We start from the raw sequence: 144,179 nt of genomic DNA, 5'->3' as shown, positions 1-144,179 counted from the left end.
TATTTCAAAAATAGTAAAAACATAAAAAAACTAAAAAATTGTTTGTTTTTACCTCCATCATCAAAATCCTCCCCTTCTGGGAGTGACATATCCGGATCTCCGTGGAAGTCGGTACCGTTGTAAGGCCAATCCTCCACTACGATCAACTGTCATCATAGCCATGAGAAGAAGGTGGGCTTGTAGGACATCTGTTGGCCCCCCGTAACCCTGGGCATCAACTTGCTCCAACAGACCATCCGTGGGTCTCGTGGCATCGACAGATCCACCTTAGTCAGCTGGTATTGGAACAACGAAACCCACTCCAGGAAGAAGGTCACTAGCATAGACCCAAAGCAAAACTGCTTCAGGTTTCCTGCCTTAGCTTTTAATAGCTGACGCTTCATGTTGATTTTCATAGATTTTGCCCAGTTAAAAATAGTGGGCGCTGTGCACTCGATAACATACAGGAACTTCGAATTGTTAGTCTCATGCGGCACTTGGGACCCAACCACTCTGTTGATGGTCAACAGTAACACTCTCAACACAAGATCTCAAACAGTCGCGATCTCGATCTTGCCACTTTTGGATTTGAGAGCTTCTGGGCAATGTTCGACAAGTAACATGGACACACTTGCCCCAATCGGCCTCGACCCATATAGGTTGACTGGTTCCCCTCTCCGAGACAGTCCTGTGATGAAATAAATATCTGAAGTCTCCAACTCCAGCTCTTGGTCATCGATGATAAAAATTTCTCGATTTATGTCCCAGAGACTAATCAGGTACCATAGCAGCTCAGGTTGAGCCCGCATCCCTGGTGTGAGAAAGAACTTGAGGAGCCCATAGTTCCTCAAAGCCTCCAAACAATTTGGATTATCTATTGCTTGAGTATTGATAGCCTCACGCACTCATTCTTTCCAATCCACCATTTTCAACGATTTTCTTCCTGAAAAAACCATTTAATCAAGTCAATCATCATCTTTTGACAGAGAAATTTGGATTCAAACGGTCAAATTGAGGAAAAAACATGTTTTTTTGCTCACGGTGCCAGCCTGACTCTTTTAAAAATAGTGGCATTGGTAGCGTGATTGGCGATTTTCGTAACCCCCAGTAGGTGTGGATCCATGCTTGGAAATCGCACCGACCGAGGGCGATTTTTTTTTCCAAATCCTTTCTATGAAATCCAAAAAATGGATAAAAATAGGTAAAAATAGTATGAAAATGGAGCTTAAGGTCTTGGCTCTTACCTACAGTTGACGGCTAGGAAAATGACCTCCCGTATCTCCCGCAATCTGCTCTAGAAAAATTAGGGCACAAAAGGGTAAAAAGCTCTTCACACAAGGGTAAAATAGTAAATGGTAAAAAAAAATTACTTTTTCCCCTTTTTTATTATTTTTATGAAAATATTAGGGTTTTTAAAGTGTTTTTGACTTATTTTTCCTCAGAACTGCATAATGCATTTACCTTTCTTATGCAGCGACAGGTGACAGATTGTTGATGATGATAGTCAAGTCTCGTTTAAGCTCTTTCCTTGGTTTGTAAAACTAAAATGAAAAGATCGCCGAGTATTTTTCCCTTTTGACTCGTTAGAGAAAATAAAATGGGGAGGCCTGCTTTCAGCTCTTTTTCGACCTTTTAAACAAAAAAATATTGCCGAGATCTTGTCATTTTGAACTCATTAAAGGATGCAAAATGTCGTTTACCCAGTATACGTTTACCCCTTTTTCGAGCTGGGATACACTATTTACGAAAAATCTACTCCTTAACTGAAATGGTCAAGCAGTTCTCTCAAGTATTGTTTTCTACATTTTCGGGCTCAAGAGACACAATGTATGAAAAGGGACCATGTGGAGTTTTCTTTTCCGTGTCTTTTTCAAACTCTCTAAACATGAAGGATATATTGAGTTACACCTTTGTCAGACTCGTTAAAGCATTAAACAACATCAGATTCGTCACCATGACGAACATGAGCTTCTCCTTCCTAGGGCTCATTAAACTTACTAGGTCGGATTCGTCTGAAGGATGAACTTATAGTGCAAGCACATGTTATCCCCTTCAAGCTTGTGATAAAAAATAATTGGGGTACCTACCAGAAATGGTGGGGGAAAATTTGGAAATTCTATCAGTTGTGTCGGCAGCTCACTCTTGAACATGACACTATCTGTTTCGTGTCAGGTTGGGGTATCCTCCTTTCATCATTGACCTTCCTGGGTTGGGCCGTTCATTTTTGCCTTCCATTTGATCTCTGCCATGTCATCATGACCACCAATCCCATGGATCTGAAAGCTACCAAACTCTGGAATTGTGTCGCCGATATGTTCAAGAGTTAGTCCCTCTGCAGTTACACTTACTCCTGATTCTCTGGACCATCTGAAATCATTTGCATCTCTTTTTCTGGTGTCGTCGATGTGGGATACATCATGGCCCTCCTTCGACATGGTCACTTCCTATCGACTTCAGCTCATTATCCAGAAAGCTGGCCGAGAGACTTCCTTCTAGTACCTTAGAGCTTTCATTCCCTAATGGCAAGTTCTTCACACTCAATGACAAGTTCACATCATTGGCTTTCGATCGGGTGATTTCACGAGTGTTCGACATGAGTTCCTTTATTCACATTCAGTGAATTGTTCTGCTAGTACTTAGAGAGACATTGCCATTATTGGTGGTTTCTCTCGTGCTTGTTAATGGTTCACATCATTGGCTAGTAATCAGGTGACTTCTTAGCATGTTCGACTTCAACACATTCATTCGCATGTTAGGATTTGTACTTTGATCGGGTCATTTGGAGCGCAAGACCCTGGGCTAAGATTACACAAGTCCAGGTTGTGAGGCAATGTGACATGGTCATGTTGATATGCATGTCTCTTTCAGATGGATAACTACAACCATACCATGAGTTGTTCTATGTGATCCTTCTCATTATTGGATGGTTGCGACCATACCTTGGTTTCGTTATGATCCTTCCTGTTGGATGGATGCACCCATGCCTTGGATCCATTTACATGATCATTCTCTGGATGGCTGTGTCCATACCACGATTCATGTATTATTATTTAGAGTTTTCAGTGATGTATATGTATCTCTGCTTGCTTGCAGGTCTTCTAATGACGGACTCTAGTTGCCCGCTTCCACTTGTAAAGCATTTCACCCCTCACTTTAGCTTGGCCTTCACACTTTACGAGGCATCTATTACACAAAATTTTGTCACTATCCCTATACTCCCCATCCACAATATTGGAGGACCTCTACAGTGTACCCAACATGCTTTCTTATAATGAAGAAACTCCCATTGTGTCCCTCTTCATGAGCAGAATAATTCCATTTTTCATCATTTCCCAAAAATCTTTTGTTTATCCCAATTTACAAGACTAGCTCTAATGACCCGTGTCCTCCTCGTGCCGATATGCAGGGGTTACAACTGTCCCTAGTGCCGATCAGATAGACTGAGCAATTTCTCAGTCGCACCAATCCTCTTTTGGAAAGTTTTTTAAATATGGAGCCGAAGCTTCCAGCTCTAGAAGCTTTGTAACGGAAGTCTGGTAAATGGTTAGCTTGAATGGAGTCGAGAAGGTCAGTTTGGGCTCCTTTCCCCTATTAGGATGGAACTAATCCAAGAGATAAGGCCTTCTCCCATGAGAAGAGGAACCATCTCCCACCCATCCAAGCTATAAAACCTCTCTTTTTCCCAAGCAAAAGCTAGTATAGTTGGGAGTTAGAATAATCAGTATGACATCTATAGTCTGAAGTTTTCTAGTGTATTTTTGAGGAAGAATAGTGTGCTTGGGTATGATTTGAGACTAGAGGGAAAGAGGCCTTAAAACCTCTATTGTTGGGGATGTCCATGAAGTGCTACCAGAAGTGTGGGAACCCAGATACATCAGAGGAGACCAACAACGTCAAGGCACCGGTTGTAATCTCTTTTTGATTTATATAAATGCAACTATCGATTGATTTCCTACATGAAGTGTCATTTTACATCTTTATGTATTAATGTTCCTTGACCTGTTAAGTAGGCTGAATACAATATTGTATGCTATTATTTTTGTTGTTTTCTGTTGTTTTCTTGTTTCAGGTGTGCGAAGGAAGGAAACGAAAGATAGCTGGAGAAAAGGATCATCACCAGGCGGAATAACGTTCTAAGAGGTAGGCCCTCTTAATTGATTCTAGCCTAAGGAAATATTCCATAGATTGTTTGTTTGTGACTAGACCCGCTCTCTCGGGCTAGAGGAATTGTTTGTGTCTGCACTTAGAATTTACCTGTATCACAGGCAGCCAGGGCCAAAACCTCTCACCTCTTGAGAGGAAAACCCGATAAAAATTCTTCTTCCAGATCTTCAATTGATGAGTACCAAGACCATAACACAGGCCCTTTACTCTATTATCCTCCCAAAAACCTTGTCACTGTCCTTGATGCTCTGCCTCTTCCCTTTGACTTCCTTCTTGATATAAAACTACTCTCCTCAGCTCCTTCTAGAAAAACTTAGTCTCTATCCTTCATGCTACTTCTTCTCGACTTCTCCTAGAGAAAATTAGTCTCTATGATTTCACTGGCTTCCTCTAGAGAATCTCGGTCTCTATATCTCTATCTTGGTTATCCAGAACAAGTATCCAGAAGAACCCCTTCTTCGCTATCCCAAAAGAAACTTATCCTTCGCTTGCCTAGAAGAAACTCTCCTTCATTGACCCTAGAATAAACTTCCTTCACTGCGCTAGAAGAATGCTCCTTCATTGCCACAAAAGAATCTTTCTTTGCTTCCTCAAGAGAAAACCTTTTCGCACTTATCTAGTTAGCCTCTTCTTCACACTTCTTCACGTTTCTTCGCACTTCTGCTTGATCAAATGCAAGTCAAGTTTTTTCTTACTAAGTGAGGCTGAGTGTGGATTATATATACATCTTTCCTAATGTCCTTTAGGCCAACATGACCACTTGTGGTTAGACCGACTTCTTCTAGCAGTTTCTTTCATCGTTGTAGGCCGAATTGAAGAGGATAAGTGACAAGGTATTGGAGGACACTTTACATAGACAAGATTGACCTTTTACAAAGTGTAACATGACTTCATTACATGAAAATGACTCAAACATTTATGACTAGATGACAAATAAATCCTAAAGACCCTCAATGGGAGTCTTGAATCAAAAATAAAATCTCTTGCTTATGAAACCCATGAAGCAAGTCAATACAATAATTTTAATTTTCTTATTTACATCTCATTACATAAAATCATAATTACATGTCATTATGAAGACCGAACCGAGTTACAATTTTGAACAGTTTGATCGCGAAGCTGTCAGATGTAATACACCTCTACTCATTGATATGTGTTGGCTTAAGGGGGGCCTGACCCAGGTTTAGGGTTAATTAGCAAAAAAAAATCCCTACACTACTAGCCCTTTCTGCAACAGCCCGCAGAGTGCAGATTGAGGTCTCACCCGAAGCAGTATGGGGGGATGTTGGAACCAAGCTTCCACATCCTTGAGATGTATGAGGGGTTGGTTTAGTCCAACTGTGAATACCTTCGCGCAAGTCACTTCGCACACTATCCTGGTCTGTGATACCTTCACGATCTGTTATAATTACCTTTTTGCAGCCCTAACCAGGGGCTAAGGTGCTTTCGCGCTGCTAAAGCAATGATCTGCGCTACTTCCCCAAGTTGCACCGCGTATCTTACTTATCTTCTTATAACAATTAGTTATCTTCATGTAAACAGATACTTTATCTTATATTCACTTTATCAACACATTCATGTAAGTTCGCGCATCATATAAACAATAGAAATGCAATTTATATCTGATACATTCAATGCACAAAACAAGGAAAAGATACATAGAAATGATGTAAAACTTCTCTTTATTACTTCTCCGAAGGTTACAAACTCGACTCGGGAACTCAGCTGCGGACTACTAGGCCTCTGCACACTCAGTTGCAGAGCCTTCTCCTACTCTACGACCCAAAGACTCGACTCGACACTTAGATAAGACTCAATTATTCATCCTTCATTCATGACTATCATTCAATGATTTACAACTTAGAGCCTCGCTCTATTTATACAAGATCTCTAAAGCTGACATTACATTACAAAGATGAGGGCGAACAACCCTATGACTCATTTACAAGCTTGCGCTCCACGCCTAAAAAACGAGGAGTCTTTACATCATATTTAGTCAAAATCTAGGCTTTAAGCCCCAAAACTTGCCTTAGGGGATCCCGCACCGAATAGGCCCCCAATACAAACATCATGACTCGCCTTGAGTCACTCTTTCGGTGCGGAGATCTTCACGTAGAGACCTCCCAACTTTGTCCAAACTGCTGCAAGATCGACAACGCACTGAGCAACTGCCTGATGTATCTTCTGCATGCATTGTTTAGATACTGCTGTATCTAAACTGCTTCCTTGCATCTATTTATAGTCCCGGGCCTCCTTTCAGCTACCTGGAGTGCTAAGACTGTGCTTCGATGGGCTAGTTAGATAGACGGGCCATCCGTGTATGGCTTCAATAGACTGCCATTCACTCTTCCTTGGAAAGGTTCTCCATTTAACTTTACCAACTGCATCGTGCCTTCGTTTGTGACCTCCTTAATAACATACGGTCCCAACCAATGCATTCTAAATTTTCCCAGGAATTTATCAAACTTACTATCATACAATAACACCAAATCATTCACCTTGAAGGTGCGAAACTTAATATGTCGATCGTGCCATTCCTTTTCACGCTGCTTTTGTACATGTTGGTGAAAGCTAGCTAGAAGTCATTCTTCCTCGAGTTCCTCCAACTGTGCGAGTCTTTCCTCGAGGGCTCTGCTATCCATCATAGCTGTGAGCGCTGCTATCCGTAGAATTGGCACAATGTATTCCATCGGCATTACGACTTCCACTCCATAGACTAGCTGGAAAGGTGTCTGCCCCATTAGTTTCTTGCATGTTGTCCTATAAGCCCATAAAACTGCAGGTACGCGCAAGTCCCAATCACTTCGTTGCGCGTTGCATACTTTGGTCAGCGCAGTCTCCAGTACTTTTTAAAATGCTTCTACTATCCCATTGGCTTGTGGGTGATACGGTGTGCTTTTCTGATGATACACCCGAAACTCTTCTGTCAGCGCGCTGATCGTCTAGTTCAGAAAATGCATACCGCGGTCGCTCATCAAGATCTTTGGACATCCAAATCGTGTCAATACGTGTTCAAATAGAGAATTCACGGTCGTGCAATCTTTTATCGGCTACGCTTTTGCCCAACGAGTCTGGTACTTTGTCGTAGTGATAATATATCTCACACCCATTTTTCCTTGATGTTTGATAGGTCCTACAAAGTTGATCACCCACTTTTCAAAGGGCTGCAGTGTCGTTTACGGATTTAAAGGAATCTTGTTCCTCCATGATGGTTTACCTGTTCTTTGACATACATCACAAGCCTTGCAATGTGCTTTTGAATCTTGATGAAGGGTCTGCCACCACAACCCTGCATGGAGAATCTTCTGCGCGGTCGCTTTCCCTGCATAATGTCCTCCCACAGCGCCCCCATGTGCATCTGCGAGTATATGGATTCTTTCAAATTGAGGTACATACCTTCGCAATATCTCATCATTGCCCATCTTATATAGGTGCCTTGCAATGACAGAGAAATCTGTCGCACACATCACTAGTTCCTTCTTCTGCTGGAAGGAGTACTCTTTCGGCATAGTTCCAGTCGTAAGAAAGTGGATTATATCTTCAAAATGTCCAGACTAGTAGGTTCCTCTCCTATCTCAATGTGTGACAGGTGATCCGGTCCTACATTCAATCGTTTAGGTTTCACAACAACTTCAAAATCATATTCTTGGAACAATAAAATCCATTTGCATATGCACCCCCCCAACATAGGCTTATTGACCAAGTATTTCAGCGTGGAATGATCTGTATACATTTTGAAGTGTCCCCCTAGCAAGTAGTGTTGATATTTCTGGAGCGCATACACCATAGCCAATCCCTCGCATTCAATGGTGGAATAGTTATTTTTTGCTTTAGACAATCTGCGACTCGCAAACGCAATAGGGTGGTCCAAGCCCTCGCCACCATCCTATGTTAGTACCACTCCCAGCGCTATACACGATGTGTCAACATGGACATGAAACTCCTTGTCCCAGTTCGGGAAGACCAGGATTAGCACAGTGACCATATTTTCTTTCAATACATCCAGGATTTTCTTATAGTCATAGTTCCAGTGGAATGTGACATATTTTTTGAACAAATTTTCCATCGACATGGTGATCTGGGAATATCTTTTGATGAACTTCCTGTAGTACCCCATATGTCCCAGGGGAGCGTGCAGCTGTTTCACAATTCGCGACGTTTCCAAATTCAGAATCACCGCAATCTTCGCGGGATCTACCATCAGTCCCTGTTTGCAAACCACATGTCCCAACAGGTTCCTGAAAGGAATGAGGAACGTACACTTTCGAGGTTAAGCACGATTTGGTATCTTCGGTAGGTATCCAACATCAAGCGTAATCTCACTACATGGTGCTTAACCAAACCAAATATAGTCCAATCATCAAAATAAACTTCTAAGAACTTGTGAATATATTCCTTAAATGCTGCAACAGCCACGTACGAAAAGATGACCGATGTGTCCTTCAACCCAAATGGCATGATATGTATTGAAAGAAGCCCCACTTAGTCATGAAGGTTGTCTTGCTCCTATCTTCTGGCGTGATTTTGATCTAGTGGTACCTTGAGAACCCATTAGTGCAAGAATATGCTTCCTACCCACCGACATTTTCCAACACCTCATTTGTGAACAGAGTTGGGAATGGATCGTGCACACAAGCATCATTCAATTTTCTGAGATCCACGCATATTCTTATCTCGTCCTTCTGCTTCTTTTCCTACACCACCATTGGACTTACCCAATCAGATTCTTCCACCGGCTCAATGATTCCTGCTACGAGCATTTTGTCTAGTTCTACGTGGACCTTCTCCTTGTATTTTGGATTTAAGTGGTAAGGCCTCTGCTTAACTGGCTTCATGTCGGGTTTTAACATGATCCTCATCATTCCTAAATCTCTGATGATTCCCTTTAAATCCATAAACTTGGTCAGGAATAAGTCCTGGTACTCGCAGAGTAACTCAGCGACCTTATCCACCATCGCGTTGTCCCAGTAGTCACCGAGCATTGCAAACTTAGGTTCGGCCTTTGTACCAATGTTCACTCGCTTCATTTTTACCGGTGCGGTGATGTTAGGGTTCTCAATCTATGGTCCTTGAACCTCGCGATGGCCTTCTATTTCTGGAATGTTAATTTTCCGCGGATCTTCGTCTTCTTCTTCAGCACTTACATTATAACATTCCAGCACGCAGCTCAGCTGAGTAGCCCATTCAAGCTTAATCGATTCTACCAGCTCTTGTGGTATCCTAAAGATAGCTACCTTTACCTCTTGTAGTGCTTCATCAACATTGTCCCACCATCTATCCTCAAAACTGAAGGTCATCATGAACCCTTTGCGCAGGATATCCCATTCACTTGTCCCATTGCAGAGCTCCATATCTATATACCAATTCATGGGTATAAAATCTAGGGTATGACATAATAGGTGCACCCACTCAGGTTGTGGCTTTTCTCCATAGACCTTCGTCCACTTGTCTAGGTGTGTGCGCGGATCATCCCGTCTATCATACTTGTCTACTAGTCACATCTTAGGCTTCCCAAACCATGTGCACATTATTCTCCTGCATTCACACCAGTCCTCAAAGCTCCCTTTGTGCGTACCCCACCACCTTGCGGGCATAGCACGCAGTACCCAATTCAAGGCTTGAATATGTTTCTTTTCCAACACCTCCCTTTCAAACTTATCTAGGAAAGTATCTACCTCACTTAACCCATCATAAGTAGGCAGATCCCTCACTTCTGTCGATACGCAACACAACGATCTTGTCATCATATTATAGTTCAGCGTGGTTACCTTGTGTAACCAATTCTGCCATCACTCTATCTCCTCATCAGAATCCGATGTACATGAGCTTTTGCACTCCCATGAGATGCGTTAGTCCATGATGGTATTTAACTAATCTTTCTCTCGCACAATTATCTTGTAGATGCAGTACAAATCATCATCGCTTTCATATTTGCGCATTGGTTCTGTGTAGAGTGATCCCTCAGCAGGGTCTAAGGGTATAACTACACATAGAGACTTCTTCTCAAAAATCATCTTGCACTTCTTCAGATTAATCACCCCGTTCATGTCAGTGGCCCAATCAATTCCTAAGAGTGCAGGGTAGGGATTGCTGTTATCAACAATATCTATCACTTCAAAGTTTGCTAGCACGCTCGCTCCCTCAATATCCATGGTGATTCCTTGCAATCTCCCCATAGGTATTATCTTTTGCTGGTTCACCATTCACAGCTGGATAGGAGACCATTGCAGTGTAGGCCTCCCCATGCGCTCGAATGTATGCTTCGGCAGAACGTCGCATCTAATCCTAAATCCAGAATTACTTGATCCATCTCATATTCTCCAATCTGCGTGGTTAGCCTCATTTGTCTGCCTGTCCTAGTCTTATGCTTTCTAATCTTTCGGAATATGCGCGGTTCTCCTGGCGCGGTCCCAACGCATCTATTAATGAGTTCCTGCAATCCTTTTACAGCCTTACTATCGTGCAGTAGCTTCATGCATGTTTCCAGGAATGTCGTAAGCATAGATGGATCCATTTATGGCTTTGGTCTATCTTTTCTTTCTGAAGTGGAGGCATAAATGAAGCTCTTCTTAGATTCCATGAAGGTTTCCTTAGCGTGCTCCAAATCAAACTCTGCTTCTTTTGTCGGAGCTTCGCTAACCAAGTACTATCTTCAAGTTGTTTGCCTTTATCATCTCCCATCGCGATTCCACTTCGAAGCATAATGCTCACATTTGGATCTTCCTCGCGTGACTCAGACCTCATCATTTGTAGGTTCTGAGTTGGGGGAGGTGGTAACGCTTCCTTGTTGCGTATCCTAGCTATCAGCGTAAGACAATCTTCCGTCTCATGATCAAACAAGGTACAATATAGACATGATGGACACGTTGGGTTTGTACAATCATGGGCATAATGTCTTGGCCCTCCGCAATTGTAGCATATCAGCTGTCCGCAACCTCGTCCAAGTCCTCCTCCACCTCGGCCTCATCTGCACCCTTGAAATTGGTTCGCGCCACTCTTGCATTCGGGTCTAGGGGCCGAGTTCCGGCCTGAACTCTATAGGTGGGAGTTCTATCCATCATTAGCTCATAGCTTCTACAAGTGCGGTCATCATGTCCGACCAATCTACAAAAATTACAGAACAATTGTTGCGAATTCTGCGTGTACTTCTGTAATAAATGGCAGTTGTCCGTAGCATGATTTCCTCCTATTTGACAAATCGCGAACCATAAGGCAAGTACTGCACTAGGTCCTTCTTGCACTTCCGGTATTAACGACATCGGTCCTCCTCCTATAAGGTAATTCATGAACACAGGGCAATGGTCCTTATCATGACCCTGACCCTTGCATTTTACACACCACACCTCTTCGTGCACCTCTGGTTGGGATGTCCTGTCCTGTTTTAGAATCTGCATCTCAAGGCATAAGTTTTTCAACTGCGCGTGGATCTACTGAACTACCAAGTTAGGATCTTACATTGGGGTTTCATGTAGCCTCATTGTGATCTCCAAAACCTCTACCTGAGTTGTTAACCTCTGTTGCGACAATGCGTTCCTCAAATGCGGCGTTAGCGATGCTATAAACCATTCACAGTGCTGTCCATCCGTCAAAGTCATATTAGCTTCGCGAATTGTACACTTCAATCTCTAATCCAGATCCTAAGGAGTCTCGCCTAGTAGCATTGTGATATTGTTGAATCCAATGATCGACTGCGCTTCTAACTTCAGCCCACTAAACTCTCCGTTTAGCGCAATTTGGATATCCGCGATTCCCGCATTCGAATTGTCATTAGAATGCTTAATATACCAGGTCAACACGTGATCCTGCAGAGTGCTAACCAGCATTGCTTTCTTTATATTATCATCTGTAACTCCCTGCGCTTCCCATACGGCTCTTATCACGAACCAAAACTGGTCCGGATCTTCATTTCCTACTCCCTTGAACACAGGCAACTTTATCGCGCTTGCCATATTGACTCGCGGTGGTGGTGGAGGTGGTATGGGCGAAGATGGAGGTGAAGGTGGTGAAATTGGTGGTGGTGTGGGTGGGGGTGGTATGTGCGAAATCCTTTGCCTTATCAAATGGATCGCACTTCGCAGTGAGACCTTCGCAAGCTCTTCCTCATCCCCTCGTGGAGGTGAAATCAAAGGGCTATTCTCTGGTCCCTTACTTCCTTTGTTTCTGTAGGTTTTTCCACTTTGCATGGTTCTGTACATCAAGCTAATTGGATAACCCTCTTTTCACACAATATCATTTTAATCCAAGTATTCAGAGACTTTACATACTTACCTTGCGATCCTTTGAGAAAGCGTCGCTCTGCCTCGCTATAGCTGACTGAAGTATCAACCACGAACTGAATAATGAATCCTCCTATAATTCAATCGAGTCGGTGATCAACAACATGTGTGATCTTATCCTATGATGCTTCCAATCTATGCACCAACTCTGGGGTCCACACAATAGGATTGTCGAGTTTCCACCTTCCTTGGCTATCTGCTAGATTCGCGATGCACTTGTACAACTCAGTAGGGAAAGATGTGAAAAAGATTTCATGGATCTCTATGTATAGGTAGCAGTCTAACCACTCTTCTTTTTTCAATCGCGGGTTGCCTTCTCCTGCACCGCAAACTCGTGAATTATTTTGTCCAACCAACCTTCAATTTCCTTCTTAGTTGGATTCCAATGATATGACATCGGACATCTCTATGCAGATTCTGGTCCCATCAATGGAACCATTTGTTGGCTTGAGGGGGGCCTAACCTAGGTTCAGAGTTAATTAGCCAAACAAATCCCTACACTACTAGCCCTTTCAGCAATAGCCCGCGGAGCGCGGACTGAGGTCTCACCCGAAGCAGTATGGGGGGGTGCTAGAACCAAGTTTCCGCACCCTTGAGATGTCTAAGGGGTTGGTTTAGTCCAACTGTGAATACCTTCACGTAGGTCACTTCGTGCACTGACCTATGAGACCTTCGTGATCTGTTATAATCACCTTTGTGCAGCCCTAACTAGGGGCTGAGCTGCTTTCGCGCTGCTAAAGCAGCAATTTGCGCTACTTCCCCAAGTTGCAATGTGTATCTTACTTATCTTATTATAACAGTTAGTTATCTTTATGTAAATAGATACTTTATCTTATATTCACTTTATCAACACATTCATGTAAGTTTTCACATCATATAAATAATAGAAATGCAATTTATATATGATACATTCAATGCACAAAATAGGAAAAAGATACATAGAAATGATGTAAAACTTCTCTTTATTACTTCTCCAAAGGTTACAGACTCGACTCGCCCTACACAATCAACTGCAGGGTTCCGCGCACTCCGCTGCAGACTACTGCGCACTCAGCTGTGGACTACTGCGCACTCAACTGCAAAGCCTTCTCCTACTCTACGACCCAAAGACTCAACTCAACAATTAGATAAGACTCAATTCTTCATCCTTCGTTCATGACTATCATTCAGTGATTTACAACTTAGAGCCTCACTCTATTTATACAATCCCATGGTCCGCGGACCATGGGTAGATTTCTAAAGCCAACATTACATTACAAAGATGACGGTGGACAACCCTATGACTCATTTACAAGCTCGCGCTCCACGCCCACAAAACGTGTAGTCTTTACATCATATTTAGTCAAAATCTGGGCTTTAAGCCCCAAAACTTGCCTTGGGGGATCCCACGCGCAACAACATATAATGAGTTGCATCTACCATAGGAGATCTGTCATCCTTACTTAACTTGCAACCTGTAGTCATGGGTGTGCTTACAATAGCATATTCTTCCATCCCAAATTGCTTAAGCATATCCCTAAGATATTTTGCTTTTGATATCAACATTCCTACTTTGGTTTGAGCTACTTAAAGTCCAAGAAAGTAAGACAACTCTCCAATCATTGACATTTCAAATTATTTTGACATATCTTGGGAAAATTTGTGAGTGATTTCATCATTGTTGATCCCAAAAATAAATTCATCCATGTATATTACTGTGATTAGCAGTTTGTCTTTGTCCATTTTCATGTAAAGTTTGCTTCCTAAAACTCTTTTCTTGAATCCTTGTTGTTGAAGATAATGATCAAGTCTAGCATACCAAGCTCTTAGAGCTTGTTTTAATCCATACAACGCCTTCATTTATTTGCATACAGATTCTTTATTTTTAGATTAGTCAAACCCTTCTTATTGTTCCATGTATACTTATTCTTTCATACCTCCATTTAGAAAGGACAACTTCACATCCATCTGATAGACTTTGAAGCCTTTTGAATAAGAAAATGCTAAAAACATCCTTATAACCTCTAATCTGGCAATGGGAGCGAATGTTTCTTCAAAGTCAATTCCTTCAATTTAAGTGTATCCCTTGCACACCAATATTGCCTTGTTTATGATGATTTGTCCATATTCATTCATTTTGTTCTTATACACCCACTTGGTTCCTATGAAATTCTTATCCTTTGGACGAGGTACTAGTTCCCATGTTCCATTCTTTTCAATTTGGTTCATCTCTTCTTCCATTGCTTTTATCCAATGAGGATCCTTACTTTCTTGAGTGAAATTCTTTGGTTCTATTGTGGATAGCAAGGAAATATCATTCCTTTTTGGTGTGTTTTTCATCTTTCTTCGAGTTTGTATTCCTCCATCCACATCTCCAATGATTTGGTCTTCTAGATGATTTTTTTGTACAAAATTTAACTTTGACAATGTTTGAGATGGTTCCTCCTTTTGATTTTCTAGCTCCTTCTCTTATTTTGCAACACCTTCCTCTAAATATGCAAGGATAGGGTCTTCTTCATTGGTTTGAACTACTTATTTTTCAGGAAGAGCCTCATCTATCTTTACATCGATGCTTTCAACTATTTTCGCCAATGATTGTTGTAGCATTTGTAGGCCTTACTTCTTAATGAGTATCCAAGGAAAATTCCTTCGTCAACACGTGAATCAAATTTTCCTAGTGAATCATCATTAATCTTCATAAAGCATTTGCTTCCAAATATTTTGAAGTGTTTCACAGAGGCAAGCCTTCCTTTCCATAGTTCATATGGATTTTTATCACTATTTACCCGGAGTTGAGCTCTATTCATGATATAGACTGCTGCCCCAACTGCCTCCCTCCAAAATTTTGCCTGTAAATCAGCTTCCAACAACATTGTTCTTGCAATATCTTGTACATATTTGTTGTTTATTTCTACTACTCCATTTCGTTGTAGATTCCTAGCAACGAAAAGTTCCGTTTTGATTCCATACTTTTCACAAAATTCATTGAATTCCCCACCTCTATCTGTTCTTAAGCATTTGATCTTCAACTCACTTTCATTTTCAATTGTCGCTTTGAAAGTTTTAAAAAAATATAGTGCTTTTGACTTATATCTTATGAAAATACCCACACCATTCTAGTATAATCATCTATAAATAAACTAAATAATCTTCTTCTTATAGAGTTGGAGTTGTGGTTGGACAACACAAATTTGCATGAATGATTTCCAGAGGCTTTGATGTCGAGCATTCCTTTGATTTGAAGTTGGTCCTAGTTTACTTTCCATGTTGACATGGTGCACAAATAACATTTTTTGGCTTTGGAATTTTGGGGATATCTCTTACTTCTTGAGTTTTTCTAATCTTCACCAAGTTATCAAAGCTTAGGTATCCCAAATGCTCATGCCACATCCCTTTCATTTACTTGACTCGTGTAACATCTCTCTTCTTGAATTCCACTAAGAATGTATACTTATATGTTGTTCTTACGCCTTTTCCTAGCAGTTTTCCAGAAGATGATATCCTTATCTCATAGTCCTTGGGACAAAAGACTAGATCATGTACCTGATCGCATATTTGGATGACACTTTGAAGATTAGGCTTGAGCCCTTCAACGTATAAATAATTTTTTGCTTTCGCCTTACCATTGAAGAGACTCATTGTGCCTTTCCAAACAATTTTAGCTGATCCATTATCTCCAATGGTCACATTTCCATATTTTTTTATGCTTATAGAGATGAAATTTTTTTGTTCACTTGTCATGTTCCTAGAACATCCACTATCCAGAAACCATTGATTTTCATTTTACTAAGCACATAATGTAGAAAATCTGTGTAGGTTAACCTGATAATGCAATATAAATCAAAGCAGAATACTATAACCTACTTCTACTATCAATTTGCAGAAGCTTAAAGATTGAGATGAACAATATAACCAGAAGAAGAGGAATCAATGGAAAAATACACATGAAAATACTTTAGGGAAAGCCTCAGCTAAAAACCCCACACTATTGTATTATCATACATGGTGGAAATACATAGGAATTATACAAAGCCTTAGCTCTCACAACTAGCTAGCTCTCAGTACAATCCTCATAGATGCTCACAGGCAATCTTGGCTTCTTTCCAGCCTTCCTCTCTTCCCTCCAAGCTCCTATTTCCTTGTGGATGATTAGCCTCTTACCAAGTGGAAAATCAAGCCTTCAAAACTGCACAATCCTCAAGGATGAATCCTTGATTGCATGCATGAGTTTTCTCCATGAGAAAACACATGCAATTGACAGTACATTGTCCTTGAACTTTAATCTCAACTGGGTCTTCCTCAAAATAGACATGCATGAGTTTCTGATGAGGGAATCTTCAGTTAACTGGAGTAGCACTAGTTGAGTGCATTAATGCATCAACTAACTGTTAACTCACTATTAGTTCCTCAAACAGTTTGGAACTAATTTAACTGGACTTAACTCAGTAAACTGAGTTAACTAATTACAACTCAAATATAACTCAATCTTATCTCCTTAATTTAAGGGATAACTCTTGCATGACTTCAGAAAGACTTCTAACTTGAATTTCTCTAACTAATTAATTTAAAATAAATTAATTAATTATTTCCAAGTAGCTGTTAAGACTAAATTCGATTTTAATTCACAATTTAATTCAAGGACAAATTAAATTGGAATATTCTTGTTGCCATATTTCAACACTCCCTCTCAACAAGAAAGGGATTATCTTCCACCCCGATCTTGTCTCTATGGAACTCGAATTTACACTTTGACAATGCCTTTGTCAAAATGTCAGCATCTTGCTCCTCTGTCAAAATATACTGCAACAACATGATCCTCCTCGCTACCTGTGAAAAGCCACGGGCAACAAATCTTGCCTTATGCTTCTCCACACTACCATCAGCAGCTTGCTTTACCTTGTAAATCCAACATGAACTCACAACTGACTTGTTCTCTGGTCTCGGAACCACGTCCAAAACACTATTACTAACTATGGAGTCATACTCCTCCACCATAGCATCAACCTAAATCGGTTGCTGCACTGCTTCCTCAAAGGAAGATGGCTCAGTCTCAACATGTTCCCCAGCAAGGGCCATGTATCCAGTGTACCTCTCAGGTGACCTCCTCTGTCTGCGCTGAGAAGATGGTGCTCCTACATTCTCTCTCGCATTGTCCAACAGTTTGTTAGCTTCTCTTGCGCGATTTCATCCATCTCTGAAGACTCTGCTTGAGTGGATGTCTCCACTCTTGGAACCTATGCATGCGGCTACTCTGCATCAGTCTGAGGCTCCTCCTCCTTAGGAACCAACAATTCCTCCATAACCTGTAGTTGGAGCTCCCTCTCAAGGGAAACTTGCATGGCCTTCTGCTCATCAAACTTGAGATCTCTGCAAACCACTGTCCTCCGACTGGTAGGCAAGTACACCCAATAGTTGTGAGGTGTATTAGTGTACCCCACAAATATCCCCAACTCTGCTGTCAGCTCAAGCTTCTTTCGTGCATCCTTTGTCAAATGGAAATATACAAATGAGCCAAAGATCCTAAAGTGACCCACATCTAGTCTCTTACTGGAGAAAGATTCCCCTAGTGTCTTCAACCCAAGTATGCGATGCAGGCTTCTATTATGCAAATAGACCACTGTGTTGCATGCCTCAGCCCATAAGTGAAGTGGTAGGCCTTGGTCATGCAACATTGCCCGTGCTGCCACTACAATAGTTCTATTCTTCCTCTCGGCCATCACATTTTGCTGTGGGTTATGAGGTGCCGTCAACTCTCGTTTAATTCCTTCCACTGCACAAAAGTCCTTAAACACTCGAAATACATATTCTCCACCATTGTCACTTCTCAAGGCCTTGATCTTCTTCCCTGACTCTTTCTCGACAAAGCTTTGAACTCACAAAAATTTGTGAAAGTTTGGTCCTTCTTCTGCATGAAATAAATCCAGCATTTACGAGAATAGTCATCGATGAAAATCACATAATACCTTTGCTTCGCTGTGGATGCCGTCGAGAATGGTCCACACAAATCAGTATGACATCACTCTAAGATAGCCTCTGCTTGACTGTCTCGATCATGAAAAGAAGACTTGGTGTACTTTCCCAAGGTACGACCTTTACATGTGTCAACTTGCTCAAGTTTACCTTTGGGAAGTCCTGTAGATATCTGCTGCATTATCTTCAAAGCCCCATGATTTAAATGGCCCAATCGTTTGTGCCACAACTCACCACTGTCTTGGCTTTGCACCAATTCTGCTTTCGTACTCAATGCTGCACAATCATCTACCTCTAGTTTATAGAGATTCTTCACCTGAATCCCTATCCTCTTGGTCTGACCCATGGCTATGTGTCTTAGGAATGCCTTTCCTTTATTGAAGACAACAACATAGTCTTTGTCCTCCAACATCATGACTGATACAAAGTTATTCTTCAGTCCAGGCACATCCATCACATCTGTCAAGGTGAGAGGAGCTCCATGCTCCCTCTGAAAAGCAACTGTGCCCACTCCTAAAACATTATACCTTCCATCGTCACCCATCTCTATGCACATCTTGAGTTCTTTCTCCTCTAAGGCACTGAATAAATTTTTATCATCGGTCACGTGGAATGAGGCTCCACTATCAAGATACCAGACACAAACCATCATCGATGACACCATGCATGCGATGAGGGTAAAGTCCATTTAGAACTGAGAGGCTAATGCCTCACCTTTCGATCCTTCCGAGGATCCCTTCTTGGACTTCTTCGATGGGCAATTAGTCACATAATGTCCTGTATTGTGACAATTAAAGCATCTTAATTTAGACATGTCATGCTTCTTCTCTCCATGAGAAGAATTCGATTTGAAATGAGAATCCTTCCCCTTCCCTTTCCTTGCCTTACTTGCTAAGGCCAGATTTTCTTCATCATCATTCTTGGATGAAGAACCATCTCGTGTGCTCCTCCTGATCTCCTCCTACATAATATATGACCACAGTCGTTCTCAATCCGACAGTTTCTCCCTTCCATTCAAAGATTCCTGGTAGCTATTCCAACTCTTTGGAAGGCCAAGGAGAGCGAGGCTCACCATATCATCATCGAAAGTAGTTATTCCCACACTGCCAAGCTCATCTCTACAGGTGGTGAGCTTGTTCAGATATGTGAAAATAGTATCACCCTTCTCCATCTTGATTCTTCGAAGCATATCCTTGAGCACCAATTTCCTCTGGTCGCTACTATTCTGGTAGAGGTCCTTCAATGTCTTCCACATTGAAAATGGAGTATCCTTCCCATGGAGACTCGAGAGAATATGGTCTCGAACTCCCTCAAGGATGATCCATCTCACCTTCGCCACACACTTCTTCCACTCAGCTAACTCTTGTGCATTAGTTGAAGCTAGCTTTGGGATTTCTTGATCAATGAATTCCTTCAAGCCATTGTCTTATAATACAACCTCCATTCTATCTTTCCATGCTATGTAATTCTACCTACCTTCCAAGGCCTACTCGATTCTCAAGCCATAGAACGCCATTGGCCAACCTTGAAGTATGATATGAATTCGATTTGCACCTACAACCCCGAATTTGAAACTTCGAATTCTCTTCTTAGTATACTGTTCACAGCTCCGATCCCATGTAGAAAATCTGTCATAGGTTAACCCGATAATGCAATATAAATCAAAGCAGAATACTATAACCTACTTCTACTATCAATTTGTGAAAGCTTAAAGATCGAGCTGAACAATATAACCAGAAGAAGAAGAATCAATGGCACAATACACATGAAAATACTTTGGGGAAAGCCTCAGCTAAAAATGCCACACTATTGTATTATCATACACGGTGGAAATACATAGGAATTATACAAAGCCTTAGCTCTCATAGCTAGCCAACTCTTTAAAATCCTCACAGATGCTCACAGGCAATCTTGGCTTCTCTCCAGCCTTCCTCTCTGCCCTCCAAGCTCCTATTTCCTTGCGCTGTTCCTTGCGAATGATTAGCCTCTTACCAAGTGGAAAATCAAGCCTTCAAAATTGTGCAATCCTCAAGGATGAATCCTTGACTACATGCATGATTTTATCCATGCAACTGATAGTACACTGTCCTTGAACTTCAATCTCAACTGGGTCTTTCTCAGAATAGACATGCATGAGTTTCTGATGAGGGAATCTTCAGTTAACTGGAGTAGCACTAGTTGAGTGCATTAATGCATCAACTGATTGTTAACTCACTATTAGTTCCTCAAACAGTTTGGAACAAATTTAACTGGACTTAACTCAATAAACTGAGTTAACTAATTACAACTCAATTACAACTCAATCTTATCTCCTTAATTTAAGGGATAACTCTTGCATGACTTCAGAAAGAAATCTAACTTGAATTTCTCCAACTAATTTATTTAAAATAAATTAATTAATTATTTCCAAGTAGCTATTAAGACTAAATTCGATTTTAATTCACAATTTAATTCAAGGACAAATTAAATTGGAATATTCTTGTTGCCATATTTCAACACATAAAGCTAAAATGCAATTCTTAGAGGTAGATTCTCCAATTTTATTTCTCCAAACTTTCTCTCTTTGCTCTAGAGGACAATTTTGTGCTATATGGCATGGACTATTGCTTTTGTAACATTCTAGACTCTACCTTACAAAAGAAACAATGACCAAGGAAATAGTTTGATACCTTTTAGGATCAACTTGCCTTGATGAGATATTCCTTTCAGGAAGGGGCTGCTTCTCATTCCTTGGATGAACTTTGTTTCCTGCAAGGTTAATGATAAGATCCTTTAAGGACATATGCATAACTTCTAGGCTTTTCTTCATGATCAACATTGGTTTCTTCCTTTGAATTGGAAGATTTTCTTGTATAGCCACATCCAGATTTGTTATGTAGTGGCCTTTGAGAGCTGAGAATGACATCCAAGGTATGGGAACTCTTCAAATTCTTATTGGATTTTCCAACTCTCCTTTTAGAGATACAACTTTAGCTTCCAATTTTGTTGCAGATTTCTTCCTTTTCCTTCAGTTTATTGCTCAACACTTCTTATATTTTTTAGCTTCTTCCTTCTTAGTTTTGAGAGAGTTGATTTCTTGAGATAACTTTTCATTCTTCTTTCTAAGTCTCTCATTTTCTTCTATGGCACTAATCAATAGTTCCTCCACATTTCCTTCTACTTCTTCTGGACTTTCTTCTTCTTTTGGATTATCTGTTTCATTTGTGAAGGCCATGAACAATACTTCACTACTTCCACCATATTCTTCTTCTTCATCAGAGTCATCACTATCTTGTTTGGAGAATAAATTCTTTTTGTTTGAGCCTTTCCTCTTGAAGGTTCTTCTCTTAGGTTCATCTTCATCATTGTTGGGTCTCCTAAATACCATATTTTTACCAACCTTTCACTTCACTTTTAAACCATATTTCTCTTTCCCATACCCTTACATTAAACTATTTTCATGATTACATCAGGTTTAGACCTATTATTTTCGAATGCATATGTTTTAGTGTTTTTGAGTGAATTTATGATTAAATTTTGGAAAAATAACACGTTCTCACTTATATATGGAAGTGGGATAAGTTTCATGATGTTTGTAGGTGTATACCAAGCCTCAAGTTCGAATTTCTTCTTCAACCCCTTGAAGATGTGATGAAGATTTGGGAGATTCCTTCAAGCATACTTCATGGAGAAGAATCATGGAAGTTTTGATAAGATTTCTTATCAAAGATATTAGATATTTGTGAGAGGATTTGTAGAGATGTTACTTGCTAAGTGTTAGCACATGGTTGTAACCACATGAGACATTTGTGGATTTAGGAGAGATTTGTGGATCTCAAATATTTGTTAGTTATCTCAATTTTATGTATAAATAGGAGTGCCTCCTCCATTCCAAGAGGAGGACTCTTGGAGCATGTATCCAACTTATGATGGAATAGAATAAAGCTTCATTTTACATAAATTTCCATTCTATAGTTTTAGATGTAAATTTCTCTAATCATTTAGATTTTGGACTTGATCTCATTTCAGTGATTAAGTTTGGATAAAGAAGGACAACCCAGGCCTCCAAGTTGGAGCCTCTTCTTTGTGGACTTGGACTGAAATCTCTTTCTATGCATTCATCTCCTCTTGCTTTCTTAAATCAATTGCTTTCTTAAATCAATTGTTATGCTTTATGGTGTGTTTGGTTTTAGTTGAAAAAGAAATCAAAGGAAGGACAACCAGGATCTCTAGATATAGAGCCTCTTCTGTGTTGATTCTGATTCAGTTAAAATCATTATTTGCTTATTTATGCATGTAGATCAAGTTTTCATGGATTTACAAAATAATTTTTCACTTTGATCTTAGGAGAGTTGAGCTCACTCCAAATGGATCAATGAAGAATTTTATTTCATTACAAATAGTTGTGAACATTGGTTAGATTTATATGTTGGGTTATAATCTTGATCGTTGATAGGTCATGTGAAACATTATGAACAGACCTCCTGTAAGGGAGCTTAGTGTTTTATTTCCTACAACAACCAAGTTTTCTTAAGTTAGAGTTAGTTTCCTACTCATGCATATTGTTAGAGCCTAGATTGACCTCAGGCTGAAGGGAGGCAATCCTAGGATAACCACAAACCAAGCTTAACCTGGTAGCTAGCCCTACCAGGTTGGGAGATGGCTCTCTCCTTGTGAATCTCAGTCAAGATGACTAGATCAAATATGGATTTTAGGCTAGGTATAATAGCTCTAGGGTTTTTGATTGATTTTTTTGTATTGCTGGATCAAATGGAGCAAGCAGCTTTGGGTCTGAGAAATCAAGTCAGGATGCAGGGTGTTCTATTGGGCGAGGTAGGTAGGTGTTTTGGCACTGGGAATTAAGTGAGATGAGAGGTATAAGGCTGGTGAGGAGATAAGGAGCGCATGCAAAGATCATGTATCCTTCTCAAACAGTTGAAAACATAGAAAACTGAATGGCTTCCCAAGGCAGAGCACCGTAAACAATGAATTCAACTTATCTATCTTGATGTCATTCAACTAGAAGCAATTAATTAGATTGTGGCACAAATAAAACATGAGAAAAACTGATAAAAGAATCAGAAACTATGTAAAAACACCATACCACAAGTATCCCATAAAAATAGCTGTAAATCCTTGTTCATTTCCTTGCCAAACTGCTGATAAAGGTGTATAATGTAGCTCAGAGTATCTAAGAGAGTCCAACCTATGCTAATGACAGAAAAAATACATAATATAGACATCAAATCACCTATGCTAGCCATTGGGGGTCGAAACCAAGAGAAAAGGGTTGTTACAACCATTTCCAAACGGGGAACAAGAATATAGGTAGTGGAACAACTTGCCTCCATAAGCATGGAAACTGATTCATTGACCCCCAAACCACCTCAAACTGATAAATCTACCCTCTAAGATCATTTCACTATTACATTTACATACCAAGGCATTAATTACAATCATAAAATCATCCATGAAGAGAGAAAGTCAACTTGCAGTGAAAGTAGGCGAAAATTTAATTTTCTGGCAAACTGGCCCAATGCGCAGTGCCATTGGCCAGATGTGCAATGCCGATTCACACCCACTTCTGGAGGCCTTCCCCTTGGCCAAATTGAGCCCATGATAGCTCATTGGAAAGATATTCCTGTCTAGTTCCTGCAACATCTTGAATGTTTTCATTTGGAGGTCATTTTCCCCCTCAAAAGTGAAATCTCCCAAGGTTGCTTCTGTGTGTCCAAAAAGAGGCGGAGAGGTCATTTTTTGGTAGTTTTTTGACCTTTTGGTGACCTATTTTTGCTCCAAAATTGCTGAATTTTTTTGGGTTTGATGCTGTCATCGTGATGAATCCAAATATATAAGCCTTTTCTCCAACAAGTTCTCCAGGGAAAAGTGTAGCGCCACTGATTTTCTGTGTTTGAAAATTAAATTTGAAAAATGCAAAATTTTCAAAAAATTTGCCCAAATTTGGCACGAGGCACCATCATCAACTGTTTTGATGGGCTAGGGAGGCTTCAGCCAAGATTTTCAACTTATCTTGCTCCTTTTTTCTCTTTAAGGCCTTCCTCAACCTAGCTTTAAGCTTCCCGATCCTCATGTTGCAGATTTTGTTTCAAGTCATATAATGATATGACATGTGCTGAAGCATCTTCTTGTCCCTGTTGGCCTTCTTAAGCACCCCCTAAAGATGTATCTTGACCCTCTCAAGCCACGTTTCCCTATCATTCTCAATCTCTTGTTCAATTGAAGTCAACTTGACATTTGCCTCCTTGGCCTTTTTCCTGTTTTCCTTGATCATTTGCAGCTCCATGAGGACTTGCTTGTCGCTCAATTGTTTGTTTTCAATTGTGAATGGAATAAATATGAGTATGAAGAGATTTTTATGAATGATTAGGGTTTTAGGGAGTGTGAATGGGATTTGTAGGGCTTTGGGAGAGTGTAAGTGGGAATGTGGGAAATGTGTGATTTAGGAAATAAGTAAATGGGAATGGGGTTTGGTTTAGGGAATAATGGCAAGGATAGGGTAAGCAAAACAATGGAGAGATGGTTTCACCCTAGAGGCTAGGGTTTTAATTTTCAAAATGCTAAATACGAAGCTTAGCAATCAAAACCCTAGATCATAAGATAGGAGTAATGTACTTATTTGTTTTAGAGGGAGAGACTGAAAGTTTAAGGTGAATTGGCAACTTGGTGAAGTTTTTCGCTTGGCTAGGCCAATGCACAACGCCTCACACAGGTGCGCAGTGCCTCCCAGATGCGCAGCGCGTGTGCAATTTTACACTGGAAAATCCTGCTAGCTGCGCAGCGCCTCCTAGATGCGCAACGCCGGTCTTAGATGCGCATCACTGGTCAGAATTCCTCCAAAAACGCAACAACTGCACTCTTTTGCTCAATGATACTTAAAAATCGCCTCTTAGATCTCCCTTTAGTGCTTTGACTTCAACATTAGTATAATGAAATGATCAATAGAGGGATGGGTTTTATATGGCTTTCACTTTTGATTTTTTATGGTGAAAACCCACTTTCATAATGTCTATTTACTTTTTCAAATACTCTGTTTTTGGATGCTTGATCTTTTTTCTTTGATAGGTGGACTGATGCTCAAATTCTTTGACTTTTGCAGTGGCAAGTACTTGGCAATATCACCAGGTGACCAGGAGCAGCATGGAACCATTTATTACATATGAGAACAATAAAATTACATCAAATTTAAACATGAAATACAAATGCTCTGTTTTCACCTCAAAACTAGTTTTGAGGTGAGAACTTTATTAAGCTTACAAATTAAGAAATTATAGCTTTCTGATCATTATTTTCATCCTCATGTGTCTGCTGACCATTATTAGCAATAATCACTGAATTTTGACCATGGTGAAAACCCTAAGACCTAATGAGACTGAAACCTTATGTAATTGATGAAATGAATTGAAAATGAGCATAAACCATGACAAAAAGGTATGAAAGGAGGTCAACAAGTACATATCATGAGGGAAAAACTGAAATGAACCCTACCATCAGTAGATCCATGACCTAATGGAATGCAACTCATCAGAATGTGTTATGAAACCAGCTCACAAAAAGATAGAAAAGATAGTTGAATGCCTTAGAATTCAGCCTCTTCGAGGGGGCAACCTCCTTTACATTACACAAATGAACAATTCTTGGATGATACAAATGAAAATACCTCCTTTCTATATATAGGAGTCTAAGGGGTCATAATGTAATCAGAGCCGACATAACAATAATAATGTAAGGGCACAATAATAACAATAGTGGGCTTCTATGGGGCACAATAGTAACAATATGGGGACTACATGGGTACAACAATATAATAAAGGGGTTGTACTAATAACAATAAGGGGTTACACTAGTAGTATAGGGGTCTAACATGCCCCTCTCCTTCAAAAAGTGTTGTTCTCAACGCTTGAGTAGTTCTTGATGCTTCTGTATAAAATTCTTGCCCTCCCATGTGGAATCTTCAGGGGGTAAGTTCTTCCACTTGATGAGATACTCTGAAATTGATCGATTTTGTAGCTGTTGGGTTCTTATTTCTATGACTGCTCTAGGTTCCAATATGATTTTTCCTTCCTTGTCAAGTTCTGGCAATATTGTTGGAACTGGGATATTTGGAAACTTTTGAATGATTTCCCTCCCTGCTTTGCCATTATTCCATTCATACCTTCCTTTGTTTATCAAATTTGGTTGGATAATTGTACCAACCTCTACCATTTCTGCAACCATATGTTCAATTTGACTCCTTTGGGCATATGGATATCTATAAGGCTTTAGGTTTGGAGGAACACATCTTGGAATAAAATGAATAGCATGATCATGATCACGAATATGTGGGAGACCTTTGGGAGTCTCAAATACCTTGGAATGATTGTCCAAGACTTTTTGGAGATTTGGAGAAATAGATGATTTCGATGTGCGAACTGTTAGCGAATATAATTGTGTAATTATGCCTCATTGTTCTTTCTTTATAAGTTTTGTCATTCCGTAAGAGTTGATTATCTTTCCTGGTTTCCCTATGATACCCTTTAATTCAACTTCCTTTCCTTCCGAAGAAAATTTCATAAAAAGTTCTTGAAAGTTAAAAGCTATTGTACCTGAGGATTGCAGCCATTGGACTCCTAGTACAGCATCAACACCACCCATTGGAATGGAAAATATTGTGCTATTCAATACATATTCTCCCATGGATAGCTGGATATTATGGAACTTTCCAGAGCAATTTATGGTTCCTCCACTTACGACCGTCACTTGACACTCTGGTGTTGGATCTAGGAAGAAATTCAAGTCCTTGGCTATCTTACAATTAATAAAATTATGGGTACTAACCGAATCAATCAACACTATTACCTTTTTCTTATTGATATGTCCTTCTGTCTTTACCGTTTGAGGAGTGGTAATTCTGACGAATGCATTACAAGATATGGTCGGATTCATTTCTTCTTTCTCTGGGGTTGGTTCCTGGGGAGTATCCTTTTCTTTTGATGTTTCTTGATACTTTTCTTCTTGATATTTCACTATTTGAACCTTCTTCTTCTTGATATGTCTTTCTATCTCGAGAGTTTGGGGAGTGGTAATTTCTTCCAATGCTTTACAAGATATGGCCAGATTCATTTCTTGATGCTCGATGTGATCTTTCACTTCTTCAACATTTTTCTTCTTGATATGTCCTTCTATCTTGATAGTTTGAGGAGTGGTAATTCTGGCCAATGCATTACAAGATATGGTCGGATTCATTTCTTCTTTATCGATGTGATATTTCACTTCTTGAACCTTTTTCTTCTTGATATGTCCTTCTATCTTGAGAGTTTGAGGAGTGGTAATTCTTGCCAATGCTTTACAAGATATGGTCAGATTCATTTCTTCTTTCTCTGGGGTTTGGTCCTGGTGCATATCCTCTTCTTTTGATGTTTCTTGATCCTTTTCTTCCTCCTCTTCATACTCTATGTAAAATAATTTCTTCTCAGCACACTTATGACCTTTAGTGCATTTGCTATCACAATTGTAACAAAGCCCTTTTTTTCTTTTCTCTTCCAATTGTTGTGGTGTAACCCTTGTAGGTTGTGGAAGGCTAGGAGAAACAACACTTTCCTTATTATAGTTGTCAGCAGTAGACTTCCTTGTTGCCATAATTTTACTTTCCACTATGTAACAAAGCCCTTTTACTCTTTCCAATTTTTGTGGTGTTTCTCTAAAGAAGGTGTTGCTCTTTGTATCCTCATAATGTGCTATCATTTCCTCCGTGAAAATTGACCACGTAACAAGTTGTTTATGAGAACAAAGCCCTTTATACCATAAAAATTGATCTGGTTCTAAATATGAAGATGCAATACATACCTTTTGTAACAGTGGTACACCATGTAGATCAAAATATTGCTCCATCTGAAGTATCCAATTTACCAGATCCTTGCCATCAAACTTCCTCATCTCGCTTTTTCTTGATTTTAGGAGCTTGATCTTGAAACGGTTGTAACTCTGTACTTTAGGATCTTTAAGTTTTGAAATTGCGACCTGCAGTAGCCCTCTACGTCCTCTTTCCAATTCCACCAGTCTGATCGAATCTAGATTCTCCAAGAAAGAGTTATGCACAATCTCCCAAGATGACCTGATTATATACCTTTTCAGACGAGCGAACTTGTATGAAGTGCCACGTTTCACTGTTTTGACCTTAGGATCTGAAAAATATATACACGAAACTATAGTACGTCTTCTTTCTGTAACTTCTTATGAAATTTCAATCTAATGCTCAAAACAAAAGTTATGACTATTTTCCCTAGGTCACCTATTTGGAATGTAATTCAGGAGTCTGCAAAAATACTGACTTACTCAGATTATATCTTCGCAAATATTCTGCAAAAAGATTTGAAATTCGAACCCGAGGTTCAACACGATTTTGTCTCAAATGGGTTTTTTTTGTAGTGTCTGAAACGTCGCAAAAAAAGGTTATAGCGCAAATGCCACGATGACTTGTTTGGAGCAGTGAAACCCTAGAATCCAAAGCTTTGATACCAAATGTTATGAAACTAGCTCACAAAAAGATAGAAAAGATAGTTGAACGCCTTAGAATTCGGCCTCTTCGAGGGGGCAACCTCCTTTACATTACACAAATGAACAATTCTTGGATGATACAAATGAAAATACCTCCTTTCTATATATAGGAGTCTAAGGGGTCATAATGTAATCTGAGCCGACATAACAATAATAATGTAAGGGCACAATAATAACAATAGTGGGCTTCTATGGGGCACAATAGTAACAATATGAGGACTAAATGGGTTCAACAATATAATAAGGGGGATGTACTAATAACAATAAGGGGTTACACTAGTAGTATAGGGGCCTAACAGAATGGGACTCAATTTTGATCACTGATGGCAATGTGAAGACACTAACACTAACATTAGCTCCAATGGGGATGGTAGCTCCTTGGAGGTGCCAAGAACACCATAGACCTAGTATCCTGATCCATTGGGCATGGAGTCAAAAACTCAATCTGAAATGCATGATTGAAAACTAACGACTTGACGGCACAAACTTACTTTTACTCAACTAAAAACTGACTCGATACTAAAATGCAACTCACAAACTGGAAAAGATACTCAAAATGGATCTTATTCAATAAAACCTACTCTAACCATTTCATTCATCACCTGATCAAGTGAAATGAAACAACCAATGCAACCAAGTAAGCATTTTGGCTGCTATTTGAATTCTCTGCAAGTGCTTTCTTATGAACAACAAGAGAGAACTACTGAAAGGCAACTCCCATGAAAACTTGTAAACAGATCTGTTGAATAATATGGATTCTCTATCTGACTCCAAAAATACTGCATAAGGATCTTGAAATTCATGTGCACTGGGGCTTAGCTCATCCAATGGATTACTTTTCTTCTCCTCATACCATGAATGAAAACTTTCATTTGAGCTTTGTGATGAGACTCTTGCTGAAAATGACAAAGAAACCAGCTGCCGGATCAAGTTTGTATCAATACTTGTTTCAAGCTCATAGTTAGCTAATGGAGAAGGAATTTGACTGCAGACATCATCCAACACATCAACTATTGGATCATGAAAAACTTGAAAAAACTGTTGCAACCCACTTTCTTTTGATTCTAATGAGATTGCATGTTTTTCTATAGGCTTCTCATTTGAAGATATACTATGCAAATTTCCCTTCAAAAACTGAAATGATTCAAAATGGAATGGTACAGAATCATCTTGGATCATTTGATCATATGTTCCAGCCTCCAAGTCTTCATCTACAACCTGACATTCAATGGCATTCGATGGCTGCAAATCTGGATATGAGAAGTCTTGAACAAGGATTTCATTTCCCTCTAGATGGTCCAGATCAAAACTTATCGATGGTTGATTTCTAATTGCATGAAAGTTGTCTCTAATGAGCTAAAACGAAGTAAAAAAAAGAGGCAAAGATCCTTCACTTACTTCAAAATTTTGATTCACTTTCCTCCTCACTTCCATAGCTGATATGTGTCAGTTGATCACTGTATTCGAGCTGCTGAAAGTGAAATTCCTCCTTCCCCAAACCAGCTGTTGATTTGTCGGCAAGACTAGCTTCTATTTGGAGAACATCATCATCATCATACTGATCAAACTTAGGCAAATCATCAGTATAAAACACATCATCAAGCATACATGTCATATCAACAGATCTCTCTTCTGCAAGTCGATCTATAAAACAATCATTATCATATCTATGACAACTGGGATAAGAAAGAAAATGCTTTGGATCAACCTCTTGTTCTTCTTCAATCTGCGATCCATGGTCTTGAACATCATACTCATTCCTTGTGGTGATCTTTTGCATCATCTCTTTGACTGCACTTACCAAAACGTGGAGTTTTACCTCTAAAGATGTTGATTTCTCTGGATCTATGTTCTTCATCTCTTCTTCATTCAACTTTGCCCTTCTGATCAACAAATTAGCCTCTACATCTACTGCACTATTTTGCATCTCTTCAAGTGTCACAAGGTTCCTTTCTCTCAGCTGAAACTCCATTTCCGGATCAAACGCATTCGGGTAGTGCAAGAGAGCGGATCCAGGAGGAGGTCTTATATTAAACGACATTGAATAATAAACTTGGTTAACTCTGGCATAAAACTGTTGTACTGTCTCCCCTGGCTGTCTTTTCAGCTGGTTATACTCTTCTAGAATCAAGAAAGGGTTATGTCTGAACACCCACTTGTCGAGGAAAAATTTGACGAATTGCTGGAAATCTGAGATGCTCGCATCAGGCAAGGTTTTGAACCAACTCTTGACTTGGCCTTGCAAATAAAGAGAAAAAAGCCTAATACTGACATCCTCTTCATCAACTTCGAAAAGGTCAAGAAAAGACTCAAAATTCAGTACATGTCTCTCAGCAGTGATGTTGTCACATTCACCATCAAATCTTGGTAGATATAGGTAATGATTTTTAGGGAAAGCATGGGATATAGGAGGTAAAATCAGAGGCTTGTATCTATCTGGAATTTTACAAGGTATAGGAATATGTACAAAAGGTGTAGAATCAGTCTTTGTCTCTTTAGGCTCATTAGTTTGAAGACGGTCATCATAAGATTCAGAAGAAGGGTCTTGATCAAGATCAAAGGCATGCGAACATTTTGTATTCACAATCTTCAAAGGGAAAGAATCAAATGCAGGTCTAGGATCTTTTCTCAAATACAATATACTTTGTAAAGCCTTCTTGACATTCTCGGGAAAAGAGAAGAAATAATTTATAACAAAGAACATAATGTCTTGGATGAAATTCCAACTTGAATACCTGATCTTTCCATATTGTCCTTTCATGTTTCTGTTGGTCAGGTTCATCCTCCAGTGGAGTCCTTGGATCTAATCTCGAAACTGATTTAGAGTTGCCAGGTGAATGATTTCAGCCTTTCGGTGTTTGATCGTTGTCCACCATCAACAATCAGATCTAAACTTGATACATTTTGCTGAGGAACATAAAACTACGTTCCCCAGTATGGTCGCCACTATGTTAGAGCCTAGATTGACCTCAGGCTGAAGGGAGGCAATCCTAGGATAACCACAAACCAAGCTTAACTTGGTAGCTAGCCCTACCAGGTCAGGAGAGGGCTCTCTCCTTGTGAATCTCAGTCAAGATGACTGGATCAAATATGGATTTTAGGCTAGGTATAGTAGCTCTAGGGTTTTTGATTGATTTTATTGTGTTGTTGGATCAAATGGAGCAAGCAGCTTTGGGTCCAGGAAATCAAGTCAGGATGCAGGTTGTTCTATGGAGCGAGGTAGTAGGTGTTTTGGCACTTGGAATTAAGTGAGATGAGAGGTCTAATACTGGTGAGGAGCTTAGGAGGGCATGCAAAGATCATGTATCCTTCTCACACAGTTGAAAACATAGAAAATTGAATGGCTTCCCAAGGTAGAGCACTATAAACAATGAATTCAACCTATCTATCTTGATGTCATTTAGCTAGAAGCAATGAATTAGATTGTGGCACACATAAAACATGAGAAAAACTGATAACAGAAGAAGAAACTATGCAAAAACGCCATACCACAAGTATCCCATAAAAATAGCTGCCAATCCTGGTTTATTTCCTTGCCAAACTGCTGATAAAGGTGTACGATGTAGCTTAGAGCATCCAAGAGAGTCCAACTTCTACTAATGATAGAAAAAATACATAATATAGACATCAAACCACCTATGCTAGACATCAAGGGTCGAAACCAAGAGAAAAGGAGTTGTTAAAACCATTTATGAACAAGGAACAAGAATATAGGTAGTGGAACAACTTGCCTCTATAAGCATGGAAACTGATTCATTGACCCCCAAACCACCTCAAACTGATGAATCTACCCTCTAAGATCATTTCACTATTACATTTACATACCAAGGCATTAATTACAATCATAAAATCATCCATGAAGAGAGAGAAAGTCAACTTGCAGTGAAAGTAGGCGAAAATTTGATTTTCTGGCAAACTGGCCCAATGCACAGTGCCACTGGCCAGATGCACAATGCCGCTTCATACCCACTTCTGAAGGCCTTCCCCTTGGCTAAATTGAGCCCATGATAGCTCATTGGAAAGATCTTCCTGTCTAGTTCCTGTAACATCTTGAATGTTTTCATTTGGAGGTCATTTGCACCCTCAAAAGTGAAATCTCCCAAGGTTTCTTCTGTGTGTCCAAAAAGAGGCAGAGAGGTCATTTTTTGGTAGTTTTTTGACCTTTTGGTGACCTAGTTTTTCTCCAAAATTGCTGAAATTTTCTGGGTTTAATGCTGTCATCATGCTGAATCCAAATATATAATCCTTTCCTCCAACAAGTGCTCCAGGGAAAAGCCCAGTGGGCCAATTTTTTTGTGTTTGAAAATTAAAATTTGAAAAATGCAAAATTTTCCCAAATTTGGCACAAGGCACCATCATCAACTGCTTTGATGGGCTAGGGAGGCTTCAGCCAAGATTTTCAACTTATCTTGCTCCTTTTTTCTCTTTAAGGCCTTCCTCAACCTAGCTTTAAGCTTCCTAATCCTCATGTAGCAGATTTTGTTTCGAGTCATATAATGATATGACATGTACTGGAGCATCTTCTTGTCCCTGTTGGCCTTCTTAAGCACCCCCTCAAGATGTATGTTGACCCTCTCAAGCCAATTTTCCCTATCATTCTCAATCTCTTGTTCAATTGAACTCAACTTGACATTTGCCTCCTTGGCCTTTTGCCTGTTTTCATTGATCATTTGCAGCTCGATGAAGACTTGCTTGTCGCTCAATTGTTTGTTTTCTTGCTCTAAATACATGATGATGAGATTAGCTCTCTCTAAGTTATCTGACAAGGCTTGTATTTTAGACTCTTGTTCCTTTATGATCATGTCTTTGACAGTCTTTGGATCCTGAGCTTCCAAATCAATAATGTCAACTCCATGATGAGTGAAATGCTGCTGTGGCTCTTCATGATCAACAAGGTTAAAATCTCTTTCCTGCTCATCACTAATATCCTTCTCTTGCATCTTTTTCTTGCCCTTACTTTTTCCCTTGCTTTACTGCTCAACCTGTACTTGTTTTGCTGAAGAATAAGGCAAAGCCCCTTCCACACCTTGTGGAGATAGCATTTGCCTGTGGCCTGATGACGAAGGCGAGACCCCTTCCACACCTGGTGGAGATAATACTCACCTAGCAGCTGCAAAAAGTTTCCTAGTGCCCCTCTTATATGTCACAAACACTGGCACTCCAACAGTTTCAGTCTCTTTGACCTTTTCATGTCTTGAAGGTCCACCTTCTTCATGATGTACTGATGAAAAGATTTGTGGGCCTTTGAACATCTCATGAGAAATGAAAGTCTCCCATGGCATGTTAAGAAGGTTCAGCTGATGTAGAACAATGATTTTAATCAAAGAGTAATGGAAAATGCTATTCAACTGCTAGGGGTATGGCTTCCTATTTACAATATGTGTCATTTCTCAATGTTTCTGAACATGAAGTAAGGGATATTCATCATTCTCACTCTATTGAAATGCATCAGTAGTATAATGTGGTGGGCATACAACTGGGAGAGCCTACCTTCACAAGTGAAGTACTTGATAATGATTTTCATCAATGGAGCAAACTTGTCTTCCAAAAACTTGAAGGGGAATACTCTCTTCATTTTGTCTTTGTATCTATCCTTGATGTAAGGCTCATAGTACTCTCTATCAATATCCTAACCTTTGTTCCATCTTTCACCCACATTTGGAATACCTGTAGCCTCTGAGATGACAGTTGGTGATATGGTGATTGTAATTCCGGCAAGGGTTACTTCATTATTGTGCAAATGTGTCACAAACAACCTTGCCAACTCATGATGAAATTTGAATCTTTCTATCATTTCACAAAAATCAAAGCATGACTGGTGTTTAAAGCAAGAAATGGCAAGTGGACAGGTTTGCAACTCCATCAAACTAATGGTCTCCTCTTTTATAATCCTTCCTCCTTTATGAGGCTTCATTCGCTGTATGTTTCTCTCCCTGAAACTGTCACTAAGGGTGTCCTCTTCAAACTCATACTCACTGTCTCTTTCCATTGCTTTTTGTAGTTGTGAACACTTGTGGTCAATGATGGGAAGGGTGAATGGAATAAAGATGAGTATGAAGAGATTTTTATGAATGAGTAGGGTTTTAGGGAGTGTGAATGGGATTTGTAGGGATTGGGGAGAGTGTAAGTGGGAATGTGGGAAATGTATGATTTAGGAAATAAGTAAATGGGAATGGGGTTTGGTCTAGGGAATAATGGCAAGGATAGGGTAAGAAAAACAATGGAGAGATGGTTTCACCCCAGAGGCTAGGGTTTTAATTTTAAAAATGCTAAATACAAAGCTTAGCAATCAAAACCCTAGATCATAAGATAGGAGTAATGTACTTACTTGTTTTAGAGGGAGAAACTGAAAGTTTAAGGTGAATTGGCAACTTGGTGATGTTTTTGGCTTGGCTGGGCCGATGCAAAACACCTCACACAGGTGCGCAGCACCTCCCAGATGTGCAGCGCGTGTGGAAAACCCTGCCAGGTGCGCAGCGCCTCCCAGATGCACAACACTGGTCTCAGATGCGCATCGCCGGTCAGAATTCCTCCAAAAACGCAACAACTGCACTCTTTTGCTCAATGACACTTAAAAATCACCTCTTAGCTCCCCCTTTAGCGCTTTGAATTCAACATTAGCATAATGAAATGATCAATAGAGGGATGGGTTTTATATGGCTTTCACTTTTGATTTTTGATGGTGAAAACCCACTTTCATAATGTCTATTTACTTTTTCAAATACTCTGTTTTTGGATGCTTGATATTTTTGCTTTAATAGGTGGACTGATGCTCAAATTCTTTGACTTTTGCAGTGGCAAGTACTTGGAAATATCACCAGGTGACCACGATCAGCATGGAACCATTTATCACATATGAGAACAATAAAATTACATCAAATTTAAACATGAAATACAAATGCTCCGTTTTCACCTCAAAACTAGTTTTGAGGTGAGAACTTTGTTAAGCTTACAAATTAAGAAATTATAGCTTTCTGATCATTATTTTCATCCTCATGTGTTTGCTGACCATTATTAGCAATAATAATTGGAATTTGACCATGGTGAAAACCCTAAGACATAATGATACTGAAACCTTATGTAATTGATGAAATGAACTGAAAAGGAGCATAAACCATGACAAAAAGGTATGAAAGGAGGTCAGCAAGTACATATCATGAGGGAAAAACTGAAATGAACCCTACCATCAGTAGATCCATGACCTAATGGAATGCAACTCATCAGAATGGGACTCCTAGTATGAAATGCAAAAGAGTAAATTTTGATCACTGATGGCAGTGTGAAGACACTGACACTAACACATATATTTTGCTGGCATCATCACAAGCTTACGAGGATCCCTGGTTGATAATTTAATGAAAGCAATTTAAGCAATTGAATTGCCCAAACATCATCATTGTCATCTTTAAAAGGGCACTTTGCTGCATAATGTCCTATTTTACCACATCTAAAGCAAATGAGAGGTAACTTACCTTTGAGTTTGGATCCTTTCTTCAACTTCTTGACAAATTGTGCCATTTCAGTATTAGAATCATTGTTGTTGCAATCACAATTCTTTCCCTTTCTTGATGTCTTGGATGCCTTGAATGCAACTTCCTTATGAGTTGAATTTCCTGATCTTATCTCATTTTCTATGAGAATTCCATGAAGTTCATCCATTGATAGATAGTATAAATATTATAGTTCTATTATGGCACAAACCTTAGCATCAAAATGATTTGGAAGAGATCTCAAGACATTTTAGACAATCATCTTTTCTTTGACATCTTCACCTAGACCTTTGAGACAGTTGACTACCTCATCTACTCAGAGAAAATAAGCAACAATATCTTCTTCATCATTCATCTTGAGACTTTCAAATTTCCTTCTATAGGTTTGAAGCTTTGCCTTTTTGACCTTGTCATCTCCTTCATAAATATGGATGAGCTTGTCCCACATCTCTTTAGCTATTTTAATACCCATAACTTTGGTGAATTCTAAATTTGACAGACCACTTGTTATATAATTCAAAGCCTTTGCATTTGCCACATATGCTTTATTCCCATCCAGATCTGTTGGAAGAGGATATGGGATCTTGTATCCATCTGTGACATATTTCCAAACTTTGACTCCAAGAGACATTAAGTAGTACTCCATTCTGACCTTCCAGAAGGAAAAAATTGTTCCATCAAATTGGGGGACCTTACCATCTTTACTGGCCATTGTGATTAAAAAATCCTTCTTCCAACTATTGGATTGATCTTGAAGAAGATAGTTCTGATATAAATTGTTGGAAATAATGAGAAGGGGTGGTGAATCAATATTTATTTCAATTGTTATATTATTCCAGTTAATATTTTTATCACATGTTAAACCAGAACATAAGAAATAGAAAAAGAAAAATTATTGATGAAGATAGTGAGGACTCTAATCCTCTTTTGCGAAAATCCAGGCTCCAACATGTATAATAAAATATCCAAATCCTCCAAGGCTCCAACCTTGAATGATGACTCCAATTCTTAATTGTAAATTCAGGCTTCAACCTTGAATGAGGACTCCAATCCTTAATTGTAAATCCAGGCTCCAACCTGGTCCCTCACAAGGCTCCAATCTTGTATGAGGACTCCAATCCTCTATTATAAAATTAGCCTCCAACCTTTGACTACTTGAAAATTTCATCCAAAGGACTTCTCAAAAACTTCAAAGCTGCTTAAAAAAAAACTTGCTCAAAAATGTCTTCAAATTTGTTCAAAAATGCTTTAGAAAGAGTGCTTCAAAAGCCTTCAAAGGTGCTCCAAATAGTGTGCTCCAAAAAAGAGCTTCAAAGGGGTGCTTCAAAAGTCTTCAAAGGTGCTTTAAATACTCTGCTCCAAAAGAAATGCTTCAAAAGGTTGTTCAAAATTATTCAATAGTTTGCTCCAAATTCTTCAAAGGATTTCTTAACCTTTTCATCCAATGTCTGCTTCAAAATGAACCTTCAAGTATGCTAGAAAAATGTCAACAAGTTTGCACAAGAATATCTTTAAGAAGGCCGCTCTAAGAGTTCTCAAGAATGATCCAAAAGTGACTACCCACAAACCAACTCAAGTCTGCTATGGGTGTAGTTACAATAGGTTAATTTAACCAAGAAAGAAATGAAACTGAATACAACCACACAAGTAAAAACTCAAGATTTACATGGTAAAACCCTGACAGGGTGTCAAGGAAACATCCACGGGGCAAGGGATTTGAATTTCTATTAAATAAATAAATGATTCTCTCTACGATAGTTCAGGCATTCATCAATTTTATAAGAGTCTCCTCAGTTACATAACTACTGTTTCGGTATAAAACTAACTTGTCAATAACTAATACATTTTTACCCAAATTTACATGGTTAGTTGTCAGTTTCCAACAAAGTCCACCTTGACAACAATTTTCCTAATCCATTGCCCATGCCCATTCATCATCTCTTCTGCAAGCCAATAGAAGCTAAACATCATTGCAGCTTCTCTACTGTAACTGTCTGCACAATTCTCCCGTGTATGGACCTTTTGAAGAGCTACTTTTCTGCCATCGATCACATGTCTCAGAAAATGATGCCTTACATCAATGTGCTTGGTTATGCTGTGATAAGAAAGATTTGTATCCAAGTGAATAACACTCTGATTGTCACAAAGTACATTCACTTTCTCCTGCGTCCTTCCAATCTCATCAAGTAGACCCTTTAACCAGATTGCTTCTTTACTGGCATCTGAAGCAGCTATATATTTTACTTTGGTAGTGGACAATGCAGTTGTTTCTTGAAGCTTTGACATCCAACTAATTGCCCCACCTGCAAGAGTAAAGATATAACCTGTAGTAGATATTCTTTTGTCCAAATCACCTGCATAATCAACATCTACATATCCACAGACTGATCCTTCACTACCATTGAAGATGATGCAATGGTCACTTGTGCCTCTTAGATATCGAAGCACCCATTTCACTGCTCGCCAATGTTCTTCACCTAGATTTGCCATGAACCTGCTGACAACTCCAACTGCATGTGAAATGTCAGGTCTTGTAGATACCATCACATACATTAAGTTGCCTATAGCATTTTCATATGGTACATGAGACATATATTGCATTTCTTCATTAGTTCTAGGACTCAAAACCAAATAAAGCTTAAAATGGGAAGCTAATGGAACATTAACAGGCTTTAAATTTTTCATATAGAACTTTTCAAGTACTTTCTCCACATACTTCCGCTGTGATAACCAAAGCTTACCATTTTTCCTGTCTCTGTGTATCTGCATGCCCAAGATATGTTTTGCTGCTCCAAGATCCTTCATATCAAATGTCCTAGAGAGTTGAGCCTTTAACCTGTTGATATCTTCCATGCTTTTGCTTGCAATAAGCATATCGTCAACATACAAAGCTAAGATAATGAATATGCCATTGAAACTTTTGAAGGATACATAATGATCATACTCACTTCTAATAAATTTTTGGCTCACCATGAAGGAGTAAAACTTCTTGTACCATTGTCTGGGTGATTGCCTCAGACCATAGAATGATTTCCTGAGCTTGCAAACTAATCTTCTGCCGCGACCTTGTACAAAACCTTCTGGTTGTTCCATATATAACATTCAAATCACCATGTAGAAAAGTTGTTTTAACATCTAACTATTCTAACTCAAGGTTAAGTAATGCAGTTAGTGCCAACACAGTACGAATAGAAACAAGTTTTACAACTGGTGAAAAAATCTCATGAAAGTCGATACCTTCAACTTGAGAATACCCTTTTTCTACTAGTCTCGCCTTATACCTTTCAATATTTCCATCAACTTTCCGTTTTAGTTTGAAGACCCATTTGCATTCAACAACACTTCTCCCTTTAGGAAGTTCTACAAAATCCTAGGTATTGTTCTTGGCTAAGGAATCCATTTCTTCTTCCATAGCTGTTTTCCATTTTTTGCTATCCGTATCGTCTACTGCTTCCTGATAACAAGAAGGTTCCCCATCTTCAGTAATCAAAGAAAAAGATGAATTAGAATCTTCATACCTTTTGGGAGTTTTTCTTTCCCTTGTAGACCTTCTTAGAGTGACTGGTTACTGAAATGGTTAAGAAACTTCAACAGTTTCCTCTGTATCTTCAACACCTTTTTCTCCAGAAGTCTCTTCTTCCTTTTGACTGTCACCGAAAGTTCTAACCTCCAACTAAATTTGTTGATTTGGCGATACCTGTTCCTGTTCAATTCTTTCAACATTTGATTTTAAAAGAGAATATTCATCAAATGTTACATCTCTACTAATGACTATCTTCCGCAATGTAGGATCCCACAACCTGTATCCTTTCATTGCATAGTCATATACCCACCAAAGGCATAACATTTCGATTTTGGATCTAATTTTGAACGTTGATTTTAGGAATAAGATCATAAGCATCACAGCAAAACATCCTTAAATGTGAATAATCACAAGACTGACCTGTCCAAACTTCTTCAGGAATTTTACAATTAATTGCTACTGAAGGTGATCTGTTAACTAAATAACAAGCAATGGATACTGCTTCTGCCGACAACTCCTTTTGCAAGTTAGCATTGTTGATCATGCTTCTGGCTCTTTCCATAAGAGTCCGATTCATACGTTCAACAACACCATTTTGCTGAGCAGTATAAAAAGTAGTTTTGTGTCTAACAATTCCTTCATCCTTACAGTATTGTTCAAATTCTATTGAAGCAAATTCACCACCATTGTCAATTATTAAACATTTAATTGATTTTCTTGTTCTTTTCTCTACCATTGCTTTAAATTGTTTAAAGATATTGAATACATCAGCTTTCTTTTTCAGCATAAAGATCCAAACTTTACGAGAGAAATCATCAATAAATGTTAAAAAATATAGAGCACCTCCATATGATACAACAGGAGATGGTTCCCATAGATCAGAATGAATATAGTCTAAAATATCTTTACTATTATGATTTCCAATTTTAAATCTCTGTTTACATTGTTTTCCATACACACAATGTTTACAAAAATCCAACTTCAAATATTTCATATCAGGAAGTGATTTACATTTCATCAGTACCTGAAGAAATTTCTCGCTCATGTGACCCAATCACTGATGACATAGGCGAGTACCTTCTTCTTGTTTTACTGACACAATAGTTGCTTCACTGACCTGAGTACTTTCTTTGAGTCTGTAAAGATTTCCTACCTTTTCTGCTTTCATAAAAACTAGGGCGCCTTTAGAGACTTTTAGCACTCCATTTTGACTTGTAAACTTATAACCATCCGAATCCAACACTCCCAAAGAAATCAATTTTTCTTCAATTAAGGTACATGTCTAACACTAGTTAATGTTCTAACCGTGTTATCATACATTTTAATACTGATATTTCCCATCCCAATAGTCTGACATGATACATTATTACCCATAAACACATAAATACCATTTATATCTTCATATGAAGTAAACCAATTTCTGTGTGGACACATGTGATGAGAAGCACCAGAGTCTAACAACCAAATTTCAAAAGCCTGAGAGACATTACATACAGGTAAAGTTTCATCTATCATACATAATTCTTCAGCAGATAAAACTTCGTTTGTCATCCCTGAATCAACATGATTTGCTTCCTTATTCAGGTCATCAGACTCTTTTCGTTTCCAACAATCTTTCTTAAGGTGTTCAATTTTGTTGCAGTGCCAACATTTTGCCTTACACTTATTTCCCTTTGATTTAGATCTGGAAGACCCCCTTGTTTTTTCTCCTCTTTCCTTTGACTGTCCTCTAGCTATCATGACTTTTGGTGCAGCTGTTTCAGTACTAGATTTCCTTCGTACTTCTTCAGACAAGAGAGCTCCCACAACTGATTCAAATTTCAAAGAATCAGCGATGCTCAAACTGATTGAAGTTACGAAGTGGTCCCATGACTCAGGCAGAGAACACAACAAGGTTATAGCTTTGTCTTCTTCCTGAATTTTAACTTCGATATCTGCTAATTGGCATATAAGTGTATTAAAAACATTTAAATTCTTTGCAACTTTTGAACCCTCCTTCATTCGAAGATTGTACAATTGTCTTTTCAAATAAATTCTATTGGTTAACGACTTTGTCACATATAGTTTTTCCAATTTTTCCCATAAGCCTGAAGTTGTACTCTCTTCAACAATGTTGAAGAGAATTTCATCCGCCAAGCATAACCTGATGGTACTGAGAGCTTGGACATCCAAGTCCTCCTAGTTCGAATCTTTCATGCTAGCAGGTTTCTTATTTGCCCCGTCCAAAGCTTTGTGCAACCCTTGTTGCACCAACAAATCCCTAGCTTTCAGTTTCGAAAGAGCAAAGTTGTTCTGGCTGGTGAATTTCTCCACCTTGAACTTTGCATTCATCATCTTAGCCATTTCTTTCTAATTTGCTTCTAAACTGTTACTTCTAGTGTTGAATTTCTCCACAATATGCCTTCAACTAGCAACTAGGGTTTCTTTCTTTTCAACAAAAAAACCTAATTTTGTTGCCCCTTTTTAAACCCTGATTTCTGTCTTCAACTAGGGTTTCTTTCTTTTCAACAAAAAAACTTAATTTTGTTGCCCTTTTTTTTAAACCCTGATTTATTTCTCAGAATTTCTTTTACACATATTGATTACTTCAAATATACATGAAACAACTCAATTTCCAGGAAAATTACTTCAAACCCCCCAAAAAAATTTCAAATTCACTAGCATCTCAACAAAAACTTCTTAAAAGAAATTACCCAGACTTATTTCTGTTGATTGAAAACTGCATTTTTTGTTCTCCCGACGCTTTTGCAGACAGACGAATTGCACTTACGTTTTTAGATAGGGCTCTTTAAAAAAAATGACTGTCAATATCGCATGAAGAATGTGAATGGGAACCGACTGGAGCGAAGCTCTCTCCCAATGTTGGTTCTGGTTTTAGTCCATTTGATCGAGCCCCCCTAAGCCAACACTTTGAGAATACCTTATAACCTTTTATATCTGAGCAAATATACCCGACTTCTATATAAATGAATGATGTAGCACTCCTCGACGGCTCTGGTCCATGCCTTTGGACAAGCCAGTGGTAACACACAGTAGTATTCCTTGATAGGTACTCGACGGCTTTGGTCCATGCCTCTCGACAAGCCAGTGGTAACACGTATCATCACTCCTTGACGGGTCCTGGACAGGGCCACCAACTGTTCCCATTCATAACACACTTCAGTGGTCCATGCAGAGAGCAGAGTGGTAACACGCAACAGTGGTCCACTGAAACAAATGACCCAGCCTTCCTTTGATACCATGCAGTGTCTTCGAGGCCAGTTTTCACGCAGCTCTGATGCGTCTCTCCTCTTTCACCAGCGTCTCTCTTTCACCTTTTCTTATGCAGCGTCTCCTCAACTCAACTCAACTTGGCTCCGATACCATTTGTAGTTACAATAGGTTAATTTAACCAAGAAAGAAATGAAACTGAATACAACCACACAAGTAAAAACTCAAGATTTACGTGGTAAAACCCTGATAGGGTGTCAAGGAAACATCCATGGGGCAAAGGATTGGAATTTCTATTAAATCAATAAATGATTCTCTCTACAATAGTTCAGGCATTCATCAGTTTTATAAGAGCCACCTCAGTTACATAACTGCTGCTTCAGTATAAAACTAACATGTCAATAACTAATACACTTTTACCCAAATTTACATAATTAGTTGTTAATTTCCAACAATAGGTGGCCTCAAAAATGATTTAGTAAGTCCTCCAAAATACTACTTTAAGCCTACTCCAAAATATCTTTTCAATCTCCAAACTGATATAGAAAAGTGCAACAAAACCATAGGTCTAAACTGAGGCTTTTATGCCAAATTTTAGAGATCTTAGATATCATAGTGGGGGCTGAAATTTTGCAAACCATGGTGCTAATCTTCACAGGTTCGAAGATCTTTCCTCACACTGAAACATTGTTCTGAAATATCGGGGCTGAGGTCTGATTATAGGCCGAACTCCCGTTCCTTCCTTAGGCTTAAATTTGTGCAAGATATGGTGTAGTAAGATAATCCAAATCTGCTCCATTGGTTCTCCAAAAATTGATCACAAAATTACCAAAAAGAAATCATAAACCAAGAACTATAGCTAGCAACCAAAAACTTTCTTCAACTCATCCTAGGGTTCATGAGATATGAACTGATTTACTTCTTTGTTTCTTTGAATAAATGTGCTTGCTTGGACGAATGGTCAAATGAGGTTGAAATAGTCTCTTATTTATACTAGTTAAGCCCTCATTCAACCATCATGTCTATAGGGGTGCCAACTTGAACTCAAGGTAAGGTGACTTGAAGAGGGGGATAAAAACTGATTTCTTCACTTAGAAAAATCATTTCTTCTCATTGGAGAGGAGTGAGGAGGTATGATATAACTCATTGGAAAGGGATTAATATGCTCTTTGAGTCTATGACATTCTTATCTTCATCAACTCATCCTTTGACATTAATAACAAATTATTTTTCCAATAGTCTCCTTCTAAGGTGAATGCTCATCCTCTTCCTCAACATCTGCTGCTAATGCATGTTGCTTTCCTTTCTTGAATGATCATTTTCCCGTGGAGGGTGTTCCACATATTAACCCTTGAATTATTGGAGATACATTGCAGGGAGAGGTTTTTAATGTTGTTGTAATCTTCCAATATGCTATTCATATCATCCCACAAAACTCCTTTCCTATAGAATTTAATAATTGTATGCCTCTCTTGTAATGACAATGTGGACAACTCCCCAATTGCAGAGGTTGGAGTAGGTGTAATACAAGTAGCCACTCCATTGCTATTTTCAGGCATCTCCAGAGACAGTTTGGAAGAAATGGACACTTTTGCTGGTGCAAATTGAGGTGCTAAATATCCCTCATTGAGGATTCCAACCTCACCATGTTCATCAAGATTTGACATAGTGTAGTTTATGCAAAATCACTACATAGTGTGAACTAAAAAATCTTCGTAAGACCTCCAATCATTGTCATTTTCATAATCTTCCAGTGAACCCTCATGCCCACGAGTTTAACTTTGTTTAGAAATTATTTCCTTCGTTCGGGAGACAACTTCTTCGCAACTATTTCTTTTCCATCTTCCATAGTTCCCTTGTATACAGTGCCAGATGCATACTATTATTGAATGGTGTGGTCTGATTGGGTCCTGTATCACCCATCAATGGTGACATATGATTCAGTCGTGTATCAAAGACAGGCATATTAGTTAGCACTTCTGCCTATAGATAAATATGATGTGTAGTTGCCAATAGATATATTTCTAATGCACTAGACCAGAGTGTAAATATCTTGAAACAGGGAGTATCTGTTTGTTCTGGCAGCATAGAATTGTTCTAGCCAAATTGGTGAATAGGCTCTCAATAGTTTGATGAAAGACGTCAACGCTAGGTGTAACATTCTATAGAATGTATGTAGACTCTATATCAGTAGTATCCAATTGTTCGATGATTATAGTTCTCATAATGTAAATGTGGTGAGAAAACCAAATTACAGCATTGCTGGCATCCTCACATTCTTCAAGAGAAGTAGCACTCGTCAACTGTTATGTCTCCCTCAACATTGCAACATGCCATATACTTTGGCCATAGTTAGAAGTGTCTAAGCCTATTTGGGACGTGCCTTTGATAATCCTATTCATGTCTGTATTCAAATTTCCCTTGTATATTTGCCTCGCAAATATTTGAATGAAGAGTAGATGATCATCAAGAGAACTACCATTCCATAACAGTTTAATAGTTTCTTTCACGAGGAGAATTGACCATGAGACTTTCCCATGGAGGATTGTATACTAGTTGTACTAGTGATATGAAGGGACATGATCCCCGGTTCGGGAACCCCATGATTCTTTTATTGATGGACTAATAAAAAATTGAGCTTTGGGCTCAAAATATCTATGTGCTTGATTGATTTCATTGCTATAGATTTCCGTTGTGCAAAGTGCTTGCAAATTAGGTTTTCCTAGTGTGTTTGTGTGCCTGGTTAGCCATAGACCAGGTTTAGGGCCTAAGGAAAATTCAAAATGATATCAAAGCTACCTTGAAGAGCACATGGATCAAAGTGTGCATAAGGAAGCAGAGTGAGCTAGTGGAGGTTCTGTAGCCTCAGAGGGAGTCTTGCTTCAAAGGGAGACTACAAAGGAAAGTCAACCACCCAATGGAAGCCTGAATCTCCAGGTTCTAATGAGATAGAGCAGTTTTCAGCCCATGCAAGGACAATGATAGACCATTACAACGAAATTCATAGTGGTGCAAGGAAAAGTCATGTTGCATGCAAGGAAAATCATGCACCATGCAAGAGAAAGCTTGGCCTAGTACAAAGAAGACGTGGCGTATGCAAGGACAAATATGACTACACAAAGGAAAATCATGACTCATGTGAGGACCGTCATGGGTATGCAAGGAAAGTCATGGAGCTCGAAGCGTGAAGGAAATACCTTCCTCACTAAGAGGGAGTGTTAGAATTTTGGGTAGCTCAGAAGGTATTTCTGAGAGGGAAAACCCACCAAAAGGAATTGGTTGGGAAAGTTACCCAAAATTGGGGTTTTGGACCTAAAGCAATGGGTTTGGGACCTAAAGAAACCTATTATTTATTCTAATGGGTTGAGAGGAAAAAACCTTAAGATTTAGAGGTTCCCTAAATGACCCAAGGGAAAACAATAAATAGAGGAGACACATGGATAAGTCTCACACGATATAACAATCCACTCTTCTGGAAGATGTAGCCCAAGAGGAAAGTCGATATCCTTAAGGAGAATCCACAACTAGGAGGAAGATGATTGTATGGCCTGATTTCTAGTATTGGGAGGAGTCTGTGCTAGAAGAATTAGGCTGAGTTACCTACTGGTAAACGAGGAGGATATGGTTCATTGTATAGAAGAAGGGAGGTTACCAAGTCATAATCCTAGTTTTCCCACATGGTTATGAGGGTCTAGTTTTTGCTTGTGCCCTAAGAGGAGGCCACAAGGCCTTAAATTTTCTATACCCACTATTTTCTACTAGAAAATGGGGGGCTGAAGACCTAGAAGGAGGCAGGAGGCCTCCGACCTGGTACAAGAAGATAAATAGGGATGTTAGCCCTCTGTGTTATGCACAAAAAAGAGTCCACAGACAGAATAGGAGGCCATGAGGTCTTCGACTAATGACAAGGTGGAACTAAGGGGTAAAGGAGGCCAGTCACGCCATTTAGTAGATCACCCAAGCAAGATAAAGGAGGCCACAAGCAGTGAGGGTTTATGAGGTAGGAACGAGCCTAAAAGAAGGAGGGACGAGAGGCTTAGAGCCCTAAGAGCCCTAAGAGCAGAGGTCGAGAAACTTAGGTTGGTGGCCATTCATGTAGATTTGTCTTAGGTATGAGTAGAGGCTAGCAAGGCACAAAAGAAGGGTAGTTGTTCAAAGAAAGAAGGTCAATTGCTGAGATGTTAACTAAAGTTTGTTCATCAAAGGATAATTGAACAACAAGCTTGAAGACCTATATATACAGATAATTGAAGGGTTAATTATTTGTGAGTAGCTGAAATATTTTGGAGCTGATATATACAAAGGGTATAAAGGATCTAACCATTGTGAGCAACTAATTGGATAAAGATTAGAAAGGACCCTAATCACTATGTGAAGGAGGCAAAGGACTACTAGAGGAACAATAGACAAGAGGACCTAAAGGATTGAAGGCTAAAGGACTTCCTTCAACAATTAAGTCAAGCATTGTCTTTGTATTTTGTGTTAGATTGTAGATCTGAAGAAGTGGAGCTCAAGCCCTAATTCTATATACTGTGTATACTAGTTGTATTAGTGATCTAAAGGGCCATGATCCTTGATATGGGAGACCTGCGATTCTTTTATTGATGGACTAATAAAAAATCTAACTTTGGGCTCAATATCTCTATGTACTTTATTGGTTTCACTACTGTAGATTTATGTTGTGCAAATCGCTTGTAAGTTGGGGGTTCCTAGTGTTTTTGTGTGCTTGGTTAAACATATACCAAATCTAAGGCCTAAGTAAATGAAAAAATGATACCATGTTGATTTTTAGACAATAATACACAATAGAAATCGATCTTCTAATTTTATAATTAATTTCAAATGACTTTCAATTAATTTATCTTGTACCACATATATCATTAAGCAATTATATATAGAAATATCAACAATAATGAAGTGAAACAATAAGATCAAAAAGAGACAACCATGCACAACAGAGACAACAAATTTTCCCTAGGAAACCCAAACTTGGGAGAAAACCCAACAACTCTCCTTCTAGGAGAAATTGTTCTTCAAGAAGGTTTACAATAAATTATCTACGAATCTGTGTCAAAAGCCAAGTCCAAACATCAGTCACTTCATCCTTTTTCTACTCCCACATGTGGCTAATATAGAATAGATTTGATATTGAGTGATTGATCAAGTGAAGTGTCACATCATGTGTATATATACAAGTCTAATGGGTGCATTTATCCCAAGGGATACACCTTTCATGGTGGCACCAACTTGTCCCTTTTAAGCCTACATGAAAAATAAAAAATAAAAAATTATTTTAGTCTAATTTTTATAATTTTTCTAGGCCAGCTTAGTAGGCTTATTGGCATGCTGGAATACCTCCCAATGCTACACAAAAAATCAAAAATTTCTAGCATCACAAGGTTCTTGAGGAAATTGGGAACACCCTGGGGTCATTCAAAAATATGGACCTTGAGGAAATGGAGAAAAGGTTATTTGCATTCGCCAGAATCTGTGTAGAAATAGACCTAAGAAAAGGTATACTTGGCCACATTCAACTGAAACATAAAAACTTCTTGTGGACCCATCTTTTGGATTATGAAAATACGCGATTATGACATTGATTATGTTACCAAATAGGAAAATTGCACAACACATGCCCTTAGTAAAAAAAGAACCCAAAAAATAAAAAGGGGCAAGCCCACAAAACAAAAGGATGGCAACCTTATGATCCCTACCTCATGGAGGAGGAAGAAGCATAAATCACAAAGAACCTTCCAAACCAACAAAAAGGGGATGCTCTGGTCCAAAATGGCATGCAAACCACAAGCATTTGGTTGCAAAATCAAAAGAAATCCATGAACCAAAAAAACAGAAAAAGTGGCACACAAAGAGGATGGGACGATGGGCGCAAAGAGAGTTAATGTTTTAGAAAATTCTGATTCAGAGAAAGAACTTCCACCGAAGATAACCGTGAGTGATTTTGCAATGGCTCCCATCAACCCCAACTTACGGGGATGGCAGAAGGCCTAGAAAAATAAAGACAAGAAAGAGAAGTTAAGTGATTACTATCACACTTAACTTCACATTTTTTTGTTATTTTTTCATTTTTTTCTTATGCACATAAGCCGAGAGGTTGTTTTTGCTGCATGTGGTTAACATGTAATTTTGTTCCTTTTTTCAAAAGTTGAATAAAATTATAAGTATCTATATATATATATATATATATATATAAATTTTAGTTTGGGTTAACAAAGAGGGGGTTCCAAAATGGAAACTGGGTGGTATCCATGTTGGTGATGTGGCAACAAGGTATTGGGTCCACACCCTTCCCTCCCACCCCAATGATTTCAAAACCACTAGTGGACCCCCCTGGAAGCCGACTTGTAGATGGATAGATGACATTGGAGAGCACTATGGGATAGACAGTGGTTGGGTAAAGTGATAGGTAGTTAAGCTGCCAACTCAACTAGGTGTTGACAAGGATGATGATCAAGCACAAAAATGTATAGTGTGCAACTACAATTAATGTGTTGGCACATGATTTGGTAGCTCGCATGGAAATATAACATCAACATGGTATATGTTGGAATGACCCTAATAAAGTCAGGAAATCATATTCTAGTTTCTCTCCTACTAATTATAGCTTGTTACATATCCAAAACCTTGAATTTGGGAATGAAAGGTTAAAAATATGGGTAAACCGCCACAACTTGTTGTTAACATAGACACAAAAGAATATGAGGGAAAAAAAGGTTTAAAGGAAACATATGGAAGCTGCACTAGAAAAAGTTAGCAGCCAAGTTTTCTTACCACAAACAACATTAGTTGGGTATTCCTTTATCATTTTCCTTTTTCTTTCAAAAATAAAATGAAGAACTTGAACCATAAATCTATGAAACCACTTGCCCTTAGACTACTGGAGAATTGAACCTTTTTGACCAAGATATCGATGTTTTGACATTGTCCACTCTCAATAAGAGATGTATATCCATCAACAAGCCTTTGTTTGTTTTCATGACTTGCACAATTAATTTCATTCATGGGAATCCCATTTAGCCAATTTCATTGTTCCTCAAACCTACTCTTTCCTAGAATTCGTAATTTGGTGTGAAAAAAATTATGTTCCAAGTAAGAAAGTTGTAATTTAAAGGAATGACATAATCCTTTTCACAATTAATCCTAAATCAATCCTTGAAATGTTAAAAATGACTTAATCCTATGAAACCCAAGCATTACAAGAAGAAATGATAATTTATTCCTAACACGCGTTAACAATTGAAGAAAAAGACCATGGTTTAGTGATGTCTAGCCCTAGATGTTGTCTTACCTAAATATCCACCATCTTACAAAACCAATAATTTCGAGATATCTCGAGACAGGTCATTTCTATGCCATATGTTCCCTTTTAGGTTTCTACCATGACAAAATAGTAGATGAGGTGATTTTTAAGTTTCATGTTTACTATTTTCCCTAATACTAATAAGCCTTTCATTAGATCCCATTACAATCAATACCTAGCAGATGTCATACATTTTCATTTAAGCAAGATCACTATAAGAAAATACTTTAGATTTCACTCTTACCTTGTTCAATTATTGTGATATTTTCAAGCTGGAAAATTCTCATGTTTACATTTAATCTTGTGAGATGAGTGAAGTAATCCTTTTTCAATTATTCATTGGACTCCTTTAATTAGGAAAATGCCACAATATGTAGGGTTTTATGAGTTTATTAACTAGTTCATATTTATTATTTTTACTATCATTCTTGAAGAGTTGCCTCCTAGAATTTTCCCTGAGATAAAAGAGATTCCTCAATTGAGTGAAGACACTGAAGTAGGTGATTGGTCTTTTCCAACACCATATTGAAATTAGAATATATGGTTTTGAGTCTCCACCATATCAGTTACCAACATTTATAACATGAAAATCTTTGTTGTAGAGTACATTAGACAAAGATTAGAGTCTAACTATCTTTATTTTGCGTCAAAAAATCAACAAGTTACTTTTAAGTTGAAAAAAAATTTTGGACCATTTATAGTAAATGATAGATTAGTCTTGGAGGTGGTAGAGAAAATTCTTAAGGAGATGTGCTTCTCAGAGGAGAATCTTGGAGCTATGATCCCTATTCAATTATTTCTAAAAAATATTAAAGTAAGGTTCAACTCCATATTGTGAAAGAATCCAGAGATAAACAGGTTGGAAAAAAGGGACACTTGGGAGGTTGTGCAACAAATTCTCCAACACAAAATGTAAGATTCAATTTAGCTCTCTTAGCCTCTTATAATGGATACTCCTCTTATAATCAAAATATATCTTAGAAAATTTTAGAAACGAATGAAAATGAGCAACTAGAAAAAATATAGAGAACATAAGAGCATAAAGAAACACTAATAGGTTAGTACAAAGTGTAAAAGAGGCACTGTCAAGCGATCATGTATTTTCCTTAGAATATGTACCATCAATGCTTATGACAATTCCTAGTGATAAATAAAATCAAAGAGCTAGATCATTAATAGATTCAACAAAACAAGAAAATTTGTTTTCACAATATTGAAAATAAAGTATAAGAATTTCAACATCAAGCAAGAATTATATTCATATATATGGAAGCAAGGGCCATCTCAAACTAGATTTTTGCTAGTTCTTGATTTTGAAAAGGGGTAGTTAAACAACCTATGGGGCATAACTCAAATGGTGATTGTCATGTTATGAAGTGTTATTTAAATCATGCGATTCAAGTTTCAAATCCCATTTTGGTCAAGCCAACAACAAAAGGAAAAGGGGCAGTTGAACATGGCAATTTTGGAAGTCCAGGACACAAATCCTAAAAATAATAGGTGATTATAACACATTAACATTATCAATGAAGTTGCATAAAAATAATTTGGTGGATAAATTGGACCTACATAGACAAATAGGTGACATGGTATTTGGAGACCTAATTCAAACCTCAAAAAATGTGCCCAAAGTTCAAGCTATGGTATGTAAGTTTGATAAGAAGCTTTGAGAAGAAAAATTTCTTGATCGAATGAAGAAAATGAGGCTTGAAGAATAAGAAAAATGGATAATAGAATTTGGAGCCAATAAAAAAATGTTAAATTGTTTAAGGCATTAGTGAAGTCCAAGGACATTGATATACTTGCAATAAATAAAAGGCTAAAAGTTCCAAATACAATGCATGTTCACACTCTTGAGTTGTTAGCAGTATCACAAGAGAATGACCAATTGTTGATTCAAACCATACAAATGAAGAAACAAAGTGAGAACTATGAAAAATATATTGAAGTATTGAATAAAGAAAGGACATAACTTGTATGTCGGGGTTCTTTATCTATACCCACAACACCTGATCCGGATTTAAACAGGAACACAATAGATTACAGAGATAACCATAAATACAGAGATGTGATAACCATAAAAACAGAGATGCAATGGAAATAATACTTCATTTCATTACTGTAAAATACTGAAATATGCTTACAAATAGAAATAACCCAGCTAGGGCGATGGTAGCTTATCTATGAGAAGAGATGTGTCGGCTACATGCCTCTGAACTGTTTCGAACTGTGTTACAATGAGGCTCGAAGGCCTATTTATTGTTGAGAAACAATGAAAAAACCCTTCACATCCCGAAACCTAACCCTAGAAGATGAAACGCCAACTTGTGGGCCCCGTTTGGGTAAATTGGTACATCAATTTCCCGGGGTCGTAACTTTGGCATACGATCTCCGTTTGACGCGTACGATAGCTCGTTAGAAAGATCGATTCGAGTACTACCACTTTGGGAGGCAACATCGGTCCATGGGCCCATGTTGCCCCAGATTCCCAAAAAAATGTCGTTTAGGGCCTCAAAACGGCTCCGGAAGTTCAGGACCCGAAAAACTGCTAAAAATAGTAAGTTGTGCTACAATTAAGGAAACTGAAAATGCTGAGAAAGACAATGGTGGGGGTCCAGGTGGACTTGGCAGGTGGCCACCAATATCCACCTGGATCATTCCTCCCCCCTTAGGAAGCAATGGTCCCCATTGCGTTGAGCTCCTCCATGAGATGAGGAAACTTCTGCTGAACTTGTTCCCTGGTGATCCACTTGCCCTGCTGAAGGAGTTGGCCTGCTTTGACAACTCGATACAGTTGGATATTCTGTTGGTGAGTGTTCTTGATCTGTGTGTCCATGATCTGATCAGTTGCAGCTTGTTCCATGCAATCTGGATTTAATTATGTGGGTTTGAGCTGTTCTGCAATGTCGGATGTGTCTAGCAATGGTGGAAAGTATGGCCGGAGGCGGTCCACATTGAACACTGGGTGCAGGCCAAGGAATGGGGGAATGCTGAGCTCAAATGCATTGTCTCCCATCGCCTTAGTAATGGTGTAAGGACCATATCGGAGTGGTCTCAATTTCTGATAGGCTCCAGTAAGGCGTTCCTTTTGCAAATGCAACTAGACTTTGTCGCCCACCTGAAACTTGTGTGGCACCCGGTGTTGATCATGTCGCTGCTTGTACTTGGCATTTGATTTCTCAAGAATGTCATGGACCTGCTGGCGAATGTGTTGGATGCGCTCAATGAAGCTGGTGGCCTTATCTGTTTCGGAATGGACATGAGCTGAATTCATGTGAGTAGCTGCAAGTGGTATGGCCACATCAATGGGGCACAGTGGCTGGAATCCCAAACCCACCTGAAAAGGGCTATGGCCAGTGGAGCTGTGAAGAGCTCGGTTGTAGCTGTGCTGAACATAGGGGAGGCTCTCGTCCCATGTGCGTGGATGCTTTGAGTTATACATGCGCAGAATGTGCACAATCATCCTGTTGACAACCTCTGTCTGGCCATCAGTTTGAGGATGGAAGGCTGTGGACTTCGTGAGTTTGGTGTCCAGCATTGACCAGAGACTGGACCAAAATGTGCTGAGAAACCGACTGTCCTGATCTGAGATGATAGACTGTGGGATCCCAAAGTGCACCCACACTCGTTCAAAGAAGAGTTTAGCAGTGGCTTCTGCTGTGATATTCTTCTTGCAGGCCATCATAATGGCCATCTTCGAGAACCTGTCGACGACCACAAAAACACAGTCATTTCCATGCTTAGTGGAAGGAAGGCCTGACATGTAATCCATGGAGATGGATTCCCAAGGTCGACTAGGGGTAGGCAATGGGGTATAGAGGCCGTGCTTCTTAATGGTCGGTTTGGCAATGGCACAGGCAGTACATGATTGGATGTACTTCCCAACATCCTGTCGAAGATTCGGCCAATAGAAATAATTTTGCAGTACTGCCACTGTTTTCTCAACCCCGAAATGCCCAGCAGCCCGACTGTAGTGTGCTTCCCAAATCATCTTGGCACGCTCGCTTGAAGGAACACAAAGGTGACCGAGGTGGCATAATAGGGCATCCTGGAGGTGAAAATCTGCAACATGCCGACCCTCCAAGAGTGTCTGGTATGTGTGGCCGAATTCTGGGTCGCTTTTGTAGAGAAGTGGCCAATCAGAAGTCTCGTGCCCACAAGAGTTGAGCACAGTGGTTAGCGCCATGATCGGTGGCCGACTGAGGCAATCTGCAACATTATTGGTGCTACCCTTTTTATACTTGATGTTCAAGTGAAACTGTTGCAGGTATGTAGACCACTTCTGATGGCGATCATTCTGCAATTTCCCTTGGGTCTGTATGAACTGCAGAGGTCGGTGGTCTGTGTGGATGACCGTTTCCTTCCCGAAAATGTAATGCTTCCATTATCGGCAGGCCTGTACAATGGAATACATCTCTTTATCATAAGTGGGGTACTTCCGGACTGTGTCTGAAAGTGTTTCACTGTGATATGCCACTGGATGTCCATGTTGAGTAAGGACTGCGCCAATAGCATAGTCAGAGGCATCTGTCTCGACCTCAAATGGTTGTTGTAAATCTGGTAACGCGAGCACTGGTGCCGTGTAGAGGCGATCCTTCAACTCCCTGAATGCCTTCTGTTGAGATTCAGACCAAAAGAATTTTGCTTTTGCCCCGCCCTTGGTGACTTGACTCAAGGGCCAAGAAATATGAGAAAACCCCAACACAAACCTGCGGTAGAAGTTGGCAAGACCTAGAAAGCTGCGGAGCTCTGTTAGAGTGGTTGGAGAGGGCCAATCCCGAATGACTTGGATCTTGGCTGGATCGACATGCACCCCCTGTTCATCAATGATGTATCCCAGATACTGAACCTGGGTCATGCCAAAAGTGCATTTCTCCAAATTGGCACATAGCTTGTGTTGCCGCAGTGTTTGGAGAACCCGTCGGATGTGGTGGAGGTGCTCTTCCCAACTCTGGCTGAAGATCAGAATGTCATCCAAGTATACTACTACAAAGGAGTTGGTGAATGGCCGCAAGATGTCATCCATTAGCCTCATAAAGGTTGCAGGAGCATTCGTCAATCCGAAAGGCATGACCAACCATTCGAAGAGGCCCTCCTTGGATTTGAAGGCAGTCATCCACACATCGGAGGGTTCGATTGGTACCTGGTGATATCCTGACTTCAGATCGATCTTGCTGAAATATTTCGCCCCCTTTAGTTGGTCTAGGAGGTCATCAATCCGCAGGATCGGGTACCTATTACGGACAGTGATCTTGTTCAGCGCCCGATAGTCAATACAGAGTCTCCACGTCCCATCCTTCTTCTGTACCAACACGATCGGGCTCCCACAGGGCGATGAACTCGGACGGATGTGACCTTTCTGCAGGAGCTCCTGAATCTGCCTCTTGATTTCATCGTTCTCCAGAACGGAGCGCTGATAAATTGGTCCATTGGGTAGCGGCGCACCTGGGGTCAGATCGATGGAGTGCTTGACTTGATAGTGCAGAGGAACCCCTGCCGGGGAGGTGAAGATGTCCTCGTACTCCTCCACAACCTTGTCCATCTGTAGTTGTCGTGCAGAGGGACCCCGTTTGGAGGCCGCGGCCACTGTCTTCTTCTTTCCTTGAGGGCGTATCATCAGGAAAACAAATTTCTTGATTTTGGAAATGATCTTACTGCATTGTTTTGCAGTAATCAAAGAGATGGCGGCAAGTGGTGCTACCTTTGGTATCCTGAACAACTTATTTCCCAATGTAATAATAACAGCACGGGGTCTTGATTCATACACAGCATGTCGCTTCCACAAGTATGGTTGTCCTAGTAATACATCACAAACTTCAAGGGGAGCAATGTCACATAATACCTCATCCGTGAAGGGCTTGATGTTGTATGGAAGGCGACACTGCTGGCTCACGCGAAGATCTCGTCCTTGGTGAAGCCACCCAATGGTGTATGGTTGTGGATGTGCTGTGGTCGGTAAGCCCAACCGCTTCATGACCTCTGCCGAAATGAGGTTCTTTTGACTCCCGCTATCAACAATGAACTGTATCGGGGAGCCCTTTACCCACATCTGGGAGTGGAAGAGACGCTCCTCCTCCTCTGGATCTTCGGGTTCATTTTTCTGGATCTTTGCGGTAGCAACAGTGGCACTGGGATCTGCATCAATGATCTGCTTCCCTTTTTCATACCCCTTATCGGGTTCTGACTCAGAGTCGGAACATGCATCTGATTCTGAAACCTTTAGCTCAGTCACCAGTGACTGCTTGGCTCGACACTCACTTGTGTTGTGAGTGGAGCTCTTATGGAACTCGCACCATTTTCCAGTGTCCTTTCTCGGCTTCGCGTCACTGTTCTTTGCTTGCAGCTTCGGCTGGTTGTCTTGGGCTGTCCCGCCTTGGCTTTGTCCTTTGTTCTGTGGTTTAGGGGCACCTTTCCCCTGCTTTGGAATCGCAGATCCAAAGTCTCGCTTCTTTTGTTTAAACTTCTGCTCGACCTTGACGGCATATCGGTATGCTGCGCCGAGCGAGGGGATGTTTAGGAACTGTATTTCTTCCTGGATGTACTTGTGTAGGTAGCCACGGTATTTGAGTATCAAATGTTGCTCCGAATCCTTGATACCCAACTTTGTGCGAAGGGTATGGAAAAGATTGGTGAACTCCGGCACGTCTTGGTCCCTTCCCTGCCGCAGCGTGGTCCACTTTATGTATTCATCCTCATAGCTTCCGACAGGGTAGTACTGCTCCTTGATGGCATCCCGGAACGAATCCCAGGTGGGTGCGGCTGAAAATAGTGAGCCAGTACTTTCATCCTTCTGCTCGCAGTAGGTTTCCCACCAGTCCTTGACGTGGGGGGCTGCTTTGAGAAGGGCAAAAACAATCTTTTCCCGACTCGAAAATTCATGAACAGAAAAATAACCCTCTAGCAGATTTAACCATTTATCTACGACATCTGCGTCTATCTGACCCTCAATTATGGGGATTTCAAAATTAACTTGTACCTTAAAGGGTGTGGCGTTTCCAGAGTAGCTGCTAGAAGCCGATGCGTTGCTTCTGGGTAGCCGCTGAAGGATCTGGGCAAAGCTGTCCATCATCGCATTCCGTTGTCGCTCGAGGGCTTCTTCGAGCAAGATTTTGATGGGATCTCCTGCCCCCTCGTCTTTCTTCTCGTCCGCCATGGGAGGCCGTCGGGATTTGCGAGGCTGGTCTTGCAAAGGTTCAACCAGTTCAAGCCCTAACTCCTTATATCCCGACCTTGTTGGGGACATGCAAAGAAAAACAGAGAAAAAGCAGACTGCTCTGATACCACTGATCCGGATTTAAACAGGAACGCAATAGATTACAGAGATAACCATAAATACAGAGATGCGATAACCATAAAAACAGAGATGCAGCGGAAATAATACTTCATTTCATTACTGTAAAATACTGAAATATGCTTACAAATAGAAATAACCCAGCTAGGGCGATGGTAGCTTATCTCTGAGAAGAGATGTGTCGGCTACATGCCTCTGAACTGTTTCGAACTGTGTTACAATGAGGCTCGAAGGCCTATTTATTGTTGAGAAACAATGAAAAAACCCTTCACATCCCGAAACCTAACCCTAGAAGATGAAACGCCAACTTGTGGGCCCCGTTTGGGTAAATTGGTACATCAATTTCCCGGGGTCGTAACTTTGGCAGACGATCTCTGTTTGACGCGTACGATAGCTCGTTAGAAAGATCTATCCGAGTACTACCACTTTGGGAGGCAACATCGGTCCATGGACCTATGTTTCCCTAGATTCCCAAAAAAACGTCGTTTAGGGCCTCAAAACGGCTCCGGAAGTTCAGGACCCGAAAACTGCTAAAAATAGTAAGTTGTGCTACAATTAAGGAAACTGAAAATGCTGAGAAAGACAATGGTGGGGGTCCAGGTGGACTTGGCAGGTGGCCACCAATATCCACCTGGATCAACACCATTAGATCCTTTAGAAGAGCTAGCTAAGAGTCTAGCTTATTTAAGTATAAAGGAGGATGATCTTGAAAACCTCAAAAGCAGTATTACACTTAAGAATGATCAAACTAGACATTTTAAAATTTGAACACATTCCAAAGTAGGATGACACTATTGCAACATATCAGGAGATCAAAGCCAAACTTCAACAAGAGTTGAAGAAAATGCATAGTAAGTTAACAGGGAGATCATATCTAATTGGAGCTAGAAATATTTTGTGGGACCACATCATAGTAGAGATAATAAAGCTATGGAAATATTTCTTGTTGATTAATGATGAATATGCACTGATGCCACAAAATCAACAAATGATTCAACAAACATGGGATGAGTTGGGAAATAAACCTTAGATGGCAAATAAAATTATGAATTTTCTCAAGTCCAAGTCTTGGGATGAATTGAGTGTGTTAGGGTTTTCTGAAAAAATTGCATTGATAATGGAAACCAACAAAGTCTTGACCAAGAAAAACTTGACACAACAGGCCCAAAACAAGTGCAATGTGATAGAAAGGAATGTGGATCAATTTATGAATAGGTTTAATAAATTACTTGAGATGAGTTTACACACCTGTTAGGGAAGCAAAGGAAGTATAATTCTACTATAAACTTATAAAGGGACTTTGTTGAAAGAGGGAAATAATGTGCACAAAATTTCAAACATGGATGGAGCTTTCAAAGGTCAAACAATTGTTAATAAATTCATTGATGAATTTTATCTTTTATGGCATGTTAAAAACTTGTTTTCTACTACCCCAACATATGACAAGTACAATGAATTGTATATTGCATTTAGAAAGGTGATTTTATTCAATTATCCTACATGTGATTATTGGATGATGCTTGCTTAGTTTGCTTTATGATGACTCAACAAACAAATTTCCAACAAAAGCGTGCAAAAGTCATTATGTGATGACAATATAGTCAACTCTTATATTTGTGTAGTCAATTTTTATTCTTGTAATTATGGTTTAAAAAGTTGTTTCTTGCAATTAAATGTTGTTATGGCTCAAGCTATATAAAAAGAAAAATAGACTTGACACGTAAGGATCGAGAGTTGTTTCGTTTTCTTAAGATTGTAATTTGGAAGATATTATCATTTACTACTCTGTAAGATTTAACCTTTCTCTTTGTAATAGTCCATTGAATGATCTTAAATGTATCATCTTGTTTATCAAAATATTTGGCCTTGATGTATTTGACTCTCTCTATATGAATAAATCTTTCCAATAACAATTGGGTACTACTTCCTCTGTCATACCTATATGAATAATGTTATGAAAGAGCAAGATTTATGAATTATATAGTTTGTATTTGGAGTATCTTTATTTTTCATTGAGTTATAGTAGTGAACTTCATATACGAGATCAAGTATGTTATGTTGAATGCCAAATTCATATATTGCTTTGCTTGTGTTCCATCAAAGAGAAGTTAAAGTATTATTTTAGTGCTTTAAACTTGCTATATTTGTTTTCCTTACATTCCTCTAATCTTCCATCTTATCTCATAATTGTCTATCACAATTAAATGGCTTCCCGAAGTCCGATGATTATAATTATATTGTCCTTGGGATAAGAGAGGAAATGATATAAGAATATCATATCAATAAATCATTTTGGTTAATTCGTGCCTTGGCATAGTTCTCTAGCCATGAACATATCAAGGAGCAATATAATGAAGATCATCATTACTAAATAAGGCCTATGTAGTAGTGTGAAGACAACTATAGTAATAAGGATTACTAGAAAGTCCTACCTATTAGAAAGTTCTCTAGAATTTTCATAGGGGATATAAATAATACATCTAGAGGCAAAAGCATTGTAAAATATGTCTTGTGGATTAATTGTAATCAAAACTCTTCTCTTGTGACATACCCAACCCCCTCTATATCTTGTTGGTGGTATGGGGTATAAAATTTTAATTTTTCTCATTCAAATCAAAATTATTTTATGAGATTGCTATCACCTTCTTCTCATTAATAACTTTCCAACGGTATAAAATTCATTAAAAATGGAGTATGAATCATCAAGATATAATCGTTTGAATATTTTCACCCTTGGCATCAAGTCAACATCATTGTGTAGCTGCCATGTGGTAGATGACATGACACACTTAGTACATGCATCATCATCATGGTGGTGCCATGTAAACACCAAGAACATTTGGCCTTGCCATGCCATCCACTTGCCTAAGGATTAATCACCTTATATTTAATTAATTTAATATTTAATTAACGACTTAAAATATTTGTGTTCATATTGTTGAAAGATTTCTCTTGGAAACAATTGTGTAGTTTTTATGAAATGACTGACATTTCAGGTGGATGCTCCACCCATCATCAGGGACGCATTAAACTTTCTATGGAGAAAATGAGAGTGCAGGATTAAGTAAAAAAGAGTGAAAGGTTAATGAATAGATGAAGAGAATAAAAAAGAGAGGTTAAAAGTGACTGCAATTAAAGAATTTATGAATAACAAGAGGTTAATACTATGATTGGACTTGTCCAGATTCAATAAAGATTAGAAAGTAGAGAGAGATGGGTCTAATAATAAAATCAATAATAAGAGGTTGAAAAGGAAACAACTATTACTAAAGCATTAGTGATTGATGATAATCTATTGACTAATAGTATTTTTCTATCAGTTTAATAATTGAATAATAAAGTATTGTAACATGATCTCGAAAATATCAAAACTATATATCTTTTACTGTTAATACAATCATATGAATATTTTACAAATTATATTTTTATTATTAATTGTGTTGGACGAGAAATAGATGGAAAACAATATTCTTATAAATATCAAATATTATAATAGGTAAATAATATTATAATGGAAATAATAAGAATATTATTTAATAATTATGGTCCATATATTATGACGAAATTAGTAAATCTATATTATATTAATTTAAAAACTAAAAGTAATATTTTAAATTGGGGACAACAAAATTTGGAATCGGGGGAGGGGAGGGGAGGGGAGAAATTGAAGAAATATGGATAAAAGTGTTTAAGAGGGAAATGTTACAATATAGATGTAATAAGAAATCAAAATGGAGGATAAAATATTATAAATTAATGTAATTTTATTATAATTAATATATTATTAATATTAACAGTTAATGAAAATATTTGTAATATTATCAATTACTCATGCTATTAATTACAACTATAAAAGTACATAGAAGACCTCCATTATATAATAATGGAGGAGGAATGGGTTTGGTTAAAGATAACTATGAGAACTGGGCAAATAAAAATCCTAGTATGTGAGCTTACAACCCACTATAGCTAGCTGATCGGGAAAAGTAGTGTTGGAAAAGACCAACTCTAACACCACCTTCTAAGAAAAATGTATAAAGAAAAAACTGGGCCCTAACAATGAGACCTGATGAGGTACCCAAGTATAAAATCTCACAAGTGGTTAAAAGGAGAAAAGCAAATAGGAAAAAACTCCTCTCCAAAAGAGAAATATTTGTCAGTGTTAAGAGAAGCATGGAGTTGAAACTATAGATCCCATAAGGATCCTATTAACGACAACAACAGAGGCCCACTCCAATCAGGAAGTTAAAAAATATGAAGTATCAAAACTGTGAACATGAGAGCAATGAAACCTCAATGAGGCTGGTTGATATCTAAAGTAGAAAATGTTGCAAAGGTACAAGAACGATAAACACTATAAACTTCCCCAAAAATGCTTTAGATAGACTAGGCACTGGTAAAGAGCCAAGAGAAAGGCTTCAAATAGAAGCAACACCATCAACCAAAAAATGAACATTGGGGCTTGTAAGTATGGTAAACTCATCTCAAATATGGGACAACAACACTTAGGAATATGTATGAACACCATCATCATCACAAAGAAGAAAATACTATCAATGCATTGAACACAATAACAACAACAATATCTGTCATCATCAAACTTCCCTCCTTTGAAACATAATTGCAAGAGGAGTAGGAATCGACAAGCTCTGTCATCAACAGATCCCCCCCTTGAAACACAACTGAGGGAGCAGTGGAAATCAACAACCTAAAAGAGGAACCCTATACAACTGCACAATTGATGAGAAACAACAATATGAGGTTCACAAAAATATGTTAAATGGTGCCATAACCATCCATCAATCCTACCACAATTGATCTTGATGGTCAGAACAAGTTCATGGTTGAGCCTTTATGGTTGTTTCTGCAATGATTTGTATGAATAACTAACAGGCTTCTAATTCCTGGGTAAAATCCTCTTAGAGTAAGGCTCAAACTTTTGTTTTGTAGCCTCAAATCTAGGTGCAACAATAGGAGGACAACCATGCACATCGAAAACTCCGTCATCTACAACAAAATTCTTAGTCATCTCATCAATCTATGCAACACTCAACAGGGGGATACACTTCCTTCAACCTATTATAAAATCCACTGTTATGAAACCAGCTCACAAAAAGATAGAAAAGAGAGATCCACGCCTTAGAATTCAGCCTCTTCGAGGGGGAAACCTCCTTTACATTACATAAATGAACAATTCTTGGATGATACAAATGACAAAACCTCCTTTCTATATATAGGAGTCTAAGGAGTTACAATATAATCCAGCCGACCTAACAATAATAATATAAAGCCACAAAAATAACAATAGAGGGATTCTATGGGGCACAGAAATAACAATATGGGGGTAATAGGGGCACAACAATATAAATAAGGGGTATAACTACAATAGTAATGGGGTAATCACTAGTATTATAGGGACCCAACATGCCCCTCTCCTTCAAAAAAGTGTTGTCCTCAACGCTTGAGTAGTTCTGGATACTTCTGCATAAAATTCTCATCCTCCCATGTGGAATCTTCAGCGGATAAGTTCTTCCACTTGATAAGATACTCTGAAATTGATCGATTTCGTAGCTGTCGAGTTCTTGTTTCTGTGACTGCTTCCGGTTCCAATATAATTTTTCCTTCCTCGTCAAGTTCTGGCAATATTGTTTGAATTGGGAGCTTGTCACCTATAACCTTCTTTAAACATGAAACATGGAAAACTGGGTGCAATCGAGAAGCTGCAGGAAGCTCCAATTTGTATGCCATAGTACCAATCTTTTGCAACACCTTGTACGGACCATAATACTTTGGTGATAATTTATTATCCTTCTTAGCTTGCTTTAGGGACATTTGCTTATATGGTTGTAGCCGTAGGAATACCCAATCACCTACATCAAAACTTCTTTCACTGCGATGTTGATCTGCCTGTTGTTTCATTCTATTTTGTGCCAACACGAGGTTATCCTTTAAGAGTTGGAGGACTTGTTGTTGATGTTCGATGTGATGTTCCACTGCCTGAACCTTAGAATTTTCTCTTAAATATGATGTGATGGATGGTGGTTGATACCCATAAAGTGCCATAAATGGGGTCATTTTTGTTGCTGTATGGAAGGAAGTGTTATACCACCATTCAGCCAGAGGCAACCATTTGACCCATTGTGTCTGTTTATCAGATACAAAGCAACGAAGATATCCTTCCAAACATTTGTTTACTATCTCAGTTTGCCCATCAGATTGAGGATGATAAGATGAGCTATGAGCTAACTGAGTACCAAGACAAGAAAATAATTCTGTCCAAAAATTTCCAGTGAAAATGGGATCTCTGTCACTTACAATAATCTTTGGGTTTCCATGTAGCTTTTGAACTGTTTCCATAAATGCAGTAGAAACTGTACTGGCTTTAAATGGATGTGATAATGCACAAAAGTGTGCATACTTGGTAAGTCTGTCAACTACCACCATGATGACACTCTTTCCCTCAGACTTGGGTAAACCTGTGATAAAATCCATTGAAACCTCCTCCCAACGTTGGCTTGGAATGGATAAAGGTTGTAATAGACCCGGTGTCTTAATTGTTTCAACTTTATTTTGTTGGCAAACCAAACATTCCGCCACAAACTTTTGAATATCTGATTTAAGGCCATCCCAAAAAAATTCCTTCTTAACCCTGTGGTAAGTTTTTAAAAATCCTGAGTGCCCTCCTAAGGGAGAAGTGTGCAATTCCATAAGAATCTTTTGTTTTAGCTGGGAATTCTTACAGAGGTATAAGCGATCTTTGTACCATAACGAATCATTTTCCAGCTAAATGTATCAGAAGTACTGGAATCTTGTTGTAGCTTTCGAATAAGTGCCCACACTTCTTCGTCATTCTTCCATTCCTCCCTTGCTTCGTTTATCCAATCTGGTTGGATAATAGAAATGGCACACAACAATGCTTCCACATCCTCATCCTTTCTTGAGAGTGCATCTGCCACCACATTTTGCTTCCCTTTTTTGTAGATGATTTCAAAGTCATAACCCAACATCTTTGTGACCCACTTTTGTTGCTCTTCAGAGGATAATCTTTGTTCTAAAAAGTATTTAAGGCTATCATGATCCGTTTTTACCTTGAAGTGTCTTCCCATTAGGTAGGGTCGCCATTTCTTAAGTGCATGGAGTATTGCCAACATTTCCTTCTCATAAATAGCTTTGCTTAAAAACTTTCCCTTGATTGGACGACTTTCAAAAGCAATGGGTCTTTCATCTTGCATTAGAACAACACCAATTCCATTTCCTGAAGCATCACATTCCACAATAAAGGTTTTTGTGAAGTCCGGTGTAGCTAAGACCGGTGCTTGGCACATTGCCTCTTTAAGATGTTCAAAGGCCTTTGTTGCTTCCGGAGTCCATGAAAATGAATCTTTCTTCAATAATGTTGTTAGAGGTGCTGCTATTCTCCCATAATTCTTAACAAACTTGCGATAATACCCTGTCAACCCAAGAAATCCTCGCAGATGCTTTATGGATGTGGGGATTTTCCATTCCTTAATGGCTTTAATTTTGCTAGGGTCTACCTTAACTCCTTCATGAGATACAATATGACCCAAATATTCCACCTCCTGGACTCCAAAGAAACATTTGGATCTTTTTGCATATAATTGTTTCTCCTCCAATAGTTGTAGCACCCTGTCAACATGTTCAACATGATCCTTCCAAGACTTGCTGTAGATTAGTATATCATCAAAAAATACTAACACAAATTTTCTAAGGAATGGTTTGAAAATTGAATTCATCAAACCTTGAAATGTTGAAGGTGCATTGGTAAGGCCAAAAGGCATGACCAAAAATTCATAATGACCCTCATGAGTTCTAAATGCCGTTTTCGGAATGTCTTCAATCTTCATTCTGATTTGATGATATCCCGAACGAAGATCCAACTTGGTGAAGTAAATTGATCCATGCAATTCATCAATAACAGGAATGGGGAACTTATCTTTAATAGTGAGCTTGTTGAGCTCCCTATAATCTGGACACATGCGCCATGATCCATCCTTCTTGTGCACCAATACTACTGGAGCTGAGAAAGAACTTTGACTCGGTTGAATTATACCAGCCTCTAGCATTTCTGCAACCATACGTTCAATTTCACTTTTTTGGACATAGGGATATCTGTACGGCCTGATGTTTGGAGGAACACTTCCTGGAATCAGATGAATAGCATGATCATGATCACGCATAGGTGGGAGACCTTTGGGAGTCTCAAATACCTTGGAATGATTGTCCAGGACTTTTTGGAGATCTGGAGAAATAGATGATTCCAATGTGGAAACATCTAGCGAACATAATTGTGCAATTACACCTCTTTGCTCCTTTTTTAGAAGCTTTGTCATGCCATTAGAGCTGATTATCTTTCCTGGTTTCCCTGCAATACCCCTTAATTCAACTTCCTTTCCTTCCACAGAAAATTTCATGAAAAGTTCTTGAAAATTAAAAGCTATTGTACCCAAGGATTGTAGCCATTGGACTCCTAGTACAACATCAGCACCTCCCATTGGAATGGAAAGCATTGGGCTAGTCAATACATATTCTCCCATGGATAGCTTGATATTATGGCACTTTCCAGAACAATTTATTGTTCCTCCATTTGCAATCATCACTTGACACTCTGGTGCTGGATATAGGAAGCAATTCAATTCTTTTGCTACCCTACAATGAATAAAATTGTGGGTGCTTCCTGAATCAATCAACACTATTACCTTTTTCTTCTTGATTTGTCCTTCTATCTTGATGGTTTGAGGAGTGGTAATTCCCGCCAATGCATTACAAGATATGGTCGGATTTATTTGTTCTTCATCTAGGCTTTGTTCCTGGAATATATCCTCTTCTTTTGACCTTTCTTGCTCCTTTTCTTCTTCCTCTTCACAATCTATGTAGAATAATTTCTTCTCAGCACACTTATGACCTTTTGTGTATTTGCTATCACAATTGTAACAAAGCCCTTTTGCTCTTTTTTCTTCCAATTGTTGTGGTGTCAACCTTGTAGGTTGTGGAAGACTATGGGCAACAACACTTCCGTCTTTATAGTTGTGATGGTATGCTTCCTAGTTGCCATAATTTTGCTTTCCATTTTTCTTGCTAACCTGAATGCCTTCTCTAATGAATCAGGTTCCCAAAGGCGCACATCATGTTGGATATTATCCTTTAAAGACCCTATGAACACATCAATCCTATGCTCCTCTGGAATATCTTTTACCCTTATGTTCAATTTTTGGAACTCCTCAATGTGCTCCATTATTGAACCCTTTTGTTTGAGACTTATCAATTGGCTAAAAAAAGTGTTGCTTTTTGTATCCTCATAATGTGCTATCAATTCTTCCGTAAAAATTGCCCAAGTGATAAATTGTTTACGAGAACAAAGCCATTGATACCATACAAACTGATTTGGTTCCAAATATAAAGTTGCCATACGTACCTTTTGTGTGTTTTGCACATTATTGAGATCGAAGAATTGCTCCATCTGTAATATCCATGTGGCGGGATCCTTGCCATCAAACTTCCTCATATCGATTTTTGGAACATGGTGAGTCTTCGATCCAACATTAGAGTCTATGGAATCATGATTAACATTTCTTTTGTTCTCATCATGAGTTTCCTTTACTACCTTTTCACCATTAGTGACCCTTTCTTGTAGCAACTTCTTCAATTCTTCCATGTCTGTCTTCAAATCTATCTTCAAATTTTCCATAGAATCCTCCATCTTAGCTTCCATGCCCTTTATCTTAGATTCCACGCCATTTATCTTAGCTTCTGTTAGCTTTTGTGAGCGTGACATTTGTTGCACTTGTTCTTGTAATTTTGATATATCATGTAGCATTTCTTCCTCTTCTTCATGAGTCATGCTAGAGCTTTCAGGTTCCTTACTAGGTGTTTGCATTTTCTTTCCTCGGGGCATCAGTTACCGATAATAATGCTTTACTATGCCCTTTGAATTCCGTTAAACCAAGCTTACACAAAAAAAAAAAAAAAAAACTACACACCTTTTTTCACTTTATAGAAGCCTGATATTGAATCTGATGTATCTCTGTAATTTCGAATCATCCAGTTCTGAAATTGCTACCTGTAGTAGCCTTCTGCGTCCTCTTTCCAATGCCACAAGTCTGAGCCAAATTGGATTCTCCAAGGAAGAGTTATGTGAAATCTCCCACAGTGACTTGCTTTTAGACTGGTTCAGTAGAGCGAACTTGTACGACGTGCCACGAGTCACTGTTTCAACCTTTGAATCTGAAACACACATACAAGAAACTACAGTCCGTCCTCTTTCTGTACCTTCTTACGAAATTTCAATCCGATCCTCAGAGAGAAAGTTATGACGATTTTCCCCAGGTCACCTGTTTTGAATGTAATTCAGGAGTCTGCAAAAAGACCAACTTCCTCAGATCATATCTCCGCAAATATCGCGCGAAAAGCTCTGAAATTTGGACCAAGGTTCAGCGCGATTTCTTCTCAAATGGGTTTTTTTTGCGACTTCTGAAACGTCACAGAAAAAAAGTTATAGCGAAAATGCCACGATGACCTGTTTGGAGCAGCGAAACCCTAGAATCCAAAGCTCTGATACCAAATGTTATGAAACCAGCTCACAAAAAGATAGAAAAGAGAGATCAACGCCTTAGAATTCAGCCTCTTCGAGGGGGCAACCTCCTTTACATTACATAAATGAACAATTCTTGGATGATACAAATGACAAAACCTCCTTTCTATATATAGGAGTCTAAGGAGTCACAATATAATCCAGCCGACCTAACAATAATAATATAAAGCCACAAAAATAACAATAGAGGGATTCTATGGGGCACAGAAATAACAATATGGGGGTAATAGGGGCACAACAATATAAATAGGGGGTATAACTACAATAGTAATGGGGTAATCACTAGTATTATAGGGACCCAACATCCACCTGCAACAAAAGAGACCTTCTAAGATCCCATAGGGTTGGATGTAATCAGTGAAGCAATAGAAACTACAACATATTCAAGACTCGCTTGAGTTGTTTGTAGTTCAATAGTAATAGGAACATAAATTCCTTCTTCATTTTTCCCAACCCCTCCTCCAGTATATCCCATTTTTCATAATGATGGAGAGCCAATAACAATGGTGTATTTTTCAAAGCTAGGTGAAACAAAAGCACCATTATCAACATTATCAGGTGAGTTTAATAGCTCAATAATGGCATTCTCCTTCTGAGCATCTTGAAGATGTGTGACTTCCAATTCAAGGTGTTGATTGTACTCTTGCAAGCCTTGAATGACCTCATCCTTATCAATAAATTGTTGTGACAAGGCATCATAATCTTGTTTTAGAGTTTTATATTGATTTAATAATCTATTGTCCTCTGGCTGAAGAGGGTTGCTCCTTCATGAAGCAATTTCATTGAGGATTTGAAATAGAAAACTTTCATAACTTGCTAATTAGTTGTATCCTTTAGCTTGAAAATTTACTTCTTCAAAATTGCATTTTTTGAGTCAGATAAAGTCCAACTTCCTCCTTCAAATCATCAAGGAGGCCAATCTCTTCCTAAAACTCATCTACAAGATCCTAGAAATACTTTCCCATGGTTGACTCCAAATTGTCAACCTTCCTAGTTTTCTTAGTGAGAGAGCTTTAGAAGTGATTCATAAGTGTGACATTTTATTTTTGCAAGACAAAAAAAGTGGACTACAAATGAAGAACCTCATTGTGAAACTAATCAACTGACTTCTTGTGACAAAGTTCCTACAATCCTTTACCCATTTTGTAAATTTGTCACAACACAATAATTTGACAAATGAACCAGCTAAGACACCAAGATAATATCACATACACATATCTCTTCAGAAAACACATATCTACAACAATAAAAAAAATGTGCAACTATAATAATGGCTCTCAATCTGATGTAGTCTAGATCTTACTGATATGATAGTTGTAAATAGGTCTCAGAGATTGCATTCATATCATGAAGAATATCCTAGCAAAGGAAACACAGTAAAAACTGAAAAAATGTTTCACAAGAAAGAATGTAGAAATAATTAGGAGTTGATCTCTAGAAAACACTTTGGGTTTTCAACTTGTGATTGCCAATCTACGCCAAAAAACAATGCGAGTGTTGAAGATTTCTATCTCCTATAGTTGGGAAGTTGAGAGAAGCTCGTAAAAAACCACTTTAAAGATCTCACAAAAGGCACTATGAATTGTGATCTTATCCAAGTATGCCAAATTGTGTGAATGGGTTCATCACATGCCACATTGGATGCTTTCTTAGCCGTTGAGATTAATAAATGCAAATTCAACTAATAGCCCAATGCATAGACGTGGATATAGAGTCTGAAGTCTAATTCCAAAAAACTGTTGTGAGCGAATTTTTACTCTGGATTTTCAGGTAACATGTCTAATGTGCATATGCTTCATTTAGGTTTGCATCTCAAGTTTCAACCATTGTATTTTTTATGGTGTTGGAATAGCTCAATTTCTGAAAGATGAGTGCAAGGGGCATCAACACCCAAAGTTTATCTAGTGCCTAATAGAGAAATATTCCAATCAAAAGTAAAGCCTACAGTGAAATATCCCCACCATGATTATAAATATGGTCATGTTGATGAAGATGAATATAGAGAATTGTTGATGCAAAAATCAAAGTATTATTGATCTACTTCAAGCTAACACAAAATTCCGACAATTGATGAGTTTCTAGTTTATCCAATCATTAGTGTTAAGGGAATAATGAAAATAAATAAGCCAAAAAAGAAGATAGAGCCAAGCTTTGGATCAAAGTGTAAGAATAGATCCAATGACGTTAGAATGCTGCCAGGCACAAATCCAAAAAATTCCTCCCTTAGAACCACAATCTACCCAAATAATGAATTTTGACTCATGGAAGATCACCCACATGAGAGAAAATCCCTACACAACTAGTGTGTGCACATAGATCCAACAAAGGCTAAATTTGATCTAGGGCCAAAGGTTGGGATGTAGCCTATGAGGCCGCGATTTGAAGTAGTATTGTCATGGATAAAGATTCCATACGCGCTACTGCAAAAGTAACAAAGGTCACTTTCAAATCTAAAAAAAAATGATGATTATAACTCATTGGGCTAGGGGAGAAATACCATAACACGTGGGTTCATATTGGGGGATATATATTGAGGAAAATATGACATTATATATTGAGCATAAAATAGGGGGTAAAGGGTTTTTATATGTTATGTATAAAAAATGGAGCTCAAAGTTAATGATAAAATATAAAGGGGTATGAAAAATGTTAATGAAAAAATGGATACCTAAAATATCTAATGAAAGTAGGGGTTTTTAAATTGGGAAGGTGTATTGGGTTCATATTGGTAGAGGGTTAAATAACGTGATTTTTAGAGGTATTTTCTAATATGTAGTCAAATTAAGGGCAATGTTTAGTATGCCATGAAAACATGTGCTATGTCAGAGGTTCATTGAGTGAAGCCCCCATGTTATAACTACCTCATGGAATTCATCAAGCATATATGAAAATAAAACAAAACATATTTAAAAAATAAAATAAAATCACTAGGGAAGGAAATGCCATTTTTGATACCAGGTAAGAGAATCGATTACTCATGGAACTAATCATAACTGTAACAATGCATAGAATATCTCCATTATATAGTAATGGAGGAGACCTAATTTCAGTTATGACAACTGGGAAGATACAAATCCCTACGTGAGCTTACAACTCAATATAGCTAGCTCATACAGAAAGCAGTGTTGGAAAAGACCAACTCTAATCCCCCCCTTTAAGAAAAACATAGGGAGTAAACATAAAAAAACATTGGGTCTCAACAACAAGGATTGATACATACCTATGTATAAACTCTCATAAGCGTAAAAAGGACAAAAACAAACAGGAAAAAAAAACTCCTCTCCAAAATAGAAAAAGATGCCAGTGCTAAGATACGCATGGAGATAGAATTGTAGATGCTACAATGATCCATTTAATGGAAAGAACAGAGGCCCACTCCAATCAGGAAGTACAAAAATATGAAGTACCAAAACTGTAAATATGAGATCCATGAAACTCAATGAGGTTGGTTGATCTTTAAACTAATTTTTTTGTAGAGGCACAATAGTAGAAAACACCGTCATCTTCCCCATAAATGATTTAGAGAAAATAGGTGTTGGTAAACAACAGTGACAAAGTATTCAAATAGAAGCAACACCATCAACCAATAAATGAAAAATGAGGCCTGTAAATATGGAAAACTCAGCTCAAACATGGTACAACAATAGTCATGAAGATGTCTGAACATCATCACCATCACAAAGAAGAAAATAATAGCAATGTATTCAGCACATCAACAACAATATCTATCATCATCAAACTTCCTCTCTTGAAACATAACTATAGGAGGAGTGAGAATCAATAGCTTTTGTTATCAACAAATTCCCCCCCTTTAAACACAATTGAGGGAGAAATGACAATCAACAACTAACAAGAGGAACTTTATAAGACTACATAACCAATGAGACACAAGGGTATGAGGTCCACAAACATTCGTTCAAATGATTCCATGGCCATCCATCAATCTATCCATAATAGATCAAGATGGTCAGAACTGGTTCATGATTGAGTCTTTCTTGTCATTTTTGCAATAATGTAAATGCATAAGTACCAAGTTTCTGATTCCTAGGTAAAATCCTTGTAGACAAAGGCTCATAATTTTGTTTCATAGGATCAAATATAGGTGACAAAAAAGGAGGACAACCTTGTACATTGGAAAATATTTCATCTACAGAAGAATAGTTAGCCATCTCATCAATTTGTGTAGCACAATCAGTGTAGGGATGCTCTTCCATCAAATTAGTTTGAACTCCACCTGTAACACAAGAGACCTTCCAAGATTTAATAGGATCAGATGTCAGTAGTGAAGTAGTAGAAACTACAACATATCCAAGATGTTCTTGAGATGTATACACTTCAAGAGTAATAGGAATAGAAATTCATTTTCCATTTTATCCAATTCCTCCTTCGTTATATCCCATTTTTCTCAGTAGTCAAGAGCCTATAAGGATGTTGTATTTTTCAAATCTAGGTGAGACAAAAGCACCATTATCATTATCAATAGGTGAGCCTGATAGCTGAATAACAATTTTCTCCTTCTGAGCATTCTCGAGATGATTGACTTCCAATTCAAGGTGTTGCTTACATCTTGCAAGTCCTGAATGGCATCATCCTTCTCAATCAATTGTTGTGACAAGGCACCATAATATTATTTTAGAGTTTTATATTGATTGAATAATATATTGTCCTCTACTTGAAGAGGGCCTCCTTCTTCATGAAGCAGTTCCATTAAGGATTTTAAATAGAAAACCTCCATAACTCACTAATTATTTTGTTCCTCTAGCTTGCAATTTTTCTTCTTCAAAATTGGATTTTTCGAGTTAGACAAGAAATGAAATTCATCCTTTAAATAATCAAGGAGGCTTGTATTTTCTTGAAACTCATTTGAAAGATTCTAGATATACTTGCCCATGGTTGACACTAGATTATAAACCTTCTTTATTTTCTTAGTGAGAGTGCTCTGGAAGCAATTCTTAAGTGTGGCATTTTCTTTTTGAAAGACACACTGGTGGAATTCGACTAGAGAACCTCATTGCGAAGTTGATCAATTGTCTTCTTATCACGAATTTCCTACAATATTTTAATAATTTTGATAAACTGATCACAACACAATAATTTGGAAAATGAACTAGCCAAGATACCTAGATAATATCATATACACACAAATCTACAACAAAATATATGTTCAACTATAGTAATGGCTCTCAATATGATCTAATCCGGATTATAGACCTTAATGATATCATAGTTGTAAATAGGCCTTAGAGGTTGCATTCATATCATGAATAATATCCTAGGAAAAGAAACACGATAAAAACTAAAAAAACTTTCACAAGAAAGAATGTAGAAAGATTTAGGAGCAAATTTCCAAAAAATATTCCAGATCTGTAGCCCTTGACCATGAATCTATGCCAACAAATTGTGCCAACACTGAAGAATTTTGTCACATGTAGCTAGGAAAATGGGAGAATCTTGTAAAAAACCACTTTAAAGATCTCACAAGAGGCACTTCGAATTGTGATCTTAACCTAGTACGCCAAATTGTGTGGATGGGTGCACCACATGCTACATTAGATGATTTCTTGGCCGTCGAAATTAACAAACACAAATCCAAGCAATAATTCAACTCGTAGATGTGGATATAGAGCCAAAACTCTAATGCCAATAAATTAATTTAGTTGAATTTTACCCTGGATTTTTAGGTAATGTGTGTAACATGCAATTGCTTCATTTAGGTTTGCATCTGAACCATTGTATTTTTGATGGTGGTGTAATAACCCAATTTCTAAAATTTGAGTGTGAGGGGAAACAACACCCAAAGTTCCTCCAGTGTTGAATAGAGAAATATTCCAAACCATAACAAAGCCTATTGTGAAATATCCCCACCACGATTGTGAATATGGTCATGCTGATGAAGATGAATATAGAGCATTGCTGATGTAACAAACAAATTATTGTCAACCTACTTCAAGCCAACACCAAATTTTGGCAATTGACAAGTTTCTATTTTATTCAATCATTAGTGTTCAGGGAATTAAAAAATGCAATAAGCCACAAACAAAGATAGATAATGGCTTTTGATCAGAGTGTAAGAGTAGATCCAATGTTGTTAGAAGGCTATCAGGTATAGGTCCAAAAGGAGTTCATGGGTATAACAAACATGGAGGGTCTGTCCACGTGGTAGAGGACGGTTTGAATGTATTAAAAAACTTTTTTGAGGCCATGATATGTCCTCCCTCAAAGCCACAATCTACCCAAATTACAATTGTTTACTCATGGAATATCACACACATGAAAGAAAATCCCTACATAGCTAATGTGTGGACACAAATCTAATAGAGGATAAATTTGAGCTAGGGCCAAAGGTCGATATGTGATCTGAAGTAGTATTTCCATGGATAAATATGCCATGGGAGCCAATGCACAAGTAAGAAATTCCACATTCAAATCTAATAAAAAAATGATGATTAGAACTACTTCATCAAAATCCGTCAAGCATATCTGAAAATAAAACAAAAAACATAAAAAGTACACACACACACACATATATATTATATCTATAAAAACAAATGACACCTATAAAAATTCAGAATTTTCTTCTTTTCACAGGGTCACGAAAAACATGTCCTTTGACTTTTTATTTTGACCAAAATAAATCATGAAGAACATGCTTAATAATAAAAATAATAATAATAGTTTTTTTTTTTTTTTTTTTTACATAAAATACATATTGACACAAGTACAATGACAATTATGAAGACCGAACCTAGTTATGATGCCAACAAAATCTAGGCGCAAAAACAATATGACAACCTTGTACAACAAACCATGTCATCTACACCATAGTTTTTATCCATCTGATCAATATATACAACACAATCAACAAGGGGATGCTGTGCCATCAACCCAATCTCAACTCCACTTGCAACAAAAGAGACCTTTCTAGATTCAACAGGGTCAAATGTAAGTAGTGAAGTAGTAACAACTCCAACATATCCAAGACTTGCTTGAGATGTTTGTACTTCAAGAGTAATAGGAACGAAAATTCCTTGTCCATTCTTCCCAACTCCTCCTCTAGTATATCACATTTTTCTCAATAGTCCAGAGCTAATACCGATGGTGTATTTTTCAAAGCTAGGTGAAACAAAAGCACCATTATCAACAATGCCAGTATTGAAGATTGTTGTCTCCTATAGCTGGGATGATGAGAGAATTCAGTAAAATAAAACTTTAAATATCTCACAAGAGGCATTCCAAAATGTGATCTTAACCAAGTATACCAAATTGTGTGGATGGATGCATCACATGCCACATCAAGTGCTTTCTTGGCTATGGAGATTTACAAACACAAATCCAATGAATATCCCTATGTGTAGACGTGGATATAGAGTATGAAAGACTAATGCCAACAAACTCATGTAGTAAATTTTTACCATGGATTTTTAGGTAATGTTTCTAACATGCAGATGTTTCATTTAGGTTTGCATCTCAACCATTGTATTTTTTATGGTGTTGGAATAGCTAAATTTCTAGAAGATGAGTGCAAGGGGTGGATACACCTATAGTTCTTCTAGTGCCAAATAGAAAAATATTCCAACCCAAAGTAGAGCCTTCAGTGAAATATCCCAATCATGATTATGAATATGGTCATGTTGATGAAGATGAATATATAGAATTGTCGATGCAAAAATCAAAGTATTACTGACGTACTTCAGGCTAACACAAAATTATGGAAATTGATGAGTTTTTGGTTTATCCAATCATTAGTGCTAATGGCATTAAAAAAAGTAATAAGCCATAAATAAAGACAAACCCAACCCTTGGATAAGGGTGTAATCATAGATTCAATTATTTTAGAATATTTCTAACCAAAAATCCAAAAGATGTTTGTAGGTACAACAAACATAGAGGGTATGTCCACGATGTAAAGGATGATCTGAATGTATTAAAAAAAATTGATCTTTGAGGCCATGCCATGTCCTCCCTGAAAGCCACAATCTACATGAATCCCAAATTTTGACTCATAGCAGATCACCCACATGAGAAAAAATCCGTACATAGCTAGTGTGTGCACACAAATCCAATAAAGGATAAATTTATCTAGGGCCAAAGGCCAAGATATAACCTATATGAGGTCGTGAACTGAAGTGGTAAAGTCATGGATAAAAATGATACAAGAGCCAATACAGAACTTAGATATATCACATTCAAATCTAATTAAAAAATGATGATTATAGCTACCTCATCTAAAACCATCAAGCATTTATGAAAATAAAACAAAAAAGATTTTAAAAAATCAAATCACAAGACACAGAATGCCCACTCTGATACCATGTAAGAGTACCAATTACTCATGATATTAATTACAATAATAAAGTTACATAACATACCTCCATTATATAATAATGGAGGAGGCCCAATGTCGTTAACGATAACTTTGACAACTAGGCAGATACAAATCCCTATGTGAGCTTACAACTCACTATAGCTAACTCATCGGGAAAAACAATGTTGGAAAGACCAACTCTAACATTCCCATTTAGGAAAAATGTAGGGAGGAATCACAAAGAAAAAAAATGGGCCCTGAAAATGAGGCCTGATAAGTTACACAAGTATAAACACTCATAAACATAGAAAAGGAGGAAAACCCATAGGAAAATAAACTCCCTCTCCAAAATATAGTAAGTTGTCAATGCTCAGATAAGCATGGAGATGAAATTGTAGATCCCACAAAATCCATTAAATCACAAGAATAGAGGCGTGCTCTAGTTAGGAAGTAAAAAAAGATGAAGTACCAATATATTGAAGAAGAGGGCCATGAAATCTCAATGAGGTTGTTTGAACTTTGAAGTAGAAAATGTTGCAGAGGTACAAGAGAGGAAAACATCATCAACTTCCCCAAAAATTCTCCAGAGAAAATATGTGTTGTTAAAGAAATAAGAAAAAGTCTTCAAACATAGGCAACAACATCAACTAATAAATGAAAAATGATTCCTATAAGTATGGCAAACTCAACTCAAACATGGTACAATAATAGTCATGAATATGTCTGAAAACCATCACCATCAAAGAGAATAAAATATTAGCAATGTAGTCAACACAACAACAACAACAATATCTTTCACCATCAAAGTTCCCCTCCTTAAACACAATTGGAGGAGGAGTGGGAATCAAAAATCTTTGTCATCAACAAATTCCCCCCTTGAAGCACAATTGAGGGAGCACCGACAATCAACAACTAGCAAGAGGAACTTTGTATGACTACACAACCAATGAGACACAAGGGTATGAGGTCCAAAAACATATTTTCAAATTATTCCATGACCATCCATCAATCAAACCATAATTGATCCTGATGGTAGGAATTAGTTTATGTTTGAGTCTTTCTTGTCGTTTCTACAATGATTAGAATGCATAAGTACTAAGCTTATGATTCCTGGTCAAAATCCTCTTAGATGAAGGCTTAAAATTTTGTTTTATAGGCTCAAATATACGTGCAACAATAGGAGGACAACCTTGTACATAAGAAAATCTATCATATACAACATAATTTTTAGCTGTGTAATCAATTTGTGCAACACAATCAACAGGGGGATGCTCTTCCATCAACTCAGTCTAAAACCTACATGCAACAAAAGATACCTTTCAAGATTTAGTAGTGTTTGATGTATGTAGTGAAGCAGTAGCAGCTACAATGTATCTAGGATCTTCTCAAGATGTCTTAGGTGTAATAGGAATAGAATTTTTTTGTCCATTTTTATCGATTCCTCCTTTTGTATATCCCATTTCTCTTAGTAGTTGAGAGCCAATACTAATGGTGTAATTTTCAAATATATGTGAAACAAAAGCATCATTATCAACATTGGTAGGTGAGCTTGATAGCTCAATAAGAACATTCTACTTCAGAGCATTTTGAAGATGATTGACTTCTAATTTAAGGTGTTTCTTACACTCTTACAAGTCTTGAATGACCTCATCCTTCTCAATCAAATGTTGTGACAAGAATCATAATATTGTTTCATTGTTTTATATATTGATCCAATAATATATTATCCTCTACAAGAATAGGGCATGCTTCTTCATGAACCATTTCCATTTAGGCTTTTAAATAGAAAATCTATATAACTTGCTGATTATTTTTCTCCTCTAGCTTGCAATTTTGCTTCTTCGTAATTGCATTTTATAAGATAGACAAGGATTCAACTTCCTCCTTCAATTCATAAAGGAGGTAAATATTTTCCTAAAACTTACTTGAAATATTATGGAAATACTTGCCTATGGTTGACACCATATTGCCAACCTTCTTGATTTTATCAGTGGGAGTGCTCTGGAAGTGGTTCTTAAGTGTGACATTTTATTTTTTGCAAGAAAACAATAATGGAATAGAAATGAAGAACCTCATTGTGAAGGTGATATATGGGGAGGACTCAAGACCGGAGTATCAAGCACCATGTATGAAATATAACATGGATGATTTGCTCATTAGAACTTGGTATGATGTGTTGAGAGAGCCACATGTGTGCATGTGGACCCCACATGGTGGTGGCGTGGAAACATGTATCCTCTTGTTGACATGACCTCTTTTAATGGGCTAAAATTCTAAAGGGAATAAATTTCTACTTGGGACTTATATTGAGGTAAAATTTATATTTCCAAAAAGCTCTTGACGAGTTGAACATGAAGATGGAACTTGTTTTATGATCTAAAGACTTTGAGAAAAAGTGGTCATTCTAATCCCATCTTCATAATATTCCTTGGAGATCATGTCAAATGGTAGCACCCCTACAACCTGAGATTCCTTTAAGGGGGTGGGAGGTGTTACAAAGTTGTATTAGATCCAAGGCTTAATACTAGACTGAAGGGGCTCATACACAAAATTGAATTTAATTTTATATGGATGAGTAAACTAAATTTTTGTATGAATTCTGATTTAAACCAGTAGTTGATGTGATTTCTAACCAAGATGGAATTCTTATTTGTCCTTTTGTTTTCTTGAAAGATTCAACTTGTTTTGGTTATGTGAACAACTTCAGGTTAACACGCTTGGTGCTGACATGCCAAGGTTATGATTAATATGGATTTCAGAGATCTGTGGCTTGAATATTTTGAATTATTGACCGGAGAATCCACAGTGGATTCTCCGGTCAATAATTCAAAATATGATTAATATGTTTATGCTTGATTTAGCTGATAGTTGTGTGTGTGTGTGTGTATGAGACAACATATAAGAAGATGCAATATACAACATAGAGTAAATAAATGACCAACAAAATGGTATAATACAATAGTTAGAATTATGTTGTCATTGATGACAAAGGTGATGAAGATGAAGGCAAAAGCTTAGATGAGTGCAAAAGTATGCTCAAGGAAAAGTGGAAATGGTGCAAGATATTTGAATCCATTTCTAGCTTATAAGATCACTTTAAACACAATTCAAAACCACTCATATGGATATAGCTTTGAAAGAGATCTCTAGTGGTATATGGAAGACCAAAAATGGCCTCCTACATTGCAAGTTATTGCCAGTCAAAGTTAAGGACCCCCAAAAGTCAAACTTACAGAGCTATGAATAGTTGGAGAACATATATCAGCGTTAAGTTTAGAAAATTTCCAAACATAGTGGAGAATGTAGAAAAGCGGCTAAAGGAGGATCCGTAAAACATGGAGCCGAAAACATTGCAATGGGAAGCATTTCTATTGGCTCATGGTGGATCCCACTACACACATCATCTCGACAGAAGGTTCAAGAAGTGCACATAAAGGAGCGTCTAGGATGATGTAAGCCTGAGATAGGATTGCAAACAACAACCTAATGCAAAGCATGTTGATTGGTGGAATTTTAAAGCAGGAGGCCCCCACCTGACATTTAAGCTTGGGAAGGCTTGCCCGAAATAATTTTAAGCAACACAAGAGGTAAGGCCCGGGATGATATCAGGTCTAGCTAGCTCGATGAAGCAGAGTGGTAGCAGAGACCAATAGTAAAGAAACCGACTAGTTATGTCTATCATGAAAGTATAAAATGCTTGAGCTCAATGGTTTTTTATTTAAAAATTTGACAAAGGAATTGGACTAAAAACACAAGACCCGAGACCCTTTCTCTATCCTCTCTAGGAGGATGTGTAGAAACATTGTATAGACCCAAGATGACGTTAGCATGAGATCATTACGAAGAGCATGTGGCAAACAGATTCAACATTTTTTGGTGGCCTAGTGGGCCAAATCTGGGTGACGTGTCATACCTCCAGAGGTGCCAAATGGTATTTATGATGTCATCACAGAGGCCCTATCCAGAAAGTTTTATGTAGTGTGAAAAAAAGGATGCCCTAGGCTGAATAGGCGTCAGGCACATGTGGCATTGACAGTTAGCCTGATCCATTCATTGATTAGTGCACAGGTAAAGTGGGTAGAGCCACCAGGACAACTCATCTCGATACCTTGAACCTAGAGGTAACACAAGTGATCACAAAGGACGAACCTATTGTAGCAGCTACAACTGCCCTCAAATTTTTTGTCTATACTTCGATTTTGGAGCCATCCTTCTTATCCACAGGAGCTCATATTTCATTGATCTAGGTATTCATGATTCGACTAAAACTTATATTTTTTATTTGTGCTTGTGATTGCTTGTTTTCATAATTAGGTTATCTTTCTAAGTCAAATTGGTTGCAGTATTGGCAGGACGTGCATATCTGATTATAACACTCCCGCGCGTAGTGCCCTGGTGTCCCACAATTATAGCAAATAACCTGACTGTCCCACTCCTCGATCCCATCCGATTCCTTGATAACGTCCACGCGCTCCTCTTGCACCTTGATCTGGAGGTCGAGTTTCTGCTTGCATTCGGTAGGTAGGTGTTCTTTCCATCATCAGCTCGTAGCTACAACAGTGGCCCTCGTTGTGGCCCACCAATTTGCTGAAATCGCAGAAAAATTGTTGTGGTGTCTGAACAAACTTTTGCAACAAATTACAAATAGCCGTTATGTTGGCTTATTGGGGCCTGACCCAGGTTCAAAGTTAATTTACCCAAACAAATCCTGGTACTACTAGACCTTTCGGCAATAGTCCATGGAGCGCAGACTGAGGTCTCACCCGTTGTAGTATGGGAGGGTGCTAGAACCAAGTTTCCGCACCCTGGAGATGTGTGATGAGTTGAAGTGGTTTGCGGTTTAACCCTGCGCGCAGGTTGCTTCGCGCACTTCACCGCACTTCACACCCAATATACTGCCTTCACGCAGCCATACCCAGGGGCCGAGCATTGCGCTCTGTGTTATTCCCCAAGACCTTATTGATATTCCACTGTTAGTCGATTATTTTAGCCTACTTACGTGCTTTAAGTTATACTTAACAACATAAACCATTCATATAGGTGCGCGCAGTAAATAAACTATATTTGCAAATTATATTAATCATTCATTAACCTAGAACAAATACACAAGGTGATAACAAACTTCTCTTTATTAATTTTTTCCTCGGTGATCCGAATTGGATCCATGAAGATTATCAAAGTGCCATGACTGTATCAAGACAGGACAAACTTCGAATTTATGAACACAGAGCGATCAGGAAGACCTCTGGACAGTGGCAGATTGTAGCCAGCAAGGAACAACGAGGACCTCGGTCAAAGCACGCTGATCGAGGCCCATGGAGTCCATGTAGGAGGCAAAACTGGCACTTGGGAAGCCCAGATTGGGAAACGGAGGCCATTTCTGATGCACGATTAGCTAATCATGCATCGCTGAGAAAAACCCCTCGAGAAGGAAAGGCCCTAAGCACTCGTCACATGGGAAGCTGGGAAATCGTGGGGAAAGCGCTAAGGTGAAAGGTGGGACCTGCACTCCAAAATCGACGATATATCGGGGGCACCCTTGGGCGGTAAGCAGATTTGGCTGAAATTGAGCAATTCCATTCAGCGCTCGATGCGTGTCCGACAGATGAGAGAGAAAACTGCCACTCATCGCATGCTAATGGTCGAGCAAGTCAACCACGCGAAATGAGCGAATAACGTCGGATCTAGGGGCTCCAGATCTAACGGTGGAGGTTGCGCTCGATGGAGAAACTGGATTTGACAGGGGAATTAAGCCGCGACATAAAAGTTTGAAGTCCGATTTGACCACTGAGTTGGCAGATGAGTCATTCCACAGTGCAACTGGATTACCGAACCGTCGAGGAAGAGCTGGCGCAGTTTGTGAGAGGACAAGTGGCCACTTCCTTGTGGACGATGGCGATGACACAGAGGCAGGGAACTCCAAACGAACAACAATAGGCGAACTAAAGGGGCGGAAGAGGAATCAAACAGTCAAGGATGGATTGGCTTTAAGCCAAGAACAGACAGAGAACAGAACATGACGACGACAACGACGACGAAGAAGAGAGAAGAAGAGAATGAAAACAGAGAGAGCGAGAGAAAAGAAGAGACAGTGAAGCAAAAAGCAGAAAATAGAGAGCCGAGATGACCTAAGGCAGCGTCGAGCAGACATAAAGTTTGAGAGGTTCAAGCAATCCCTGAGAGGATCTATCGGGAATTGAGCACCACATTGGGCTTCTCCCATTAAAGACTAGAGAGGTCAAGATCTGGTAAGGAAAAGAGTCTGTGTACTCTAGTGGCTTGGGGAATCCAAGAACCACCCTACCAAGCATCATCTGTTTCAGGAGACTCTAATTGAGCTCCTCACTGTAAAAAAAAAAAAACTCTGCTTTGAAGACACAATAAAAGAAGGCCACCATTAAAAGCTGGACCGGAGACGTAGCCTTGAAGAATAGGGTGAACTCCTTATTAAATATGTTGTCTTCTTGCATTTGCTTACTGTGTTCCTCTTACTATTTTCCATTCTTCCAATGTCTGTGTATTTTGCAATCTGATCGATCCGTTGCCTAAAATAACATAGACACACACCAGCACATGAGTCTGTAATACCTTCATTTAATAATTCTTTAACTGAGATCACTCAAGAGCGATTTTTAGATCAAGTGGTATCATAGCTTTAGGCTATAAGGTTAGACAAGCTTGTGTTGGTTTAGTTGTTGAATGCTAACTAGATCAAAGCTCAAATTAGGAGAAGGAGAGTTGGTCGAAACTAATCCTGAAATTGGGAGAGTCTATCCTCGGAAGACAATGTCAGAGGAAGGTTCTATGGGGCTAGACCCTCAATTCATAGATAGTTTCCTAGCCATAAAGTCCATTGTAGAAGAAATGTATAGGGACTTTAGAAAACATAAGGATGAAGATTTATCAAGCTCTAAGCAAGACAAAGGAGAAGATGAGTCACATTCCCATGACCACTCAAAAGGAAAAGGGAAAGAGGAAAGCTTTCTCACACCTCCTGATAGCCCTAAAAAGAAAGCATCTTTGATCAAACTAGACGTTAAAAAATGACCTACCTATATATGATGGGTAGTTGAATGCAGAAAAGCTGGACAATTGGATTAGACAAATTGATGTTTATTGCAGAGGGCAGAATATCGACTCAGACAAGAGCAAGATTCAGCTGGCAAGCCTACGCCTTGGAGGCACTGCCTTGGTTTGGTGGGAAGGCAGAACCCAAGCTGACATGAAAAGACATGGTAAGACCATCTCTGTCTGGAGTGAATTTGTTTCTACAATAAAAAAGTAGTTCTATCCATTGGCCTACATGCAGCAAGCCATGATGAGTTGGCAAACTCTTCCACAGTTGAAAGGGCAAAGTGTGCAAGGGTACACTCAAGAATTTAGAAAGAGAGCATTGATTCTAGGAATCTAATTATACTCACCTGAGACTCTGTTTAAGTACATCGGTGGTCTACGCAGCTACATGAGGCATACTATCCTCATGTTTAATCCCACTAGTAGAGATGAGGTATCTGTACAAGCTACTCATCTAGAAGCTAAAGGAAAGAATGGAAGTCCAGAAGTTGGGGGATCATCCCAACCCACTGCAAGTAAGAACAAGGAGAAAAGAAAGCAGAAGTGGAAAGCAAGGAAGGCTAACACTGCACAGAAAAGCAAGGCTTCATGCACTCACTGTAAAAAGGATGGGCATGATGATGAGAATTGTTGGATTCTGCATCCAGAGCTGAGACCTAAGAAGTTCGAGGGTAAGAAGAAGAATTCTGCTACAGCTATTCAGAAATATTTGGGGTCAGACTTGGGAGATGAAACAAAAATTGCAGCCACAGATATAAGAGGTAATAATTCTAAAGCATCTACTAGTAATTCTGCACAATCTACTACTGATGAAGAAAGTGAGAGAAAAAGACATGAGCTTTTCCATATTCGAATTATTTCCAAACATCAAAAGATTGATACTTTGTTTGATAGTGGCTCACAAGTAAATATAATTTCTGAAGCAATTGTAAATAAGTTGGGATCAGCAACTACACCTCACAAGAAACCATACCCATTAGGATGGTTAAATGATAAAGCACAACTACAAGTGACTAGACAGTGCAAATTCAAGTTTTCTTTTCGGTCAACATTTGTAGATGAGGTTGAGTTAGACGTAATTCCTTTGGATATATGTGGAATTGTTTTAGGAAGTCCTTACTTGTATGATAGGAAAGCTATTTTCTATAGAGCTGAGAACAAGTATCTACTTGTTAAAGATGGAATCAAATACTTTGTAAGAGCTCATAAGCTCAAGAATAATTATACTCTCATAAACTTAGGGTAGATGAAAAGAATGATAAATTCATGCAAACAATTCTTACTGATGGTTGTAAAGGAAAAGAAACCTGATAAAACCAATGTATTTGAGGGCTGTAATGCTAAACAACAAGCTGATTTATAAAAGGTTGTTTCAGAGTATGATATCTTGTTTCAAGAACCTAAAGGTCTGCCACCCAAAAAGGAAATATAGTACATGATATTATTTTGGAGCAAGATGCTCCATTGCCTAACATTGGAATGTACAGGTTGTCCGCTTTAGAGAATGCTGAAATCAAGAAGCAGGTGCAGGAGATGCTTAAGAAAGGGTTCATCAGACCTAGCACATCACCATGTGGGTCACCAATCGTTTTGGTGAGAAAGAAAGATGGCTCGTGGAGAATGTGCATTGATTACCGAGCACTGAATAAGATAACAATAAAAAATCATTATCCCCTTCCTCGCATAGATGATCTTTTAGATCAATTGAAAGAAGCTGTTTATTTTTCCAAGCTAGACTTGCACAGTGGATACCATCAGGTCAGAGTTGCAGAACAAGATGCATGGAAGACTACTTTCAAAACAAAGTAGGGATTGTATGAGTGGCTGGTTATGCCTTTTGGCTTAACTAATGCTCCTGCTACTTTCATGAGATTAATGAATGATGTACTCAAACCTTTTCTTGATGATTTTTTTATTGTGTATCTGGATGACATTATGATTTTTAGCAAAACGTGGGAAGAACATTTAAAGCATGTTAAGAAGACACTAGATGTTTTGAAAAGAGAAAAACTTCATGTTAAACTCTCAAAATGTGAATTTGGAAAAACCTCTGTGAATTATTTGGGTCATATAGTAGGGGGTGGTGAACTGAAAATAGATCCCTCTAAGGTGGCAGTCATTGTAAACTGGCCTAAACCAAAATCTACTATAGAAGTTAGAAGCTTCTTAGGAGCAACACAATATTGGAGGAAGTTCATTTCTAACTTTTCCTTAATTGCAGCTCCCTTACATGCTTTAACAGGATTGAACAAGGTGTTTCAGTGGGGAGGCAAACAACAGAAAGCCTTCGACACCTTGAAGGAAAAGATTAGTACAACACCTGTACTAGCACTACCTGATCTTCAAAGACCATTTGAGATCCAAATAGATGCTAGTGACTATGCCATGGGAGCAGTGTTGACACAACACAGTAAACCCACACGTTATCATTCTGAGACTTTTAATCCTGCAGTAGTTAACTATCCTACATATGATAAAGAATTGTATGCATTAGTTCAGAGTGTGAAAAAGTGGAAACATTACTTAATGGGCAAAGAGACAGTAATACATACTGATCATCAACCACTTCAATATCTACACTCCCAAACTAAGTTGCAACAATCAAGGAACTATAGATGGATGGGTTTTCTACAACAGTTTCATTTAGTCATCAGATATAAAAAGGGCATACACAATAAAGTTGTAGACATGTTATCTAGACCTATTATAAATGCGTCTACTATACTTAAGCATAATTTTGTGCCACATGAAAGCTACATTGAACAATATGCTCAAGGTATAGACTTTAAATATGTATATGCAACTTTAAGTGAAGGTAAACGAGTAGAAGAATTGGATTATCATATAAAGGACCGACTCTTATACCATTGTGGGAAGTTATGCATTCCACAAACTGAGAGAGTAAAGATAATTAGCGAAGCACACACTTCTATGATATCAGGTTACTTTGGGGTAAGTAAAATAGTTGCACAGTTGCAGAGATTTTGTTATTGGCAAAAAATGAATGAGACAGTTTCTAGATATGTAAGAGGGTGTACTATGTCTGCTAAAAGCAAGCCTAGCAACAGAAAACTAGGCTTGTACACTCCATTACCAGTTCCTTCTCACCCTTGGGAAAGTGTTTCCATGGATTTTGTTGGAGGACTGCCTAAATCTAGGAAAGGTCATGATTATCTATATGTTGTTGTGGATAGGTTCAGCGAAATGTGCATTTTGATACCTTGTAATAAACAGATTACAGTTGAACAAACTGTAAAACTATTTTTTGAACATGTATGGGTTCATTTTGGATTACCCACTTCCATTGTATCTGATCGAGACACCTGATTTGTGGGCAAGTTTTGGTCAAGTCTGTGGGAACTGATGGACACCAAACTGAAGAAAAGCATAACTTTTCATCCACAAACTGATGGCCAGACAGAAGTAGTCAACATGACAGTGATCCATTTTCTCAGAGGATATTGCAGCAAACATCCTAAGATTTGGGATGAACATTTGTGTTATGTGCAACATGCTTACAACATAGCAAAATATTCTTCTACATAGAGGTCTCCTTTTGAGACCTGTTTTGGTTTCACACTAAGGTCTCCTTTGGATTTTGTCTTTGGTAAAGATACCATGGTTGATGGACACAGTGATGTGGACAGGGAAACTAGGTTCATTGAAAAGATCCAAGAGATCCACCAGGTAGTACAGGAACAACTAGAAAAGAGCCAAGCCAAATACAAGGCAAGGCATGACAAGCATCAGATGGAGCATAGTTTCCAAGTTGGTGACCAAGTCTGGCTGTATATCAGCAAGGACAAGATGCAAGGTGAAGGTAAAAAGCTAAAGCCTATCAGGTATGGACCCTTCAAGATACTTGAGAAGAATGGTAAAAATGCTTTTCGCCTTGATCTACCAACTTACATGCACATCTACTCAGTCGTAAATGCAGATTGCTTGAGTTTGTTTGAATTCTCTCTAATTGAGGATCCCGAAGAGCAGAGTCAATTACCTTCTATTGATGACTTGCTACCTGAATATCTTAATGAATTGCAGGAAGACACATTTTTGGACATGAAGGTGAGGACGACGCGCAGAGGAGATGTTGAGTACCTCAGAGTAGGGCTCAAGGGTTCAAAGCTGAGCAGTGCAAAGTGGGTAGAGGTTGGACAAGTGAGACAATTGTACCCTCACTTAGTCGATGCTTGAAAAGAAAATTTTGGTGGTCCAAAAGCTTTTTCAGTGGGAAGGCCATGATCTAAATTGGATCCATGAAGATTATCAAAGTGCCATGACTGTATCAAGACAGGACAAACTTTGAATTTATGAACATAGAGCGATCAGGAAGACCTCTGGATAGTGGCAAATTGCAGCCAGCAAGGAACAACGAGGACCTCAGTCAAAGCACGCTAACCGAGGCCCATGGAGTCCACGCAAGAGGAAAAACTGGCACTTGGGAAGCCCATATCGGGAAACAGAGGCCATTTCTGATGCGCGATTAGCGCTTGATAATCGCGCATTGCTGGGCAAAACCCCTCAAGAAGGAAAGGCCTTGAGTGCTCAATCGCATGGGAAGCCAAGAAACCGTGGAGAAAGTGCTAAGTCGAAAGGTAGGACCTGTGCTCCAAAACTGGCGGTATATTGGGGGCACCCTTAGGCAGTAAGCGATTTGGCTAAAACCGAGCGATTCCATTCAGCGCTCGACGAGTGTCCGGTAGATGAGAGAGAAAACTGCAGCTCATCGCACGCTAACGATCGAGCAAGTCAACTGCACGAAATGAGTGAATAACGTCGGATCTGGGGGCTCTAGATCTAACAGCGGAGATCGCGCCTGATGGAGAAACCGGATTTGATAGGGGAATTAAGTCGCAACATAAAAGTTTGAAGTCTGATTTGACCGCTGAGTTGGCGGATGAGTCATTCCATAGTGCAACTGGATTACCGAACCGTCGAGGATGAGTTGGCGCAATTCTTAAGAGGACAAGTGGCCACTTCCCTTTGGACGATGGCGATGACGTAGAGGTAGGGAACTCCAAATGGACAGCAGCAGGCGAACCGAAGGGCGCAAGAGGAATCGAACAGTCAAGGATGGATTGGATTTAAGCCATGAACAGACAGAGAACAGAACACGACGATGACGACGACGAAGAAGAGAGAAGAAGGGAATGAAAATAGAGAGAGCGAGAGCAAAGAAGAGACAGTGAAGCAAAAAGCAAAAAACAGAGAGCTAAGCTGACCTAAGGCAACATTGAGTAGATAGAAAGCTTGAGAGGTTCAAGCAATCCCTGAGAGGATCTGTCGAGAATTGAGCACCACATTGCGCTTCTCCCATTAAAGACCAGAGAGGTCAAGATCTGGTGAGGAAAAGAGTTTATGTACTCTAGTGGCTTGTGGAATCCAAGAACCACCCTACCAAGCATCATCTGTTTCAGGAGACTTTAATTGAGCTCCTCACTGTAAAAAAAAAACTCTGCTTTGAAGACACAATAAAAGAAGGCCACCACTGAAAGCTAGACTAGAGACGTAGCCCTAGAGAATAGGGTGAACTCCTTATTAAATTTGTTGTCTTCTTGCATTCGCTTACTGTGTTCCTCTTACTGTTTTCCATTCTTCCAATGTTTGTGTATTTTGGAATCTGATCGATCTGTTGCCTAAAATAACATAGACACACACACCAGCACATGAGTCTGTAATACCTTCATTTAATAATTCTTTAACTCAGATCACTCAACAACGATTTTCAGATCACTCGGTTACAGACTCGACTCCACCCTGTGCACTCAGCTGCAGGGGTCCACGCACTTAGCTGCGGACTACTAGGCCTCTGCGCACTCAGCTGCAGGGGTCCACGCACTTAGCTGCGGACTACTAGGCCTCTACGCACTCAGCTGTAGAGCCTTCTCCTACTCTACGACCCAAAGACACACTTCACTTCATTACTTAGAATCTCTTCCTATCTCCCTACTACTCTATATCTTTACACTTAGAGCCTCTCTCTATTTATACAATCCCATGGTCTGTGGACCATGGGTAGGTCTATCTAGCTGACATTACATTACAAGACTAGGGTTTACAACCCTATGACTCTATCATACATTTCATGCTCGATGCCCGCAATTCATGGAGCTTTACAACAAGATTGGGTAAAAACTTGGGCTTTGAGCCCCTAAACATGCCTTAGGGGGGATTCCATGCCCAACAGCCCCCAACACAAACATCGTGACTCGCCCTGGAGTCACTCTGTCGGCGCGGTGATCTTTGCATGGAACCGCTCCAACTGTTCTCGAACCGCGTGAAGGTCAGCAGTGCACTAAGATACTGCTTGCTGGATCTACTGCATACTTTGTTTCGAGACCTCTGTATTTGAAATGCTTTTCTATCTCTGTACTGGTATCTGCTGCATTTGTTTATAGTCTCGTGCCTTTGTCCAGATCCTTGCAGTGCGAAGACTGTGCTTCCGTCGGTTAGTCAAATAGACGGGCCACCCGTGTAGGGCTTCAAGCGGTTGCCATTCACCTTGCCTGGGAAAGGCTCTCCATTTAGTTTGACTAGCTATACTGTGCCTCCATCTGTGACCTCCTTAACCATGTATGGTCCCAACCAATGCATTCTGAACTTTCCTGGGAATTTTTCAAACTTACTATCATACAACAGTACTAAGTAATTTACCTTGAAGGTGCACAACCTAATATGGCGATCGTTCCAAGCTTTTTCACGCTACTTTTATACCTGCTGATGAGACCCAGCCAAGAACCATCCCTCCTCAAGTTCTTTCAATTGTGCGAGCCTTTCTTCCAGAGGTTTGCGGTCCGTCATACCTGTGAGTGCTGCTATGCGCATACTAGGTACAATATACTCCATCGACATGATAGCTTCCACGCCATAAACTAACTAGAAAGGTGTTTGTCCCGTCAGTTTCTTACACGTTGTCTGATAAGCCCATAGTACAGTAGGTGCGCATAGGTCCTAATCGCTTCGCTGCACGTTGCATACTTTGGTTAGCGCAGTCTCCAGTATTTTGTTGAATGCTTCTACTATTCCATTGTCTTGTGGGTTATATAGTGTGCTTTTTTGATGATACACCTGGAACTCTTCTGTGAGCGCATTGATGGTTTCATTTAGGAAATGTGTACCGCGATCACTCATTAAGATTTTTGGATAGCCAAATCGGGTCAACATGTGTTCAAACAAAAACTTCGCAGCCGTAGTGGCCGTGCAGTCTTTGACTGGCTGCACTTTCGCCCAGCACGTTAGTACTCCGTTGCGGTGATGATGTATTGCATGCTCATTTTTCCCTGGGGTTTGATAGGTTCCACAAAGTAGATTGCCCACTTTTCAAAGGGCCGCAACATCATTTGTGGATTCAAAGGCATCTTGTCCCTTCGCGATGGTTTACCGGTCCTTTGACATATATCACAGGCCTTACAGTGTGCTTTTGAATCCTGATGAAGGGTTGGCCACCACAACCCTGCGTGAAGAATATTTTGTGCTGTTGCTCGTGCTGCATAATGTCCTCTTGCAATGCCACCATGTGCTTCCGTGAGGATTTTCCTTTGTTCAAATTCAGGTACATACCTTTGCAGTATCTCATCATTTCCAATTTTGTATAGGTGCCCTATGATGATAGAAAAATCCGCTGTGCGCACCACCAATTCTTTCTTCTGTTGAATGGAGTATTCCTTTGGCACAGTTCCTATTGTTAGGAAGTGGATTATATCTTCAAAGTGTCCATCCGTGATGTGCACAATAAAGAGCTGTGCGTCAGGTAATCCTTCCTCCAAACTAGTAGGTTCCTCGCCCATCTCAATACGTGACAAGTGATCCGGTCCTGCGTTCAGGTGTCCAGGCTTTACCATGACCTCAAAGTCATATTCTTGGAACAATAAGAGCCACCTACAGATGCGCCCCCCCAATACAGGCTTATTGACTAAGTATTTTAGCGCGGAATGGTTTGTATACAACTTGAAATGTCCTCCCAATAAATAGTGCCGGTATTTTTGGAGCACGTACACCATAGCCAACCTGATGCAGGAGCATCCAGACTTAGCCAGCAATGTGAAAGAGTGTTCACATGTTGTGGCTAAACAAGTTGAAATTCATTGACCTGATGGGTCAAAAGGTAGTTTTACTGAGAGGGTTTGATCTCTCAAGAAATGAGTTGTATTTCATTATTGTAATAAGCTAGAAATTGTCTTATTTTAGGCTCAAAAATGAGTTGTTAGCATAGGTGTGAGATAAAGCTAGGAATTAGAAGATCTACTGTTAGATTTATTAAAAATAGGATTGAGTTGTTAGATATAGTTGGAGTGATATTTGATTGATAAAAGGAAGGGAAAATGTAATGAAAAGAGAGAGGATTGAGGAGTGGATTTAGTAGAGCAAGAGCAAAATAGTGTGTGGATTGTATTTTGACACAGAGGTCTTTATTTGTGTAATCAGGCCAAGCCCGAGACTCTGTAACTCTTTTATTATGAATGAATTGATGTTGTGCACATAATTATATATATGCAGCCCATGGAGATCCTCACATGCTTGTTTTCATTGTATTCAGATGATACTGATGCTTGCTCTATTTTCATACTTTACAATAGAAATACTGAGTTAAAAGAACAATCGACAAGTTTATTATATTGTTTTGGTTCCACAAGCGGAAAACCCAAAATACACTAAGGGTCGATGCAAAACACATTCAGATTTAGAATTCGGATTTCAAATATTCTAGACGAAGGTTTTTAAATCTATTGGGTCCATGGAACCCAATCGTATTGCTTCAGTGGAGGGGAACCGGCTTATTGAATCGCCAATTTTCGACATCGCGACACAACTAGATCCGAAAAGTTATAGAGAAGGGTTGATAACCTATCGGGTCTGAAAGGGTTATCACATTGGTGCTTTAAAGTGGAAGAAGTCTAGATGGTGGCATCGCGACTTTCAATTGACCGATTAGATCGTAACCATTGGATCGTGATCATCCGTGACCGTTGGATTGCGGAAGCAGTTTTGCTATAGTGGGTGGTATTTTGGGTGCATCAAAGGTGGTAAGTTGTTTGGAAGGTTCGGCACCTGATTCCATTCAACCCTCAACATGTAGCAAAGGCGGGGGGAGGGGGGGTAAATTTCTTTATCGGGTGGTCAACTCCCAATCTATTGTCCTATCCGAAATCTCTGACAACCGTCAGATCTTATCGATCTAGATCAATGGTTCTAAAGCATCGACGCGTTGACTTCTGGCGTATTATAAGCGCAACAATATAAAAAGGTACATTTCAGTGTTTTGGCATGTTTTTTTAATGTATTTCAATTAAAAAGGAAAACAGTTGGGTTACAGAGGAAAAGGGATCTGCGGAGTGTTTTGGGGGTTTTCTTGAGTCCACTTCTACGCTGTGTAATTTGTGGTATCAGAGCAGAAGAAAGGGTTGTTTGTAGTGAAAATGCCACCAAGGAGAGGAGATGGCATTAGTTGAGGAAGACCTAAAGCAAATGTGATTCTACTGGAAGAGGTCCAGAGTCTGCGTGCGAGAATGGAGACAATTGAGACTGCCCAAAGAAGAGCACCTAATGAAGGAAATGAAAGTTCTTCAGAAGAATCTCCTGAGGAGGTAGTAGACAAAGACAATGAAACTACCAAACTCATCAAGATGTTGACGAAAGTAGGAGGAAAACCTAAGGCGAAAATCCCTATGTATGAAGGGAGTCTGAACGCAGAAGAGCTAATGGATTGGATCAGATCCTTAGATCAATACTTTGACTATGAAGAGGTTGATGAGAGGAAGATGGTGAAGTTTGCAGTTACTCAATTGAAGGGTCATGCAGCTATCTGGTGGGACGAGTTACAGATGTCAAGAATGAGGAAAGGGAAGTCCAAGATCAAGCTATGGGACAAAATGCTAAGTAAAATGAAAGCCAAGTTTTTTCCTAAAGACTATCATTTGAATATTTTTAAGCAATTGCAAAATTTAAGGAAAAAACTGTTAAAGAGTATACAGAAGAGTTTTATAGATTGAGTATTAGAGCAGGGCATGTAGAGGATGATGTGGAAAAGGTAGCTAGATATATCAATGGCTTAAGGTATGACATACAAGATGATATTAGCTTGTTAAGTCTGAAGACTATTGAGGATGCCTATTAAGCAAGTTTGAAGGCAGAAGAGAAGATATTGAGGAAATAGAGTCAAAGGAGTAGAGGAGAAAGCTCAGTAAGAGGTAGAGGAACTACCAGACCAAGGGGACAACAACATCAGCATGAAGTAGGAAGCTCAAGTAGTAGACCACCACAGAGGGGAGAATTTAACAGAGGAAGATTTGTGCCCAGAGGAAGAGGGCGAGGAAGATATGTTCGGTGTTATACATGTGGAGAATCGGGACATATGTCATGGGACTATCCTCATAATAAACTAGCAAGTCAGAGAAATGCGAATGTGGCTGAGGAAAATATAGAACCACCTTGACTTGTGGAAAAGGAAGAACCCCCTGAAGAAGGTGAATCATTGTTGTTGAGAAGGACTTTGCTTAGGGTAGAGCCAGAGATTGGAGAACCAGCACAGAGGAAGAATTTGTTTAGAACCACCTGTAAATCAAAAGGTAAGTGTTGCAAAGTAATAATTAAGCACTGGCAATCTTGTTTCTACAGAGATGGTGGACAAGCTCGGACTAGTAAAGACCATGCACCCTACTCCTTACAAGGTATCATGGTTACATAAGGGACATCAAATTATTGTGACTGAACAATGCAAGGTGGAGATACAAATTGGTACACATAAAGATGTGATATTATGTGATGTAATGCCCATGGATGTATGCCATGTATTGCTGGGAAAACCGTGGCAATTTGATCGAAAACCTATTCATGATGGAAGGAGAAACACCTATACTTTGGAGAAGAATGGAACTAAACACACATTGCTTCCATTGAAGGACGATGCTGACAAAGGAGCACTTGGAAGTAGTATTATGCTGATAAGTGGGAAGGAGCTACTGCAGGAATTAGTGAAGAATGAGGAGTTGCATTTTGCTATTGTGGGAAGACCAAAGGTAATTTTTACTTCCACAAACTTGGATGATTTTCCTGAAGAAGTGAAAATTATGTTAGATGATTTTTCTGATATTATTGTGGATGAGTTGTTGAATGCATTGCCACCGATCAAGAGTATTAGTCATCATATTGATCTAATACTAGGAGCAAGCTTGCCAAATAAAGCAGCATACAAATTAACTCCTCAAAAGAATGCAGAAGTTGGAAGAAAAATGCAAGAGCTGACGGACACGAGGCTAATCAGAGAAAGTCTTAGTCCATGTGTTGTACCAACAGTACTCAGTCCAAAGAAAGGAGGAGAATGGCGTATGTGCACAGATTCCAGAGCCATCAACAAGATCAAAATCAAGTACAAATTTCCTTTGCCACACATGGGTGATTTAACGTACTGTTTGAGTGGATCAAAATACTTTACTAAAATAGATTTGAAGAGTGGATATCATCAAATAAGAATCTGAGAAGGTGATGAGTGGAAGACTGCATTTAAAACAAACAGTGGGTTGTATGAGTGGTTAGTGATGCCTTTTGGACTCACTAATGCACATAGCACATTCATGAGATTAATGAATGAAGTCTTGAAGGAGTATGCAGGAAAGTTTGTTATTGTTTATCTTGATGATATTCTAGTTTTTAGTAAAATTAAAGAAGAACATTTAGAGCATCTTAAGTTGGTCCTAAGAACATTGCAGAAAGAGAAACTACTAATAAATCTGAAGAAATGTAGTTTCATGAAGGACGAACTGGTTTACTTAGGATTTGTAGTTTCTAAAGAAGGCTTGAAGATGGATCCAGAGAAAGTCCAAGCAATTTGGAACTGGCCTACTCCCAGAAATATGTTTGAGGTAAGAAGCTTCCATGGTCTTGCAAGTTTTTATAGAAAGTTTATCAAAGGCTTTAGTCAGATTTTTGCACCAATCCTTGAGACAATCAAGGAGATCAATCAGCCATTAAAGTGGAGAGAAGCAACAGAATTTTTTTTTAATTTGCTGAAGAAGAAAATCATAGAGGGGCCAATTTTAGCTTTGCCTGATTTTGAGAAAGTCTTTCAAGTGGAAACGGATGCTAGTGGAGTTGCAGTTGGCGTAGTTCTAAGTCAGGAGCAAAGACTGATAGCATACTTCAGTGAGAAATTGAATGATGCAAAGAAGAAATATTCTTGTTATGATAAAGAGTTTTATGCTATTGTGCAGGGCTTGAAAAAATGGAGACGTTATTTGTTGCCAAAAGAATTCATATTGTATTCAGACAATCATGCCTTATAGTTCATCAATAACCAACCGAAGTTGAATCAGAAACATGCCAAGTGGGTAGAATTTCTGCAAAGCTTTACTTTTGTAATAAAGCACAAGAGTGGTAAGTCAAATAAAGTAGCAGATGCATTGAGCAGGGTAAGTTTTATTATGAAAGAATTCAAAGTGGGTGTTGTAGGATTTGGGGAAATGATTGAAATGTACAAGGATGATGCAAAATTCAAAGATATCTATACAACAGTTCATAATCCAATGAGTCATAACAGAATTCAGTGGTTGGACTATCTCATTCAAGGAGGCCTATTGTTTAAAAGCAACAAGTTGTGTATTCCCAAATGTTCCATGAGGGAAAACATAATAAAGGAGAAACATAGTGGAGGATTATCTTGTCACTTTGGACAAGATAAAACCTTTGCTCAGGTGAATGCTTTTTATTATTGGCAAAAAATGTAGACTAATGTTAAGAAATTTGTTGAGAAGTGCGGGATATGTCAGCATTCAAAAGGAAGGAGTCAGAATACAGGATTGTACCAGCCATTGCCAGTACCAGACCGACTGTGGGATGCAGTTAGCATGGATTTTGTTATGGGATTACCAAAAACCCAGAGAGGGAATGGTTATATTCATGTTGTAATAGATAGATTTTCCAAAATGGCACATTTCATTGCATGTAGGAAAACTAGTGATGCAAAATACATTGCTAATTTATTCTTTTCAGAGATTGTAAGATTACATGGATTGCCTGTAAGTATTGTGTTTGATCGAGGTACCAAGTTTGTACGACATTTTTGGAGAACGCTTTGGAAGAAACTGGGAGCTAACCTCAGTTTTAGTTCAGCATACCATCCTCAAGTAGATGGACAGACCGAAGTAGTAAACATGAGCTTGAGGAATATATTGAGGAGTTTAGTGTATCAAAATCCTAAGCGGTGGGATTTAGCACTAGCTCAAGCTGAGTTTTCTTATAATGATACTCCAAACTGAAGTACTGGAATGAGTCCTTTTCAGATTGTTTTTTGAATGAATCCAAGAGGTGTGTATGAGCTCAGAGATTTGGGAAAGCAGGAGACCAAAAGTGCAAAAGCTGAAGAGTTTGCAGAATAGATGCAGAGACTACAGGAAGAAGTTAAAGACAAATTACAGGAAAGCAGTAAAAATACAAACAGAGGGTAGATCTGAAAAGAAGAGCGAAAGAATTTCAAGTGGGAGATTTAGTGATGGTGCATTTAAGAAAATAAAGATTTCCTGCTAAAACGTACAATAAACTAAAAATGAAAAAGATAGGACCTTGTAAAATTGTAAGAAATTTTTTAGCCAATGCATATGAAATTGAGTTGCCAGAAGGGATTGGAATATCCCCCATTTTAATGTTGCAGATTTGTATCCATACAAAGAGGAAGAGATAGAGCTACAAGAGGAAACTACAGGAGATGAAGTTCAAACTGTGAACTGGGAAGAACAAATGCCAAAGACAGCTAAGAAAGAAGTGGAAGTTATTTTGGAGAAAAGAGTATCCAAAAGAACCAGAGGACAGACTTATTTCCAATATCTAGTCAAATGGAAAGGACAACTAGTGGAGGATGCTAGCTGGTTGACAATAACAGAATTGCAGAAGTATGGAGTAAGTCCTGAAAGTTTTAAGGATGATTCTTTTCTTCCCCGGGAGTCTGATGCAAGAGCATCCAGACTTAGCTAGCAATGTGAAATATTGTTCACATGTTGTGGCTAAACAAGTTGAAATTCATTGACCTGATGGGTCATGTTATCACAAAACCTAGCCCTGACAGGCTGCTGATCAAGTAGACTTTGAGTAACTGTTTCAAACCTACTTTAGGCTGAGGCTTAGCCTCCCCAACCTGAGAGGGCTCTCTCACAAAATTAAAGATTTTGGTAATGAACAAGATGGCTAACTCTACGAAACAAATGAAAAAATTATAGAAGGTTGAAACAAAATTTAGAAAATATCCATTGGGCTTATGGAGTCAAACATGCTTCAGTATTGTCAATAATGCTAGCTTTACATAGAAGTCAGGGCATAAGAATTCAACATATAGAAAATATATCAGAAAAATATAGAGCCACACAGTTTATAAATGTATGAAGGAAGTTAGAGCACAAGCAGTGATTTATAAGTAATCACACATTTATACCACTGTAGATAATGAGGGGAGGACAACACAAAACATTCTGAGACATTGAATTCTTTCTGATTCCTGAGAAGTAAAGCCAAGTACTGTATTACTGAAAATAGAGTATTACACAAAGCTCAATATGAGAGTTTCTCTGAAAAATCTTCAACCCTTGTACATTCGATTTTCTCCTATATATAGAGCTCTTTACATAACTAAGATTCCTCATCTAGCATGAGGGTAATTCGAATTTTTCCTATTATGACACCTATTGATACTTAAAACTAACTATTAAATGCAAATGACAGCTAACTAGTAGTCCTAGAGACCTAAAACAATTAGGAGTATAACTCCTCATCATGTTGGTAGTAGCATTTATTAAAATAAAAACTCGTTCTCTGACAAATGGCCTACTTCAGTTTAGCTTTGGTGGAGGTTTGAAATTCCTTGCTGGCCCTTGATGCCTCATCCCTTTATTTCTCTTGGAAACTAGGAAACTGCCCCTGTTTTTCTGCTTTTGGTCTCCACAAGGATCTTCGAAATCAATTATCCCTGTTGTTCTTCCTTAATTACACAAAAATGTATTGGATTGCCATGTTTTTCATGCACTGTTGACCTTCCTCGTAAACATGTGTGAAGACAAAACCTCTTTAATGCTGCTTGAAATATCATGAACCATACTAGCTATGATCATTTTTATTAACAAATAACTTATGGTTCATATCTATCTTTATTCAGCGTGTTTTGTCCTTTCTGGATGCTTGCACTTTATAAATGATCCTTTTCAAAAATTCGCTTTCAAAAAGATCTTCCCTTTGTCACTCAAAATTGGTCAACCGAATTATAACATGCAGCTATAGCAGTTTCGTAGCGCGCTACGAAACTGCTGTGTAATTTCAAAAACACTGTTTTAATGCCAAAATTTGATTGTATTGAGCTTTCTTTTTCTTGAAATGTCCTTTTCATCTGCCCTAAAGCTGTTCAAAAACTGAATGCAGAGGCACCATTTTTCAAGGAAAAATTCAAAAAGGTGAATCATCAAAATTTAGGACTTAGCCTTACTTGCTGAGTGATTTTCCTTAGCTAAGGAAGTCCTTCCCACTGGCTTAGTTGTATCTACAAATCCTCGATTTTACTCTTCATAATTCTGATCCCAGCTCTCAGTCTTGTATTAAATTTTCTGATGAATTTTGCTTCCTTTATTGCAGGGACTGACCAAGTGTAGTATTGATCATGACAGTTGACCACCTCAGGTATTGAAATTGTTTTGTCTTCCCACATAGCCTCCATTTTATTAAAATGAGCTTCCTTGATTGCATGTTTCCTTCAGGTTTTCTTTAGTTTAGCTATTTCAAGATTTGCTAACTTCAACTTCTTTTTCAATTCCTCAACACTATATTCCTTTTGCGAGATAACTGCCTTACCCCTATCGTTTTTATGCAGCTGTGATGATGTTTCTGATGAAGTCACAGGTCCTTCATGAGATTTTGTTACCTCCCCTTTTTCACTGGCTTCTAGCAGCATCTCTTGTATCTCCTTTGAATGCCTTTTCACAGGTCTTCTTGGCTTAAAAACAAATTCAGAAACTTGATCATCAAATTTGAGCTTTTTAGAGGTTTTGGCCTTTCTGGTTTTACTTTTACCTGTTTCTATTAAGTCTGCTCAGACCAGAGGAGACTCCTCAATGTAAATGGCTTGAATCAAATCATTCAGACTTCCCTTTGAAACCGGTCTTGCCTCAGTAACCACTGTCTTGCCTTTTTCTTTAGCTAACTGGCTCCTGGTTATTCTTCTTTGGACTGCTTCACCTGTAGATGGTTCATGTACACCCTCTTTGATCTGAGTTTTCTATTTCTGTGATTGTTGGGGTGTGTCTTGGATTACCAGTGGTTTGGTGGGATCCTTTACCTGTTTCTTAGCCTTCAATTTTACAAATCTCTTGGATCTTGTTTCTGCACGATGACTAGCTGCTGGTGGAGAACTCTTCATAGCCTGAGGGCTGAGACCAATTTCATTCTTGAAGTCAGACATAAATATGAACACAGACCATTCCCTATCTACTTTCTCGAGCTCATGCAAAACGATCAATTTGACTAAGCCGTGATGAAACAACGAGGTCTCATAGGCTTCCTTCTTTAACTGAACCTTGTCACACATTTTGCCTAGGCTACGAAACAAGTAAAAAGGCAAATCAAGAGATATCTTCCCAGTGAAATGAAGTAGAAGCTTGAAGTGGTAGGAATACACCTTATGATACCTTCCTTCACAGGTGAAGTACCTCTGTATGCAGGTAAGTAGATTAGCGTATGAATCTTTGACAAAACTTCTGGGCACTGACTTGTTTAAGTCTGAATCCATGAACTCCGGTTTCAGAAATTCTTTGCAGGGGGTCATATCAAACTTGAAATTTTTAAACCATATTTCCTATCCCCTTGGAATCTCAGTGACTGTAGATATAACCTCTGGAGAGATTGGCAATTCAAGCACCCCAACTTTCGAATTCAGTCCTATGAAATTTAAAGCAAATTCCCTGGTGACTTGCATATGGCCTCCTTGAAGTTTTTCGCAAAACCTCCAACAGCCAACCTGTTTGAAGGCTTGTTCGACTTCATCATTCTTTAGGATGATATCTAAACCCTCAGGTTCATTCCTCAGACATCTGCCTGACCTATGATCCTTTCTTTCTGCAGACCCCTCCATGAAATTCCAGCGGAATGAAAATTTGAAAAACTGGCACTGTCTCAATCTTCGATCACTGCCTCGCTTGAAAGCTGCCTCGCTTGATCTTCAAGGAATTCAAACTGAACGCTTGCCAAGTTTCTCCTCATGCATGAACCCAAACATAATTATGACTGTGAATATTTGGCCTCTTTTTGAAATTTGTAACCTGAGCGTACCAAGACATTTAATGACCCTAATGATGAGGATAAGCGGTTGAATGTGATAAGAAAAGTGTATGGACTGACCATTGATGATGTAAGGATAACTGATTTTGATGGATTTGACAGATGGATGAGATTTGCTATGGATCTGCATGAATCCCCGATTTCATAGCGCAACCAGTGCAAAATTTGGGTTTTGCGCTACGAAAACAACTAGACTGGATTTTGCGCTACGAAAACTCCTAGACAGTTTCATAGGGCATAAGAACTTTGAAACAGGTTTCGGCATATGATTCTAATGTGAGATATGAGACCAATAATATAAAAGAACAGAGAATTGACTCCTTTTGACATACCAACAAGACTCTTAACAAGACGCTTATTCAAAATCTTAGACTCTAAAACAACATGGAAAAACCAGACCAAGACTGACACCACTCTTTTGAAAAAACTGATGTTCAGAATTTGAAATTTTTCTTAAGTGATAACAGTGGCTCCACTTGGGATAGTGTGCTCCTATAGTACACTAAGAACTCGCAGGTCCAGTGCTTTCTCCTTTTATTGTAAACAAAAATTTATTTGACAAGCATCCCCTTTAGACTTCTTGGGCCTTCACCTCGGGCTTAAGCCTTCTGTTTCAGCTTGTCATTATTATCAAAAAGAAAGACTGATAAAACGGATATATACAATGTTATGAGAAACCGATATTATTTCAACAATGATAATTCTTAAGGAACCTGCCATTAACAGGTCCTCCAGCATATGGTTCTCCATCGATTTCCTGCAAAATGTAAGTGTTGTTTCCATGGAAAGCAACAATCTGATAGGGACCTTTCCACAAATTCTCAAACTTACTGTGTTTACCCTTTTCTTCAATTCTGGCCTCCCATTTCAGCACTTTGTCATTGATTTGGAAACTAACTTCTTTGATCTTTCTATCAAATGTATTCTTGATTCTGTTCTGACTGTGCTGATGACTGTCATACACTTCATTTCTCTTCTCCTGCAGGGCTATCAGCTGATTGATTCTCCTTTGTACAGCGTTTGGTTCCTCTTCTAATCCTTGAATTAGTTTCATTACAGGTACCCCAAGTGATGTTGGAAATATAGCTTCAGCACCGTACACTAATTCATATGGCGAAGTGCCAATAGATCTCTTTGTACAAATCCTATCAGCCCACAAAGCATACTTCAATTTCAAATGCCAAGCTTTCTTGTTTTCCTGCAGCAACTTCTTAATGATCCTTACAATGCTTTTGTTTGATGATTCAACAAGGCCATTTCCTTGTGGATAATAAGCAGTGGAATGTCCAAGAGTGATGTGATATTGGTGACAAAAATTAATCATTTTCTTGGAATTAAAAGCTTGAGCATTGTCAGTTATAATCTTCATTGGGCAACCAAATCTAAACAATATATTATTTTCTAGAAAAGAAATAATCACAGAATCATTATCTTACCTTGTTGGAACCGCTTCTATCCATTTGGTGAAATAATCGGTGGCTGTGAGAATCCAGCGATGCTGTCCTGATGAAGGAGGATGAATTTCCCCGATAAAATCCAATCCCCATTGCTGGAAAGGCGCTTCAACATATATAGGAACCAAAGGCAAAGGCACCAGCTTCCTCTTTCCTTCAAATATTTGACATTCATGACATGTAGCTACCCTTTTATAAATGTCTCTGAACATAGTTGGCCAAAAATATCTAGCTCTTAGGACCTTGTTTGCAGTAGCTTTCCAATAGTGGTGTCCTCCACAATCTCCTTTATGAAATTCTTCAATCACTTTATCAGCTTCTTCTTCAAGGAGACAGTTTAACAAAATCCCTCCTGCATCTTTCCAAAACAAATTTTGGTCATATACAAAATATCTTAAAGATTTCAGCTTGAAAAACCGAGCTTTTGACTTTGTTAAATTGGCAGGGGCCTTATTATGCTGAAGAAAAAAAGCCACATCCTTGTACCATTCTGAAACTAAGAACTTCTCATTGATTTGGACCAATTCCTCCTCATTTTCAGAAAATTCTGCAATTTGGGCATCCAAATTAATGTCAAGACAGTCTAGATTTGACTGAGTCATCAGCTTTGCCAAGCCTTGACCCTTCACCAATTTGGTAGGTTTAATGTCGATATCATACTCCAGCAACTTTGCTATCCATTTGCCTCTTTTTCCATCAGGATCTGCTTGTGTTAAGATGTCTTTTATTACAACACTTGGAACATAAGTGACAACATGAGAATGTAAAACATAGATTCTGAAATCTTTTATGGCTTTCACCAAGGCGTAAGCTTGCTTTTCTAAAATGTTGTACTTCAGTTCAACATTTGCTAATGTCTTACTAAAGAAAGAAATAGGCTGTTCTATACCTTGCTTCCCTTTTTGCAGCAAAACTCTAGCAATTGTATCTTCAGAAGCGAATGTAAAAATAAGAAATTCCTTGGTAAAATCAGGGCTGATAAGTACCGGTGCTTGTGTAAGCACCTTCTTGATTTCCTCAAAATATTTCTTTGCTTCTGATGTCCACTTAAAGTCCACTCCTTTCTTCAGCATCCTTGTTATATTCTTAACTATTTCAGCAAAATTTGGAATGAAGCGCCTAACAAAATTCACCTTTCCAAGAAAAGATTGAATCTCTTTCCTGCTTCTTGGCAGATCTAGCTTTAGAATTGCATTGACTCTATTAGGATCAATCTTAATTCCTTCTTCAGAAATAATATGACCAAGTAGCTTGCCTGATGTTAAAGCAAAAACACTTTTAGTGGGATTAAGAGAAATACCAAACTTTCTACATTTCAGCAGAATTCTTTCAAGGTGCTTCAAATGATCTTCTTCTCTCTTTGAAAAAACTGTGATGTCATCAAGATACACCACCACTGATTTGTCCTTTTCTTCAGCAAAGGCAATATCCATTGCTCTTTGGAAAGTGGCCCCTGCATTCATGAGACTGAAAGGCATTTTGGCGTACATGAACGTTCCCCATGGTGTTGTGAAGGTTGTCTTCTCTTGATCATCTGGATGCACAAGAATCTGATTGTACCCTGAGAAACCATCAAGCATAGACTTCTTTTGTGAACCAACAATATTTTTCAGAATTAGATCTTGGGAAGAGGATGGTTATCTTTCAATGAAGCCTTATTTAAATTTCTGAAGTCTATACAAATCCTGATCTCTCCATTCTTCTTTCTAACTGGAACTAAATTTGCAAGCCAATTTGAGAACCTGATTGGAACAATGATTTTAGCATCAAAGAGTTTCTTAATTTCCCTTTCAATCAATGGCATGAGAAGAGGATTAATTCTTCTTAACTTCTGCTTGAAAGGTTTCTCATTCTCTTTAATAGGAATAGTATGCTGAATAATAGAAGAATCATATTGTTTTAAATCAGCATAGCTCCATGCAAAAACATCAACAAACCTTTTCATCATCTCAACATATTTAGTTTTCATCTCAGCTGAAAGAAACTTTGAGATCTTAACCATCTTAGGCACAACTGAATTTCCTAAATTGCAGCTCTCTATTTCCTCCTCATCAGCCTGTAATTTTGGAGCTTTGAACACATCATTTTGATCAAACAGCTTCTCAAGAGGAATGAGACCCTTAGGTATTAAATTGTTTTTTAATTGTAAGACTTCAAACTTTTCCTTTGACTCCACAAACATATTTTGTTGATCCATTTGAGTGCTTTCAAATTCTTCTTTTAATTCAATGAAATTCTTTACCTGCTGATCATCTTCAAAGACTTGCCAATTAGTGATGTTGTCTGGTATAGCTGGTCGATGACGAACCTCCACCTCATACTTTTCAGAAGAATGAATAGGAATAACAAATAGACTGGCAGAAACAGCAAGGGAATCTGCAATGGAATTCTGATCTCTAGTTTTGATAGTGAAAGAATATGCATGAAACTTTTCCAGCATGTCTAACACTAAATTTCTATATGCTCTCATCCTTACATCCTTTGTTTGATAAGCACCTTCCACTTGTTTAATCACCAATTCAGAATCTCCAAAAACAGAAATGTTTCTAGCCTTCAACTTTAAGAAAGCTTCTAAGCCCAAAATCAGAGATTCGTATTCAGCCATATTATTTGTGCAATCAAAGTTTAGTTTGTAGGAGAAAAACTTACTTTCATCATTTAGACTTGTGATCCAAATTCCAACCCCTGCTCCTTCTCTTCCTGCTGATCGATCAAAGTACAATACCAGCTCATTGTCTCTTTTTCATCTTCTTACTGATTTCCTTGGCATTTATTTTTTGAAAGCATCTCCTCCGACTCATCTCCAACTGACTCATTGAAAAGGATGGTTGATCTAAGCCCAGTATCAAATGAATAAATGGGAAAATTTTGAGGTTTTTCTTTGCTGCTTACCATATAATCCATCCTGGTCTCCCGATACAACCTCCTTTGCTCACCAAAAACAGGGATAGTAGCATAGGTAAGGTCCATCTGCATTGTGCCTTTAATTTTTGTTGCCCACGATCTTGACAACAACATCCCAAACTTGGGTGGAATGTCAGCTACAACAATGTCCATGACAATTGTCTTTGCTGGAATTTGTGTTAGACCCACAACAACATCTTTAATCAAACCAATGCATTGAACTCTTTTTGAATCAAAAGAGAATAAATCCTTATATGGTCTTGTTACCTGTAATCCCAACCTTTCCATGATTACCTTGGGCATAAGATTATGAGAGGCCCCTGAATCCAACATAGCATTATGTAAGGTCATATCATGAATACTAATGCTTATGTAGAAAGGAGGAAATTCTTCATTCTGATCATCTTCAAGTCTTGGACCCAAGTATATGATAGGATTATCTTCTTGTACATTTAAGATATCAGCCACTCCTGGTTGTGAATTAAGCATCTCTACAATCTTACTTCTGTATTTATCTACCTTGAGAATTTCGCTGAAAGGGACTGATATTTTGATTTTCACAATTTCATTCTCAAGGTTGAAAACAGAAACAGTTTTCTCAATTTCTTTAGTAGGAGATGGAGTTTGAACATCCTTTTTGCCAAGTGGAGAATCATTTTTACCTTCAGCAACCTTTGGGTTGTCTTTCTTGTCTTCAACAGCCTTTGGAGCATCCTTCTTGGGCTGTGTTTTGTTTGCTGTAATTGGCACATTTCTATTCCTGAGATTGTACTATTTTTGCATCTCAAAGATAGCATGTTGATAACCTTTTAAATAGTCTGAAGGTTCCTCTCCTTGTTTGGTCATACTAGACTCATCATGTTCTTCTTTAGTCAAGAAAATCCCTGACACTTCTTCATCAAGACAATGGATGGACTCTTCAGGAATTTTAGACTCATCTTCTTCATCAACCAAGTTCTGCTGAAAAGGAGGTCTTACTGGAGGATCAGGCTGTTGATTCCTATTTTCTCTTGGCCTTTGCTGGTTTTGAGGTCTTCTAAACTGAGGGTTTCTAAATTGAGGTTCCTGCTGTGGAGGAGGAGCATAAGTATTTCCATGAGCCAACCGATCCATCAACTTCTCCATGGTCTTCATCATTGAATCAATTTTATCTTCTGGAGTTGAAGAGGAAGGTTTCTCTTCTTCTTTCAATTTAGCTTTTCCCATCTTTGATTTTTTAGCAGCAACCATGTTTACTTCTACTTTAATTGCATCGTTTTGCATATCAGCAAGTGTAGCAGAGTCTCTCTCTCTGAGCAACAGAGAGAAATCAGAATCAAATGCTTCAGCATATCTCAGCTGTGCCAAAGCTTCAGGAGGTTTCAAACGAGTTGGGATGGAATTAAACACTTTGTTAAACCTCTTTGAGAAGTTTTGAATAGTCTCATCAGGTGCCCTTCTAAGACTATTGTATTCAGAAAGAGCTTGCACCAGATTAGTTCTATTTCCCCACTTCCTTAGAAAGTTGTCTTCAAATTCTGTCCAAGTGTGAATGCTTCCGGCTGTAAGGGATTTAAACCATTTTCTAACTTCTCCAATAAAGGTTTGTGCAAATAATCTTAGTTTCACATCTTCATCATCAACTTCCTCTCTGTCAACAAAATCATTGAATCTGTCTACATGTTCTTCTGCTGTGATTTCTTCATCACCACCCCATGTTGGAATTATTGCAGCATATTTGCTAGGAAGGTCATGTAAAACAACAGGGAGTTCTAGTGGGGCATACCTAGCAGGTACGGCCATGATTAATGGAGGAACCATGATGACAGGTACTGAAGGACAGAGGAAACAAAACTGATATGAGGCAGATTGCTTGGTGTTTGAAGACCACTAGGACTAGTAGAAGCAGAGGATGAGGTGCTGATATGAAAAGGACTACTTGGGCTTTGCAAACCACTGACAAATGTGATCCAATTTGGAAGGAGAAGACCAGCTTTAGATTTGAGTAAGACTTCAAAAGGATCAAGTTCTTTAAGTTTATCTAAATCTTCCCTTTTTAACAATAATTCAGAAGTAACAACTTCCTAAAATTCTTCTTTATCTTTTTGTGAAACCAAAGATGAAGTATCAATCCCTCTTTTTTGCAAATCTAAAATAATTCCAATGAGTTATTCTTCATTTTCTGATCTCAACAACACCTCATGAATTTTGTCATCAACTATTTTATCCTCAAGACTTCTTGAAAACTCAGAGAGCAAATATTTTAAAAAAGATGAAGTACCTGGTGTTTCAGTAAATCTTTGTCTTCTCCTTGAAAGTGTGTTTGGATTGTCCACAAGAGTAGGTGGATTTGGGTCATGATTTATCCGTGTGTATCTCCCTCTCGAAGCCACCTTTTACACTTTTGAAAAAATATGGAGTCATCAAGGTAGATTGCAGCCTCGAAAAGTCTTCTGAGCTCCTACTACTCTCAGAAGTTCAATCTCTTGATTTCAGGAATGATTAATCTTCAGGCTCCCGACAGACACACCAAAATGTTATCACAAAACCTAGCCCTGACAGGCTGCTGATCAAGTAGACTTTGAGTAACCATTTCAAACCTACTTTAGGCCGAGGCTTAGCCTCCCCAACTTGAGAGGGCTTTCTCACAAAATTAAAGATTTTGGTAATGAACAAGATGGCTAACTCTACGAAACAAATAAAAAATTATAGAAGGTTGAAACACAATTTAGAAAATATCCATTGGGCTTATGGAGTCAAACATGCTTCAGTATTGTCAATAATGCTAGCTTTACATAGAAGTCAGGGCATAAGAATTCAACATATAGAGAATATATCAGAAAAATATAGAGCCACACAGTTTATAAATGTATGAAGGAAGTTAGAGCACAATCAGTGATTTCTAAGTAATCACACATTCATACCACTATAGATAATGAGAGGAGGACAACACAAAACATTCTGAGACATCGAATTCTTTCTGATTCCTGAGAAGTAAAGCCAAGTATTGTATTACTGAAAACAGAGTATTACACAAAGCTCAATATGAGAGTTTCTCTGAAAAATCTTCAACCCTTGTACATTCGATTTTCTCCTATATATAGAGCTCTTTACATAACTAAGATTCCTCCTCCAGCATGAGGGGAATTCGAATTCTTCCTATTATGACACCTATTGATACTTAAAACTAACTATTAAATGCAAATGACAGCTAACTAGCAGTCCTAGAGACCTAAAACAATTAGGAGTATAACTCCTCATCATGTTGGTAGTAGCATTTATTACAATCCAAACTCGTTCTCTGACAAATGGCCTTCTTCAGTTTAGCTTTGGTGGAGGTTTGAAATTCCTTGCTGGCCCTTGATGCCTCATCCCTTTATTTCTCCTGGAAACTAGGAAACTGCCCCTGTTTTTCTGCTTTTGGTCTCCACAAGGATCTTCGAAATCAATTATCCCTGTTGTTCTTCTTTAATTACACAAAAATGTATTGGACTGCCATGTTTTTCATGCACTGTTGACCTTCCTTGTAAACATGTGTGAAGACAAAACCTCTTTAATGTTGCTTGAAATATCATGAACCATACTAGCTATGATCATTTTTATTAACAAACAACTTATGGTTCATATCTATCTTTCTTCAGCTTGTTTTGTCCTTGCTGGATGCTTGAACTTTATAAATGATCCTTTTCAAAAATTCCCTTTCAATTAGATCTTCCCTTTGTCACTCAAAATTGGTCAACCAAATTATAACATGCAGCTACAGCAGTTTCGTAGCGCGCTACGAAACTGCTGTGTAATTTCAAAAACACAGTTTTAATGCCAAAATTTGACTGTCTTGAGCTTTCTTTTTCTTGAAATGTCCTTTTCATCTGCCCTGAAGCTGTTCAAAAACTGAATGCAGAGGCACCATTTTTCAAGGAAAACTTCAAAAAGGTGAATCATCAAAATTTAGGACTTAGCCTTACTTGCTGAGTGATTTTCCTTAGCTAAGGAAGTCCTTCCCACTGGCTTAGTTGTATCTTCAAATCCTTGATTTTCCTCTTCATAATTCTGATCCCAGCTCTCAGTCTTGTATTAACTTTTCTGATGAATTTTGCTTCCTTTATTGCAGGGACTGACCAAGTGTAGTATTGAGCATGACAGTTGACCACCTCGGGTATTGAAATTGTTTTGTCTTCCCACAGAGCCTCCATTTTATTAAAATGAGCTTCCTTGATTGCATGTTTCCTTGAGGTTTTCTTCAGTTTAGCAATTTCAAGATTTGCTAACTTCAACTTCTTTTTCAATTCCTCAACACTATATTCCTCTTGCGAGATAACTGCCTTACCTCTATCGTTTTTATGCAGCTGTGATGATGTTTTTGATGAAGTCACAGGTCCTTCATGAGATTTTGTTACCTCCCCTGTTTCACTGGCTTCTGGCAGCATCTCTTGTATCTCCTTTGAATGCCTTGTCACAGGTCTTCTTGGCTTAAAAACAAATTCAGAAACTTGATCATCAAATTTGAGCTTTTTAGAGGTTTTGGCCTTTCTGGTTTTGCTTTTACCTGTTTCTATCAAGTCTTCTCGGACCAGAGGAGACTCCTCAATGTTAATGGCTTGAAGCAAATCATTCAGACTTCCCTTTGAAACCGGGCTTGCCTCAGTAACCACTGTCTTGCCTTTTTCTTTAGCTAACTGGCTCCTGGTTATTCTTCTCTGGACTGCTTCACCTGTAGATGGTTCATGTACACCCTCTTTGATCTGAGTTTTCTCTTTCTGTGACTGTTGGGGTGTGTCTTGGATTACCAGTGGTCTGGTGGGCTCCTTTACCTGTTTCCTAGCCTTCAATTTTACAAATCTCCTGGATCTTGTTTCTGCACGATGACTAGCTGCTGGTGGAGAACTCTTCGTAGCCTGAGGGCTGAGACCAGTTTCATTCTTGAAGCCAGACATAAACATGAACACGGACCATTCCCTATCTACTTTCTGGAGCTCATGCAAAATGATCAATTTGACTAAGCCGTGATGAAACAACGAGGTCTCACAGGCTTCCTTCTTTAACTGAACCTTGTCACAAATTTTTTCTAGGCTACGAAACAAGTAAAAAGGCAAATCAAGAGATATCTTCCTAGTGAAATGAAGCAGAAGCTTGAAGTGGTAGGAATACAACTTATGATACCTTCCTTCGCAGGTGGAGTACCTTGTATGCAGGTAAGTAGATTAGCCTATGAATCTTTGACAAAACTTCTGGGCACTAACTTGTTTAAGTTTGAATCCATGAACTCCGGTTTCAAAATTTCTTTGCAGGGGGTCATATCAAACTTGAAACTTTTAAACCATATTTCTTGTCCCCTTGGAATCTCAGTGACTGTAGATATAACCTCGGGAGAGATTGGCAATTCAAGCACCCCAACTTTCGAATTCAGTCCTGTGAAATTTAAAGCAAATTCCCTGGTGACTTGCATATGGTCTCCTTGAAGTTTTTCGCAAAACCTCCAACAACCAACCTATTTGAAGGCTTGTTTGACTTCATCATTCTTTAGGATGATATCTAAACCCTCAGGTTCATTCCTCAGACATCTGCCTGACCTATGATCCTTTCTTTCTGCAGACCCCTCCATGAAATTCCAGCGGAATGAAAATTTGAAAAATTGGCACTGTCTCAATCTTCGATCACTACCTCGCTTGAAAACTGCCTCGCTTGAAAGTTGCCTCGCTTGATCTTCAAGGAATTCAAACTGAATGCTTGCCAAGTTTCTCCTCATGCATGAACCCAAACATAATTATGACTGTGAATATTTGGCCTCTTTTTGAAATTTGTAACCTGAGTGTACCAAGACATTTAATGACCCTAATGATGAGGATAAGCGGTTGAATGTGATAGGCAAAGTGTATGGACTGACCACTGATGATGTAAGGATAACTGATTTTGATGGATTTGACAGCTGGATGAGATTTGCTACGGATCTGCACGAATCCCCGATTTTGTAGTGCAGCCAGTGCAAAATCTGGGTTTTGCGCTACGAAAACACCTAGACTGGATTTTGCGCTACGAAAACTCCTAGACAGTTTCGTAGCGCATAAGAACTTTGAAACAGGTTTCGACATATGATGTTAATGTGAGATATGAGACCAATAATATACAAGAATAGAGAATTGACCCCTTTTGACATACCAACAAGACTCTTATTCAAAATCTTAGACTCTAAAACAACATGGGGAAGCCAGACCGAGACTGACACCACTCTTTTGAAAAAACTGATGTTCAGAATTTGAAATTTTTCTTAAGTGATAACAGGTCAAAAGGAAGTTTTACTGAGAGGTTTTGATCTCTCAAGAAATGAGTTGTATTTCATTATTGTAATAAGTTAGAAATTGTCTTATTTTAGGCTAAAAAATGAGTTGTTGGCATAGGTGTGAGATAGAGCTAGGAATTAGAAGATTTGTTGTTAGATTTATTAAAAATAGGATTGAGTTGTTAGATACAATTGGAGTGATATTCGATTGATAAAAGGAAGGTAAAATGTAATGAAAAGAGAGAGGATTGAGGAGTGGATTTAGTAGAGCGAGAGAAAAATAGTGTGGGTTGTATTTTGAGACAACGATCTTTATTTGTGTAATCAGGCCAAGGCCAAGACTCTGTAACTCTTTTATTATGAATGAATTGATGTTGTGCGCATTATTATATATATGCAGCTCGTGAAGATCCTCGAATGATTGTTTTCTCTATATTCGGATGATATTGATGCTTGCTCTGTTTTTCATACTTTACAATAGAAATACTAAGTTGAAAGAACAATTGGCAAGTTTTTTATATTGTTTTGGTTCCGCAAGCAGAAAACCCAGAATACGCTAAGGATCGATGCAAAACACATTCGATTTAGAATCCAAACTTCAAATATTCTAGATGAAGGTTTTTAAAGCTATCGGGTCCGTGGAACCCAATCACATCGCTTCAGTGGAGGGGAACCAGCTTATTGAATCGCCGAATTCCGACATCGCGACACAACCAGATCTGAAATGTTATAGAGAAGGGTTGATAACCTATCAGGTCCGCAAGGGTTATTGCATCAACGCTTTAAAGTGGAATAAGTCTAGATGACGGGCATCATGACTTTCAATTCACAGATTAGATCATAACCATTGGATCACGATCATCTGTGACCGTTGGATTGCGGAAGTAGTTTTACTGCAGTGGGAGGTATTTCGGGCACATCAAAGGTGGTAAGTTGTTTGGAAGGGTCGGAAACCGATTCCATTCAACCCTCGACACGTAGTAAAGGTGGGGGGGAATAAAACCGCTTTATCAGGCGGTTAACTCCCGATCTATTGTCCTATCTGAAATCTCTGACAACCGTCAAATCTCATCGATCCAGATCAACGGTTCCAAAGCATTGATGCGTTGACTTCCGGCTTACGATAAGTGAGCCAATATAAAAAGGTACATTTCAGTGTTTCAACATGTTTTTTTTAGTGTATTTCAATTAAAAAGGAAAACAGTCAGGTTATAGAGGAAAACGGATTCACGGGGTGTTTTGTGGGTTTTCTTGAGTCTGCTTCTGTGTTGCGTCACAACCCCTCGCATTCGATTATGGAATAGTTCTTTTCAGATTTGGACAACCTACGACTTGCGAATGCGATAGGGTGATCCAGCACTTCTCCACCTTCTTGTGTGAGCACCGCTCCCAGCGCGATACATGATGCATCAACATGGACATGAAACTCCACATCCCATTTTGGGAAGACCAAGATTGGAGCAGACATCCAGGCTCTTCATGCAATCATCATTCCAGCAGAATGTGACATCCTTTTTCAATAGTTTCTCCATCAGCGCGGTGATCTGGGCATAGCTTTTGAGGACATCCAGGCTCTTCATGCAATCATCATTCTAGCAGAATGTGACATCCTTTTTCAATAGTTTCTCCATCGGCGTGGTGATCTGGGCATAGCTTTTGATGAACTTCCTATAGTACCCTATCTGTCCCAATGTAGCACGCAACTGTTTAACACTTTGCGGTGCTCCCAAATTCAGAATTACTACAATCTTCGCGGGGTCTACCATTAGTCCCTGTTTGCAGACCACATGTCCCAGTAGGTTCCCAAAGGGAACGAGGAATGTACACTTCTTAAGGTTCGGTGCAATTTGGTGTCGTCGTCAAGTATCCAACATCAAGCATAAGCTTTCTACATGGTGCTTAACTAATCCAAAGACAGTCCAATCATCCAGATAGACCTCAAGGAACTTGTGGATGTATTCTTTGAATGCGGCAACAACTATGCACGAAAATATGGCTAGCGCGTTCTTCAACCCAAACGACATAATGGTGTATTGAAAGAAACCCCATTCAGTTGTGAAGGTGGTCTTTCTCCAGTCTTTTGATGCGATTTTGATCTGGTGGTACCCTAAGAACCCATCTGTGAAAGAGTATGCTTCTTGTCTGCCAACATTTTCCAATACTTCATCTATGAACAGGGTCGGGAATGGGCCTTGTACGTAGGCATCATTCAACTTTTTGAGGTCCACGCATTTTCTTATCTCACCCTTCTTCTTTTTCTCCTACACGACCATATGGCTCACCTGGTCGGATTCTTCCACCGGCTCAATAATTCCGGCTGCGAGCATTTTGTCTAGTTCTACATGGACCTTTTCCTTGTACTTGGGATTCAAGCGGTAAGGCCTCTGCTTAACCGGCTTCGCGTCGAGTTTTAGGGTGATCTTCATCATCCCTAAATCATGAACAATCCCTTTTAATTCTGTAATCTTGGTTGGGAATAAATCTTGGTACTCACGAAGTAACTCAACGACCTTATCCACCGTGGCATCATCCCAATAGTAACCGAGCGTTGCATACTTCGGTTCAACCTCCATCCCAATGTTTACCTACTTTATTTTTACCGGTGTGGTGATGTTAGGATCTTCAATCAATGGTCCTTGAACCTCACGATATCCTTCAGTTTCTGGAATGTTAATTTTTCGTGAATCTTCATCATCTTCCTCAATGTTTACATTGTAACACTCCAGTGCGTAGCTCAGTTGGGTCGCCCATTCCAGCTGTAGCACTTCCATTGGCTCCTGAGGTATTTTGAAGATAATTTCTTTTACTGCTTGCAGTGCATCATCAACTGTATCCCACCAACGATCCTCAAACATGAAGGTCAATAGGAATCCTTCATGCAAGATATCCCATTCGCTCGTGCCATGGCGGAGCTCTGTCTCTATATACCAATTCATGAGTATGATATCTAGGGTATGATAGAACAGGTGCACCCACTCAGGTTGAGGCTCTTCCTCGTAGACCTTGGTCCATTTCACGAGGTGTGCACGTGGATCATCTCATCTGTCATACTTGTCTGTTAGCCGCATTTGAGGCGTCCCAAACTGCATGTGCATCATCCTTCTGCATTTGCGCCAGTCCTCAAAACTTCCTTGATGCCTACCCCACTACCTTGCGGGCGTAGCGCGCAGTACCCATTTTAGAGCATTGAACCACTGTTGTTCTGGCACTTCTTTTTCAAAATTGTTCAGGAAATCATCCACCTCGCTCAACCCGTCATACATAGGCAAATCTCTTACCTCTGTTGTCATGCAGTGTAGCGACCTTGTCATCATGTTATAGTTGAGTGTGGTTACCTCGTGTACCCAGTTCTACCACTATTCTATCTCCTCATCCGAATCTGAGGTGCAGGAGCTTTCGCGCTCCCACGAAATCCTGCCATTCGTTGTTGGATTCACCCAGTCATGCTCCCGCGTGGTTATCTTGTAGATACAATCTAGATTGTTGTCGATGTCATAGTCGCGCACTGGCTCTGTGTAGCACAATCCTTCCGCCAGGTCTAGAGGTACCACTACGCGTAGTGACCTTTTCTCAAAAATCATCTTGCACTTCTTTAGATTTATCACTCCATTCTTGTCAGTGGCCCAATCTATTCCCAGTGGCACAGGATAGGGATTGCTGTCATCAACAATCTCTATCACGTCGAAATCTGCAAGCGCGCTTGCACCTTCGATATCCACCGTTATTCCCTCTAATCTTCCCATGGGTAGGATCTTTGCTGGTTCGCCATTCGCAATTGAATAGGAGACCATTGCAACGCGGGCCTGCCCATGCATTCTCATGTCTGCTTTGGCAGGAAGTTCGCATCCAATCCTAGATCCAAAATCACTTGATCCATTTCATATTCCCCAATTTGCATAGTCAATCTCATCTCTCTTCCTGTTCGTGTTGTGCGCTTCTCAAGCTTCCAAACTATGCACGATTCTCCTGGCTTGGTCCCAACACATCTAGTTATGAGTTCTTGCAGCCCCTTCAGAGCCTTGTTGCTGCGCAACAAATTCATGCATGTCTCCAAAAAGGTAGTGATCATTGATGGGTCCATTTCTAGTTCCAGTTTGTCTTTACTACTTGAAGTGGAGGCCTCCACGAAGCTCTTTTTAGCTTCCATGAATGTCTCCTTAGCACACTCCAAATCAAATTATGGTTCCTTTGTTGGAGCCTTGTGAACCCAGGCACTCCCTTTGGGCTACTTGCCTTTGTCATCTCCTGTCATAATACCACTTTGGAGCACGATATTTACATTCGGGTCTTCCTTGAACGGCTCATAACTCATCATTTGTAGGTTCTGAGTCGGGGGAGGTTGGAGTGCTCCTTTATCACGCAACCTCGATATCAGCGTGGGAGAGTATTCTATCTCATGATCAAAATGGTTACAATATAAGCATGATGGTCTTGTCGGGTTTGTACAATTGCGGGCATAACACCCTGGCCCTCCGCAATTGTAACAGATCAGCTCTCTGTGACCCCTTCCTGGTCCCATTCCAACTCAAACTTGTTCGTGCCATCCCTGCATTTTGATCGAGGGCCCATTTTTCAGTCTAAAATCTGTAGGTAGGAGTCTCATCCATCATCAGTTCATAAATTCTACAGGTGCGGTCATCATGGTCTACTGACCTGCATAAATTACAGAACAACTGCTGGGAAGTCTACGTATACTTCTGTAATAGATGGCAGTTATCTATAGCATGCTTCCCTCTTATCTAACAAATCACGCACCATAATGCAGGCACTGCGCTTGGTCTTGCTTGTGCCTCTAGTCTCAATGGAATTGGTCCTTCTCTCGCCAAGTAGTTTGCGAATACTGGACAATGGTCCTTGTCATGTCCCTGGCCTTTGCACTTTACGCACCATACCTCGCACGCTTCTGGGCAAGTTATCCTGTCTTGTTTCAAAATCTACATCTCAAGGCACAAGTTTTTCAACTGTGCATGGATTTGTTGGACTCCCAAGTTAGGATCTTGTATCGGGGTCTCATGCAATCTCATTGCGATCTCTAAGGCCTCGTCCTGAGTGGATAGCTTCTGCTGTGACAGCGTGTTCCTTAGATGCAGCATTAGCGATGCTACAAACCATGCATGGTGTTGCCCATCCGTCAAGGTCATATTGGCTTCACAAATCATACACTTCAATCTTTAATCTAGCTCCCAGGGGGTCTCACCTAGAAGCATCAGGATTTCCTTAAATTCAATAATCGGCTGTCTCTGATTTTGGCCTACTAAATTCCCTGTTTAGCGCAGCTTGGATATCCACGATCCCTGCGTTTGGATTGTCATTGGAATGCTTAATGTACCATGTCAGTGCACAATCCTGCAAGGCACTGACCAGCGTTTCTTTCTTTATATTATCATCCGTGACTCCCTGCACTTCCCATAGAGCCTTTACCACGAACCAAAATTGGTACGGATTTTTGTTCCCTACTCCTTTGAACACAGACAACTTTATTGCATTCACCATATTGAACTGTGGTGATGGCGAAGGTGGTGTGGGTGAAGACAGGGGTAAGGATGGTGAAACTGGTGGTGGTGTAGGTGGGGGTGGTATGCGTAGAATTTGATGCTTTATCAAACTGATCGCACTTCTAGGTGAAACTTTCGCGAGATCTTCCTCGCTTTCCCGTAGAGGTGAAATCAAGGGGCTAGACTCTAGTTCTGTGCTACCTTCGTTTCTGTAGATCCTCCCACTGAGTGTAGCCCTAAACGTCAATTTATTCGCATAACCCGCTTTTCACATAGTAGCATCTTAATCCAAGTGTTCAAATATTTAACGTAATTACCTCGCGGTCCTTTGAGGAAATGTTGTTCCGCCTTGTTATAGCTGATTGAAGTATCTACCACGAACTCTGTGATAAACCCTCCTATAATTCAATCGAGCCAATGGTCCACAACACGTGCGATCTTATCTTTCAATGCTTCCAATCTACACACCAACTCTGGAGTCCACAAAATAGGTTTGTCAAGCCTACACCTTCCTTGACTATCTGCTAGCTTCGCGATCCACTCGTACAACTCAGAGGGGAAGGATGCAAAGAAAATTTCGTGGATTTCCGTATATAAGTAGCAATCTAACCACTCTTCCTTTGATAACCATGGATTCCTGTTTTCTTGCGCTGTGAACTCATGAATATTTCTGTCCAACCACTCTTCAATTCCTTTCTTGATCCGAATTGGATCCATGAAAATTATTAGAGTTCTATGACTGTATCAAATCAGGACAAACTTCAAAAACTTGTGGAAAATGAGCTATCAAGAAGACCTCTGGACAGTGGCAGTTTGTAGCTAGCAAGGAATGACGAGGACCTTGGTCAAAGCATGTTGACCGAGGCCCATGGAGACTGCACAGGACGCAAACTAGCAGTTAGGAAGTCTGGATCAGAAAACGGAGGTCGTTTCTGATGCGCGATTCGCTGGGCAAAACCCCTCGAAATGGAATGACCTCGAGCGCTCGATCATAAGGAAAGCCAAAAACCATAGGAAAAGCGCTAAAGTGAAAGGTGGGTCTCGCGCTCCAAAACTGGTGGAATATCAGAGGCGTTTTGGGCGGTAAGCGGAATTGTCAGGAGACCAAGCGATTCCATACAGTGAATGTAGCGTGCCCGATAGATGAGAGAGAAAACCACCTCTCATCGCGGGCTAACGTCCGAACAAGTCAACTGCGTGATAAGAGTGATAACCGTAGGATCTGGGGGCTACATATCTAATGGCAGAGATTGCGCTCGATGGGAAACTAGATTCGGAGGGAGAAATAAGCGACAACATATAAAAGTCTAAAGTCTGATTTGACCGCTGAGTTGGTGGATGAATCATTACATAGAGTAACCGAAATACCGAACCGATTGAGGAAGAGCTGGCACAGTTCGTGAGAGGACAAGTGGCCACTTCCCTGTGAGATGTTACACAGTGGCGATGATGCAGAGGCAAGAAATTCCAAGCAAACAACAGTAGGCGATTCGAAGAGGCGGGAGAGGAAACAAACAGTCATGAGATGGATTGGATTTAAGCCATGGACAAACGGGGAACAGAAATAAGCGAGAAGGAAGAGAACAACAAAAAAGGAAGAAGAAGGAAACAGTGAAGCAAGAAGCAGAGAACAGAGAGCCGAGCTGACCTGCAGAGTTAAGGCAGCATCAAGTAGACAGAACCAGGCTTGAGAGGTTCAAGCAATCCCTGTGAGGGTATCTGCCGGGAACTAAGTACCAAATTGGACTCATCCCATCAAGACCAGTTGAGGTCAAGACTTGGTAAGTAAGAGTCTGTGGACTCTAGTGGCTTGGGGAATCCAAGAACCACCCTACTAAGCATCATCTGTTTCAGGAGACTCAAATTGAGCTCCTCATTGTAAAAAATCTGCTTAAAGACACAATAAAAGAAGGCCACCATTGAAAGCTGGACTGGAGACGTAGCCCAGGAGGATTGGGTGAACTCCTTATTAATTTGTTGTGTTCTTGTATTTGCTTACTGTGTTTCTCTTACTGTTTTCCAGTGTCTGTGTATTTTGCAATCTTATCGATCCATTGCCTAAGATAACATAGACACACACCAACACATGAGTCTATAATACCTTCATTCATTAATTCATTAACTGAGATCACACACAAGTGATTTTCAGATCAAGTGGTATCAAAGCTCTAGGCTGTTAAGGTTAGACAAGCTTGTGCTGGATTTAGCTGTTGAATGTTAACTAGATCAAAGCTCAAATTAGGAGAAGGAGAGTTGGTCGAAACTAATCCTGAAATTGGGAGAGTCTATCCTCGGAAGACAATGTCAAAGGAAGGTTCTATGGGGCCAGACCCTCAATTCATAGATAGTTTCCTAGTCATAGGGTCCATGGTAGAGGAAATGTATAAGGACTTTAGAAAGCATAAAGATGAAGATTCATCAGGCTCCAAACAAGACAAAGGAGAAGATGAGTCTCTATTCCATGACCACTCGAAAGGCAAAGGAAAAGAAGAAAGCTTTCTCACACCTCCTAATAGCCCTGAACATAAAAAGAAGGCATATTTGATTAAACTAGATGTTAAATTTGATTTACCTATATATGATGGAGAGTTGAATGCAGAAAAGCTGGACAATTGGATTAGACAAATTGATGTTTATTGCAGAGTGCAAAATATTGATTCAGACAAGAGCAAGATTTAGCTGGCAAGCCTACACCTTGGAGGCACTTCCTTGGTTTGGTGGGAAGGCAGGACCCAAGCTGACATGAAGAGACATGGTAAGACCATTTCTGTCTGGAGTGAATTTGTTTCTGTAATAAAAAAGCAGTTCTATCCATTGGCCTACATGCAGCAAGCCATGATGAGCTGGAAAAGTCTTCGACAGTTGAAAGGGCAAAGTGTACAAGGTTACACCCAAGAATTTAGAAAGAGAGAATTGATTCTAGGAATCCCATTAGACTCACCTGAGACTCTGTTGAAATACATTGGTGGTCTACACAGCTACATGAGGCACACTATCCTCATGTTTAATCCCACTAGTATAGATGAGGTATCTATACAAGCTACTCATCTAGAAGCTAGAGGAAAGAATGGAAGTCCAGAAGTTGGGGGATCATCCCAACCCACTGCAAGCAAGAATAAGGAGAAAAGAAAGAAGAAATGGAAAGCAAGGAAGGCTAACACTGCACAGAAGAGCAAGTCTTCATGCACTCACTGTAAGAAGGATGGGCATGATGATGAGCACTGTTGGATTCTGCATCTGGAGCTGAGACCTAAGAAGTTTGAGGGCAAGAAGAAGAAGACTGCTGCAGCTATTCAGAAAGATTTGGGGTCAGATTCAGGAGATGAAACAACTATTGTAGCCACATGAATAAAAGGTAAGAATTCTGAAGCATCTACTAGTAATTCTGCACAATCTACTATTGATGAAGAAAATGAGAGAAAAAGACATGAGCTTTTCCATATTCGAGTTATTTCCAAACATCAAAAGATTGATACTTTGTTTGATAGTGGCTCACAAGTAAATTTAATTTCTGAAGCAATTGTAAAGAAGTTGGGATTAGTGACTACACCTCACAAGAAACCATACCCATTAGGATGGTTAAATGATAAAGCACAATTACAAGTGACTAGACAATGCAAACTCAAGTTTTCTTTTGGGTCAGCATTTGTAGATGAGGTTGAGTTAGAAATAATTCCTTTGGATATATGTCGAATTGTTTTAGGAAGTCCTTACTTGTATGACAGAAAAGCTATTTTATATAGAGTTGAGAACAAGTATCTACTTGTTAAAGATGGAATCAAATACTTTGTAAGAGCTCATAAGCTCAAGAATAATTATACTCTCATAAACTCAGGGTAGATGAAACGAATGATAAATTCATGCAAACAATTCTTACTGATGGTTGTAAATGAAAATAAACCTGATAAAACCAATGTGTTTGAGGGCTGTAATGCTAAACAACAAGCTGATTTAGAAAAGGTTGTTTTAGAGTATGATATCTTGTTTCAAGAACCTAAAGGTCTGCCACCCAAAAAGGAAATGGTACATGATATTATTTTGCAGCAAGATGCTCCATTGCCTAACATTGGAATGTACATGTTTTCCGATTTAGAGAATGCTGAAATCAAGAAGCAGGTGCAGGAGTTGCTCGAGAAGGGGTTCATCAGACCTAGCACATCACCATGTGGGTCACCAATTGTTTTGGTGAGAAAGAAAGATGGCTTGTGGAGAATGTGCATTGAATACCGAGCACTGAATAAGATAACGATCAAAAATCATTATCCCCTTCCTTGCATAGATGATCTTTTAGATCAATTGGAAGAAGCTGTTTATTTTTCCAAGCTAGACTTGCATAGTGGATATCATCAGGTCAGAATGGCAGAACAAGATGCATGGAAGACTGCTTTCAAGATAAAGCAGGGATTGTATGAGTGGCTGGTTATGCCTTTTGGCTTAACTAATGCTCCTGCTACTTTAATGGGATTAATGAATGATGTACTCAGACCTTTTCTTGATGATTTTGTTGTTGTGTATCTGGATGACATTCTGATATTTAACAAAACATGGGAAGAACATTTAAAGCATGTTAAGCAAACACTAGATGTTTTGAAAAGAGAAAAATTCATGTTAAACTCTCAAAATGTGAATCTGACAAAACATCTCTGAATTATTTGGGACATATAGTAGGGGGTGGAGAATTGAAGATAGATCCCTCTAAAGTGGCAGTCATTGTGAACTGGCCTAAACCCAAATTTTCTATAGAAGTTACAAGCTTCTTAGGAGCAACACAATATTGGAGAAAGTTTATTTCTAACTTTTCCTTAATTGCAACTCCCTTACATGCTTTAACAAGATTGAACAAGGTGTTTCAGTGGGGAGGAAAACAACAGAAAGCCTTCGACACTTTGAAAGAAAAGATTAGTACAACACCTGTACTAGCATTGCTTGATCTTCAAAGACCATTTGAGATCCAAATGGATGCCAGTGACTATGCCATGGGAGCAGTGTTGACACAACATGGTAAACCCATATGTTATCATTTTGAGACATTTAATTCTGCAGTAGTTAACTATCCTACATATGATAAAGAATTGTATGCATTAGTACAGAGTGCGAAAAAGTGGAAACATTACTTAATGGGCAAAGAGACAGTAATACATACTGATCATCAACCACTTCAATATCTACACTCCCAAACTAAGTTGCAGCAATCAAGACACTATAGGTGGATGGGTTTTCTACAACAGTTTCATTTGGTCATCAGATATAAAAAGGGCATACATAATAAAGTTGTAGATATGTTATCTAGACCCATTATAAATTCATCTACTATACTTAAGCATAATTCTATGTTAAATGAGAGCTACATTGAACAATATGCTCAAGATATAGACTTTAAAGATGTATGTGCAACTTTAAGTCAATGCAAATGAATAGAAGAATTGGATTATCATCTAAAGGACTGGCTCCTATATCATTGTGGGAAGCTATGCATTCTACAAACTGAAAGATTAAAGATAATTCGAGAAGCACACACTTCTCTAATATCAGGTCACTTTGGGGTAAGTAAAACAGTTGCACAGCTGCAAAGATTTTGTTATTGGCCAAAAATGAATGAGACAATTTCTAGATATGTAAGAGGGTGTACTATGTGTGCTAAAAGCAAGCCCAACAACAGAAAACTAGGCTTGTACACTCCATTACCAATTCCTTCTCACCCTTGGGAAAGTGTTTCCATGGATTTTGTTGGAGGACTACCCAAATCTAGGAAAGGTCATGATTATCTGTATGTTGTTGTGGATAGGTTCAGCAAAATGTGTATTTTGATACCTTGTAATAAACAGATTACAACTGAACAAACTGCAAAACTGTTCTTTCAACATGTATGGGTTCATTTTGGATTACCCACTTCCATTGTATCTGATCGAGACACACGATTTGTGGGGAATTTTTGGTCAAGTCTGTGGGAACTAATAGACACAAAACTGAAGAAAAGCACAACTTTTCATCCACAAACCGATGGCCAGACTCAAGTAGTCAATAGGACAGTGATCCAGTTGCTCAGGGGATATTGCAGCAAACATCCTAAACTTTGGGATGAACATTTGTGTTATGTGTAGCATTCTTACAACAGAGCCAAACATTCTTCCACATAGAGATCTCCTTTTGAGACCTGTTTTGGTTTCACACCAAGGTCACGTTTGGATTTTGTCTTTGGTAAAGTCACCACAGTTGAGGGACACAGTGATGTGGACAGGGCACCTAGGTTCATTGAGAAAATCCAAGAGATCCACCAGGAAGTACAAGAACAACTGGAAAAGAGCCAAGCCAAATACAAGGCAAGGCATGACAAGCATCAGATGGAGCATAGTTTCCAAGTTGGTGACCAATTCTGGTTGTACATCAGCAAGGACAGAATGCAAGGTGAAGGTAAAAAGCTAAAGCCTATCAGGTATGGACCTTTTTTAGAATCTGAACTCGGATATTCCACAATTTTCATCTTTGCTTTTGTCGACGTTTCGAGTCTAGACCAAGACTCATCATCAGGACTTGTTTTTACAAAGGAGAGAGACAGTACAGATAAATAAGGTTAGGTTGAGATGTCAAGTCTGAGTGCCGACCAGCTTAATGATTAAGAATTAACTAGATATTTAATATTTTAATATATTTTTATAATTATCCTAATATATTAAAGCTTTTTTAATTTATTATTATTATTATTATATATGGATATAATTATTAAAGTTTTTTATTAATTGCATTTAAGTGCATTATTTATGTAATAAGTTTTTTTTTTTTTATATTTTAATGATTATGTTTTAATTAATTGTAACTTATAGTAATTTTGTTTATATTTGTTTAATTTTTACAAGTTTTTAGTTGCTTATGAGGTTAATGTATTATTAATGTTGTGTTCTAAGCTTATACGATTGTTAATGAATTCCTAAAAAGTTTCTATGGTAAGGATGATTTTTAATATTTTAATATTCTTATAATTTTTTGATAAATTAAAGTTAATTTTATTTATTATACATGTATGTAATTATTATAGTTGTTAATTGATTGCTTGAGTTGATTGTTTATGTATTAAGTTTTTTATCTAATTGTAATTTTATGCTAATTTTGATTATTTTAGTTTATTTTTATTTATTTTATTCAATTCTAGCAAGTTTCTTAGTTACTTAGGAAGTTGATGTATTATTAATGCTGAGATTCTAATTTAATATAAGCTTGATAGCATATTAAACCCAAGATTTGATCTAAAGAAGGGAGGGTAAGGAGAAAAAGGGGGAGGGTCACTTTAATCCACGGGGGTGAGGAGTGAGGTCCAATTCCTACTAATTTCCAAGCCCCCATCCTTGTTGAGGTTATGAGGGTGTTTTATGATCTGAAGAGCTTCTTGGAATTTTCGCTTGAAATAGTGTTTTTCATTAGCAATGACTTTTGTGTTTTCAAGGCATATATGGTGGTTAGTTTGACTTGCATGTTTTGCCAAGGCTGAGGAACGGGTTCTTTCCCTACGGATATCTGCACTATGCTCTTTTAGCCTGATACTGATTGATCTACCTATTTCCCCGATATATTGTTCTCCACAGGAACAGTCGATAATATAAACACCTTTTTGCTGGAGATGTTCTGGGATGTCTTTCACTAATTTCATTCTTTGTCTAATAGTTGTCAAGGGTTTGAATGAGGTTTTGATATTCTTTTTTAAGAGAATTTTGGCTAGTTTGTCAGTTACACCATGAATATACGGAAGGTAGGCGCTAGTGGCTGGGGAATTGTTAGCTTTGTTTTTATTGTTTCTAGTTTTGGCTTTTTGAATGGCTTTGAAGATATCTTTATTATTATATCCTAGTTTGGAAAAGGCTCTTTTTAAGTAAGTGATTTCTTCCTCAGTGTGGCTTTCATCCGAAATTCTACAGGCTCTAGTGAAGAGGGTTTGAAGAACCCCCATTTTTTGGGCTGGGTGGTGGTGGGAATCTGCGTGGAGATAGTTATCAGTATGCGCCTTTTTCCTGAACACTTTGTGACCTATAGAACCATCCTTGTTTCTAATGAGGAGGATGTCCAGGAAAGAGATGCAATTATTCTCTTCAATTTCCATAGTAAATTTGATGTCTTTGGAAATGTTGTTGAGATGGTTTAAAAAGTTTTTAAGCTCGTCCTCACCATGGGGCCAATCCACACTGGTGTCGTCCACAAACCTGATCCAAAACTTAGGTTTCAATGGGTAGGTGTCAAGAGCCTTCTTTTCAAACTTTTCCATGAAGAGATTGGCTACAATAGGTGAAAGGGGTGATCCCATAGCCACTCCTGACGTTTGCTCAAAAATCTCCCCTTGGAAGGTGAAGAAGGTGGACCGCAGACAGATTTCAGCTAATCTTGCAGTTTGTGGGTCAGCCACCTCTTTCACTACTTGAACTGCTTCATCTAAGGGAATTTTAGTGAACAACTGGACAACATCAAAACTGACGATTTTATCACCCGGATCTATCTTAGCATTTTTAATGAATTCAACATATTGGTTGGAGTCTTTTATGTAAGAACTGGTCTTACCCACTAGCGGAGCTAATTTTCTAGCGACATACTTTGCTAATTCATATGTGGGTGATCCTATAGTATTGACTATAGGTCTCAAGGGGACATCTATTTTATGAATTTTGGGGGCTCCATAAATACGAGGGGTAATTTCACTGTCAGGAGTGAGGTGTTTTTTCAATTTTTCATCTAGATTAGTTTCTTTTATGGCTTTTTTGACTAGTCTTGTAATTTTAGAGATGGGGTTCTTCTCTAGTTTTTTGTAGCTACCACTGTTGTATAAGTGGTCCCTCATTTTGTTTATGTAATCTTCATGATTCATTACAACAGTGGCACCTCCCTTGTCAGCTTTTAGAATGACAATATCGTTGTTATTCCTTAGATTTTTTATGGCTCTGAGTTGTTCTTGGTTCAGATTCTTTTTAGGTGGTCTAGCTTTCCTTAGGATGACCGCACATTCTTGTCTAACAAGTTCTTTGTCTTCTTCCTTGAGCATCTTGATTCCATCCTCCAGGCTACAGATAATTTCTTCATTAGGGATTTGTTTAGGGGCTAAGGCAAAATTGAGTCCTTTGTCTAGGACTTCAATTTCTTCTTTTTTCAACTTATAAGAAGAAATATTTATGACTTTATTGTTGTTAATTAGATTATTGTGATTTTCAGATATACTGTTTGTGTTTTTTATATTATTATCTAACCTATTAATATCATTTGTTATGTTTATATATGGTCTATTACCCTTTTCATTGTGTTTACCTATGTTTTTTATGTTACAATTGTTATTATTATCCCCATTACTAGTTTTATTATTTTTATTGAAGTTATAATCTATGTTAATTAAGTTCTTGTTATTTACACTTACCTTATCATAATTAATTGCTTCAAACCTGATGCTTGTGTTTTTAACGCTGTTATTGTTGTGCAGATTTACGCGCGGGTTTTGGCTGGGGTTGAATGAAGTTTCTACGCTGTCCAATCTGTTGCGTGGTTCTTTATTCCTGGCAGCGTTGTCCACTATATCTTCACTGCTCAGTTCTTTGTTTGCTACACTTGACCTGGGTGTCCATGCCCCTATTCTGCGTTTTTTCAGCTTGGGGTTGCATTCTTTTTCTTTTTCTGCGTTGTCCATGTCTGGTGCATTAATACACTGATTCTCTGATTCAGTTCCTGCGCTGTCCAATGTAGGTTTACCATTAATTCTTCCAGTCCAAGCATCTCTATTCAATGTTTTATTGCTGTCTGGTTCTCTATTTTCTTCACAAAGCTCCGATTCGTTCAAGCTGGGTGTCCAGGATAGTGTTCTGCGTGACTGCTTGGAGCTGCATTTTGTTTCCACGTTGTCTAATGTGTTTATGCAATGATCTTCTAATTCAGTCCCTGTGCTGTATTCATGTACATCGTTCTTTTCATTGACAACGTGATTTATTAGAGTGTTCTTTGACCGCGTGTCTTCTTCACTGCGTGGCTCAGTTCCTTCATTTTTGTGCGTTTGTAGCCACTCCAGTTTCTGCAGTTTGTTTTTATGTTTTGTTTGAGCTGTATGTCTTTGTTTGCTTTGAGAGCTGTGCAGGCATCTATGACCATCCAAAGGTCTTCTCGGATCATTGCTGCAAGTTTTAAGTGGGCTTCAAAGGTTGTTGTGGATAATCGCCATAACAAATTTCTGCACCTGCGTATTTCAAGGCGGATTAAGGATTTACTGAGTCTTTCAAATGCTTTATGGTTGTGCTGGTTGTGTAATTTGTGATTGATGCAGGCAAAGGACGGGGTTAGATTAGAATCTCTGCATTGCTTGAGAAAGTGAAGATCTGACTCTTTCCTTTGTATTTTAACCCTTGTCTTTTCGAGATTACGTATCTCCTTCCATGTTTCCCCTCCGTACAGGGTCAAGATAATGGATTGTAGATTTCTGTGGTTAGGTTTTTTAGAATCTGAACTCAGATATTCCACAATTTTCATCTTTGCTTTTGTCGACGTTTCGAGTCTAGACCAAGACTCATCATCAGGGCTTGTTTTTACAAAGGAGAGAGACAATAGAAATAAATAAGGTTAGGTTGAGATGTCAAGTCTGAGCGCCGACCAGCTTAATGATTAATAATTAACTAGATATTTAATATTTTAATATATTTTTATAATTATCCTAATATATTAAAGCTTTTTAAATTTTATTTATTTATTATTATATATGGATATAATTATTAAAGTTTTTTATTAATTGCATTTAAGTGAATTATTTATGTAATAAGTTTTTTTGTTATATTTTAATGATTATGTTTTAATTAATTGTAACTTATAGTAATTTTGTTTATATTTGTTTAATTTTTACAAGTTTTTAGTTGCTTATGAGGTTAATGTATTATTAATGTTGTGTTCTAAGCTTATACGATTGTTAATGAATTCCTAAAAAGTTTCTATGGTAAGGATGATTTTTAATATTTTAATATTCTTATAATTTTTTGATAAATTAAAGTTAATTTTATTTATTATACATGTATGTAATTATTATAGTTGTTAATTTATTGCTTGAGTTGATTGTTTATGTATTAATTTTTTTATCTAATTGTAATTTTATGCTAATTTTGATTATTTTAGTTTATTTTTATTTATTTTATCTAATTCTAGCAAGTTTCTTAGTTACTTAGGAAGTTGATGTATTATTAATGCTGAGATTCTAATTTAATATAAGCTTGATAGCATATTAAACCCAAGATTTGATCTAAAGAAGGGAGGGTAAGGAGAAAAAGGGGGAGGGTCACTTTAATCCACAGGGGTGAGGAGTGAGGTCCAATTCCTACTAATTTCCAATCCCCCATCCCTGTTGAGGTTATGAGGGTGTTTTATGATCTCAAGAGCTTCTCGGACTTTTCGCTTGAAATAGTGTTTTTCATTAGCAATGACTTTTGACTTTTCAAGATACTTGAGAAAATTGGTGAGAATGCTTTTCACCTTGATCTACTAGCTTACATGCACATCTACTCAGTCATAAATGTAGATTGCTTGAGACTATTTGAACCTTCACTAATTGAGGATCCTGAAGAGCAGAGTCAATTGCCTTCTATTGATGACCTATTACCTGAATATCTTAATGAATTGCAGGAAGATACAGTTCTAGATAGGAAGGTGAGGACGATGCATAGGGGAGATGTTGAGTACCTCAGAGTTGGGCTCAAGGGTTCAAAGTCGAGCAGTGCAAAATGGATAGAGATTGGACAAGTGAGACAGTTGTATCCTCACTTAGTCAATGCTTGAAAACTAACTTTTGGTGGTCCAAAAGCTTTTTCAGTGGGAAGGTCGTGATCCGAATTGGATCCATGAAAATTATTAGAGTTTTATGACTGTATCAAATCAGGACAAACTTCAAAAACTTGTGGACAATGAGCTATCAGGAAGACCTCTGGACAGTGGCAGTTTGTAGCCAGCAAAGAACGACGAGGACCTCGGCCAAAGCGCGCTGACCAAGGCCCATGGAGACCACGCAGGATGCAAACTAGCAGTTAGGAAGTCCGGATCAGAAAACAGAGGCCATTTTTGATGCGTGATTCGTCGGGCAAAACCCCTCGAAATGGAAAGGCCCCGAGCGCTCGGTCACAAGGAAAGCTGAAAACCATGGGAAAAGCACTAAAGTGAAAGGCGGGTCCCGCGCTCCAAAACCGGCAGAATATCAGAGGCATTTTTGGCGGTAAGCGGAATTGTCAGGAGACCAAGCAATTCCATACAGCGAATGACGTGTGTCCAGCAGATGAGAGAGAAAACCACCTCTCATCGCGGGCTAACATCCGAGCAAGTCAACTGCATGATAAGAGCGATAATCGTAGGATCTGGGGGCTCCAGATCTAACGACGGAGATTGCGCCTGATGGGAAACCAGATTCGGAGGGAGAAATAAGCGACGACATATAAAAGTCTGAAGTCCGATTTGACTGCTGAGTTGGCAGATGAATCATTACACAGAGTAACCAAAATACTGAACCGTTTGAGGAAGCGCTGGCGTAGTTCATGAGAGGATAAGTGGCCACTTCCCTATGAGACCTTACACAGTGGCAATGATGCAAAGTCAGGGAATTCCAAGCAAACAACAACAGGTGATCTGAAGAGGCGGGAGAGGAAATGAACAGTCATGAGACGGATTGGCTTTAAGCCATGAAAAAACGGGGAACAAAAATAAGCGAGAAGGAATAGAGCAGTGAAAAAGGAAGAAGAAGGAAACAATGAAGCAAGAAACAGAGAACAGAGAGCCGAGCTGACCTATAGAGTTAAGGTAGCATCAAGCAGACAGAACCAGGCTTGAGAGGTTCAAGCAATCTCTGTGAGGATAGCTGTCGGGAACTGAGTACCAAATTGGACTCATCCCATCAAGACCAGTTGAGGTCAAGAATTGGTAAGGAAGAGTCTGTGCACTCTAGTGGCTTGGGGAATTCAAGAACCACCCTACTAAGCATCATCTGTTTCAGGAGACTCAAATTGAGCTCCTCATTGTAAAAACTCTGCTTAAAGACACAATAAAAGAAGGCCATCACTGAAATCTAGACCGAAGACGTAGCCGAGGAGGATTGGGTGAACTCCTTAATAGTTTGTTGTGTTCTTGTATTTTCTTACTCTGTTTCTCTTACTGTTTTCTAATGTCTGTGTATTTTGCAATCTTATCGATCCGTTGCCTAAGATTACATAGACACACACCAGCACATGAGTCTGTAATACCTTCATTCATTAATTCATTAACTGAGATCACACACAAGTGATTTTCAGATCATTTCTTTGTCGGATTCCAGTGATATGACATCAAACATCTCTTATGCAGATCCCGATCTTAGCAATGGAACCATTTGTTGGATTATTGGGGCCTGACCCAGGTTCAGAGTTAATTTAGCCAAACAAATCCCGATACTACTGGCCCTTTCAGCAACAGTCCATCGAGCGCAGACTCACCCGAAATAGTATGGGAGGGTGCTAGAACTAGGTTTCTACACCTTGGAGATGTCTGATGAGTTCAAGTGGCCCGCAGTTTAACCCTGCACGCACTTCCCTGCACTTCGCACCCGATATACTTCCTTCGCGCAACCCTACCCAGGGGCTGAGCATCATGCTCTATGTTATTCCCCAAGATCTTACTGATATTCCACTGTTAGTAGATTATTTTAGCCTACTTGCGTGCTTTAAGTTATAATTAACAACATAAACCATTCATATAGGTGCGCGCAGTAAATAAACAATATATTTGCAAATTATATCAATCATTCATTAACCCAAGAACAGATACACAAGATGATAACAAAGTTTTCTTTATTAATTCCTTCCTCGGTTACAAACTCGACTCTGCCCTGCACACTCAGCTATAGGGGTCCTTGCACTCAGCTGCAGACTACTAGGCCTTTGCACACTCAGCTGCAGAGCCTTCTCCTACTCTATGACCCAAAGACACACTTCACTTCGTTACTTAGACTCTCTTCCTGTCTCCCTACTACTCTATATCTTTACACTTAGATCCTCGCTCTATTTATACAATCCCATGGTCCGGTCTATCCAGCCGACATTACATTACAAAACTAGGGTGGACAACCCTATGACTCTATCATACATTTCACACTTCGCGCCCGCAATTCACAGAGATTTACAACAAGATTGGGTCAGAACGTGGGCTTTGAGCCCCAAAACATGCCTTAGGGGGGATTCCATGCCCAACACGTTACATGTTTTCCAACCACCTGACAAATAGCACATAATAGTGTGGGCCCCGCACTCACTCCTGCTGGAGCTTCTTGCCTCAGGGGAATCGGTCCCCCCCATAATATAATTTGTGAAGATAGGGTAGTGATATTTATCATGCCCCTAGCTCTTACACTTGATGCACTAGAGTTCCCTGCACACCTCTGGCCTAGCCTCATTCTCTTTTTTCAAGCTTTGCAATTCCAAGCAGAGGTTTTGCAACTGCGAGTGAATTTGTTGAACTCCAAAAGCTGCGTCCTGAATATGCATCTCGTATAGTCTCATTGTGATTTCCAGGGCTTCTGCATGAGTTCCTATCTTTTTCTGTGACAAAGCAATCCTCAGGTGGGGCAGGAGTGATGCTATAAACCACTCATGGTGCTGACCATCTGTGAGCTGCATGTTAGCTTCACACATCACACATTTCAATCTTTGATCTAACTCCCAAGGCATCTCACCAACCCTCATCGTGATTTCCTTAAATCCAACCACCGACTATGAGTCATATTTAGGCTTACTAAACTCTTTGTTTAAAGTATCCTTAATTTCTACTAATGTTGCTATAGGATGGTCAACGCAATACTTAATATACCATGTCAGTGCATGATCTTGCAGAGCAGTAACCAACTGCACCTTCTTTATGTTGTCATTAGTGATCTACTGCGTGGTCCACATAACATTAGAAACAAACCAAAACTGATTTGTATCTTCGATCCTTGTACCCTTAAAGATTGGCAGCTTTATTGAGTTCAACATGTTGAACGATGGTGGTGATGGCGCGGCGTGGATGAAGGTGTATGTTGTGGAGGTGAGGGTGGAGGTGGAGTGGATGGATGATGTATCCATGGAAAACCCTCTCTTATCAACTGGACCGCACTTTGCGGTGTGGCCTGTGTTGTTCCCTCATTGTCACTTGAAGGAGGTTTGATCAAGGGGCTATATTCAGGGCTTGATTTTTCTCAATTTCTGAAGATCCGTCCACTTTGCGTAGATCGAACATCAAGGCAACGACATAACCATTTTATCACACAAGAGCATCTTAATCCAGGTATTCAAAGATCTCAGATGCTTACCTCGCGGTACCTTGAAGAAGTGTTGCTTTGTTTCGCTGTAGCTGACTGAGGTATCAACCATGAACTCTGTAACAAATTTGATCGAGCCAGTGGTCAACAACGTGTGCGATATTGTCTTTAGAAGCTTCCAGCCTTTGCACTAGCTCCGGAGTCCACACTATTGGACCGTCAAGTCTCCACCTTCCTTAGCCATTTTCCAACTTACTCGTATAGTTTTATTGGGAAGGTGCCGCAGAAAATTTCATGTATTTATGTGTACAAGTATCTATCCAACCACTATTCTTTTGACATGCGTGGATTTCGGTTTTCTTGCGCCACAAACTTGTGAATTTTTCTATCCAATCACTTCTTAATTTCCTTCTTGGTTAGATTCTAGTGATGCGACATCACACATCTCCTTAAGTAGATCCTGGTCCAACAGAACCATTTGTTGGCTTAGTGGGTCTTGACCCCAGGTTCAGAGTTAATTGCGCTAAACAAAACCCTACACTACTGGCCCTTTCGACATCGACCCACGTAGTGCAAGCTAAAGTCTCACCCGAAGCAGTATGGGGGGATGCTGGAACCAAGTTTCCGCATCCAGAGATTAGTGTGATGTCTTTGGTTGCCTTAGATCTGCCTTTGCGCATATCTATAAGCCCCTAGGGCTCAGTACTGCAACTTTCTCTAAACGACCTCTAGGCCTTTGCATAGGTCTACGATAGGTATTTGTAGACCCTTAATAGATGAATCAACCACTTATGCGCACCATAAAATAACCCTAGATCTAAGTTCACGCAGATCTACTTAAGTACTTAATAAACATAACAGAATGTATTATAATCTTTGTGAAAGTACTTAACATGCATTGCATACAGTTAACAAGATTTATCCAATAGAGTTGTGCATTAGTATATCAATATTTCATAAAGGCATTATTCCATCACAACATATCTCAAAAACATAATAACAAAAGTAAACAGATAAACACATGAATTTATTCAACAATCTTCTTTATTGATCTTCAATATGGTATTACAGACTCAAGACTACCCTGTCCACTCACCTACAGGGGTTCATGTAGTCTACTCTAGGCCTCCTCGCACTCAGCTACAGAGCCTTTTCCGTCTTATCTACCCACTACTTGCTTGCCCTTTTTTCCTTCTCTCAAACGTAGACATTTATCTCCTTAGACTCTCTCAAACACACCTATTTATAGCTTTTTACATACAATCCCATGGTCCACGGACATGGGTGGATCTCAAAACCGACTCATCCTTACAAAATCATGGGGCTAAAACCCCAAAACTGACACAGGGGACCCCATCCCAACAGTTGGTTAGGTTAGTGAATAAATCAACCGTCCAGTTTAATCTTGGTTGAAATTAATTAGGTAGATTAGAGAAAGATTAACCAACGTGTTTAATCTTGGTTAGATTTGATAAATAAGAATTAGAATAGAAGTTGCACAACCTTATGAAAAAAAATGGGCTTGCTTGATTAATTGCACCCTTAGGGTTAATTAAATATGTTTAGAATAATTAATATTTCTTGTGATAAATTAATCATGTCATTTAAACACGATTAACAATTTGTAAATGAGATACTAGCACTAAAGTTTTGATTTATGATAAAGTCGAAAGGGACAAACTTAATTTGTCGGTTTGTGGTATAGCGGGTGCATAATCCAACCGCCACGATCTACCTCGCCTAGATCAATGGTGGGGGATTGATATCAGACCCCCAATTCCATTCTATCATTATCAATAGGGGGATCCAAAAATTGGATTCACTTTCCCTGGCCCCATGCTACATGGTGGGCGCTCAACATTTTGCACCCCCCTGCTCAAAACCTCTTACAACTTACCCCCCTCTGAAAACCGCTCCATCTCTCGCTAATTTCTATAAGCGCTCATCACCTCTATGCTTCCTACCACGTCTATGCTCCCCCTCCACTCTTATCATGCCACACGTCCTCCCCGCTCCTCAATACCGTTGCCTTTCCCTTATGCCACATGTCTTTTCCCTATTTTGACACCTATTTTTCCCGTTACACCCTATCTGTTACACAACAGTTGTTTCCTTTAGAACATGCACCATATCATAATGGACCAACTCAATAACAGTTAGACACAATGGCGATTGCCAATTGCCTACAAAAACCTCCCAGTTGCTCAGTGTGACCCCCTTTCTGCTTCCTATTTACTTTAGAGAATAGGTAAAGTGGTTTAAAACGCCCATTTACTCCAGCAAATTGCTCTGCCACCCGCTGCAGATTCCAGATAGCTGTTTCCCAACCAGGTACCTGTTACATAAAGAAAATTATTTAGTAAGAAACCAAATTTTCTTGGGTGAAAACCACTGGCTCTTCACCTCTTTTCCTAATAATTTTAAAAAATGGCACCTAAGGGAAAGTCAAAACCAACTAGTGAAAACCCAATGACCCCTCCTGCCATTAACCTAGACCATTTACCCCTAGTTGACCAACAATATAAAATGATAGAGACCAATTGTGAGTTCAACTTGTTCGAACTGCACAATTGGCTCAAGCAAACCTTTCTGGACTAGAGTGATGAAAACAACCTCTGGGATTCCCTTTTGCCACAATTCAAGTTTCCCCAGACTCACCCTTTCCCAAATTTTGTTTTATGGTGTCAAGCCAGGTATATCCCCAACCAAAGAGACATTGTGGCCCATAATGGAGACATTCTATTTACTATAACCTCATGGTCAATTAACCAGATGCTTCAAGTCCCCCAAAATGATTCTTTGAGCCCTTTCTTTGTAGATTCTCTCATGGAACTCTACCAAAAGCTAACCTTCCCTTGAAGAGCCAATTTTTTTGAAAATTTCTTGCCAGAAGATGTCTAGCTTCGAAAGAAGAATCCACCATATCTAGCCTCCATGTTTCCAGAAAAGACCAAGCAAATTATATCATTCGTATCTTGTCCCCTAGGGTATCAATCAGATCAATGGGTGGATGAACCTATCCTAGGTTTTTTGTCCATATTTTCCACATAAGAAAAAAAATCTTTAATATTTAATTTTAGTCAATTCCTTGCAGACAACATCCATGAAAAATTTCTCAAGATTACCATAGAAGGAATGTTTAAACATATATCAGTGCTAGTTTAAATGTTTCTATTTTACCAGGCAGAAATATTTCCAATTACTTTGCAGAAATTAGTTGAAAAAGGCAATGCACAATCAGTCATCCAGTGGACCTCTTTGGTGTGGAAGAATTTGAATAATTTCAGATTTAGTGACTTCATAGACTAATTCATTTATACAATTTCATAACTTCTTTATAGTAATGTGGAACCTAGAATAGGTTCAGAGATACAAAGAACCTTACACCTCAGTGAACAAGTTAAAAAAAGAGAATGGTACTTGTACCAGAACTATAGAGAAATTAGAGTGTATGGTTGTGAGAAGCCACCATACAAACTGCCAAAATATGTTCCTATGAGAATTTTCTCATTGGAATATATAAGGCAAATGATCAATATGGATGACTTACACTTTGTTTAAGCTAAAAAGAAGGCACAATTCAAGATCAAGACATAGGTGGGGCCATTCATATGCAACAACAAAGTAACATGTAATGAGGCAGATGCACTTCTCAAAAAAATGAAATTCCAATTAAGCTTTACTTGGTCATATGACCCCTTTGACATTATTTCCAATTTAAGAGTGGAACAAAAGACCACTCCTTACACTCACACTCCTAGGACAAAAATTTGAAAAATTCATGAATCAAGATCAGTGGGAGGAGAACACTCTGCAAGAAGCTAAAGAAGAACATGTCCATCTACAACCACTTCACAGACTCCAGTACCTCAGGAGAAGCATGAAAAAATTCCAAGAGAATAAAAGTCTCTTGCAGTAATAGAAATTGGATCCAAGGAATTCCTAATATATAAAAAGAAGTAGAAAACTAATTCAAAGCCAATTTTCATGCAGGATGATGAAGAACAGGTTGCTATAGTTTCAATAGGTCCACATGTTTCTACGAGACTAGAAAACATTTTTGCAGGTACAAGACAAGAAGATATTTTTGTAGCCTCTCCATCTTCCTCAGCCTCACAAGATCCTCTAGATTCAGCACAGACAACAGAGTTGGCTCAAGGCCAAACAAAGCCAAATATTTTTTCTAAGTACAAAGCAATAAAGGAGAAAAATGAGATGCTAAAGGCCAACACATATACTCAATTCTAGAAACAAATTGTTTCTTCCCAACACATGCTTTTGTTAGCCTTTGATACTGAAATGTGAAGAATGCAAATGGATTTTCTATAGGCACATATTCCACTTCCAAAATCACAAGAAGGCTACAATAAGACAATTTTCTCCTTTGACACTAATCAAATCCATCCGATTGATCAGATGGATATGCAGAAATAGACTGAAGGTATGTTATACTCCACTTTGACTAATACTATCATGAAAACTTCAAAACTACAGGCCTCCATCAACAACATACAGTCACAGTTGAAGCTGGAGAAGATCTCATATTTGGCAAAGGATACTAGAATTAAGTCACTAGAGGACTTAGTCATTAAGCTAGGTTATGACCCCAATGATGTAAAGGCAGTAGAGGAGATTGTGAGAAAAAAGAATGCAGATATAGTAGCTTTGAGGAAGCAGCTCAAGCTTCCATCTATAGAGGATCCACAAACTAAGGAAATGGGAGAACTAGAAAAGAAAAAGGAAGACATGTTCAAGATAATAATTGAACAAAATATCCAGATCAGAGAAATGGAGGTGGAACTAGAAAAATTGCTCAAGGAGAAAGAGCAATCCTCACAGTTGGCTTTAGTTCCACTGACTGCAGTGCCTATTTCAGTCGCAGGAACAACAGAGGCTTCTACATTGACAACAACACCAACACAAACCATAGATTCTTCCAACGAATTGATTAGAGCCATGCAGGAGATTTCCCTTCAGGGAAAATAAATTGAGAAGTTAAAAGATTAGCTAAAGAATTTACATGAACAAAAATTGAAGATATACAACTCATATGTAGCAGAATTACAAAAATCTCATAGGCTTGCTTAGAGAATAGAGTTTTTAGAGAGTGTTTTAGTAATGGCTCAAACTTTAGCACAAGCCAAAGAAAACATATGGTTGGATATAAATCAGGGCATAACAGAAATTTGGCCATCAATTCAGATCATCTTTGAATATGACAAATTGATGCAGAGATAGAAAACAATGATAGAGGAAGTAAGAGAAATGTTGGGAGACAAACTCAGTGAAGCAACAACCTTAACCAAAGTTTTGAATTCTAAAACTAAGGAAGAAATAGAGGAGATTTAGATTACAGACAAAACAGAAACCATTTTGGAGATAAAGAAAGTTTTACAGAAGAGGAACCTTATGATACAACTAGAGAATAAGTGTCAGACTCTGGAAATTGTTGTTCAGAGGTTTCATACCAGGTTCAATTTACTGAATCAGAGAGGGCTACCAGGGTTGGTAGCAATGAATGATAGATTGATCAGTTTGAGTGACTACAACCACAAACTTTTTACTATTGCCCAAGATAAGTATAAGTTTGCAAGGGTAAAAGGAAGTATTACAGGAAAATATTTCCTAGAGGCTTTAGAGTTTGATTTGATCATTAAACATGAGATCAAACACATTTTCATCAACAAGCCTACATTTGAGAAATATATTGAAGTTGATGAAACATATAGAAAGTTAATAAAACTTTCTATCCCTAGTGAAGATCGATGGGTTCATTTGTGTGAATTACTTGAGTGAAACATGTTTTATCTCAGACATCGAAGCAACACCTTTTTGGGACCAATCATCAACAACCATCCTTGACAATAGTTCTAGCAACTCCAACAATTCAAAATTCCTAAATTTTTATACTATTTCTGTAATCAGTTTTAGATATTTTAGGATTCTGTCTTGATTTTTTGAAATAAAGATATTTTGTAATTATTTCTATAAGTACTTCATAATTCGAAGTAGTAGAGGTTGATGTTTTATGTAAAAGAAAATGACCATTGATGTAAAGTTGTTCCACAAAGTTCCAGTGGACACATTCCAGTAATACAAAAGCTCTTATAGGATTCCTGTGTCAGATTTTTGGTGAAGTGATATTCTCCTTTGTTGCTGTGTTTTCCTTTATCTATAATTTCATATGTGTTTTTAATCTATTTTGTTCAAAGAAAATTATGAATTTGAATTTGTTTAAGTACACTCAGTTTTGTCTTTTGAACAATTTCAATGTTTTCTACTGAAGTTAAGAAATATAATTCTTAATTTCTCTCTGCTTAATGGACACTTGATCATTTCTTCTTTTTCCATCTCATCAAACATATAAGATCCAATAAATCTGCCTACCTTGCCCTGTTAGATCTGTCTGTCAATGCTGAAATAAATCCATTCAAAGTAAATTGACTCCATTGCCCAATGGTATCTTGTTACATTATCAACCAAACAACCAAACCAAATAAAAAACCAAACTATTGAACTTTCATAACTAGCCTAATATCTCAATATAAAAAAATCTAAATTTGAAAGAGAGATCCCTCTCTGAAGCTGGCAAGGCTAGATCCCAACTTCCAAAGTGGTTTTGTTGTTACCTTTTTATTTCTTTCATAGTCTTAGAAAATATATAGTGCTAACACTTCCCCTTGATGATGATCTAGTAATGGATGTAAATAATTTTCCATATAATGAACTTCAGGTGAGAATTGCACAAACGTGGAGAAAATATTTTCCAAATGATCACACGTCCCCTGCATTCAGTAGAGAAAGGGTGATAGTGGTGGACACCAGAAATAATCCAAATTCCATTGCCAGAGCCAACTTGGCCTTTGCAGGTGCAACGAGATCAAACACTTAGTATTCAGTGATCGAGAATAAGCAACTAGGACAAAAACTTATAGGCTTCCCGAGATAGAACAACTCTGTGCAACAACAAAAAACACAGTATCTGCACAGGTCTACTTAGGCGAAACAAGAGCAATGATACTTGGTGAAGTATGAACACTTGGAGAGACCATGCGAGACCTCTATGAGGAGCTCATGATTGTACATAAGGCAGTTTCCTGCTTGCATAAATTGTAGTAGCATAAAAAAGAATTTGTCAAGACTCTTAAAAATGTGGAAACTGCCATCACCACCATGCAAGAATGGATAATGTGATACAAAGGGGCACCGCTTAATTTGGTAAAGAATATTAAACCGCATGAAGAGTTGGAGAAAGAAAGATTTCGAATGTTGATTCAGAACAACAACCAACTAGCCTCTTTCATTGGAAACATTTATGCCTCATATGTACGTTTGTACAAAAATTTGGATTTCATGGTGAGAACCCACAATATCTCATCAGTTAGCTCACTGATTGAAGCTAAACGAAAACACCAAGCCATGCGGGAGATTGAAGAGTACTTGGAGCAGTTGAGATAGGTTGCCACCCAGGAGGTTTTAGTGATGAACAAACAAAACATGCAGAACTACATTGGTGGTCCTGTCCAGATCAGAACCATGTTGCTCCTTCTTGAGAAAGAAGTTAAGACTGGTTCCAAATCATTGTACCCGAATGCTATGGAGGCTAGAGTCTACTTCCAGCCTGACACCATCATGCAGTTTGGAGATGTCATTGCACAGTACCAAGCTTGGAATCAAAACGTGAAAGAGAAGCATCAAGTGGAAGTTTCTAAGCTAGAGTGTTCCCAAACTCAAGCATCATAGTGTCTTGTCTTGTTAGGTTGTGAAGTTGTCTCTACCCTATTTTGTCCTATATGGGTATGAGTGTAAAATGTAATATTATTTGAAATTATGTTGTAAGTGAAATTCGTAGTGCAAATATTGGAATATGAAGAGTTATTATGTAATGTAATGGGTAGAAGTTGAAGAGTCATGAGGGTAGTCCAAAGGTCAAAAACGGTAGTTTAAGAGCCACCCCCTCTTGTTATAAATATAACCTCATAACTCATGTACTGGGGCTTTTGGAAGCCAATATTTTGGCTAGGATTAGTCTTAGGAGGAGCTTGGGAGTATTATGAAGAGCCTTGCATTCTCTGTAGTGTAGAGCGAGTACACTTCTTTGGAGGAGCATGTGTTCTTGACTGTAATGTTCCAATATTAGGGCTAGTGGTCGTCAATGGTATATGTATGAATGGAACTTTCACTTATAATAATAAAATTAGAGCCAACACGCTTTCATGATTATGTTGTGAATATAGTAGGACTATTCTTATTTTATTTGCAATGTATGTTATTTAACTTACGCTTATGCTTATGAACTATATCATTTTCATTTGTATGAATCTTTTTGAATGTGTGTTGTTGTATTAACTCATCACTTTTAATTGTGGACTATTTTGCATCTTATCTTGTGATGTCATTTCACTTGTGTGTTCCTTTCAAGCTACATACTATTACAGGATTCCAAGGGGCACACTTCCTTTTCCCCTAGTGCGTTGGAACCTTCATGCATCACACTTGAATCTCCGCAAGGTCACACACTTTCTCTCACCCAAAGTTATCATACTTCCCTTTGCACGTTTTCATAGTCAAGGCATAATATTACCACCCATTGCTGGGACTCCTACTCCAAATGGTGCGAGGTCTAGTTGGGACTACATATCGGGGAGATCCCATGAATGTTGGCCGGTCCAACACCGTCAATAGAACCATTGGGATAACAGGGATCTGGGAGATTGCAACATACCTGACAGCAACATAGGACCAATGAGAGTAAGGCACAGGGCAGTCCCACATGACAAATAATCTCGGAAGGAAAATCCTGGTGGAAAACAAAGGTGCATAAAGGAATGTGGCCAGGATTATAGGTCCAGGAGATGGAAAGATCGCTAACAAGTGATTTTCCATCAAGTAATGGAGAGCACTCTAGGACATGGTTTTGTGGTGATTTTGTGTGTTATTATGATCGAGGGCCTTTGGGTTATAAGCAATAAAGAGTGCCACATTCATGTTTAAAGGGATTACTGCCTTATTCATGAGAGATTTAGTATCTATGAGTTAAGTCTTTGGGGCTATAGCATAAAAGGAACCCGCGAAGGTCAATTTGGCAGCTTTGTTATTTAAAAGCCTTCGGGCTTTTGGGTGAACGAGTTGAAAACTTGAAATTGGCAGTTATGAAAAATATATAAAAGTGCACCACTAAAAGTTAAAATGGATGGCATGAATGAGTTGGAAGCAAATATAGCGGCATGGATAGATTAAGATAAAGATTTAGTAGTTAAACTAAATTATGTGATACACCAGATTTAGAAAGTCCCAGCTAAAACCTGTAAAAATTCCAGAATAGAAAAATTGAGCAATTAAGCTCATTTTTTAAGGTAGAAAAAGATAAGGATAGTTTGAATACTTGGAGAGAATCTTTAGATGACTTGATAGAATCAAGAAAAAGGAAAAAATAAAATATTCATCCAAGAACAAAAGTGGAATATAACAAAATCTTCCATTCCAAAAATATCAATCCAAATTTGTTTATAACCAGAATCAAATTTGCAAGGTGAATAGGTGTGTGTGAAAGTGCAATTGTGGTGAGTATGGTGAATTGTTCAGTAATCAAATATTTTTGAAGGTGGTTGTGATGGTGGTCTTGGTGAGTGTTGAAGTGAGAGATTGATTTGTAGAAGGGAACGAATTCATGATTTGAGTATGAAAATTGTATGAAATATGAATCATTGGGGTCATGCAAGTTGTAGCACAAGTCAAGGGTTGTAGCTCCTTCCAATAGTTGGTAAACAATTAGGGTTTGAAGCTCCTTTTAGTAGAAGTTGATAAAACTTAGGGGTTGTAGCTCCTTTTAGTTTTAGTTGATAAAATAGGGAGTAGTTGCTTCCTACTGTGTAGAAATAACTTGAAATTTGTAATTTCTAATGAAATCACACTTAAATCAATAGACACAAATTTATTCTACTAAATTTTGTGGAAGGAAAATTAACAATAGAAACACATGCAACAATTCAATCAAAATGACACCAATTTTACTGGGAACCCAACTGGTAAAAACCTCTCCTATGTTTGTACTATATCAGATGAGAAAAATGATCTATTATAATGACAACTTCAATGCTTGAAGCTCAACCTGCATTGTAATACTAATATCCTCTTGAGTCTACTCTACAAACTACTAAGCCTACATTCACACTGCCTATACTCGTTCTTCCTGCACTCGTGTTCCTTCACTCATGCTACCTACACTCACTTTGCCTTCACTTGTGCTGCCTACACTTGCTTTATCTACACTTGTGTTTCTTGCAATCACTCCTATTTCGTTTCTCAATTATGAGGAAATTAGCTCACATTCTACATGCAAACTTTGTAAACTCAACAATATACACCAATAAATACAATTATGCATTTTCCCTCCACTCAACTAGGAAATTCAAATTGCATGCATAACTAGGGATATTTTAAGTAAATTGACTTGTTAAATGAGAGATCAGTGAGTTAACAATAGTTACAACTACTCAACTAAACTCACATTGACTCTATTCATGACTAGAGCTTAGATATTTGAGTTTCACTAACTATAACTCCAATAGTTTACTATATCTTATAAATCAACTCATGCACAACTCTACTTCTAGCCCACAAACCTCAATTGAATGACTTAACTAAGTGACATGGCCTTGTCACTCCTGCTAACTACAACTCAAGTAATCCTGCTAATGTGGAAATTCAAATTTCTCCATTTGATAAAGCCACAAGTCAAATGAAGCCTTTTCTTGCTACAATTTAACATGCTGGTTGTAACCAAAGAATTTTGTAACAACAAGTTGTAACTTGCCTTGTGAAGAAATTGAAAGAAATATTTGAAGAAATTCCATGTTCTCATTGTGATACTTATGTTATTTCTTTCCATGCTCATCCGAATTAATTGTTGAAGTAGTTTTTCGTGTCCTAGTATCATTGCAAGTGAAAGAAAGTTGTTAAATTCCTAGAATACCGAATCACCCCCTCTCTCAGTATTGTCCTGGTTTCTAACAATTGGTATCATGACCACTAGCTTCCTTTAGATTAGTTTAACACCTGGAAGAAATATTAAGGACCATGGTAAACCAGGAAGGAGGATTCACCAATAGGGCACCTATGTTCAATGGAAAAATCTATGTATTTTGGAAAGTACAGATTAAACCCTACATTCAATCTCTTGGAGTTCATGTATGGGATGTTGTTGAAGAAGAATATAAAAAGAATCTAGTAGTGATTACTAAATAACAAAATATGGAGTTCACATGCAATGAAAAGGCCATGAATGCACTATTTGTTGGCCTACTTGAATCAAAACTAGTCAAGGTCATGGATTGCACAACTGCCAAAGCTATTTGGGAAAGGATGAGAAACTGCTGTGAAGGAGAAAACAAGGTAAATCAAGATAAAATTCGAGATTATATAATGCAATTTGATTATTTAAATATGCATGATGATGAATATATTGCAAAGTACTTCTTGAGAGTTGATGAAGTTGTGAACACTATAAGAGGCCTTGATGAGAAACTAGAAGAACCTGTAGTGGTTCAAAAGGTGTTGATATCTCTCCTTGAGAGATTTAATCCTAAGGTATCAACAATTAAGGAGATGATAGAGTTGAAGACTCTCACTTTGGACCAACTACTTGGTACACTCACTACTTATGAGATGAGAATCTCAAATGGCAAGCTTGCAGCAAAAGAGTCAGCATTCAAAGTAGATAAGAAGCCCAAGGAAGAACATGATGATTCTTGTTGTGAATCAGATGAAGAAGAAGCCAAGTTTGTAAGGAAGCTCAAGAG

Source organism: Pinus tabuliformis, chromosome 1_2 (genome assembly GCF_031772625.1).
Source record: "Pinus tabuliformis cultivar Carrire ecotype Pingquan chromosome 1_2, CPIR1, whole genome shotgun sequence".
NCBI classification, from domain to species: Eukaryota; Viridiplantae; Streptophyta; class Pinopsida; order Pinales; family Pinaceae; genus Pinus; species Pinus tabuliformis.
This window is presented reverse-complemented; position numbering follows the sequence as displayed.